We start from the raw sequence: 141,609 nt of genomic DNA on the forward strand, positions 1-141,609 counted from the left end.
TCTTTCATTCCCGAACGTAAGTCTTAAACGGAGCCATACTTTGGTCTAACGCATAGGTTGTAATCATCGTTGAGTTGACTAAGACCGGGGTACATTTAGCAACAAATATTCTGACAGCTGTTATAAGTGTCAGAACATGAAACACCGGACATTTTGTGGCCTTGGTAAGAAATAAATATGCTAAATTAGCTATCATCACCCACAGAGCGGTTTATCTCGTACGTCATCGTCACCGGAATGGTCTTCGCAAGGCACCACTTCTTCTCGCGCAAGAATCGCAGTCTGCCTAATACTGAGCTGTGCTGCTCGGATTCGTAATCGGACTAGGCCTATCGCGCTGTTGGTTGGCACCAGAATCGATTCCGGTGAAGCCAGATCAAACACATGTATGCTCATAGTTGCCCGAATTACTTGAAGTTGCCGCCAGCGTGCTTCGTGGCTCATAAATGAGCGCATTAGTCCATCAAACTGACGGCGAAGAAGTAGCCGTTGTCCCAGATGTCCCGATAGCGACGACCAAAACATGTCTGGGGTGCCCGTTGGTCACCAGTGTCACCAGTGGAGTGCCACGTGGTCACCAGTGTCACCACAGTAGAGTGTAGTAGTGTCTGATGAGTCCCGTGATAAGATCTGGCGCGAGGTGAGAGTCTGTCCCAGGCGGAGCTTGTTTTCTCCCCCCCCCCCCCCCCACTATCCCATTCCATGTCGTCCAAAATTGTCCCAATAATGATCATCTAGCCCATTTCAAGCGTTTTCTTTTTTCACAAACCTGTTCCACACGACAACGTCCGATATCACGATGGCGTCCAGTTTATCGGATATCGCAACGGCATATTTCATGAGCACCGGTGAGTTAACGGAACAGCGATAGAAAACCCCAAGCCCCCGCATCCCCTTCCCGTAACCTTAACCTTGACCTATTGATCTGTCGAACCGCCAATCGTGACCCAGTCGGAGCGACACGACCGCCACCCGCCACACCGCCGACACATGACTGACGCGGGAGCCGCCGTCGGGCGGCGGCGGCGCTCCGCCAGGTGTTCGTCCGCGTGCCTGGCTGCAGGCTGAACTGCACCGGCGGCTGTACCAGGCTGCGACGCTCCCCCGAGCTGCACCGGCGGCTGTACCCGGCTGCGGCGCTCCCCCGAGCTGCACCGGCGGCTGTACCAGGCTGCGGCTCTCACCCAAGCTGCACCGACGGCTGAACCAGGCTGCGGCGCTCCCCCGAGCTGCACCGGCGGCTGTACCAGGCTGCGACTCTCCCGAGCTGCACCGGTGGCTGTACCAGGCTGCGGCGCTCCCCCGAGCTGCACCGGCGGCTGCACCAGGCTGCGGCCCTCCCCCGAGCTGCACCGGCGGCTGTACCAGGCTGCGACTCTCCCCCGAGCTGCACCGGCGGCTGTACCAGGCTGCGACTCTCCCCCGAGCTGCACCGGCGGCTGTACCAGGCTGCGGTTCTCCCCCGAGCTGCACCGACGGCTGCACCAGGCTGCGGTTCTCCCCCGAGCTGCACCGGCGGCTGTACCAGGCTGCGGCGCTCCCCCGAGCTGCACCGGCGGCTGTACCAGGCTGCGGTTTTCCCCCGAGCTGCACCGACGGCTGCACTAGGATGCGGTTCTCCCCCGGGCTGCACCGGCGGCTGTACCAGGCTGCGGCGCTCCCCCGAGCCGCACCGGTGGCTGTACCAGGCTGCAGTTCTCCCCCGAGCTGCACCGACGGCTGCACTAGGCTGCGGCGCTCCCACTTTCCGTCTGACCCAGCTTCAAAAAGACGTGGCGTAGGCGTTGCGTCATCGCGCCCAGCCAGGTGTCGGTCGCAGCGCGTAATCCACAGCTGGTTGGACGCAGCGAGAGGAATTCGATCACCACACACGAGCCTCACACGTGTCAGGCCTTAAGCGCTGAAGAGACACGTTGGTTATCAGGGTGGTTACCAGCGGAGTAGTTATGCAATTTAAGTTTGGGAGGGCTGAGTAGGAAAAATATATAAATGTTCTCCCAAAATACACAAAACAAACTGGATACCTACCAGTACTTGGCCCACTTTCCTCCTAAAGTTCGGGAATTGGATTCTCCTTCCTGCAGTTGAAAAGGAAACTTCGTGTCGAAAATGCCGAAAGACCGGGAACTGAACCCCTTTTTCTCATATCAAGGAAACTACACACCTGGTACAAACAACAGGTGATGCGTTCCGAATAATCAGGCCTGAGGAGGCGGTACACACCAGTGGCGGTTAAATGAAACAGAGATATTGGTCCGATAATGGGAGTGAAAAGGGCTAGGTTTGTTGCTGATGGGGCGGTACCAAGCAACCGTCACGTAAGGCTTCCCAATTTTTATGGTGCAGAAGATGCAACGAAATCGGTGCCGGGTCTGCATGTGAACTGGCATAGATTTGGTCGACCTCTAACCTTGTTATCTCGGATTCCTGATCATGCTGATAAAATAACTCATTACTGAGCCTTCGCGGATCTGAGCCACGGCACCGAGCAGCTCCCCCCCCCCCCCCCCCCACCTCACCCAGCACCCGCCCACCCTTCCGGCGCCGTCGTCCTCTCCCCGCCGCAGCGACCGAACTGCCGGCGATGAGGCGGAGCACCACGTTTAAAAATACCGCCCCGCGCTTCGTTGTACAGGTCCTGCACAGGCTGTGGTCTCGGCCACGTCGGCAGCTGGCCGCGTGTGAGGGACGAGGCGGCGGCGGCGGTGGCGGCGGACCCGGCTAACGAGCCACCCGAGCTGTCCGCCGGCGGCGCAGACCGCTCGGCCCGGCGCCGGCGGCCGGGTCTCGCCGGCCGCCGCCGGCGCCGCCGCCGCCGGGCCTCGTCGGCAGACGCCGCCGGCCGGGCGTGGCGCGTCGCCAGGGAGCTGGCCAGACCCGGGCACAGCGCCTGCCGACCTGGCGCGGTGGAGAGGTCGTCGGGACTGGGCCACCAGAGCGGCTGCAGGGACTGGACCGCCAGATCGACGGCAGGGACCGGGCCGCCCCGATGATGCAATGGGACGACAACGCGCCGTTCGGCGCAGTGACCCGCCGCAGCTCTGGGGCCTTTCGTGGCATACACGATTACATTGCACCAGCCTTGTAGGGACACCCGCCTTCCCCACAGGAGGGCACTGCGGAGCACGACAGAAATGTGGCGTCAGTGGAAAACCACGGAGGACGGACCCACCAAGGTCGAGCGCAGAACCTTCCCAGAATCGGTGACAGGCCGGTGTTCCCGGGCCCCCGCCGCCGCCTCGCGGGGCGCGCGGGCGGGGGCGGACGCACAGTCGCGGTACGGGCCGCGCCGGCGCCGTTCGGTGTCAGGCAGGCGCACAAACGGCTGGCCCGTCCGCCGCGCAGGAGGCTCCGGCACCGCCCTCGACGCACACAAGCAGAGGGCCGGCCGCCGACACACTCCAGGCGGCGGGGACTACTCGGAGACGCGCAGCAGACGCCGCGGGAGGCGCAGGTGGGCGACTTAGACCAAGACCAGATCGAGCTAGGGTCATGGCACGCATCTTGGACTGTCCGCTTCATGGGCAGTTTCGAAAACTGTGTCAAAAGTCGCTATAGACAGACATTTCCGGAGACTTACGGTAGGATCAGGGTTACAGGCACGAACGCTGGATACCAGGGACGTTGCACGAACCACAAATATCTCACGTCGCCATTCCAGAGCCGGTACCAGCCTTAGATAAGACAGCCGATGCACCGCAAGGTCCTAAGTGCGCGTAAGTATGCGGTACTGTGTGGCGTAGATTTCCTCCCGCCGCCAGAGCTGCTGTTCCGGAGTGTCCCGTTCCACCATACGGTTTTTTCGACATGCTTAAAGTTGCCTCGCACGTATGTACATCACACGCCATAGTTCTCGCGATAGAAATGGCTCCTGAGAAATAAAAGTTATGTAACCAGGTTGGCGAGTGTCTGTGTTTGAAAGTGCCTGAGTCAGGCGTCACCGTGTCTGGTATCATGGCTGAGCAGCCAATGGAGTGGATTTAAGCAAACCAAAAGTTTTCACAATCACAAAAAACGTCAGCTAGAAAAGACGTGCTCCGCTTTGAAGGCCTCTCCGCAGGAGCGAGTGGACCACGAAGGCGCGGAAATCCCCTGCGGTCTGAAGCGCTGGCGGCCGCGACAGGTGACCACTGCACGTGCAGGCCCTGACAGGAGGCTACCGCCGGGGACGGCGCCGGCCCGGCCCGTCACCAGAGGTCGATCCTGTTGGTCGCGGCCGCTGCTATTACCGCAACACGGCGCTCAGTCCTGGACCGTTGAGATAATCCCGCCCCACCTCCAGGCCCGCTGTTGAGAGTCTGAGGGCGAAAACCCCGGCCGGCCCCCCTGCACAAGCGCATGACTCAGAAGCTCATGCCAGAAATCGGAGAAGGAGCATTGGCCGTATGCAACGCGACCTGCCGAGCTGTCACCAAGCGGACTGCATTGGAACTGTTCGCTGTTCCGCACGCGAGTAGCGCTTCTAAGCCGCATCGTCTTAAAAAGAACCGGTGTCACCTGATCTGCCCACGCAAAAAGCCGGCGTCAGCTGGTGAGCACGCACAGACCCGCGTCAGCTGATCTGTCCACTCCAGCCCAGTTATACCCTCAGAGCCGACCCGCAAAGGATCAGTGTCAGCTAACGGCCCACATAGGGTCAGTGTCAGCTAACGGGTACACATAGGGCCAGTGTCAGCTAATCGGCCCACACAGGATTGGTGTCAGTTAATCGGCCCACACAGGGATGGTGTCAGCTTGCGGAACCATATAGGGCCAGTGTCAGCTAATCGGCCCACATAGGGTTGGTGTCAGCTAACCCGCCCACATAGCCAGTGTCAGCTAACCCGCCCACAGACGGCCAGTGTCAGCCAACGGGCACACACAGAGGCAGAGTCGATCATCTACTTCGGAGCTGGCCAAAGACGCGGCAGTTGCCGGGCTCCCAGACTTGCCCCACTCCTCCCCCCCCCCCCCCCTTCCGACCCGGCCACAGCCGGGCGTCACGACTCGCTGGCCCAGACGCCAGCCGTGACGTCAGAGCAGGTGGTGACGTCACTGAGCGCGGTCAAAGGCCACGGCCGGTAGGCCCCCGACACAGCGGGCCGGTCGGCGGCCCCGCCGGCCGCCTGTGCTGCATGTACAGCGCGACCGGTTGGCCTGGTGGGGGTAAACCCGCATGATGGGACGTCGTTTGGTCTCTGTGCACACTTGCCTATAGGTTTAGCCGCGCTGATAGAAATGGTGGCTATGATTGTGCACTGTTCCATGTGGTAAAACTATGTCCTAAAAATTGTTGACGGGTGATTTGATAACTGATCACTGAGACTTGGTACTCCGAGGCGAGAAATACACTGAGAAACTGAAGCCATTTTTCAAAGATCTTGATGGAACGTTAAGAAGTGGAAAGCTTCGACGCAAAATCTGATAACAAGGGAATATTGTATATTTTCGGTTCAGCGAAGAGAAGTGCACATTTATTGTTGAACGGAGGGAAGCCCATGTTTCATTTTTAGGCGAGCTCGCCTTGAATCAAGTACCTTAGGCGCTAAGATACTGAGGACAGGAGAGCTAGGACGTTATAATAACACTAACGTCAATCTGGCAGTTGAACAAGTCCGAAGCGCTCCGTTACAATCCATGTTGACAGTTCCTACCAACGGGTGAGGTCTTGGTGATGGGGTGTTACCAGTACCTCACAAAGCGATCCCTTCTGAAGCAGTCCTTACCAAGCTCAGGCGCATGCCGATCGTAAACACTCCTGTCAGAGGAGCCGTGCAGACATGTAGCAAAACGGAGTCGGGCAGCTTGCGCCGCCAGCAGTCTGCGCTAAGTTTAGTATACCCCACCCTGGCGGCACGTAAATAGCCCTGAGCGTATTGCTGAGCACGCCGGAGGATCACTGAGGTCCGGCTGAGATGGTCCGGACGCGCCTCGCCAGCGCTGCCACGCCTCCCGTTGCCGCGTACACATGTCTGAAGGGGAAGGCTTCCAAGCAGTGGACTCATCTTATCCCTGCATCCCATTGTTTGGTCGACTACCCGGAGAGACCAGACTAATAGGGTGGAAGCCACAACGGGCTGACCAGGCTCGCTGTCATCCTTCTGTCGTCTGTCGTCTGACCTGCCCAATAGTCGCAGGTCAGCCACGCATGTGGCTCAGGTGCGGCGCGTCGGTCCTAAAGGCTCAGTCCAGTCGGCACTAAAGGCTCAGTGCACTCGATCAGGAGTGATCATGTGGCACATCCAGTCGGCACTAAAGGCTCAGTGCACTCGATCAGAGGTGACCATGTGGCACATTCAGCCGGCACTAAAGGCTCAGTACGCTCGATCAGGAGTGATCATGTGGCACATCCAGCCGGCACTAAGGGCTCAGTGCACTCCACCAGGTGTGATCGTGTGGCACATCCAGTCCGGCACTCTAAAGGCTCAATGCACTCGATCAGGAGTGATCGTGTGGCACATCCAGTCGGCACTAAAGGCTCAGTGCACTCCACCAGGTGTGATCGTGTGGCACATTCAGTCGGCACTAAAGGCTCAGTGAAGTGCACATTGTGCGCTCGATCAGGAGTGATCATGTGGCACATCCAGTCGGCACTAAAGGCTCAGTGCACTCCACCAGGTGTGATCGTGTGGCACATCCAGTCCGGCACTCTAAAGGCTCAATGCACTCGATCAGGAGTGATCGTGTGGCACATCCAGACGGCACTAAAGGCTCACTGCACCTGATCAGAAGTGAGCCGTCCGCGCACAAACGGTTCTCACGAAGTGAACCTATCAGTCTACAAAAAGGCGGACAAAGAGTCCGGGTGCCGCCATATTTGGCTGGGCGGCAGGGCCGGCCGCAATCAGGGCTAGCGATCGCTAATCCGGCCGGCCGGGCCGCCCGAGAGGAAGTACAGCGCCACGGTCAGCTACCATCGGCAGCACGATCTCGGCTCGCGTCGCGGCCGCGGCCTGGCACGGCCGGCACAGAGCCGTCACTGGACGTCGCGGAGCCGCCGGAGTCGCACGAGAACGGCGCGGTGGCAAAGCCGCACATCCACGCGAGATCCGTGCTGTTGACGGTCGCCCGCCTCAGTGAAGCTGGTGACGAGCTTCGCACGAGTGCGGCGTGAAGTGTGTAGTCAAGCCAGGCTGAGGGCGGGCGCTTGGCACCGGCGAAGAGGGTGAATCAGCGTCGGTGCACGCCGGGAGAGGGATCAGCGCCGGCTGGGCAAAGCCGGCCAACATCGGCTGGTGAAGGAGAGACGTGATCAGCGCCAGCTAATGAAGGCAGGCGATTTGGATGTTAAGAGGGAGCTATTGAGGATGGCACGGCTGGTAAAAACGGCGATTCTGGGAGGCACTTAACTGACGAGCCCAGGGTATTAGCCAACACCCTGGGAGGTCTGGGTTTTTCGTGAGATTCAGGTTTTTGCTGCGGAACAGGAGGGAACCAATCTAACTGGAAAGGACCAAACCGGCAGCAAAGCGCGCGTAATTGTGCCGACAGATGGACATGGCATAGCTGAAAATCCCCCCAAAGAAGCAATTTCCATTGCTCAGCATCCGCCTCTTGTTTCCATTTGTTTCTTGCAAACGTTCACGGATTTCTTCATTCCATTAAATTAGACCAAAGCAGACGGGGCATTAGAGGCATCGAATTCGTTTAACGCATAATGGTCTGCTCACACGGACGCCTTGCTGTGTGCGTTGGACGCGCGCTAATAGCTCCGGGCCATAACCCACGCGTTTGTCCGTGTTTTAATTTTGCTTAATTCGTTATCTTTTCGAAAGCTACCCGCACTGCATCTGAAATCTCTTTCCGTCTCTCGTGTGGTCATAATGGACATCTTTTGGGCAGAACAACGACGAAATCTTGATTCGCAAAGTTGGAATGCCTAACAACCAACTCCCTATTCGCATATTTGTGATGGCTAGAAGTGGTTTAACGATCATCACTTTGTCTGGATGCTGGAATATTTAATGAGCTTTTACCGGACGTTTGGAACTAAGGTCTGATTTGCACCAGAGTGAGCATGCCGTCTTGGATCCCAATATGCGCGCCCTCCGATACGCGTTATACGTCACACTTCTCTCATGAAGTCCTTGTTTTACGCAGGTCTGCTGCACGTAAAAACCGTGTGAACAGATCATGATTATAGCAGTAGATCATATGGCATCGAACATATCTTCATTAGTTCCAGCTAGCCACAACAGTACATCTCACCAGCTCCTCTTAGCCGCATTAATCGATATGTAATATCTATTCTAGACACAATAGAGTAGGGGCCAATGTCGCGCAGCGTCATGGAAGTCACTCGTTGAATTTTAGCCAAATTTGAGTAATCAAGTATTGGTATCGTTATATCTTAAAACGCATATGTTTAAAAAGAGTAGTAAGTGACGTCAGCACTCAGCTACGACGCAGCCATGCCAAGGCAACCAGCTAAATGGTCCGTTCACCCGGCCATTTTTTTACCCGCGCCGGCCGCGCGTAAAAGGTGGATGACGTCATGAGAAAAAGTGTGACGCGCAACACAAACTCGACGGTACTCAAACTGGAAAAAATACAGCTTGTTAGTCTGCGCATTTAAGTCATGCATACGGTTCAGAGTTTGAAATAAGGCACATCTGAAAACTGCAATCGATAACCCACCGCCAATGACCTATACCCCTGACAAAAATAGGTCGCGTGTAAGGCATTCAAGTGCCAACGAAGTTCCTTGTGATAGCCATCTCTCACAAGGATGAAGGATGGCCAGCATCGCCTGATGGGAGAAGCAAGAAGCAAGCATAGATTGCCTGCAACGACGGTATCTGTCAATGGCTCAAAAGTATGACGCATTCAGCACAAGCGTCACGTGAGCAGAAGCGCGGTTTTTAACTTGCGTGCAAAAAAATGAACAGATCCGTAGGTTGCCACCACTGTTAGCTGACTTGCCGAGAATAACACACGATTAGGTTCGTTGCCCTACATGCATGTCATGATGTAACAATGACCGTATTCACTCATGCTCTTCCGTTTGCGGGCCCAATCGACGCAGCTTTCTGTCATTGGGGCTTTACGACGCACTTAGCTGATGAGACTATGAGGCTAATGGCGTCACCTGCCTCTCACCCTGGAAGGAGGGGAGGGCACCGCGGGGGTCGAATCCCGTACCTCTGGTTTCCCAGACACTAACGCAGACGCGTTAACCACTACACTACCGGCACCCCTCGCACCTTACTTCATTCCACTTACACATCGATGTCTCACGCCTCGCTCGCCTTCGTTCTCCCCCTTCTTGACCCACTTCTATCGTCGTCAGTGTTGGACTAAGTTCCGTCCGTGTGGGAGCTATTCACGAGCTTGGCTGTTATTTACCAAGCGAGCTTTTGAACGATGGCGTGCGAGTCATATCATAAGTGGCCGCCCCACATGGTCCGAGGTAGCGTCCACCGTATGTGTTTTACAGACGTTACCCGTGATCAGGCTACTTGAAGCACCTTACCCGTATCGGTACCAGAACACCGTATCAGGTAACCGTATGGGTAATTAACAAACCATACGAGACAGCCCTAAGCCTTTCCGTTCATCCACTTATCGGGTATTCTCTGTACGCAGATAAGATTACGGTAAAACGAAGTGTACTTATTGTATGCAATCTCCAGGGCCATTCGCCGGGGCAAGTGCCGTTCTTCTAAGCGAGTTCTGATGGAGATGGACATATGGATGTTATGCCACCAGACAGTCTCGCCCGCTGTGCTCTTCGTTTCTTGCCATGATATTGTTGTTTCCTCTATGATACATGCAACTTTTTTATCCTTTAGCGAGACACAATCTCCCACGCCGATTATAACGAGAGCAAACCGACAGCAGGGCCTAAACCACGAATCGGCGCATAGTTGGGGAATAAGTCCCAACTGTTTTCTAGTACCAAGTACCAAGTACCAAGAAAGCACACTTCTCCCACCACTGGCAGGCTCATGACTTTGAACTTGGGATGTGGATTGGGCGTCAGCATCCGCCTGAGCGTCACCAGTTAATGAACAGCACTCGGATACTTCATGTTACGACTACGGGGTACCAAAAGCATTTCACCTGTCCTGCAGTTTCATTGTCATAAGCCGGCAGCTTTATCAGAATGCGATCTTTCGCTTGGAGAATTATCCAAAACTGGGGAAAACCAGCGTGCCTATTTAGTATGGGAGGCCCATGTCGGTTTTCGTAATCATTCGGCGACACTTTCGAGATAAATCCACGCAAATTATCACGTGCTTGCTCCTAATAAACACCGCGTGTGACTGCCAGAACAGTCGATATTACAGCCATATTGGCCGCATCACACAAGCATGGTCCAAAATTTTGCTCTTCATTTAGCCCCCATTACTTTCTCAAGAAAAAAACATTTTAGGGAGTCCAGCTGACCAGGAAATTGACCTTGTCAGCAGTGAAAGATGGGATGCGTTTTGTGGCGGTGATCCTAGAGAGGAGAGACGTGATGGAGGAGATGAGGGTTATGCACCGTGTTATGGGGGTCGCATGTAAGGAGCCCTCGCCAGCACATGTCGCTAACACCGCCGTGGTCGTGTTCCGTGACCCCACTTCAGGTCGCGACGTAAGGACATACTGCGGCTCGACGACAGGCCGGCCCCGGTTGCTCATCCATAGGAGGGCATCGTCCGTAAGTCGGCTCGTCCGGGGGTACGAGGCTGCCTGCGGTGCTCGGGGCCGCTGCGAGGCAGTACGCCAGTCTCACGTCTCGCGGCCGGCCGGTCCGCGTGTCGCACGAGGCCGCCTGCGGTGCCCGAGTCCGCTCCGGGCCGTGCACTGATCTCACGTCTCGCGGCCGGTCAGTCCACGCGTCGCGCGGTACATGGGGGAGGCGGGAAACCCAGGCGCGTGCCACCCTGGCGCCGCGCCAGCGCTGGCAGTAGCGCAGGCGGGGACGTGCGGCACCGCGACAGAGGTTTCGGTGACCGAAGCCGTACGGCGCTCTCCAGGGCGGGCCAGCCGCACCGCTGCACCGATCGACCGATCCAGGCATGCGTGGCCCCGCAGACGGAAGATGTGGCTTCAGCGAGGAGGCCTCAGGCACGGATTTGGCCAGGGGACGATATTTGCAATAAACATCGGCTCATCGACTGGCAGGGTCCCGCATTCAGGGGTAGCACGCAGACATCGCGAGCCAAGCCGGTGTGCCACTGCGCGGTAAACACGATTGAAAAGCATGCACCATTTAAGGCTGGAAACGTTCTGAAACAAGAAGTCGCCATGGCAACCATGGCCATCATTCAAGGTGTATGCCAGTCAGCATACGCATGAACACTGCCTGCTGCGCGCGCCAAGCAGACCCGCCACACCACATATGAAGCGATACGGCATGTACTTACTTTTATTCTGCTGGCGTCCCATTAAGAGCATGGTGAAATTCTGCTGCGGGGCCCAAACGGTGTGGTCGGCCAAGGCATGGTCTAAGCCCTGGACGGGGCCACCTAGTGAATTTGTCGACACCATGCACGCCTCGTCACGCGCGTGTGACCATTGTTGATCGACACCAGAAGCACACAATCAGCGACTGGTGGCCCCTCACTGGCTCAGCACACACGCTGTGGACACCACTTCACTGCAGCTCGCGCGCCGAATATATCACTACGGAGTAACATGCTGTTATCTCCGGCTGCTCGCACCAATCATCGTCTGTTCTCTTGCCGATCCGTTCTCCGCGCTGGACTGGGGTGTTTATGTTCCAGTTGGTGTTAAATGCCTCCCCTGCAGTGGACGAGTCTAAGTCGAAACATCCTTTCCAACCGGTGAGCGCCCTATTTATGGTCCCTGGAAGTTCAAATAAGCGTGAAAGGCAAACGTGACTAAAAAGACACTTGGAGACAGGAAAGAAACTCCTGAACTTCTGTCTTGAAATCGTAATAAGAGCAACGCAAAGCAACAGTCTTACTCTGCTTGAACTAGAGAAGCGAAATTGGGTAGCAACCACATGAAAGGAGCCGCCGCCCACGGCAAAGCATTATCACGACAGAAAAGAAAACATGTTCACCACTGCAAAATCTCAACAGTGGGACCAAAGTGCCCAAACACGAGCACGCCCATGGAATATTACCTGTTGTCGACGTCAGAACCCCGTCGCGTAACGGTGTCAGCTTACAAGTCACGACAGTTTATGGAGATATTTCGGTGCCACAGCACCATTCCTAAGACCTACGAAAGAATTACTCACTGAAGAACACTATTACACCTTGAATGCGACTTGACTAGGCCGCTGCGAACGTTGGACAGAACTACGCCGCGCAATGCCCAGCTGACCGGCACCAGCCGCGCCCTCTCCCCGACCAGCCGCACTCTACAATGACGCTTGAGTTGCCAAGCGATGCCACGGCGAGAAAATCTCTAGATACAAAAAGGCTTCATATGTGAAGACTTTTTCAGTGATGGATCTGGTATAGTTGTTACATGGGAGAATGGTCCATGCAATGTAACATTCCACAACCGAATAATTAGGCATTTAGGCACGAAAATAGTGGCGTCACAAGGGCTTTGGCGCCACTTTGGCTTTCAAAGTTTGGAAAATTCATTCTAAGTTCGTGGTGGTGCACAGAAAAGAAATCAAGCCGTTTATGATCCTTGTCTGATTTGAAAGGGTTCACGCGCTTCTGAATGGACGCAGTGGTGAAATTTGTGGTTAATCCAAACAAATAGGCAGCTCTATCGTCTTAAAAGCAAAAAATACGAGCAGGAACAACAGAAAAGCTGAAGAAAGAGATTGAAGAACTCTTTTCTGACGATGAAGGAGCTAGTTGCATTGAAAACAAGTGTCAGTAGCTTAAGGACCAACTGAAGACTGTAAAGGAAGGTAGTGAAAACATGTGTGACATCTTACAGTCTGATGAAGAAGCTGCGATATGTATGGAAGAAACATATCAATTTACCGACGCCTGTGACGACCTGATGGTGGTGGTATCAAAGAAACAGGACAATAATGCCACAGAAAAGACGAGAAATGAAAGTGTCTGTACAGTGAAAGGAATAAAAACAACCGAAGCTGCCAGTGTTCGAAGGAAATGCAGCCAAATTCGAGAGATTGGGAAGCCGTTTTCGACGCATTCATTGGAGACACTGAAATGGATCCGAAGTTAAAAAGATATACCTGAAAAACAGCTTAGCCGGTGAAGCACTGGAGCTTGCAGAAGGCTACAAACCACCCGAGACCGGCTATAGAAATGCTAGAGAACAGCTGAAAGAGAAGTATGGTGGAAAAACGAGACGAATCTATCACGAACTCAACGAAAACCGGCACTTCTCGAACATCGCTAAAGGAGACACGAAGCGCCTGGAACAGTTCGCCAATCACGTGGCCTATCTCATCACCTCATTGAAGGAGATCGGTTCAGTTAGCGGCCTGTCTGATGTGTGGGCTTATTTCATTCTGGTGGCCGAAAAACTTCACCATTCATGTATCAAAAACTATCAAAGATGGTTAGGAACAGCAAGCCGTGAAGACAGCTTCGAAACCTTCACTGAGTGGCTAGCTGAAGAAACTCGGCTTGAAGAAAGGGCGAAGGAGATGACCAAATCAGAAGACGAACCAGAAGCAATGAGGCAGAAAAACAGAGAAAGAAGAGCGTATGCCACGAATAAGATCAGCAATTTACGTGATGCAAATCAGACGCAACCAAGCTGCTATGTGTGTCAAGCGCGTCATCTGCTGCGTGATTGTGCGGGGTTCCAAAGCTGGGATGAATAGAGAAGATAGGATTTTGTAAATCAGAAAGGATCTGTTTCAGATGCCTCAGCGGGAAGCACCGTGGCGTCACGTGCAGGTCATTCCCAAGATATGCGGCTGATGGATGTGGCGGAAGCCATCACATTTTGCTGCACGCGCAGCAGCAGGAGCAGCACCAGTAGCCGCACCGTATGCCGAGTGAGGACCAGTCTGCGCAATGGCCAAATGTCCCTGAAGTAAAAGAGTTTTGCCCATCTCGACAGGCAAGTGAAAATAGTGGGATCAGTTCCAGGGGTGCACAGAGAAACTTGAATATTCCCAGTACAAGTTACAACACGTCGACCTCAGAACCAAAAGTGACGTGTGGGAAAGTAGCCTTCCAGACTGCGCTTTGTAGTGGTACAATATGGACATCATTCGGTTGTGCTTAACGCGCTGCTTGATCCCTGCTCAGATGCCTCATTCATGACGAAGGCTGCCGCGAGTGAGCTAGAATTCGATGGAGAAGAGCAAGTGCTTCAGTTGGGTACTGTCAGCGGCACAGAAGATGTCACCATGAAGACGGGCATGGTGAAGTTGTCAAGTCTCCACAGCAGCTACGAAGCGTCAGTGAATGTTCACGTGATACAAGGTCTCGATGGTGCATCAGTGCGTACTAACTGCAGCGCAGTGTAGAAGCGGTGACCGCATGTGAAGACCGTACCATTCCCAAATATGAAGAGCAGCAGTGCCGACATCCTCATCGGTCTGTGTGCGGAGACAACTCAGCTATTTGTGCCGCTTGGCTCCGTGAAAGGCGCTGCCTCTGACCCAGTGGCAATTTTCATTCCTTGGGCTGGACAGCGTTTGGCTTTATCGAAGAGAAACACGTCGGATCTGAATGCTGTGACCTGAAGATGAGGAAAAACATGACTCACGTGTCAAAAACATTGACTCACATCGCAAGAAAAACATGTCAAGAGGAAATAGAAGCGATTAAGTCAATGACCGATTTAGAGGTCATTCAAATCAGAGAGCCAGAAGAAAGCCTCATGTGACGTGAAGAGCAGGGGCGCTGAAAAAGGTATCGGAGCCACTCTCGTACAGCGGTCATCGGTACCAGGCGGCGGTCTCGTCAAGAGACGTAGAGCCACAGCTGATGAGCAACTATAGCGCCACAATGCAGCGTCTTGTGCGGTTGGAGCAATCTCTGAAGCGACTCGGTGGCGAGCTGCCGGCCAAGTGCGGTGAAATTCTTGAAGAGTACGTGAAGAAGGGCTACATGTCAAAAGTGTCCGTCTCCGAAAGGACAAACATCGGCTAGAAGGAGTGGTTCCTGCCACATTTTCCAGTCATCCGAGAGGAGAAGGCATCAACAAAAATCCGGATCGTATACGATGCAGCCGCCAAGTATCGAGGAGTGAGTCTGAATTCGCAAGTTCTCCCTGGGCCGTCTCTCTACACCGATCTCGTCGAGACTCTGCTCGGCTTTCGGCTGCACCGCACCGCGCTAATCGGCGACATCTGCGAGATGTTTTTACAAGTTGAGCTCGCGTCAGATGACAGAAAATACCACCGAGTGCTGTGGCGAAGTATGAAGGACGAGGAGCCCACAGTATATGAAGCAAACCCCTGGCTGTTTGAGAACGCGGCCGCTCCATTCGTCGCACAGTTCGTGCTGAAAGAAGACGCTCGACAACATGCAGAAAAGTAGCCACTGGGTTCCGATGTGCCGGTGAAGCACCTCTACATGGATGACGGCATTCAATCGTTCAGGACAGAACAGGAGGCCATCGAAGCTAGGAAGCATGTCAGCAGTATTCTCGAAGATGGTGGGATGAAGATTAAGAAGTGGATGTCGAACAATGCGAAATTGCTGAAAGCAATCCTCGTCGAGGAAAGAGCTATCAGCCCGCGCCACTTCTTTGAAGATCAGGGCTCGGTGCCGACGAAGACTCTTGGAGTAGCTTGGACAACAGATGAGGACCACCTCTCCATAGACACGTCAAAACGAGAAATCCTGTCTGAAAACTTGACCAGAAGGACATGTCTGAGGGAGATAGCCTCTGTCTTCAACCCACTAGGCCTGTTTGTGCCACTCACCATTCGAGGGAAGATGCTGTTTCAGCAGACATGGATCAGCGGAGTGGACTGGGATGACATACTTCCGGGCGACCAGCAGCTGAAGTGGTCTGATTGGTTTGTCGACCCGCAGCAGCTCAGCAGTCTCCCAGTGCCGCGCTGCATTCATCCCTTCTCAGAGGTCACCCTTCAGGAGATTCACGTGTTCTTTGACGCGTCAGAACAAGCATATGGCGCAGCCATCTACGTCGTGTCCGAAAGTGGTGGCGAATGATTCTCTCAGCTCGCATTGGCACGCGCGAGAGTGGCGCCGCGAGCGAAGAGACAAACATTCCCAAGACTGGAGCTGATGGGCGCACTGCTGGGATTAAGACTTGTGAAGACGCTGTGCACGGCAATGGGAAAGACAATTGAAGACGTGCAGTTTTGGTCTGACTCGATGGACGTGCTATGCTGGATTCGAAATGAAGTCCGCCGTTTTCAGCCGTTTGTCTCCCACGGGGTATCGGAGATTCGTGAGCTGACAGCACCCGAGCAGTGGCAGCACGTGCCAGGGTCGGACAACCCGGCGGACGCACCCACCAGGGGCTTGACTTTAAAGGATATTTCGGAGAGTCAGCTGTGGTGGAGTGGACCGAAGTTTCTGCTGAGAGACGAAAGCGGATGGCCACGGAAGGAATAATTCGCCACAGAAGAGTTCTACCAGTCTGAGATAAAGAAGGACCAGCAGAAGAATGTGTTTGCTGTGCGAGCTCCGTCGGGTCCCAGCTAGCGGCTAAACCCGACAAACTTCTCAAGCTGGACAAGACTGTTGAGAGTCACAGGCTGTGTGCAGAGATTCATCAGAGTTCTGCACGAGGAGATCTCTCAAACGAGCACCTCTCCACCGGACAGAGAACTAAACCCAGGGGAGCTAAAATAAGCTGAGAAGATCCGGGTTTAACAAGCGCAGAAGGATGCGTTCCGAAATGAAACAGAGCAGCTTCGAAAAGTGAAGATGTCGGGCGCACGACCGCAGAGAGCATGCCGCCGGAGTGCTGTGAAACAGCTCAGCCCATTCTTGGATGAAGATGGGACCATCCGGGTCGGCGGCCGACTGCAGCGATCAGAGCTGAGTTTTGAAGTCAAACATCCGATGCTTCTGCCGAAAAAGCACGTCATTAGCAGGCTGGTTATCCAGCATGTCCATGGAAAAGCTGAACATGGACTGGGCGTAGAGCACACATTAGCTGAGCTGAGAACGAGGTTTTGGATTCCTGCAGCGAGAGAGATGATAAAGTCTTGCGTCCGCAGGTGTGTTACGTGTCAGAAGTTACAGAAGAAGCCAGAATCACAAGAAATGGCGCTGATGATAAATGCACGGGTGCGTCCGTCTCTCTGAGCCTTCGACAGATGTGCTGTTGACTACGCCGGACCATTGTGGACAAAGCAGGGACGAGGGAAGACGCGACAAAAACATTTTTGCGTTGCATTGCTATGCATTTTTGTCTGCCTACAAACCAAGGCTGCGCATCTGGCGATGGCCTACTCACTGGACACCGCCAGCTTCATACGCGCTCTAATGCGGTTCATCTCGCGCCGAGGTCGACAGCCGAGATCAGATCTGACAACGGGAGAAACTTTGAAAGGGCCGCTAAAGAACTGAAGAGAGAAGTTCAGGAGCTCAACAGCGATACGATTCAAAGAGAGCTCCCGAAATGCCGGACGAAGTGGATCTTCAATCCTCCTGGCGCACCCCATTTCAATGGAGTGTGTGAAACGTTGGTCAAGGTGGTCAAGAAGGCGCTGGTGAAGACTTTGTAATGAGCGGATCTCACCGATGAGGAGCTGAGCACAGCGTTCTGCAGAGCTGAAGGGCTGCTCAGCACCCACCCACTGAGAGCCATCTCGTCTCATACAAGCGACCTGCCGCCGCTGACACCAGGAGACTTCATCACGGGTCGATCAAGAGTTGAGATGACACCTTTAGCGAGCACAGATGGTAGCAGCCTCCGTCAGCGCTGGAGACGGTTGCAGCAGCTTAGCACAGAGTTCTGGCGTCGCTGGGTACGTGAATACCTGCTGACTCTGCAAGCGCGACAGAAATGGACTGAAGTCAGAAGGAACCTGCGAGAAGGAGAAGTGGTCCTGCTTATTGATCACAACGTGCCGCGAGGAACCTGGCCGATGGCGCGAGTAGAGAAGACGTATCCAGGACCAGATGGCCTGGCCAGAGAGGTTGATGTGAATACGTCAAAGGAACTATTCAAGAGGCCAGTTACCAAAATCATCCGCATGGAAATGGAGCAGTGATGTTCTCATGGGGGATGTAGAAGTGATGATCCGAATGACGAGAGTGGTCATTCAGGGTCGGGGGAGATGTTAAGGAGGATCTGTTGTATGTTGTGCACGAGCGTTGCCCGCGCGACGGTGTATTTTTTAAAGAGGCAAATCAAGCAGTCTTGGAGAGATGAAGAAAAGAATTTGTCGTGTTTTCATAGTAAGAGCAGCTAGTTATTTCAGAATATGACGAGTTCATTTATTAAGCACTTAAGTTAGTTATAACGTAAATCACAACGCAAGGTCATATCACAACAACTCCCACTCCCAAAAGCCTCCTCTTCAGATTGCATTCTTCTTATTTTTCTTCTCAAAGGCTTGTTCTCTAGAAACATTTTGTTCCGAAGGCCTCCTTGACAAGGTATCTTGGTCAAATAGCCAGCTCAGGAAAACTGGTGTCTGAAAGTCAGTATTATCATGATGATCGTCCAAAAGACCTATTGGAACAAATAGAGCTTGCCTTTCGAAGATGACCCTAGCTTGCTCATCAGGAATTTGTCCACTTGGAGGTAGAAGATACGGCGCCAGCGTGAATGTGTTGAAATGAATATGTGGATGGAAAAGGCGATATGAAACACAAAACATATTTTCTAACATTTGGGAAGGGATACTTCTTGCGGTAGGCATAAGGCGTGTTATTCGAGACCGGTGTAGCAAACTCATTGGGCATAGAAGTTTACGGACAGCGACGGTATGTACCTCGTCCGTATGCCGTGCATAGCATCATCATTCCTCCCTTTAATTCGACCCTGGTGTTCAATCGCCTGCTTTATGGTCAGTTTGTGCGTGATAAAAGCAATCAGCTACTCAAGTGGGAGTGTCACGTGGACGTGTAAGAAGCGACGCATTTGGAACTGCCAGCTCCGACCGATACACAAATTCACAAACACGCCCGGTAGAACGGGTAAAGCGGATAATACTTGAAATTGCTTGCAAGACCAGAGATTCCTTGGTAAGGCACTACATAAAATATAGCATTGAAAAGCCACCTTCCACTTTCTTCGACTCGTGGAATTAGGGCCGTAGAATATTCACGTCTTACACCAAGCACCAAGTAGAAAGTGAAATACATTTGCGGGCTACAGTGCGCTGCCATGGTAACCGGGCGAGTGTTCGTAAGGCATGCTGTTGTCACTCAGATGCTCGCAGCTAAACGTTCGCACGCAAGTGTGTGTGTGTGTGTGTGTGTGTGTGTGTGTGTGTGTGTGTGTGTGTGTGTGTGTGTGTGTGTGTGTGTGTGTGTGTGTGTGTGTGTGTGTGTGTGTGTGTGTGTGTGTGTGTGTGTGTGTGTGTGTGTGTGTGTGTGTGTGTGTGTGTGTGTGTGTGTGTGTGTGTGTGTGTGTGTGTGTGTGTGTGTGTGTGTGTGTGTGTGTGTGTGTGTGTGTGTGTGTGTGTGTGTGTGTGTGTGTGTGTGTGTGTGTGTGTGTGTGTGTGTGTGTGTGTGTGTGTGTGTGTGTGTGTGTGTGTGTGTGTGTGTGTGTGTGTGTGTGTGTGTGTGTGTGTGTGTGTGTGTGTGTGTGTGTGTGTGTGTGTGTGTGTGTGTGTGTGTTGAGCGCCATTGTTCAGAAATCCCAATGTCGGTGGAGCTGACGTTCGTGTCAATGCTGTTTTATGACTGCAGAAGTCCACAAGAGAGCCATATTCGCATGACAATTGTCATGCGCAGCTCAGTGCAGAAAGATTGTCATGTGCATACTGGCTCTCTTCTATTCTCTTATTATGGCTTCCTATTTAGGTTTCGGTGTGTCGATGAGTCTGGTAAGTCGGTTGAATGGTTTTTGAAGTTCAATAATTTTTTTTAATCTAGGCTTCCTGTTGGGATGCGATGTATATGCATCATTTCCCCTCATACAGGGAAAGTGATGCAGGGATTTGACAGCCCGTTGTTTTGTTTATTTTGTGTGACAGCACAGAAATATCGTGGCCGCCAAGATTCCGAGTCGTGTGTGTGTGGGGTTTGAAGCACAAAGCATCAATGGTATTTGTCGATAGCGGGTCGAACCCGAGACACTCGCCCGCGCGGACATAACATGGCGCGGTTGGTAGGACACGATCCTGCGCTGGAAAACTCCATTACGGCGGCACAGCATACGCCGGGCGCCGAGCCGGCAGCAGCGCACATGGCGGTGGCGGCGGCGGCACAGGCGCAGGCGCCGCCAGCGGTTTTACAGCCCGTACAGGCCGCCGCGGAGAACCACAAGACGTCCACAGTTGATGTGCTGACACAGCTGGTCATGCAGCAACAGCAGATGCAGCAGATGCAGCAGATGCAGCAGATGCATCAACAGCGGATGACCGAGCTAATGACGCGACTCATGTCACCGGGGATAGTCACCGCGCTGCCAGCGAGCCAGGTGACTCAACGCGCCACAAATGAAACAGCCAGCGGTGGTCCGCCGCGCCGGCGATCGGCTGTTTCTGCGCTGCGGCTGCCGTCCTCTGCATCCTTGCGCGACTTTGATGCATGACGCTACCGGTTCCAGGAGTTCCGCGTCTCCGAGCGCCTGTCGGAGCTGCCGCCCGCCGAGCAGCGGGCTACACTGCCGACATCGCTGGACGACGAGTGGCTGAGAGTCGTGCGTTTCAGTCTGCCCATGTCCACGACCGAGGAGGACATTGATGTGATTATCACCGCAATGCTCGCGCATCTGCGGCGGCAACGAAATCCTGTGTTGGACCGCCGGGACTTCGATACCCGAGTGCAGGAGCGCGGAAAGGCGGTGGACGAATATCTGTGCGCCCTCCGTGAGATCTCTGCGTTTTGTGATCTGTGCCCAGCCTGCTAAGACGATAGTCGCGCGACCGGCTGGTGGTCGGCACGAACGACGAGGAGGCTCGCCGCCGCATGCTGGAGGTGCCTGACCTGACGTTGCGCAAGGCCGTCGACATATGCCGGGCGCCGGAAAATGCAGCGAACAGCAGCGCGGCGATAGGCGGCTCGGCGGCGGTTTCAATGGTCTTGAGCTACCGCCGGTCGCGCAGCCGAGCGGTCAGCCCCGGCAGCCGCAGCCCCAGCGTCTCGGGCACAGACGGCCGGGCTAGGCCGACATGTCGGAAGTGCAGTGCGCGGCCCCATGCCGGCGGTGCAACGTGCCCGGCGGCGTCCCGGAGATGCCATTCCTGCGGTCAAGTGGGACACTTCACCGCTGTGTGTCCCACCGGGGCCGGCCGTGACGGCGGTCCGTCGACACCGACGCGTGGTCGTACAAGGTCGACGGGCGGCCGCCTGCGGATGTCGCTGGTGGCGCACGCTCAGGTGAGCTCGGAGCGCGAGCCGCCAATCCGACGCACGGAACACGTAGCTGACGTGCTGCAACGAGGACACATGGCCCATCGGACTCCGCGCGTTCGCCTGCAGCTGCGCCGCGCGGACGGCGGCGTGTCGGAGACGGAATGGACACCGGACACAGGAGCTGAGACTTCAGCCCTATCGCTTCGCAGCGCGGAAAAGATGGGCCTGCGTGGTGAGGACCTTCAGCCGTCAGTCACCCGTCTGCTGAACGCCGACAACCGGGAAATGGAGTGCGTCGGCACCGGCGGCGTCACACTGCAGCTGGGTGACGCCGTCAGGACAGTGGATGTGTCCGTGATTCGCGGTCTGCACAGCCCTCTGCTGTCCTGACACGACTGCATGGAGCTCGGCATACTCCCTCTGAGCTTCCCGGCGCAGACTCGACAGGTCAGCAGGGGCCCGCCGCGCCGGCCGACGCCGGATCAGCATGTCACCGCTGCGTCACCGCCCGCGGCGCGCTCTCCGCCGGTCGCAGGGTACCGACGCCCTGGGACCGCGTCTGTCCCGGACAGCGGCGCGGCCAACTTCAGCGTTACCGCCGGGTACCGGCGCCCCGGGACCACGTCTGTCCCGGACAGCGGCGCGGCCAACTTCAGCGTTACCGGTGCCGGGACAGGGCCGACGGTGTCAGTGGCGGTGGCGCACGGCGGCGCGCAAGAGGCTACGTCGACGCAGGGAGAAGCCGGCTCGCCCTCAGACACAGAGGTGGAACCACCCATAACACAGCCGGAGCGCCTCGCTGGGGCCGGCGGCGCCGCCCCGACACGGCAGAGAACCGGCGGCGACGCCCCGGGACAGCAGAGCACTGATGGCGCCCCTCGGGACAGGAACGGAAACATCAGTTTGAAGCACTGAAGGCTGAGTTTCCCCGCGTCTTGGACGTCCAGTCACCTCTGAGGAAGATGGTGGGAGAGCCGATGCGAATCGAGCTGACAGATGACGCCGTCCCCCATGCGCTATCGACAGCGGGGAACATTCCGTTCTGCTGGAGACAGGATGTCGAGGAGCAGCTGGACGACCTCCTCAACAAGGACATCATAGAGCCCGTCGAGCACGCCACGCCGTGGTGTCACCCCATCGTCCCGGTGGCGAAGCGGTCGCCAGATGGTGCAGTGTCAGGCTGCCGCCTCACGGTCGATTTTACGAAGCTGAATCGATTCGTGAAGATGCCGGCCCACCCAGTCCACTCGCCGCAGGACGCGGTGGCGGCAATCACGCCTGGCGCGACCGTCTTCACCAAGCTGGACAGCAGGGCCGGCTACCACCAGGTCCCAAGCGGAGAGAAGGATCAAGATCTGACGTGCTTCATCACGCCGTGGGCAGGTTCAGGTACAAGGGGCCCCAATGGGCATCGTCAGCTCAGGCGATGTGTACAACCAGCGCGGCGATGCCGCCCTGGGAGACATCCCGAACACCTGCAAAATGGTGGACGATGTGCTCGCCTATGACTCTGAGTACAAAGCCCATGTAGCGCATGTGCGCCAAATGCCTCAGCGGTGTGAAGAGCATGGGATCACCCTGAACCCGGAAAAGTGCTGCTTCGCGGAGGCGGAAGTAGAATTCTGCGGCTACAGCATCAGCTCGACTGGCTACACCTCTGACGATAAGAAGATTCGAGCCATCAAGTCGTTCCCGAAGCCCAGCAATGTCAACGACCTGAGATCATTCATGGGCCTAGTCAACCAGTTGGGGTCCTCCCCTGACGTCGCCGCGGCCGCTGAGCCGCTCCGTCAGCTGATGCGGCCGCGGAACGCCTGGCTATGGACGCCGGCCTACGATCAGGCGTTCGCCGCCGTGAAGATGGCGCTGCCGTCGCCCCCCGTGGTCGACTTTTTTTTAACCCGCTGCGGCGGACGGAGCTGGAGACTGACGCAGTCCGCGACGGCGGTCTCGGTTTCTGTTTCCGTCAGCTCAACATGGCGTACCGGTGGCGCCTGATCCAGTGCGGATCTCGGTTCCTGTTGGAGACGGAGTCACACTACGCAGTGATTGAACTCGAGCTGCTGGCCCTGGCGTGGGAGTGCCGAAAATGCAGCATATATCTCAGCGGTATGCAACAGTTCGAGGTGATGGCGGATCATCGGCCGTTGATCCCCATTCTCAACTCGAAAAGCATGGCGGACATCGAAAACCCTCATCTGCAGCGTCTCCGGGAACGACTCAGCCAGTTGAACTTCGTCGCCACCTGGCGGCAGGGAAAGCTGCACGCCATCCTAGACGCGCTGTCTCGGGCGCCCGTGGATGACCCAACGCCTGACGACGAGGAAGTGAAGCAAGACGTCAGTCACCAGATCGCCAGCATGGTCGCCAGGCTCCTCAATGGCGACACCAACACCGACGGTGGCGCCAGCCCGCTCCGGGACGTCGCGCTGTCAGAGCTCAGCGCTGCCGCCGAGAAGGACACGGAGATGATTGCGCTGAAATATGCCATCTTGACCGGTTTTCCGGAGCATCGGACGCAGCTGGAGCCGCTGCTGAACCCCTACTGGGACCTCCGAGACTGTCTGGCGGTGGATGACGGCCTGGTGGTGTGCGGCCGGCGGTTGGTAATACCGCAGTGCCTCCGTCGCGCCACCCTCCAGAAACTTCACGCCAGCCACCAGGGCGTCGAGCGGACCAAGAGGCGGGCACGGCAGACGGGGTTTTGGCCCCGGATGGACCTGGACATCACGAGCTTCATTGGCGCCTGCAGCAAATGTCAACTGCACCTGCCCAGTCAGCAGAAAGAACCTATGATGACAGAGAAGGCACCCTCGCGAGTGTTCGAAGCCGTCTCCGCGGACTACTTCGTCTGGGCCGGACGGACCTTCCTGGTCTACGTTGACCGGCTCTCTGGCTGGCCATTAGTGTCACGGGTAACTGAAGAGACGTCAGCCAGAGACCTGGTGAGCAGCCTACGCGGCATGTTCGCCGCCACCGGCGTACCGGCCTACATCAGGACCGACGGAGAGCCCCAGTTCAGCGCCCGGCTCACCCGTGAGTTCTTCCGCCGGTGGGGTGTGGACCATCAACAGTCAACAACTCGCTACCCGCAGTCCAACGGGCACGCAGAGGCGGCCGTCAAGGTCGTCAAACGGCTCGTCCAGAAAACCACCGCCGGTGGAGACCTGAACGCGGACGATTTCACAGCCGGTTTCCTGGAGCTGAGAAACACCCCGTGGCGGACGGCCGATCTCCAGCGCAGATCTTGTACGGTCACCCGCTGTGCTTAGCAGTTCTGGTGCACCACCATACGTTCGCTCAACGCTGGCAGGGGGCCGCGGACGACTGCGATACCAAGGCGGCAAAACTTCTGGAGCGCTCCGTAGAGCGGTATGGCAAGTCAGCGAGGCGTCATCGCCCGCTGCGGGTCAGACAGCGTGTCCTCATCCAGGATCCGACCTCTCATCTGCGGGACCGCACCGGCACCGGCACCGGCGTCGGATCGCGGCGTGACAACCTCGTCCGGCTACCGAGCGGCCGCATCTTCTGGCGGAATCGTCGGTTCCTCCGTCCGCTTCAACCCCTGATCGCCAGCGCCGGCAGTCAGGAGGACAGCGCGACGACCAGCGACAGTCAGAATCACGGAGTGGATGGACCAGATGGTGGCGCCGCCGGCGTCGTGCCCAGTAAGCACCTGACCCGCCCCGATGGAGCCGGAGACGAGGACCTCTCAGCGCCGAGCACCGCCGAGCCAGAGGTCGCCAATGACAGCGCGCCGCCCAGCTTGACCGGCGGCCTGCGACGACCCGCGGCTGACACACCCGCCAACACCATGCCGGCGCCTATGTTGTCGCCGTCACCCCCGCTCCGATCCCCTCGACCCACTCGGCGGCTGTCTGTCCGGTGATCAGACCCGGTGTCGAGCACGGCTGAGTCTCCAGACGTCGCCGCCGACTTGCCGCCCAGCCTGGCCGGCGACCAGACGTGCGTTGCGTCTTACATCACGCCCATCACGGACCCGGCGCCTGTGGCGTCACCGCCGCCCCCGCCCCCGCCCCGGCTCCCGCCCCAGCGGGAGCCGAGGATCCGCCGCCGACCACAGTGTCTGTCAATCAGGTGGTCAGACCCGACGCATACGTATGTGTTAACGACCCCCTTCCCCCACCCGCCTCCCCGTGTCAGCCGGCAGCCCTTGTGTCTTTCTAATTTTGCCGCAGCCTGAGCTCGTTCAGCCTAGACTTATCTTAACCCTGTACCTATGTTAGACGTCTCGCGTCATCCCCTTCCGCAAGCGTCTTGGGGGGGGGGGGGGAGGTGTTGGGATGCGATGTATTTGCATCACTTCCCTTCATGCAGGGAAAGTGATGCGTGGATTATGCAGCCCGTTGTTTCGTTTATTTTATGTGGCGGCACAGAAATGCAGTTGCCGCCAAGACTCCGAATCGTGCGCGTGTGGGGTTTGAAGCACAAAGCATCAATCGCATTTGTCGATAGCGGGTCGAACCCGAGACACTCGCCCGCGCGGACGTGATACTGTCAAACACGCATTTGCGTGGGCATGGGAAAATGTGTCTTAAAATGTCCCTCATGTACGCAAACAAATAAAGGAAGCAAAGAAAACCACTCGTGTTTACGTAAATGCAGCTGTATCACATTATATGTAACTTTATCACAGTCACGTCAATACAGACTCGTATTCATATGAAAAGGAATTCGATATCCTAAAAAGTGATGAAGAGTACAAATTTGAGCATTCACGGCAAATTTAAACAGGGAAGAGCGTGCCGTTTCAAGCTGTAAGTGCGTATTGGTGCATCGAAAAGTCGACTTTAGTTTTCAGCTTGGTGCCAATGCTGCCGTAGGAGCCACGAGATCCCGTCCGGTTCAGCCTTGCACCATTTCTCATCGAGTCATTATGCATCGACCAACGTGAATAGCGATGTAAGCAAGCCGACGTGCTTGCTCACAAGTGCATATTGCTTCTTTCTGATCCAGTAACCGTCTTATTTCAATCAAGTGTAAATCAATGTTGGTATATGTATAAATACAAAAGGCCCAGAAAGGAGACATGTTGATGGAATTGTTAAGGTCATATAATTCCGAAACGCCCGCAGTCCAGAGCGCCCGCGCTGCTTTCCACTCCGTCCCCTGCCCAGCACTATGGGCCTCTCGGCCACCGCCGCACGTAGGACACCACTGTGCCCCTTAATCTGCCGACCTGGTTCTATGGGCATTTTAGGCCCGGCAAAGTGTTACAACATCACGCCAAGTGACGTGCAAATGATGTCTTAGACTTTACACATACGCAGAAAAACTGGCTACCTCCGTTCTGAACCATCCTTTCATCGGTGACAGACAACAGTATGCTTGTGTTCATGACAGACAACACCAATTGATGCAGCTCATGCCCCATGCCCCGGAACTCCTCAACTTGGATACCCATACCCTTTAAACTCGCAAACGTGTGTGCGCGGAGCTTGATGGGTGTTAGGTCCTTTTCTTTGTTTTCCCCCTCACGTGTTGTGAAGTTTTGCTGGCGGTGCGATTAACCGTGTTTACGTTACAGCTCATGCGATATAAGTTCGTGCTGGATCTTCGGGCAGGCCAAGCTGTCGCTACGACAGGAGTGTAGAACGAAAGCTCTCGTCTTGTCGGCCAGCGCGCGGCGCCTGCCGCCACCGTAATTTCGCAAGATATACCAGCGGACCCTGTCGATGCAGCGCGGCTCAGCGCAGGGCTTCTCGCCCTGCCTGCCACACAGGTAGGGTGTGCGGTCTTGGAACAGCCCGCTCAGCGTTCACCACAGAGCATCACAGCACTGAGCACACTACACCAGAAGGGGAAAATGTGCCAACTGCACGTGCCATTGTTTCGTTTACCTCGCTCAAACAGTCTTGGAATTTAACAAGTTACGTTTTGCTTCTGAACGCAAACAATTTCTAAAATATCTGCCTCCATTAGCGAGCAGTAGCAGACTCACGTTTTTATACAAGTCAAAACTCAGTATAAAGCCATTTGAAACACTTTGAAGGACCTCCACCCCCCAAAGGCCACAGAGTTCCACCCGCTTTGGTCATTCCTCAGAACCAACCCTAGAGCCTAGAGAGATCACGGTGCAAAGTAGCCCGTATAGCCTTTCTCCACGGTTTACATTTAACTTGAGCCGGAACAAAATGTGATTTATATTACAGACGCCCACCCTCCAGCTTTATCACCTGGAGCACCTCATTCGAAGCCATCGTTCGGCGGCCCACCTCGACTTCCATGCCGGCGCGGCCGGCAGACGACACCGCCGCCTGGCGTCAAGTTTCCGAATCAGCTGGCACTTGGCGCCGCGTACGGCCGGGTCTGCGACATACGCGAAGCCGGCGCCCGTATACCGCCCCTGTTGTGCGCACAATGCTGACTGCAGGGCTGCTTGCAGCACATCGTGGCGAGTGAATAATTGTTTTACATAGAAAAATGATGTTAGTTCAGACGTGAATATAAACTATCGTGCTACCTTCACAGCCCTTGAAAAACTAGAGCCGTGAGCTTGCAAGTCTGACCGCTGCTTGAAATGCGCTCACGTGCTTACATCCGTACTTGTTACAAATATACAATTCCACCACACTATACCACATACATACGCGTCGTAAAGTCTCGTTACACTAAATACCCTTGGTACTTATGTCCTTCTCTAATTAAGTGACGATTCTGGAGAATAAGCTTCAAAGGATGGCGGGAAAGTACAAGGAGCTATGGGTTACCGGGGTAATGTATTGCGGCATCAGCGTTGGTAAGCGTGGTATTTTCCGGAAGTTGCGAATGGGCGCCTGCTGTTTCATGAGTTCCAATTTCCATGCATCTAAGCCGAGAAAAGTCCAACTCCCTTGGTGTTGGTTTAAGCTGAGCTGACGCATAGAAATGGTATTGGAGTGAATGGAAGATAGGTAAGCTGTAGCGGGATCATTTGCAACGTAGGGCAGTGGTTTTGTTCATGTAAGTCTGGGCTCCCATTGGTTTTTGCTACTAAGCCACCAATGCATGTATGCTGCAGAGCCATGCTTTGTGAATGTGAACATAGTGCACACCTTTGCTCTGCAGGAGTAAAGGGTTTCTCTAGATTTGCTCAAATCAACTTATTTGCAACTGCAAACCTTGTTCTGTTGTGGCAGCTAACCACTATTTGCAATAGTAGTTTCTGGCTGATTGTAAGCCTTGAAGTAAAAACAAACTTTACAGCATGCCATGCATCTTGGGTTAGATATCTGTGCTGTCATCTGTTTATTGAGACTGTATTTAGTGGCAGTAAATTGCTTTGCCATAGTAATTTCCATAATAGAGATATGCCTACATCACTTTTGCTGTTCCTCTCCTGATGTTAATGCTTTTTATAGATGCAGTTGTTTATCTCCCTCAAGGTTTTTTCCTTTTGCTTATCCTGCCAGCTCATGAACAACCAGCAACTCTTGCGATGTGTCAAATGCAGGATTCCATTGTGCAGTGTGTTTCACAAGTATGTGCTTCTATTGTGTGGAAGATGGCATGGGCAGTTCAGAGCCTCTGTCCATCAAGAGACTTGTGGATACAAAAAAAGAGGACGAGGTTGTCAGGTGGTGTGCCACTGCTAAGCCTACTCCGAGCCCAGCCATTCAGGGTAATGTAGGTGATGAAAATGTTCTTATGCAGATAAATGGTACCAGTGACAGGCCATGTCCAGCATGGAACAAGTGAGGTGATAACAGATGTGACATCTGTTAGTTGGTATCATATAGATCATGCCAAAATCTGAGCTAATGAAGCTGGACACTTTTGGCAACAGGTACCAACAGCCTTAACCTCTCATTTAAACATGGGTACCTGTATGAGAATCCATGGACAGAGGTCCCCTAAGATAGCATGTTTATGCAGATTTACAAGCAACAGGCTTGCAAAATATCTTGCTGTAGGCATGGTTTGGTGTTACAATGTTAATTAATGAAATCAATGTATTTTCACTGGTCCACTTTTTGTCATTTGCTTACAAAGCATTGAAAAATATAGATTTCTGGTTGAAGTTGGTCTCAATGAACAAAGTTGAACACTAGCAGGGTGTCTATGGCCCAATTTAGTGTGGCTTAGGTCATAGGGTCTGGTATTCGAGGTGGATTGAGAAAGAGGTGACACTGGTCATTTTTCAGTGGATTCAATGGCACACCAAAGTGTCTGATACTCTTGAGAGAGTAAGTGAGCTTATGCCAGTACATTGGCCTATTCTGCACAGTTGACCTCTGATGTGAATCTGCTCTGCTTGCTGAGATCTGACTCAAGTCTTAAAAAATGTCCAGAGACAGGTGAACCCATAGTTAAAGCATGATAACCAGCGACCGTCTGTACACATAGGCTCACGTCTGCCAACAGGATCATCCATTTTCTACCCTGTCAGAATCTGTTAGTCTAGTGTAGCCACGACCATCGGGTCATCGACGTGGTGGCCCAGTTTCGACCGGTTTTCTTCAGTTCCTTCTTTCAGCAATGAGAAAGCCTTACGTTTTCTCCGCTATTCAGACAAGTAGGTGATGTTGTGATGCTGCAATATTTCAAGGGAAATCTCCATGATGAACAGCTCGCATGCGAACATCCAGTAATTGATGTGGGAGGACTTTTAAGAACCCAGGTTTTGTGTTGGTGAAGGTTCCATGAACCTATCATCAGTGGATGCGAACGCGTAAGCTTCAAGAAAGCGTGACGGCCAGGCTTGGCCTTGCTCCTCTGTCAAAATGGTATCATCCTTGCAAGATTTACTCTTCGCACGGCCTCGCTCGTAATGAACCACGTGGTTAAAGTGGCCGGTTACACCAGGTCTGCAAATGTTTCATGTTGATGTCATTAACACAGAAGATAGTGTTGATCTGGCACGCACCTCTTGTCATGTAAGTATCATGGAGTGCGTGTCATGGTAAACATATTGTCTCTCGGTGTCAGATGCATATGATGTCCAGAAGGAAAATATTTAATCATAATTTATAACACTTGATGTACTGCATGCATGCATAGAACACAAGCTGTGAGGGCTGGCGCTGGACGAGTCGTCTGAGAAGTAGGGGCCAGCGAGGACCATCGACCGCACCGCCATGGAGCGAGCACCATTGAAGCAGAAAGTAAACTCCACCTTCAGGCTGAATGGCTACACCTTGAAAAGGTAAGGTTGTTTTTTAATTCCTTCCGTCGCTTGGAGGTTAAATATTGCGAGTAAACCGCTCCTAGCTTCGTGGAATAACTCACAAACCCTGTAACATTGGCTGTCAAGCCTTCAAACCGGCGAGAGGATTCATTTGGCATGTTCGAGCTTAGAAGAGATTCGTCATTTTGTCAAGTCATGGATTTTGCAGTCATGTTTTGAAATTTATGGTGGCCTAAAGTTGAAATTTCAACCTGACGGTATGACGTCAGTTGCACGATTTTCTTCTTTTTTGTGGGCATCCATTTGATGTTGAATTTCTATGTTTTGAATTGTCCTGATAGAATTTACCGCATTGTGTGAGTCAGGGGCAGCGAAACTGTATGAGGTCGCACCAGGCTAATTTGTCCTGCATAGTCAACATGTATGTGTTTATCCATATCGGTGCTGACCTTTTTGACATCAATGTATGCTGATAATGTGTAGGAACTTTCATTGCGCTCTGCATCAATTACAACGGTATATGGCCATAAGTACAAGTCGCGGAGAGCTCCAGTTATTCCAAAAGTTTGTTAAATGAGAAGGAAATCGTCGCGTTCTGTGACTTCATCAGCTATGTCACATATGGCAGCGTAATCGTGGCGGGCTGCGATTGAGCACTGCTGTCGATAAACGTTCCAATGTCTCGGGTCAGCCGGTGATAGATCAGGATGGGACCCCTCCCCAGGCGGTTGTTCGGGCCAGCCGGTGATAGATCAGGATGGGACCCTTCCCCAGGCGGTTGTTCGGTTCAGCCGGTGATAGATCAGGATGGGACCCTTCCCCAGGCGGTTGTTCGGGTCAGCCTGTGACAGATCAGGATGGGACCCTTCCCCAGGCGGTTGTGGAGGGCGATATAACCGAGGTGGCGCTGGGTTGCAGCAGTACCAGGGGTTGCACGGGTTGCCTGCTGGCCTTGGATGGTGTTCTTGGTGGCAGACATGGACCAATGGTCAGCGACGGCTTACTACTTTCGCCTGTCATGGGAAACAGTGTCGAGCGTTTTTGGGGAGAGAACAGTCTGACCAGAGCTGTTTGATATTGTGTGAAGAAAGCCTTGTGAGTACTCTCTCCGGCTTTGGAAGTTGTGGCTCCTAATGTTGCGGCGTTGGTGGTTTGCGTTATGGATTGTCACTTCCCTTGCTCAGCATGGTTTTATGTCAACATACATACATCAAAATTGCGTCTCCGTATGTGACAAAACATATCAGGGAAATCACGCATTCGCCCCAGGCCTCGTGATCATTCGCATATTTGGTGTTCAGTCAGAATGTCAGAATGTGCTGCTATGCTGCTTACTCGTATGCTGCTTATTGTGACGGTCGGTTTAACCCAGTCGGATGCCGTTCACAGTGAGGCCGCCAACTACGTCGTGGAGGCTTTGCTGCAAGTGAGTGAACAGCAGCGGCAGCTGTGGCTGGACAAGATCCTGCTCACCATCCAGAAGCAGCCGCTGGACTCGTGCAACATCGACCGGGAGCTCATCCGCAGCGTTCTGCAGGTAACCGCTGCGGGCTCCATCGCGAGTGTTCCGCAGGTAACCGGCCGGCTCGCTGCGAGCTCCATCGCCAGTGATCTGCAGGTAACCGCTGCGGGCTCCATCGCCAATGATCTGCAGGTAACTGGCTGGCCCGCTGCGGGCTCCATCGCCAGTGACCTGCAGGTAACCGCTGCGGGCCCGCTGCGGGCTCCATCGCCAGTGATCTGCAGGCAACCGCTGCGGGCTCCATCGTCAATGATCTGCAGGTAACCGGCCGGCCCGCTGCGGGCTCGATCGCCAGTGATCTGCAGGCAACCGGCGGGCCCGCTGCGAGCTCTACCGCCAGTGATCTGCAGGTAACCGGCCGTCCCGCTGCGGGCTCCATCGCCAGTGATCTGCAGGTAACCAGCCGTCCCGCTGCGGGCTCCATCGCCAGTGATCTGCAGGTAACCAGCGGGCCCGCTGCGAGCTCTACCGCCAGTGTTCTGCAGGTAACCGGCCGTCCCGCTGCGGGCTCCATCGCCAGTGTTTTACACGTAACCGGCCGTCCCGCTGCGGGCTCCATCGCCAGTGATCTGCAGGTAACCGGCCGTCCCGCTGCGGGCTCCATCGCCAGTGATCTGCAGGTAACCGGCCGTCCCGCTGCGGGCTCCATCACCAGTGATCTGCAGGTAACCGGCCGTCCCGCTGCGGGCTCCATCGCCAGTGATCTGCAGGTAACCGGCGGGTCCGCTGCGAGCTCTACCGCCAGTGTTCTGCAGGTAACCGGCCGTCCCGCTGCGGGCTCCATCGCCAGTGATCTGCAGGTATCCGGCCGTCCCGCTGCGGGCTCCATCGCCAGTGATCTGTAGGTAACCGGCGGGCCCGCTGCGAGCTCTACCGCCAGTGTTCTGCAGGTAACCGGCCGTCCCGCTGCGGGCTGCATCGCCAGTGTCTTACACGAAACCGGCCGGCCCGCTGCGGGCTCCATCGTCTGCGTTTCACCGCTGATCGGCGCCAGGCGCTACGCTCTGTGCTCTCGAAGCTCCCCTTGGATGGCCGCATCATGGTCAGTGGAGCGCGCAGCGCACAGCCCACGGTGTTGTCTTCCAGCGTTGTGGATAGTTGAAGAGGAAGTCTGAGATAAGCCATAGTTGTCTTATTTAAATGTGCTTAATTGCCAACCATATAAGTTTTTTGTGTGCTAAATGATGGTAGAAAACCTCAACATTTTCTTTTAACTCTCCTACTGTGCGGCAAGAAGTGAATCGTTGATGGAAAAGGAAATTTTGAATTTTGTATTCCAGACTGCTGTGACGAGTGACACTGCGAATCTTCACCAGCTTTTCTGTATGCGTCTCGATAAAGGAACTACCATCCGACGCTAAATTAAGTAGCTTTTCAACTGGGAGAATGCGAACTTAACACATAAGCGTTTTTTTGTCACGTCGTAGTAGCGTATTATTTTTGTGTCATACTTTCATTTCGCAGCATGCAATATTGCTAAAAGCCACACCCATCTACAATTCACATTGTATGTCAGGACTAAAAAACTGTATACCCCCTCAGCTGTCAAACTTCGGCGTCCATTGGGCGGACTGCTCCCCCGGATTGTGTGGTGCTCGGCTACCGAACTCCAACTTTCAGTGGACGGACTGCTCCCTCATTGTGTGGCGCTTGGCTGCCAAACTCCGACGTTCAGTGGACGGACCGCTCCCTCAGATTGTGTGGCGCTTGGCTGCCAAACTCCGACGTTCGGTGGACGGACCGCTCCCTCAGATTGTGTGGCGCTTGGCTGCCAAACTCCGACGTTCAGTGGACGGACCGCTCCCTCAGACTGTGTGGCGCTTGGCTGCCAAACTCCGACGTTCAGTGGACGGACCGCTCCTGGCGCGGCAGGCGAATGGGCCGTTTTGTCAGATGTTCTGCTGTACCTATGGCCCTGCAATAACGGCTGATGTCCACTGCCTCTCACCAATGTACGTGCTGTCTCGTTTGCAGGACTGCGTCAGCGAGACACGGGGCGAGGTTGACTTCTTTATGGTGTTTGACGCATTTAGCTTCCCGTCCTTCACGTATTGCACCAACAAGCAGAAGTTCCTGAAGGATGACCTGCTTGGTCTGCCTCCCAAGTCTATCCTTCCTGATGGCGTCGCCTCGAAGGCCGAAGTTTTCAGGAGCAGGTAAGAAAACCAATCTACACGGATGTGCCATCGGCTGTCTTCTGGCATATCTTCACTGTGAATGAGTTGTTTTGGTTAGTGAACGTCTCCTGTGGCAGCTGTGGTAAGCTGTTTCGGTTAGTGAACGCCGCCTGTGGCAGCCATGGGGGGTTTGATCTCGTAACTCGCTGTCTGCCTCGCAGATTGTAACGGAGAGCACGAAACAAGTCTGGTAGTAAGTCTGCAAATGACATCACCACCCTCAAAGGCCTTAAGTTTATTTTTTAGTCATCCCGGACAACGTTGACCAGCCAATTGTTACTTAGTTGCCTTTAAGGTGCATTATTTGCGTCATGCAGCGTTTATAGAAGAGTTAACCGAGTCAACGCCTCCCGACATCTCTCTCCCCCCCCCCCCCCCAAGCGCCAAGTGTGCTTTGCAGTGACTTTGTAGCATTTCTTTTCGATTTTGGAACAGTGTGCCTTTGGACGGTAATTGCATTTATTTATGTCATTTATCATCATTCGAGCTTTCGCACTGCATGTTTATCGGGTAATGGTAATAATGTGCTGACGTGGGTGGCAATCGTGCGTCTATGCGCAGCGCCTGCGTACGCGGTGTACGTGGTCGCCGCCCGCTGTCCTCCACAGTTTTTGTCGACCCCACCTTGTCTCCTGGCTTTGACCCTGCCCTGGGAATCAGCGGGTAACAATGGAACGATGCGGGTGCACGGCGTTGCACTGCGCCGCACACTCGGCCACCAGCGGAGCGCTGTCGGTCGACCACGGCCCGCTGTCTCCCTCTACCACCGCCGCCAGGTATCACCTGATCCAGCAGCGGTGCCTGTCCGCTGACGCCTCTCCCTCCCCCACTGCCGCCAGGTACCACCTGATCCAGCAGCGGTGTCTGCTCGCTGACGCCTCCCCCTCTTCCACCGCAGCCAGGTATCACCTGATCCAGCAGCGCTACCTGCCTGCTGACCCCTCTGCCTCCCCCTCCAACATTACCCGCCAGGTATCACCTGATCCAGCAGCGGTGCCTGCCCGCTGATGCCTCACCTCCCTCTCTCCCACCGCCGCCAGGTACCACTTGATCCAGCAGCGTTGCCTGCGTAACGAGCTGTTCCGAGCGGAGGGCGCGGTGGGCGGCCGGCGCCGTTTCCGGCTACAGCCGGTGGAGCTGCTGCTGGGCTCCTCCAGTCGGCTGACAGACGTGCTGGTGCTGGGTATGCTCACCCAGCTCACCGAGGGCAAGTTCTTCCTGGAGGACCCCACCGGCGCCGTCCAACTCAACCTCGACGACACCAAGTACGTGTCGGCGCCGGCAGGTGCGGCAAGAGCCGGCTGGCTGTCTGTGGCTGCGCGGGTTATTTCCGGACTGTTGTGTCTATTTATTCAAAGTGGACAACCTTCAAGTCCTGTATGGTCGTTGGACATCATCGTTGTGAGTAGGTGTTGAGGCGGTTACACTTACTTTCCACGCGTTGAATGCATGCTTAAGCTGCAGCGGCTCACTCGTCTTAAGACGGTAAGGTACACAGTTGACTGGCCTGAGCCGCGCACTCATCCCATATTCGGTGTGTGGCCTACGCGACCGGTCACGAGCAACGGTTGGCCGCCGCCGTCACGAGCGGGCGCCTCCTGTCCGTCAGGTTTCCGATCGGCATGTTCTCTGAAGGCTGCTTCGTACTGTGCGAGGGCAGCTACGACGACAACGTGTTTGACTGCACCGTGATGGGCTTTCCTCCAGCCGAGGACGCCGAGACGTTCCGGTGGGTCGCCGGCCGCCTGACCGCGGATCCGGGCCTACGCAACCCAGTGATGCGCTTGGTTGGAGACTGTATTGGCATGTGATTCTTAAAGCTGTCGGTGCCTCACATGTTTGTCTCGCGTACAGGGCGTTGTGTGCGGCTTTTGCGGTGCTTTCCTTAATGTCTTTAACATTGCGCAGATCTCATTTGCTGTTCACTCTACCACTATTGTTTCCTATTTTTGGGGTAGTGGCCGTCTTGGATGATTGTCCTGTCTATGCGTCCTTGCTCTGTTGATTGGTCGGTACCCGAGTGCATTGTTTCCCACAGGAACCATTTTGGAAACCAAAATATGTTTGGAGGACCAAATCACATTTGTGCGCGGGCCAACACTGAGCTTCAAGTGCTGGAAAAACAGCTAGATGGCAGCATGTTTGTCTTCCTATCGGACGTCTGGCTGAACCAGCCTCAGGTTGGTTATACGACGCCGCTGTGATATCGCAGGGCGCCGCACACCTGCGCACCTCAGTCAGAAAACAAAAAGCCATATCATCGTTGACGACATGCCGTGTATGGTGATGAGGAGCTTTTTGCAGAGAGACTGTGATGAGGCGTCCTTGGCGTAGGCGACAGTATCGCCAGTGTGCCGCTCCCTCAGCATCTGTCCCACCAGAGCCCCGCTGGCACCAGCTGCTGCTTATTCCTGAGATGTGCGGTGTTACTGGGCGGTGCTCGGCTGCGTAGAGCATCTCGCTGCAGCGGGAGAAGCGCTTGGCCGAACTCCACATTGGAACCGTTCAGAATGTCCTGCTGCCTTAGTTCAGATGCCTCCGGGTGGCAAACTTCCCTGGCGGTGGACCGATACAAAATCCGCCCCTTTTGGCTTAATGGCGCCCCAGTCGCCACTGCTAGAATTTCTGCACGGCCTTCCCTTCCAATAGCTCTTGAGAGACCCTGAGACTAGTTCACGCGACCCCTACGCGCCTTTGTCGCTGTTTCCCATGGAAAGTGTGCCCCCCCCCCCCCCCCCCAGATCGGGAAAGTTCACTGCTTGCTTGCCGATACTTCTTTCGTAGCCTGCGCGAGCTATGCCGTGGTCGGGTGGTGTTCTTTCCTGTCCGTCTGTGACCTCCGGCCGCCGCTGCCCAGGTGATGGACCGCCTGCGACGCCTTTTCGACGGCTTCAAGGACTCTCCGCCCACGGCCTTCGTCATGATGGGCAACTTCTCCGACGCGCCAAGGAACGCCAACAGCTACAAGGAGCTGCGAAACCACTTCGTGGTGAGGCGCTCCCTCTCAGCACCGACAGGGCCTTCGATCTGCTGTCGTGACCTCTGTCCACGGGGCTAGGGGGCGGTAGGCTGGGCCCTGAGACTGGTACATAGACTCTGTGGGCATGGTCATAAACGTCTAGTACGGTGGCATCGAGGGCTATGTTGATTTTTTACTTCTTCGGATGTTTCCTGATAATGACACTCTTTCTGTGGATTATTAATGTTGGTCCTAAACATTATGTGGCGGCTCTTCAGTCATTTTGTTGACATAAGCTGTTGCTAGGATACCGTGATGTAGTATTGGTGTGTTCTGAAGACTGTAATGTGTTTGTATGCTAGAACTACCTCCCACGGGGTGTGATCGCATATCAACACGGCACTTACTGAAACTGCCTAATGACTGAAGACAGGGGAGGAGGGGGGGGGGGGGGGGGGGCCTGACAACCCCTCTGTGCGCTGGACGATGGTTTTCTGAGAGGGCCAACACCTGGCCTGTCCCCTCGCCTTGTTGCGGGCGGCGTCGGCAGCGCCGCCTGGTCCCAGACGGTGGCTGCCGCTAGGGCTCAGCCGACCCTGATCTGTGTCGACAGCTGCTGGGCGAGATGGTGGCCAAGGTTCCCGAGCTGAAGGCCTCCCGGTTCGTGTTCGTGCCGGGCCCCACCGACCCCGGCATCGCACCCATTCTTCCCAGGTGAATGGGCGCGTTGATTTGGCCTGGGCGTGTGAAAGTGTCCTGCTGTACCCGTCGTTGTCACGTCAGTTAGCCTCTGCAAGGGCCTCCAGTTTGCCACCCGCGGCTGAGTAAAAGAAAATCGGCCGCAGTAAGTCTACCTCGAAGAGTAACTGTCTGACAAAGTGACCAGAGCTTTAAGAAGAAACATAATCGGCTTGCCTTCTGGTCTCCACACCGCGCAATTCAAGTATACTGTAAGCCAGTTCATTAGCAGCATTTTTGTCCTACACGAACCAATTGAAAGTGGCCTTCGTCTTAGTGCTGTTCCGTGCAGGCTTGCGATGCCTGACAGCCATGTTTGCGGTGCCTGCCAGCCATGCCTGCGATACCTGACAGCCATGTTTGCAATGCCTGACAGCCATGTTTGCGATGCCTGACAGCCATGTTTGCGATGCCTGACAGCCATGTTTGCCATGCCTGACAGCCATGTTTGCCTGTTTTCAGGGCCCCGCTGCCAGCCTACATATCTGCGGAGTTTCAGAAGCGGATACCTAACTCGGTGTTCACGACGAACCCTTGCCGCATCCAGTTCTGTTCGCAGGAGATGGTCGTGTTCCGGGAGAACGTGCTGTCTAAGCTCTGTCGGCACGGCATCTACTACCCGACCGAGAACTGTCCTGACATCCCGCCCCACGTAAGTGTAGGCGTGCTAACGGCTGGCAGCAGACCGCAGACCAGTGTCTGCTGCTCGACGGAGGACTGCCTGAAAAGCCGGGATGTGCGAGTCGGTGTCCTGACTTCCGTCACTGTCTTGATGTAAAGCAGCTGCCACTCCACGCCAATATTGCCAGCGTGACCGCCTGCTGTTCCCATTGTCTTTTTGCAATTCAAAGCTCGTTCTGTCACGTGGCGTAACTGTGGTCTGGCAGCCTGTGTCATGGTTCTCTTGTGGTCGTTGAGTTCCCACTCCAGGCCTTAACATGGCGGTCGGGTTATAGCAACCGGAGATGCGGTGCACGCTGTCACGTGTACAGAGACCCGCAAGTCTGCACTTTGTCAGCTGTCGTGTTTTGCTTGCAATGCGGTGACTGGACAGAGTTAATGGCTGCGCGCCTCGCTTCGGTCGATGGCTTTCAGCGATTTGGTCCATGGTTTTCAACACTTCGGTCGATGGTTTTCAACGCAAGCATTTGTACCAGAGTGCCACCGCCTCCTCCATGGGCAGTTCGTGACGACCCTGGCGTCGCAGCGTCACCTGACAGCGATGGGTTACGCCGCCTTCTCCGCCGTCAGCTCTTGACTCTAGTGTCGCATTGTCACCCGACACCAGTGTGTAACGCCGCCTTCTCCGCCGGCAGTTCGTGACGACCCTGGTGTCGCAGTGTCACCTGGCGCCGCTGCCGCCGCACGTGTGCCCCGTGTTCTGGCAGCACGACCACGCGCTGCGGCTCTACCCGCTGCCGGACGTGATCGTGTGCGGCGACAAGTTCGACCACTACAGCACCACCAAGCTTGGCTGCACCGTCATCAACCCGGTGCGTGGGGCGGCGGCGCGCCCGACGGCCGGCCGCGACCAGCTGTGGATGGCGCGTGACCGGACGTTAGCTTCTTTGTGGCGTGCTCGTGTCGGGCGTCGGCTAATGGAGGAGTCCTGCTGGGTGGAGGCGGAGTTAGCTGAGCGTCAGTTTTGTTAGCTTCTTTGTGGTGTGCTCGTATGGGACGTCGACTGATGGAGGAGTCCTGCTGCGTGGAGGCGGAGTTAGCTGAGCGTCGGTTTTGTTAGCTTCTTTGTGGCGTGCTCGTGTCGGGCGTCGGCTGATGGAGGAGTCCTGCTGGGTGGGGCCGGAGTTAGCCGAGCGTCGGTTTTGTTAGCTTCTTTGTGGGTTGCTCGTGTCGGGCGCCGACTGATGGAGAAGTCCTGCTGGGTGGAGGCGGAGTTAGCTGAGTGTCAGTTTTGCCTTGGAGACTGTCTGGTCATGCTGACCGCGGCGCGCTGCAGACAGGGCCGTCCCGCCACGTTGTGATGGCCGGTGGCTGCTGCCGTGGTCTTGTTCTGTATAGTTGTGCATCTCCATGCTGGTATTAGAGATTCACTGTCACGGCCGTCTATGGCGCTGTTGTACTGGCCTCCCTCTGTCGGTGATCGTTGGGTGGTGAACACTGGGTACTTCCACAACTAGGCAAATAGGAGACGCCTGCAATTCTCGCGCGGTCTGCTCTGTGTGTACCTCTGCGGCGGTGTGCTCAAAAATGTTTTGTGTGCTTGCACCAGGGTGCTGACATTCGTTCGCAGCTGACGACACCACATGTAAGAACTATACATATAACTATATATACATATACACGTGACAAGTATATAAGTGTACTGCTCGTTGGTCAGATGTGATAGTGACACTCGTTTCCGCCGACAGGGCTCGTTCCACAAGGAGTATATGTTCAAAGTGTACCTGCCCAGCTCTCGGACTTGTGAGAACTCACAGATCAGCGACGACAGCTGATCTTGTCGGCCCCTGGGCTGGCTGCGGGCTCAGATCAGACGGTGACTGGTGGGGAGTGGCGTGTCGGCCATTGCCCGCGTGTCTGGACCCGGCGCTAGATCCGCTGCGGGTGCCATGGCCGATGGTGCAGATGATGATGGCCGGGGGTGCAGCTCGATAGCCTGAGGCACTCCGTCTCGCATTTCTACTACCAGCCGGTGACCTGCGAGCGTCCTGGAGATGCCGCCCGACGCCGTGACGACACGCGGCGGCGACGGCGTTCGTGAGCCGGGGGCGCTGCTGCGGACGCGACGGTGTGTACTGCGGCGGGTGTCGTGAGCCGGGGGCGCTGCTGCGGACGCGACGGTGCGTACCGCGGCGGGTGTCGTGAGCCGGGGGCCGCTGCTGCGGACGCGACGGTGCGTACCGCGGCGGGTGTCGTGAGCCGGGGGGCGCTGCTGCGGACGCGACGGTGGGTACCGCGGCGGATGTGAGCCGGGGGGCGCTGCTGCGGACGCGACGGTGGGTACCGCGGCGGATGTGAGCCGGGGGGCGCTGCTGCGGACGCGACGGTGTGTACCGCGGCGGATGTCGTGAGCCGGGAGCTCTGCTGCGGACGCGACGGTGCGTACCGCGGCGGGTGTCGCGAGCCGGGGGGCGCTGCTGCGGACGCGACGGTGCGTACCGCGGCGGGTGTCGTGAGGCGGAGGCGGTCCCGATGGGAGGCTCAGGCCGGCGCGGCTCCGACCGACTGCCCGCTGTGGTCGGGCTGATGACTCCGAGTGCTCGCTGCTGGCGGTGACGTGGGGATGGAGTGTTGTGGCGATGACGGGCGGGGGTGGGCTTGTTGGGTGGCTGATGGGGCGGGGCCACCGTGTGTTCCCATCACACGCCGCGAATGACCGCGCTGGTGCGGTCTCATCCTCTTCATAGTCTGTTGAATCACCGTGTCTTTGATGCGCCGCGGTCATAGTTCGCCAGGAAAATGGCGATGTTTCCGCTGTCGGTATTCGCATGAACCAGAGGGAAGGACGATAACAAACAGTGGAGGATTCATAATGGCGAGTTTGCGCTGCAGAGCGGCGCTGATCGCACTGTGATGGCGTGCCACTGTGATGTGATGGTAGCAATACACTGGAACAGGAAAAAGCGATTAATTTCTACTGTTTCCTACAATGCGAAGGATAGTGAAAATGGTATGGGCTGTCACACAAATGCCCTTCGTGACAACTCTCGGCGATATCCCAGACTTGTGTCGTGGAATAAGCGAGATGTGAACAGTGTGATCGGTACGAAAAACAAAACGGTCTACCAATATTGATCACATGGTAAAGTGTGCTGTTGGTCACGTTATGGCTGAGGCAGCCACATGACACGGTGTGCACTGTGAGGGGGGGGGGGGGGAAATAGTTGATCGATCCGTGCCTGTCAGTCGTCAGGAGCTGGACCCCACATGCAGCGTGTGGTGTACGTCTGGGCTGGTTTCCCGGAACAAGCTCCGGTGCATGGCCTGACGGAATACACAAAAATCGCTGGCATCGGACTGGCACGCCAACTGGTAATGGACTGGCCGTGTTCTATTGCCCAACGACACTAAACGATCCATTTTTCTGTCTGGCTTAAAGGCGGGGAAACCCACCGCTGAACTGGAAGTGCCCTTCTCGAGCAGGACACAGCCTATCAAGGTTTTCCTGTTTTACTCAACCAGCCAAACTCGGTTTGAATGAAAGCCATTTGCATGCATCTGTAGATCTGGGCCATAAGTTTGTCGCTGATCTGCGGCAACAGTCAATCATTGTGGTTACCAGTTGTCACGTTAGATGGCAGAACCTACCTCATCTAAAAATACCAGCGCTCCTCTGTCCGCGCTGCAAGCTGACATTTCCGGCCGGAGCGAAATCCCTATGAGCGGGTGGAAGCCCGACATGTGGCTGGCTGGGTGCCCGCGAAACGTTCGGTCACTACTGTTAACGCATGACAGCGGGTCGGTATCTGAGAAAGCGGAATGTCATTGGCCGAAGAGGGCGGCGAACACAGACAGGCCGCGGCATTCAGGATGCCAAGCCATTGTCTGACGCGCAGTGAGCTGCGATCACCATATTAATTCAAACCTCGAATGTGGAACGCTCTCCGACAGATGCTCGTTGACTGGAATGTCGTCTGACCGACCTCCAAATTGATGATTTATCTCAGTGGCCACAAGAATTTTTTCGGTGAGCTCGTCAACGACTCGAAACTCGATTAGGCGTCATGTTGTAACCATTGGAAATAAAGGCGACACTGCTGGTACATCGGCGTTTGCGCAACGACATGCTTTCGGCTGAAGGTGTCGTTGGCACGTATTATTTTTTCTTCCAGGTTCTCACACAATTAGCTCCCACCGGCTACCAATATGACATCACATCCAACCGAACTCCTTAAGAAGCCACCTTAAAATATGCCGACCAGGCTGTTGTAGAAATATGGGCTTCACATTTGGCTCTCACCTCAGTGTGGCAGTTCATTTTCTTCGATAATGACGTCTGAGGCTAATTTGTATTGGCAAATGACAACTTATTCATGGCAAGCCCATTCCATGGTTGTATGACCTGTGCCCCACCTACCAGATACGCGGGTGCATACCAGCCTTTAAATGGCACCCATATCGTTTGGTAACATTTGAGACTTTATGTGGAGCTTGTGAGGTCCCTCCAAAAATACGGGTCCCTCCAAAAATCCCGAATACAGGAAAATTCGAACCTCTCCTAATTAAAAATTGTACATTTCAAACAGGACCTTAATCCAAGAAGGTTTTAAGGAAATGCATGAACAGTTCTTGGATCCTGGTAGATCGTTTAAACCGTTTCGTAAATCGTAAATCGTAAAGTTCGGTAAATCGTTTTATTAAATGAGAACCCGGCTCTAGGGTTCCTAGGAACCAGGGCTCCTTGAGCCTTAGGAGCCCGAGAGCTCATGAGAAACTCTTACCCCGTTAAGAATGTTTCAAGCTTGCCACAAATAAGTTGGTAGTCTGTTACGCTCGGGTAGGTTATAAAAACATAGCTCGTTGAGGAACTTGTGCAAACTAAGTTTTAAAGCTATTTACGGGCATTTGATGGCTGTATATCAGTGGGTTGTGACAAAATCACCGAATAATTTTAGGCATACCACAAGTTGTCCAGCTTGTGGTAATTTTGAGGCCCAAATCTTGGAAGCACGTGGCGCAAATTAGTCTCGCTTCATGTAAATGTTACATCATAGGTCATTTAGTCCAGAGACATCCTGGAAGACCTTGCGAGATCATTTTCAACGGAAGTTATGGTATTAATCCCGGAAGGTTATTGACAACATTATTGTAAGAAGCTGGGGAATTAGGGGGTATCAGCAAGGACCAAAGCAGCTCCAGAATACCCGAACATACGTAGGAAGATGAGTGAATTCATCTGGGAAAATCATTACACTTAGGGTTCAGATCCTGCAAACCATTTCTACGATCGCGCACATGCCTGGTATCCACAGTAGCTAGCTCGCCGAGACCCATTCCTTACTTGGCCTGGAGACAAGCTAAGCGCAGTCGTGCATACTTATATAACCACGCGCTTATAAAAATGTGTTGAAGTTGGATTTATTCGCCAGCCGCCCAAACATGTTTGATATGCACCCAAGAGTGAACAATTCACAGCGAATGAAGGAGACAATTTGAAGCACGGAACTTATTTGTACCGTCATTTTTGCCCTGTTAAACCCTCGGTTAACCGTTTCCTCGGTTCATGGCGGTGCTCAATAATGATAAATCTAAGCCTTTCGAGTGTCTAACTCACCAGGCTACCTGACAAGGCTATCCTAACGCTGCCATATTGAGCTTTGGGACAGACCTGACGCAGCTAATACAGAAGTGTTTGATGGTTGATGGCGAAATTCTGCCCTCTGGAGATGTTTATCACGCACACCTCTTACTTGTTTCGCATTTTAATCTCGTAGGTTGGTGGGCATGATTGATATTTATATTTTGGGGGTGAGTGGGATGACTCTGTCTGCCAGCAGACCATGAAAAAGGTACTGACTTTTTGTTTTGGGGAGCAGGAAAAAGACAGTAAATATCCTGTAGACTAAGTAATTGCTTACCTTAAATGCTTTCAACACATGATTGGTAACCAGAGTTAGCCACTTTCTGTTTTAATCCATCGAGTTTCGTCATAAGGCAAATTATGATGCCACAAGGCACGCAACAGGCTTATTTTGTTCCATATTCTTGAATATTTGCCCCAAATTTCTTGAACAGGTTCCTCATGGCTGCTTCAACCAGATGTTTTCTATAGTTGTCATGGTTTTCTGACTGCAGATGACTGTACTGTATATATATATATGCACTATATTTTTAACACAGGATACTCTAAGCTGCATAGCAATTATAATCTGAGTTAATTATTAGTATGTAACAAAAAGTCAGACCATCCCGTTTAAAATGTGAAGCCAACATCGCAAACTTTGTCATTAAATATGAATAAACAAGCCTAAATAGATGTTTTTGCTGCAGCTGAAAAGGCAAGCAGCAATACTGGCATGGTCATCCAAAAGTTATGTTACTTTTGGAGAACAGAGATTGTTTTGTGGAGCATACCCATCATTGCCCTTAACATGGGTTAACCATGGTAATAAAAATAAGTTGTTCAAAATGATTTAAAGTGTTTTGATTTCGGTAAATTGTCATGGTGCTTTGTTTCGTGACTCACGCAGGAAACTGACCACAGCGGAGCCGAGCTCGCTTCCACAAGCCCGCCAGCCACTCATCCGCAGAGCCTCCCATTCCAAGACCACACCGCGGGGACATTAGCATGCATACGCGCACGCGGACCCGTGCGTCGCCTGCCAAATCAGTCGGCAGCAATTCTGGGTTAAGCGGGCCCCCGGCGGTGGCGCCGCTCGACTGCATGCCGTACCGTCGAGTCACCAGCCTCGCGCCAGATGCACGCGTCCCCATTCATTCGACGCCCCGACGCGCGAGGCCTTTCAAACGGCGTGGCGTCACTGGGTCTTCAGCTGGAGCCAGTCACCGCCGGCCCTCGCGCACAGCCCGGTGCGCCACGCTCCTGGTCTATCTGATGGTGCCCGGCACGCCACAATCGTTTGCTCGCTGATTTGATCGTCCACGGCCACTTTAATCTGCTCCGGCCACCTTGATCTGCTGCGGCCACTTTGGTCTTTTCGTCGCTAATTTGGTCGTGCCCAGGCTAATTTACCTTTTCGAGATAACCCAAGCTTCACCTGGCGTATTTTGTCCCTTCTAGACTAATTCGGTGCAGGCGTCCGGTTTGCTCTCCATCGGCTAGTATGGTTTCCACTTTACCAATGTAGCCGATCCTGGGCATATCCTAGATATCTCCCAGCTAACTTGACCCTCTTTCGATTATCCTGGCCTTCTCCTAGCTATTCTACCTTTCTGCCACCCTGACTGTCTAATCACACGCCAGCTAGTGTCTCAAAGCTACCCTGTTTATCGCACGGCCACCCCGCTGGTCTCCTGCCCGGCCTGGTCGTTTCACGCGGGATCTGATCCGACTAATTCAGCCCGACATGCGCGTCTCCCCGCTACTTCGCTGGTGTCCATGACCTCTCTCATTTGTTCCATAAGCGGTGCGCTCGCGGACGACCCGTCCCATACAAGCAGCCTCGGAACAGACCTCGTCTGCAGTCGGCCGCCTCGTCTCTCCTCTCGCTCACCGCCGCGCCGCCACCCCCGACGGCGCGCACGGCCATCGCGACCGCGCCGCGTCCGGCGCGCCGCCCGCCGCCCGCCGGCCGGCCGGCCTGGCGCCGCCCCTGCGCGCGGCGTACCTGTGCGCCGGCCGGCCGCGGGCGGCGCCGCGAAACGCGGCACCGGCGCCGCGGCAGGTGCGGCGGGCGGCCGCCAGTGTCTCCGGTGTAGTGGCCGCGGAGCCTGCGTGAGCGCGCGCGCGTGCGGCTGCGAGAGATGGCGTGCTGAACATCCGTCAGACCAATATGACGCCCCGACGGGCGCTGTTCTGGGCGGCGGCGGCCGTGACCTTGGCGGAGGTCAGGGCACAGGACTCTGAGTGTGGCTCGGGCGCCGCGGCGGCCGCCATCGTGTTTGCGGTTTTGTTCCTGCTCAGTATCGCTGTGCTGGGATACGTGCTCTACAGATACGTGTGGAAGCCTCGGCACAGTAAGTGACCGCGCGGCGGGTGCGTGCCGGCACGATCTCGGCCGTCTGTAGTCGGAGCGCCTTCTCCGCATTCTCTGCCAATGTGTTTGTGCAGTTGTTTGCACGCCTCCGGAGCGGCCTTCGGTTGCCTGGCATGTTTCCGTCGCGATTTGTTATCGCCGGAGCAGAGATGTGTTTGCGCTTCTCCGTGAGGTCTAAGCCATGTGAGAGAATCGCCTCGTCGGCTCCAAAGCTTGCATTGTGCTTCAAGGACAGCTTTTGTGCGATAAAGCTTACAAGCTCGTCTCGATGTCGACGGCGTGCGAATCTCACATGCTATTAACTTTTGATTTAAAAACCATACGCAATGCACATTCAAACGATCTGTATAATAGAAGAATGGGAAATTGTTCGGTCGCGTTTGCGCAGTTTGGTTGTTAGTTTAAGTTTTATGATTTAATGCGCAGTATCGGAGCCTCGCAGGGCCTCAAAGGCCCCCAGAATTCTGCTGTCCTGCGCACCTGATTAAGCGCTGTCAAGAGCTGGGGAAATGTACTGAGGTCTTCGGTTGACCTGGGGACGTTCCCAGCCTAATATCACGTGGCGTCAAACGCCGGGTGAAGTAAGCGAGGTAGCTGGCTGACCTGGTACCGTCCTCAGTCGGTTTCAGGGACCGGGTAATGGAAGCGAGGTCACCATCTGACCTGGAGTCGTTCCCATTCTGACACCCCGTGGTGTTTAGAACTGGGTGATGCCAGCAAGGTCACCCGCCGACCTGGGCTCCCCAGTTGAGCCTCCCGCTCGGCACGCCCCACCTCCAATTATTTCTCACCGCGCGACAGCGACCGACCGCTTGGCAGTCCGACGGCGTCTGTTGGGTCTGCTGACCTCGGCCGCCGGGTCATCGCCGGCTGGTCTGGCGTAGGCGTCCCAGCAGCCGCTGGGGTCACCACCAGACTCGCGGCGGAAGCCGAGGTCTACCGACCACCCCTGCCCGGTCAGCGCCAACAGAGCGAGGTCGGCGCACCGTGGCGCTGCCATGGCGGCGTTGGAGCTGCGTCGCACCTGCGGCTGGCGACTGCGGGGCCTTACGTGAAAGCCGACCATCCAACCCGGCACCATCCGCTCATCCCGAGCCGGGGTCAGCCGATGGCTCCGCGCGGACCCGGCTGTGTATCAGACGCGGATGAATCAACAGTAACGCTGGAATCGGAGCGGCAGCGGACGTTGTGACGGAACCCGGTGCGGGCGTGCAGGGCGATTCTCTGTCGGAGTCAGTGCCGTGTGCACGCTACGCTGAGTCCGACAGCGCCGTGGAGCAGACAGAGTCGGGCTTGGCTCCCGGTAGAAACGCAACCGGTCAAATTTGCGCTGAGTCGAGGTGGAATCGACTGCTTGGAAATGTGTGGAAGTTATGGTCAGAACCAAGCCGATTGCGTCTTCTGGAGTCCTCGAAGGTATCTTCGCAGAGATAAGCCTAGGGGAAGGCGTATTTTCGAATTTTGACAGCTTATTTAGACACACACAGCAGATAGCACAAAAGTTGAATGTGTGTCTACATGTAATAGATATCAATATCACGAAGGCTTTCATGTGACCCACAGACAAGATTACCTTTCAAACTGCGCAGCCGGATGCAGATCACCTTTCAAACTGCGCAGCCGGATGCGGATCAGCTCGAATCAACCAGGGGAGTTGTAGGTGAAATTAACGTGAATTTATGAACGTAAAAATTTACGTGACGTTACGTACGTTACGGAATTTACGTGAAATCAGCGTCTACTCAGTGTTGCACTGTGCTTCTTGCATGCAGTACACATGCTGTTGGTTAAAATCGGAGTCGATGGTGCTGGGATACAATCTGATAACCGAATCATTCTGTGCGAGTCCCCGCCATCCTGTCCAGCACTACCTGGTGTCGGGCCATGCAGTGCTGCGTAGCAGGATCACTGTGTCTTCTATGCCATCTGGCGACCGTTTGTGTCATGCGGCAGCTCTCTGTGTCATATGGCAGAGCTCTGTATCATGTGACAGGCCTCTGTGCCATATGGCAGGCCTCTGTGCCATGTGCCAGGCCTCTCTGCTGGGCCCCACAGCACCGAGTGGCCGCCTGAGTCGGCCTCCAGCCGGCCCACCCAGCTGCATTTTTTCAATGACATGTAGCCGTGCATGCCGACGGGTCCGGGCGCCGCCGAGCACGCTAGCTGAATGGCCGATTAGGCGCCGAGGCCGGCCCGTCTGTCCGCCGTCTGCGCAACCGCTGTCTGCTGACTGCGCAGCTGCTGTCTGACTGCGCGGTGTGCAGCTGCTGCGTGCTGACTGTGCAGCTGCTGTCTGCTGTCTGCGCAGCCGCTGTGTGCTGTATGCGCAGCTGCTGTCTGTCATATGTACTGCCGCCACTTGCTTTCTGAGCAAAGGATGTCTGCTGATTGCTGTTGCTGTTGTCTGCCGTCTGCGCAGCTTTTGCCTGCTGCCTGTGCAGTTGTTGCGTGGGTGTGCAGGCTGCGTGGGTGATATCTGCATGCTGCACAGATGCGTCTGTGGTCAGCCAAGTCTTTTCCGCTTTCTGTAAACCTGCTGTCTGATATCTGTCAGGTTGTTACCTCCGCTGACTGATCACTAGCAGCGGCTGTCTGCTGTCGGCGGACTGGGAAGCTGTCGCCTTTTGATGGCGCGGCCGCTGCCTATCCACGCAGGCTCTGATGTCGGCTGGTGTAACGGACACGTAGAGATGTTTCCCGCGGATGCTGGCGCTGGCCGGAATAACGGGCTTTCGCCGGTGTCCCGTCTTCACATCAGTTTTGCTCATCTCGATATGCATTGTCCTCCGTCCAGTTCACTGTTTTGTTCCTTACGCTGCCTGATTTCTGTTCGCAATGATTTCCGTGCTTTATCCCCATTGTGCTTGCTGTCCTGTGCAGGGGCGTTGCCAGCCACTTAAGATCTCGCAGATATTTCATGTTAAAAGACACACGTGGGCAGATCATAACCATGTCCAGAGGTGAATTCGATCCCGGAAGGATACGACACGACGGCGCTCCCCTGAATGCGTGCCTGGACCCGTCCCTGCGCCGCCCATCGGGGCCGGCCGGCGGCGGGCACGCATCAGCCAGAGCGAACTTCGAGCGCGCGGCGTGCCGACACAGTCCTGGCGCGGGGCCTCCAGCGGCGGACATTCTGACCATTCTCCGCTCGCGGCGCCGGCTGCCAGACCCCGTGTGCATACTACGCTGGGCGCAGCCACCGCTCCCAGCTGACGCGGCCTTACCGGGGCCCGTTTGAGGATAGTGACTGCTAACGATGGTTCGCACTCCATACGTCGTTCACCGTCGGCATGGGCGGGAAGCTGATGGCTGCCGCCCGGCCCGAAGGCTGCTCAGCCGCGGCTCGGCGTGAGGACGCAGGCCGGTGAGCCGAGGTCACCGGCTGCTCGGCTTCGGTTGTCCGCCAGAGGCCGCGGCCGCCGCCGCGGGCCCCGACGTCGCCGGCACCGCGGGCGGCGCCGACTTACGAAACCGGCGAAAATCCTCTCGATGACACGAGCGGACGGTCAACACGGCCGGCCGTTTACTCAAGTGAAACCGGCGCTGTTTGAGCGTCCGCCGAGGCGGCGGCGGGCGCGCCGCGCCGCTGGCCAAACAGCGGCGCTTTCCTCGATCGGACGCGATTGGCAGGGCGGTAGGCGGGCCGCGGCCGGGCGCCCGTGTTACCCGCCGCTCCGGCGGCCGCTGGGGCGGCGAGACCGGCGTTTCCGTGAAGGACTCGGCCGCGGCGGTGACCTTGCCGGAATGCGTCTGGCCGGGCGGCTCGCGCCGCATGCCGATCCCAGCGGAGCCCCAGCGGTGCTTGCCAGTTTGAGTTTGCGCTCTTTCGGGATGATGTCGCTATGATTGCGCGGCTCCTGATGCAGCTTTTCCCGTCACGCGCGTCTGACCGCATTCTGGTGCTTTGCTGAAGCATATCGGCGGGATTTTACGAGGGATGCGAGTGGTGACGAAGAGGACATAGTCGTCCAGCGTTCAGCGACCGCAAGATTTTTTCTGTTTTCAGCTCGTTTGGCCAGGTTAAATGGCACGCCTGTCAGGGAACTTTTAAACAAGTGCTAAGCAGCCGTAAAGCTGTCCAGTGTGAAGACTGGTAGTGGTGTCAGTCCTGTACAAGTCCGTACTTAAAGCCCCGCGAGCATCTCGGCGATAGCAGTCCGACTGCAGGAACAAGAGCATAACACCAAAGACTTCGACTCACCATGTCACCGAACCAGAGCCTCGAAACTGCGTTTGGCGGCTTGAGCGATCTTGCCCAATCATCATGGCGATAGCGCGTTAAAGCATTTAATGATGTCAGTTGATTGCTGATCCAATCTCACAAGCCGGAGCCGAGCCCTATTTAGGTTCCGTTCAGACATTTGCCGAGCAGGAGCGGCCAGGGCACGGCAGCCCCATGCCGGACATGTGCCTCAGCCTACAGGTCAACAGCGTGCCCATTCGGACCTTTCGGAGCAGTGTAGTTCTGGTCAGGGCCGTTTGGAAGTCCCAGAATATGGTAAGAGGGAAAAGGTTTTCTATCCCCCTTAAAGTTATTTTCAGTTTGGAAACACTATCATGCATCTCTATAGTTATTGTTTAACATCATAGAAAATCTGGAGGGCACAGCCCCCCTCCTCCCGTTGCCAAGCGTTTTCCAGATGGGCATGGCCTTCAGCAGGCCTAAACTCAACCCGTTGTACCACATCTGAACCTGGTCTAAACGTTCTCATGGCGCCATACTTAAACACGGCTTTACAACTCTAAATCTGCTATGACCCCCCCCCCCTGCACAACTACGCACGGTCCGACACAAGACGCTGTTGGCCCGACGCGTGACCACTGCCAGCTGATCCCGTTCGTCTTGCTCTGGACCTGGATACGCCAGCCCCACTCGCACCGACTCCAGAGAGGACCGCATGAAGCCCCGCCGTCGCGTCACTGTCGCCGCCTCCAGAGCGTCTTCCCGACCTTTTACGATTTTGTGCGGCAAGCGGCGGCGGCGGCGGCGGCGGTCGAATCGGACCCCCGAGGCTACCCCTCCCCTCCCCACTGCCCTGTCCGCGTCTCGACTGACTGACGCAACGGGTCACGTGACCGCGATGGGACCCCTGACACCGGCGGCCGACGGGGAGGGGCAGTCGCCGGCTGCCGGGTGGTGGTCACGCGGAAAGGCTACCGGCCGAGCTGGGAATCTTCACATGGAAATGGGCTGACCTCACTAAGCTGTCTTCCACGTTTTTTATGTGTCCGCGGAGTCAGTCGGAGCACGGACCATTCGGTGGCACACACTTCCCGTCAAAATCCGGGCTGGCTCATCCGGCGGGTGGCTGATTCAGACTTCTGGCTGTCTCACCGAACAGAACGCAGAGCAAGTTTTCCGTCACAACATGGACTAGCTGACGTAGGTCTGGATCTGACGACACGTAGGCAAAGTCTTCGCAACAAACATTGACTGGCTGCCATGACCTTGACTGAATTTAACCCTGCATTTGTGCTGCCGTATTCCCACGCTGCCCACAGAGTCTATCGTTCCAACCACTGCACGGATCCAGACATAAGTACCGTTTGGTCCGTGCATCCCCACGCTGTCCACTGTTCCCATCGCAGTGTATCTCCGCGTTTTCTACCGCTCCGCCCCTACATCTCGACACCTTCCACCGCTACATCGCTGCATCGCGACACCTTCCATCGCTACACCGCCACATCCAGAGAACTTCCATCGCTCCACCTTTGCATCTCGACGCCTTCCGTCGCTCCACCGCTGCATCGCGACACCTTCCATCGCTCCACCGCCACATCCAGAGAACTTCTATCGCTCCTATTGCTGCATTCACACAAATTCCCCCGTTCTCTATCACTGCATCCACACTCCTCTCACCGCTTGCACCGCTGTATCCCGCACATGCACAGTTGCCACGGCTGGATTCTGTATCATCCACTTTACCCCACTCCATCGCCGTACTGTTTGTTGTTTCACCTTTCATCGCTCCTTCCGCCGCATCCACATGCATTGTGCCGTTCCCACCGCCGTGCCCCGCACCTCCCGACTTTCCCACTGGCGTGTACTGGCGCCTTCCCCGCCTCCATCGCCGCGCGCCTGCCAGGGCTCCCAGCGCCGTGTCCGCGCACCTGAGCCTTTTCCCAGCGCGGCCGGGCGCGGCGCGGCGGCCCAGAGCCGCGCCGCTGGCGCCGCCTGTTGACACGCCGCCCGGCCGCAGCCCCGCTGGGAAACAAAACAACCCGTGGCGGGTGTTCACCAATTCATGAGATAAATCCAGGCCTGGACCGACTGGACAATTAGCCTCCATTAGGGCAGGCCAGCGCCGCCGCGCCGGGGTCAGCCGCACCAGCGCCGCTTCGGTGACCGGCGCTGGCGCTGGCGCTGGCGCTGTCTGTGCTGGTGTCTGGGGACGCTTTTGCTCAGGAACGCGCGCAAGCGCGGGAGTTTTGAAGGGAGGGATTGCAACCTCGCGGACAGCCGGACAGGAATTTTCATTTGAAGATAATTATTTCACCTTTATGACTGATGTTCTTCACTTACTAAGTTAACGCCATGTGCCCATGTGCATTTCCACTGCGTCCATCCCACCCAGTGCCAGGGTGCGAAGCTTGCGACGGGATAGCGCTCGTGGGTGCTGCACCGTCTGGTGTGCTGCGGCTTCCGCTGCAAACGGTGTGAAGTAGCCCGACGCCAGACCTCTGCTGCTGTCTAGTACCGGAGCGGCACCAGCCCTGCACCCCGCCTCCCGCAGCCTGGCCCTCGTGCGGCGGGCCCGCCGTGTGACCCGCGGCCCCTCCCCACGCCTGGTCGGCCCGCGCCCCGTTCGCCGGCCAGCCGGGGTCACCAGACAACAGCCGCGCGGACGGCGCGCCGGCCGCACCGCTGGAGTTCCGCGAACGGCGGCGTCCGGCTGCCGCGTCGCGCCGCGGTCAATGGAGATACGATAAGCCGGCCACTACGGACGATTACTCTGCAAGTCCGTCCGCGTTCGGCGCCCAGCTGGTTCCGCGGGAGCCGGCCGGGGAATCCGTCGCGGAGCGGCGTCGCGGTGTTGCCCCGGAACGCCGAGGGCGGCATGTAAAAGGAGGGCTCATGCGCGGCGGCGTTCCTTGTTGCCGCGCGGTACTGTGTCTGGAAATAGCCGGTTTATGGAGGAAATAATGTGATCCGAATGTACTGCGGCTCATCATGTAAAGATGCTGGTGACGGTAGATAAGCCGCTGCTGGTTTGAAACGCTTCCTTGGTAAGCTGCTCACGTATTTTGCCCGCTGATCTCAGCGCTAAATTTGTCGGCTCCATCATCGTTGCTGACCTTCTGACGCAACTAGCTGTTTGGCCCTAGTTGCCTGGGGATTTGTTTCGCAATACGCAAATTTGTCTTGCGGGACTACTTAACTGTATTTGTATTATAACACTGATTCGGAGCGTGGTGGACCTCAGCTAGATGACACTGGCAATCCTAGGGAATACAATAATTCCAGTCGACGGCACGCCCACTGTTCGGCTTCTGTCCATGCCTCCGCCCTTCAGGGTGTAGGCCAGACCTGTTCAAGGGCGGGCTCACTGAGATGGTATCATGCCCAGATTGCACGCCGAGTTGTACCGCTGCACGGCTGAATAGCAAATATCCATATAAGTTTCATGGCGTGCAAAGTAGCCGGACTGTTTGCATTTCGTGAATTCGCCGACCATTGTCCTGATTCTGACTCAGCTCCCGGGCCAGCGAAAGGAACAGGAAGGGGAGGGACGGCTGCACCGGGGTGAACCCGACCGGCAGCATTTGTTCCTGACGCCCCGGAGGTTTATGGGTGGGCCCGGCATTGTCCCAGGGGTGGACCAAAATGGAGCTTAATTGGTGGCGACGGGTGATGATAGGATGTGGGGACTGACAGGACATGTGTGCCGCGTTCTTGCAACGCAGCGTCGTATAACGCTCTACAGCATCACAAGAAGGCTCAAATGCTCTGCACTTTGTAAGATTTTGTACCCGACCTTTGGCACCTTCGGTGTTGTTCACCACGGAGAACGTCCTCAACACGGCGCTGTACTGTAGCCCGCGTGGACTGCCGGGGCACTCCGGGGGGAGTCAGCGCTGCTGCTCGGACCGCGTAATGTCCGTCTCCTGGCCTGGTCCGTGGCCGGCCGCGCGGTGGGGGTCCGCTCCTCCCCGACCAGGGACCCTCGCTGATCGGGCCGGGCGGCGCGCGCTCAACTGGCGCGACGGATCCTCCGAGCGACCAAGCGCTGCTACCACCGGCGACCGCGGGAGGTCTGACGGTGCCGACCGGCCACCGGGCGGCGCGCGAACGGCGCTGAGACGCTGCTGGTGGCCAGGCCGCAGTTCCGAGCAGCGCACGGACGCGTGTCGGCAGCCTGCCAAGCACTGACCCCAACATGGCTGCACCGACAGGTCATGTTTCCCGCGGCCCAAAATGGTTGATCCCAGCTCAGGATCACGATGGTCGAGCCAGGCCCACCAGGCCGCATGTGCTCGCGAATTCCCGCCATGTCCCGTCGCCGTGCGCGGTTTGACTCCTGCCGGCCACGTGGGGAGATGGCTCCGCGGCCGGTGTGTGGCCCCCGCCGCCCCGCCCCGGCCGGTCCCCGCCGGAGGCATGGCCACCGCCGCGTATGCCCGACCGGACGCCAGCGCCGTCGCCGCTCGCAGAAGCACAGCCCGCGCCGCCGGCGGCTCAGCCGGTTTGAAAGCCCCTGGATGGCGGGAGATAAAAACGCGCGCCGCTGGCCGCCGGGGTGGCCTGAGGAGCCGGCCACTGATGACGCGCGCGCAGGAGGTCGGAGAACTGCGCCGGGCCCGTGTCACACGCTCTCCTCACGCACGGCACTCGGCGCTGACGCATTCACGTGTCGGCGTGAACAAATGGCGTGAGATAGAAGGTCTCACACACATTCTTGGTGTCGTGGCTGCCATTAGCCATTTATGGCACGCACAGGTGTCTTGTGCGCGTTTCTTTATCGCGAATGTTGCAGCTAGCGCGGCATCCTTTCTACGTTCACGTTGGCGGAACTATTCTCAAACCACAAAAAACATACGAATTTAATGCTTCAGTCCAGCACAAGAGGGCCTGAAATGTGGTCACGCGTTTGAGAACCACAGGTCATTAGATTTCTTTTGCGGGATATCGAAGTCGGCTACCAGCTTTCCGAATTATGTGCGGTGAAAATTATTTTTGTTCGATACGTTTTTTCAAGAAACAGGATAAGAATGAGGTCCCGGGTCGACCTCTTCAGTGAGCCTTACGTGACCTACCTATAGCTAGCACCAGTAAAATCGGGTGAGGGTTGACCAGAGAGGAACGATGACTCACACATTCCGGGCCATGAAGAATGTCATACTAAATGTAAAGCTATGAGGAAATAGCACACATTCAATGTGACGTTTGAACTACTCGTAAACGTGTAATGTAAAGATGTATGCCTTACTGCGCATTGCTCCGCTCCGAGAGAGCATGGCCATTTCGCATCAGAATCCACATTACCAATCGCCTCGTGACTGTATGGACCACGCGATAAAGTGAAGCGAGATGCCATGCACGCGGCATACATAGAGAGAACTGCAAGCCTGCGTTTAAATGCAGCACACTCGTATAATACAGTTGTTGGTTGCGTTGCTAGCTTTCCTTTGGCCCGGCTGGCGCCGAAGTCGCCTGGCCGCGGCCAATGTGGCGCGCTCGAGCCGCTCATTGAATTCACTGGCCTCTAAATTAACGTTCAATAATGGCCGTGTCTGGGGATGATGGAGGTCCACCGCTCGTGCGTGCGCCTCGTGACACACCAGTTGGCTGTCGGAGCTCAGGTGTGAACGCCGCTCGTGGGAGTCGCGCACGCTGTTGTGAAGACATCGGACACGAGCACGGACATGATATGCTGAGTGGTGACACGCTCTCAAAGCGGTTTTTCAACTTTCGTGATGGGGTCACGATGAATCTCGACATATACCGTAGATAGATTACTTTCAGGGAAGTGAAGAAGTGGAGAGTGTCGACTGTTGTTTTCCTTTTCACGGTAGCTTCACAAAACACCGCGGTGACCACTGAGTTGGTGCCCTAATGGCTACGACCGGACCCGACACTCCACCGGACAGGAGAAGAGGCGCCACCCTGCGCCACTGGGCGTGCGGGCCGGGGCGCGGCCGGTCGCTCGCCCGCCATCAGGAGCGCGCTCGGCCGGCCGCGCGGCTGCCGTCGGCCGGCCGTGCGCGGCGGGCCGTCCCTGAGCGCCGATCGCCGATCACCGGCGGTCCGCCGGACCTGGGCCTGGACCGCCGGACCGCCGGACCGCGCCGGACCACCGCCTATCTCGGCCGCCATCTTAAGTGGCGGCTGCCGATGGGCCGCGGCGCGCCACCGATCGGAGAGAGGGCACAGGTGCGGCGGCGGCGGCGGTGGCGGCGCACGCTGACGACGCAGAGTGGCGGCCACCCGGGGGCAGAGTGGCGAGCGCGCCCCAGGCTGGCCAATCCATCGTCGTCGGACGAGACGTGTCGGCTCTGACAGGCGAATGGGGGCTGGGAGTGCGCCTTGGCCGGCTCGGGCCGTCGCCCGCGGCTGGCCGAAGCCGTGCTGGCTCCGACCGGGCCGTCCCGATGTGGAGCAGTCGGTCGTCTCAATGTGGAGGCCTTTATCTCGCGTCAATACCAAAACTTGGGTCTGCGACTCTGCGTGTCCCTGCCTGTGCGTCTGTGATAAGAGGCAGTGCGGTGCCGCATTGCACCGATAACGCGGACCACTGTCGGTCAAAACAGTTTGTGCGTCGCATCTAAATGGCCAGTCAGTGGACGAATAACTGCTTCATGACTGAAAGTGTTGCTAAAGCTTTAAGTTGTAGACAACTGCCATACAAATGGCCAAAATCATTGCATTGAGTTCAGTGATTCCTGCAGGATACATCTGCCAAACGATTACACTGCTGGGTGTTTGCCGTCAACACTTCTACTTTCCCGCGTGCCAGTGTTGCGTGCGTCACGCATGGTTCGTTATGCTCGAAGCAATGCATCGCCTGCACGATAAAGTGGTTAATGTGCTCTGGCTCCCCGGCTCCTTAGAAACTCATCGATGGAACCCGGGTGGATGCCCCCATCACGTTGCTCAGCGCTAAGCGAAATTCTACAGAGATTCCATTCTAGAGATTCGATATTCTACACCAAGAGAGCATCATAGCATGGCCTTTAAAGGACATAAGTTTGCAAAGGTAGCACGCTTCGTTTATGTCGTTCATGGTACTTTTTAACCGGCGTCAAAATGCATCAACGGTTGGTGTCACGTGGCGTTGTTCAAGCATCCCTAGTTTCGAGGAGCAGCGCTGTACAGCCGTGTTCGTAGCTAGAGGAATCGGCTCATTTGACGCAGTATTGAGGAGAAGCGCTGTACAACCGTGTACGCAGCTGGAGGCATCAGCTCATCTGACGCGCATCACATGCATTGGAATACCAAGGAAAAAAACATGGGTACTCAATCTATCTTCTATCGCAGATGCGAAGCTAAGTGGCCCTCGTAAACGGCAATGGCGGAGAAAGGGAGGCTGCATTGTGTGAATTTGGTATTCAAGACACACTTAATAAGTGATATTTACGAGATGCGTGCGTATCCCAAACATATCCACATAGAGCAGTGCAGTGTTCGTAGGCCTTAAGGATATTGCTACGTAAATGACAAGGCAACTCCAAAATGCCTGACGCATTGATTATTACCAAATTCATATGCATCATCCCATGCACAAGATGAGTTTTATCCGGCGGTAGTGAGACATTTTCCATTACTTAGTAGGGCCGTAGTTTTGCGAAATAAGTTGGGAAAATTGGGGGCCGAAGCGCAAACGTTACAAAATATGCCTCCAAATCGGGCCACTTCCTCCCTTAACGCCCAACACCGATTCCGCGACCTAGTGGCGCGCGATGGTACACACGTGGAAAGAGTTGAGCTCGTGGTCATGCATGCGGCAATAGTGCAAACCAATCGTGGTCGTGCTCCATCCACTGTTACCTGAACAAATTGCCTCTTGTGCCCTTTGGCTGCCAAGGGGCGCCGCTGTCGCTGCCAAGCAGGCGGCAGAGCTTGGTTTGTAACTTCTCGTATTTCTTACGCGAAGGTGTTTGGCGTACACGAAGCAGACATTGGTCTTTGCAATGTTACAATTATGTTCTGGCGACGGTTTAAATAGCGAAAAGCATCTGGGAGTTAACATTTTCGCGATGCTTTGCATTGATTTTAAGTCACGTTCGTTTTTCTGTGTGATAACGGTATGACGCCCAGCTGTTTTGCAGTTGCACGCGATAAATCTGGCGATGCGAGGGGCACCATGCATCACTGCAACAAGGCATGCACGTGCATGTACTGCATTCATGACCCGGCTATTGCGCTTTCAATTACAGCGAGAGGCGCCAGTAGGCTTTGCACTCACGACAAAACTGCGCAAGTGTTTGCGACAGTCCAACAGTCGATACTTGACCACCATGCGGTTGTTTGATAAATCTCAGGTTTTGCGAATTAGCGCTTGAGTTTAATTGCACACTATCGTATAATTTCGGGGTGCTGTCAGGTTGTCATCTAATACCGAGGAAACCATCTCAGTTGAACATTGGCCGATTTCAATGTTTTTCCCCATTTTCTTGCGGATAGCTAAAAGTTAACCCATCAGAAAATGGTAAAACGTGTTGTGGGTCCAACAGCCAGGGAGCAGGTTCGGAGCGGATCTAACAGTTACGGATTCGTTGATTCCAGACTGATAAGGCAATTTACTTCCTTCGCTCTTTTTTTAAGTTGGATGCAACATTGGCGGATCGGGTTAGACTGAACTCCGAACTTAAAATCGGTCCATGGAACTTGGCGTCAACTCAGGGCGCTGGGTGGAAAGTGGTGATTGCTGCAGCCCATGACAGGCTGTCAATGTTAATTTTGATTTGCCCCAAGGCTTTGGTGACGACGTTTCGGTCTTCATGACGCCTTTTGCTGAAGGAATTTTAACCCACTGTCAATGAGAGCTCTAGGGTCACGGTGGTTTAGCTCTATGTCTGAAGGAATTTTAACCCAGTGTCACGGAGAGATCTAGGGTCGCAGTGGTTTAACTCTGAAGGAGTTATAACCCAGTGTCATGGAGAGATCTAGGGTCACGGTGATTTAGCTCTATGTCTGAAGGAATTCTAATCCAGTGCCATGAAGAGCTCCAGGGTCACAGTGGTTTAGCTCTATGCCTCAGCAAATGTTTGGCCGCGTTGTCGCCAGTTGGATCGCCACTGGCATCGCCTCCCAATGCGTCAATCCTATGCGGAAAGTTGAAAATGTGCCGGGAAGGTCATCAGCACCAGATCATCAAAATTACCTTGGAAAAGTGGTTCAGTTTTTGCAGAAAATATGCGCATCGAAGTCCCGGGTTCTCCGCAACCCGGCAATTCGAACCCAACATACGTCATATTCAATAGATCTGGGACGTGATAGCTTGTATCAACATCCCCTTACACCCTTTGCCAGTTTGCATAACGCATTATCACATGCATGATTGTACTGCACGAGCGCATTAGTGGTTGTGCCTGCGTGGGCGTGCAACCCACTCGGGCAGCTTGAATAGTTCTGCCCAGCAATGCATGAGTTGGATCAGGCACAGTATGGATCTCATGCGCGTTGTGCTATGCCGATGTGGGATGACACGTGGGAATCATGATGACGGCATGTATGTTCCTCACATGTTTCCTTGGTCGACGTCTTCGTCACGATGAAAATGATCATCTAAGTCACGGTCGTGCATGTTAAAGCCTGCCCAACAACGCCTGTAACAACGTGAAACAGCTAACCCACTCCCGATTCGCGACCCGCTTCGAGCGCTGCGCGTGCAGCCCAAAAGACCTGACTTAAACAGCCGGCGCATGCCACAAAAACTGGCTCACACGCCGGCAACGGCGCGTTGAGTTTATTCCGGCGCATCGAGCTGCGCCATCTATTGTCGTTAACGTCGAGACAAGTGCCCAGTTGGCGAGTGGAGACGCACATTTGCCGTAGTTGGGCGGGAGACGAGAGGCACATTTACCGTAGTCGGGCGGGGCGCGTCGTCCAGTGGCCGCCAGCGCCCGCCGCGAGCCGCCCGTCGGCCCTGTAATTAATTGCGCTCCGTATATAATTTTTGGATGCTCACCCAGCGCACTGTGCGTGTTTCAGGCTCGGCGCTGGAGAAGGTGGTGCTGGCCGAAAACGGTCACGAGGAGAGTCGCTTCGCCTTCGACAACCCGTACTTCGAGGGCGACGACGACATCGGCAACAAGAGTAAGCTCTGCTGACACGTGCTGTACTGGCGAGGGTTATGCGAGAGAGTCGAGGCTGTTGGGAATGTGACGTGTCTGGTGTTCGTACTTGTTAGTACTTACATGCACTTCCGGTATAATGATGAGGAAACACGACTATTCACAGTGGATCTTGCTCAACAATGGTAGATAACGTCCCTGCTATGAAAACTGATCGGCGGCTGTTGACTTTTTCTACCGCCCCGCGGTCGTTAGAATCTCGAGGCTTGCACAGCGAGCCGACGTTGCCGAGGTTCGAGCCTAAGGTTGAGCCAGGCCAGCGGCTGAAGGTAATCTGAGCCGCCACCGGTCGGGACGAGTCATGTAGTATCACAGAGTCGTGTCAACATCTGTTTTTTTGTGTGGGATTTGGTCGCCTAGACATAAACCGTAAGGCTCTCCATGCTATAACTGCATGACTTGTATGCTTGTTTACTCGACAGAGCTGCGTTTAAAACTGCGGGCACAGGTCCAAATAGCCATTCGACGGTTTTGAAATCCCCTGAGCATCAGCTGCTTGCGGCGAAAGAGGGAACGCTTCAGAATCTTGAAATCCCCTGAGCCTCACCTGCTTGCGGCAAAGGAGGGAACGCTTCAGAAGCAAAACGATATCCTACATTTCAGAATAACATCTGAATTCGAGTAAATCTCTAATAATCGGCGAAGGAAAAAGAAACTCGGAGGAAATATATGCAAGTCGCGAAGGATCACTAAATGCAGTTTGCCACAGGGGTTCTAGAGTCTCGTAAAGGCTTCTCATAAATCAGGAAATGATCTCGACCTTATGGCTTATGCAGATTGGCTCCAATAAACAGTGACCTGATGTGGGACATATGCATAATATGCGATGGCAATGAAGTCAGGATGGATAGGAATTCGCTGCTGCCCGACGCTTGGCACGCTTTGCAAGTGATAGTGTAAACGCAAGATTGATTGTAATGAAGTGAAAGTGATAAAGGTAAGGCCACGGATAGCATTGCGCCACAGAACATTGCATGGCAGGCCTAAGGACGGTTGTAATCGCGTGCATCACAATTAAGAACGTAGGTTTTGTTCCCGAGCTGTTCAGCCTTGCATTAACTGTCACGTAAGTAAGCATGCCAAAGAAATGTCCAGACAGCTTATGGACGACCTGGTTGTGACTTTTCCCATTACGTGCAACATGCATACACATGCCTTCGAAACCGCTTGCTTGGGCGGTCCCAGCTAATCCTCCAACACGGTCCCTCGAAGATTACTCTGCATGGCTACCCTCCCCCCTCCCCCCCCCCCCCCCCCCGAGTGCGCACTCTGCAGCGCCATCAGCCGGCTCGTGGCTGACACCGCTGTCACGGCTGGGAGCCGGCGCGTGCCACCGCCACCGTATCCTCTGGATCGCGCGCGCCGCCAGCTGCGTCGTGCAAGCGCGCCGGCTGCAGCGGCGGCCGCGCCGGCCCGCGTGGCGCGTCCTCGTGGCGCGCCCGAGCCCGGACGTAGAACGCGGCGCGCAGCATCGGCGGCCGCCTCGCCGGCATTCCTGAACGAGCGGCGGGAACCTGTCTGACCGGGCGGCGGCTCCAGTCCGGGCCGCGGGCGCGCCGTCACGCGGCAGCGCCGAGTACGTCAGGTAGCGGACGTGTGGCGAACAGGACACGACGGGCAGCGCACATGCGATGGGCAGCACATGCCTACCGCACCCGCTCGCCAGGCATGAGGGGCAAGGCATGACAGGGGCAGGCGTGGAGTGAACAGGACGTAGCAGACAGCAGACGTGGAATGGGCAGGACGTGGCAAGCAGCAGGCGTGGGGTGGCCAGGATGTGGTAGACAGCGCGTGGAGTGGACAGGGCGTGGCATGCAGCAGGCGTGGAGTGGACAGGGCGTGGCAGGCAGCATGTGCTGAGGAAGACGCGACAGATAGCACGTGCTGAGCGTAACATGACATGTGGTCCGCTTGTGGTGAGACGAGTGCAGCACACGGTGGTCACGCGGTGAACAGAGCACATCGAAACGGAATAAAGCAGAATAGAATAGATCACACTGATGCAGGTGTCGGGTGGCACACAGCGTGCTGCCGGCCGCTTCGGTTCGGGATCTCAGCGCCTCGGTCCTCTGGCGCCTCCAAGCCTTCTCTAACGTGACCTTTATGAGGCGAATGTCGCCTGTGTCGTCGCCGAGACCGTCTGGGTGCCGGAGCGCTCTTGTCAATCAGGGACCTTTCACGGGTCTCCTCCTTCGTCAGAGAGGCTCTGAGGGCTATAGCCGGGGCCCCATGTGTCAACCTGCCGGGGTATTCCGAGCTGTTCAGGGCCTTTACGTTTGTCAAAGAGACAAACTTTACGTTTGTCTCGGCTAACCTACCGACACACTCGCAATATGCTCACACACCCTCCACATTGGTCGAGGGCGCTTTCAATTATCTGCGACTTGCTTAGGGTTCTATACTTTTGTCGCGGGCTCATCTGTTAACATCCTTGGGTGCACTTGGTCATCGAGGCCGTTCAAAGTGGGTCTTGGGCACCATATATTTGAATGAAAGGCTTTACGCACATGCTGGGGCCCCATCTGTTAACCTGCTCGTGCAGACTGGCCCTCCACACCGGGTCTTGGGTACTTCTTATTTGAATGGGGGGGGGGGGGCTAGCCTCTTGTCGGGGGCCCTATCTGTTAACCCGCTCTGGCACACTTGACCTTTCGGGGCCCTCTACATTGGGTCTTGGGTGCTTCCCATTTGAATGGAGGGCCCACGCTCTTGATGGGGGCCCTATATGCTAACTTGCTCAGGCACACTGAATCATTTGGAGCCCCCCAGACTGTTTCGTGAGTATTTCGTGAGTATTTATTTGAATGGAGGGTCCTGCGCTCTTGCCTAGAGTACCTATCTGTTAAACTGTTCGGGTACATTCGATCATTCCGGAGCCCTCCGTACTGTGCCTTGGGTGCTTCTCATTTGAATGGATGTCCCTCTATGTTCTTGGCGGGGCAATCTCTAAAGACGCTCGGGCCGGTGACGGATACGGGGGGGGGGGGGAGGAAAGTACGGGACCCTGCCACATGGACTATGCCGATGGGACCTATAGGTTTCAAAGAGGCCATAACCGGCCGAACGAACACAGTTTTCTAACAAAACAAAAACACAACGAAATTGGACATCCTTGGAACGACAGGCGACCAGGAACGGTTGTTAGCAAAAGTAAAAACCTTATAAGCAGGGAAAGCTGCTTCTTCGCTGATTGAGAAGGTGTCGTTTGGGGGAATTTTGGGGCTCATCACGGTGCATAGTGGCATTACACTGCCACCCGGGCCTTTTGTGTCCATTTGCCGGGTCAATCTGATCGCTAAGGAGCTTTCCACGTTGCTCTTGCTCCCTTTGTATTTTCTCGTAGGGGCCAACGCTGCTGTTGGGACACTATCTGCTTTCATGCCCGGGCACTCTTGATCGATTAGGCTTTCCTCTATAGATTCTTTCCATCCGTCCGAAAAGTTCTGTACGCTTTTTCCAGGGCTCTATATGCCAGGGTACACTCAGTTGCTCAGGGGCCATTCATAAAAGTCTCGGTTTTGCTTCTTGCCCGGATGACCCTGCGCTGCTGCTGGGGCCCGTAGAGAGTAAGGCACCGAGACACTCGATGCTCAGGAGCCCTCCACTTTGATCGAGGGCTCTCTTCCTTTTATATCATTTGCAGAAAACTCTTCACTCCTATTGGGTTTTTTTCTGTTAACCTCCCCGGGCACTCTTGATCGCACAGGGGTATCAATTCATGGTCTTGAGTAGCCCCCGCTTGCTCAGAGGTTCCTCTGCTCTGGCCACGGCCTTACACGTCAGCCTGCCGGGGCACTATCGATCGTTTAGGGACCCACCACGTTGATGTCAATCTCTTTTCGCTTGCTCTGCGGTCTTTGTACTTTTTGACGAAAGCCTTTTTGTTGGCCTCCTGTGGCACTGATGATCGCTCAGGCTCCACCGTCGTCGTATGTGTCATTTCTCTTGGTTGTGGACTGTGTGACACTTATTACACTTGTGGATCCCGTTCTTAGCATATTTTGAAATTTTGGATATTTTTTACTCCTTTATATCAAAGGAAAAATGCTGCATTAGTCGTCAGCCATCGACTGATAACGTCGCCCAGCCGGCTAGCGGTGAATAAACTAGGAATCAAGTCCGTGGTTGGTTTTGATGGCATTTAGTAGCCAACTTGAAGTCACTTTGCCTGTTTTCCCGAAGCAATTAACCTCAAATCACAGAATTTGACACGATCTGTGGAAAATGAATGAGCTCCATGTATGTGCATACCTAGCACGACTAGCTTTATAGGGCTGCGCACCGATGGGCTCTCGTATTATATATATATATATATATATATATATATATATATATATATATATATATATATGTATCTCTCTCTCTCTCTCTCTCTCTCTCTCTCTCTCTCTCTCTCTCTCTCTCTCTCTCTCTCTCTCTCTCTCTCTCTCTCTCTCTCTCTCTCTCTCTCTCTCTCTCTCTCTCTCTCTGTTGTACACTATTCGTCTTAAAATGTAATGGACGGAATGCAAGAATGTTTTTATTTGGAGGGGGGGCCAACTCGAGGGGGACCCGCAATGTTTTGTGCCCCCCTTGACGAAATCCTGGATCCGCCCTTGGCTATGGCTGTGACTGCACCTTGCCTTTTCAGTGTCATCGAAGCAGATCGGACACAAATAAAAACGCGCTCGTGTTTGTGCTCCTGGTCGCACGGGTTTGGAGTTTGGAATCCGGTAGCCCTCTATCAGACTGGAGCATTGCTTTTTTCGTCATACAAAATGGAATGAAAGGACATTTAATTCTAGCACCATTATATATGTTGTCTCGCCACTTTTTACTTTTTTGGTTATCTGGGCTCCCTGAAAGCCTTCAGACTTCTTAACACCAGTACATGCACGCCAAACGCGGAGATATCCCTATAAATCTCATGAACTGCGTAATATATTAGCACATCACGAGCAAGGCGTATCAACTCACATTTTATGTCATTGTCATACCTGATATCCACCGCCAGTTAGCCTTCATGCAGAGCAGCCCGCTGACAGCCAGCACCCCCACCAGCACCACGGGCTCTTCAGTCCGCACCCCTCCGTTTCGAGCTGCCGCCAGCCGCTCCACCGCCGCCGTTGTTGTATAGCGCGTGGGCCGCACGCCTTCACGCGCCGCCCGTACTCATGCCTTAATTGTGCGCGCTCATATGTTCGTCAGTCACGCATACTGATGTGCATTGTACAGTGCAGTCACATATCGCCATTATGCTGTTTGTACCCGAAGCCATCTCTCTTGGCTAAAGCAGTACGCTACTCGCAAATGCGGCGATGGCCAGCGACTGGTGAATGGAAAGTTGGTGAACCCCTCATACTGCATGCCTTCGGCGTATGTTTTCCGTCCTACAACTGCGCACCGTAGCATCTGTTAATGAGCAACGGAGCTGTAATTTGCTCCGCCTTCTATGGTCATTCTTGTCACCGCTTTCTGCTTGAATTCAACAGTGAAAAATGAAAAGTTTCGATCCTGCCAGGATTCGAACCTGGAATCTTCTGATCCGTAGTCAGACGCGTTATCCATTGCGCCACAGGACCCACGGGCATCTCAGCTCTAAAAGTTTGAATGTTGAAAAATAGTATGGTTGGGCTGATAATGGGCGGTTTCAGTAGGCTATATTGGAGTTTATCAAATTAAATATGTTCTGTGAATCATCAAAAGAATATCAACACATTATATTTCCTTCTATCAACCATACTCAGACTTTGCATAATATAGGACCTGAAACTATAATTATTCGTTGGTATTTTGTCCATGACCACAAAGAGATCACCCCAAAATCATTTGTCTGAGCTCGCCTGTATTTAACCGCCGTGTTGGACCATATTTACTGAAGTCTCCGCTAAGGCCGTGAGATGTCGCTGTTGGACCGAGATGGGCGAGTGGATGCGTTGCATCAGCGGCGAAGAACGCGCCAGGCCTTGGTCTGCTACCGGGGTTAGTGCAAGGTCATGAGTAGACCGTTAACACAGTTCATAGGGCTTATGTTTGATTATACGTTTACGCATAAGAGCTTAAATGATCTAGGGATATTCTTTATGGACTTCGAGGACGGTCGGATGCAAGGATAGACAAAAAAGGTGTTACAAGCATAGCATAAGGAACACAGCGAACGGACAGGTCAGGAATAGAAATGCGTTCATTGGCTTTGGCAAAGTTACTTAAGGCTTTATTAATTAAGGCTTAGCCTTACGAATGGTCGGAAGGCAGCGTATGGATGCGCAAGCTCTTCCGGTAGCGGCCAATTTCTTTCTAAGTTGCCATTTTTCCTTTGAAGGTGCCACCCCAGCGCATGTGGCGGTACTAGGGATGTCTTCCTTTCGAAAGTCTGATAGATGCCCTTGTGTTCCAGGTACGCTGCCGTCCACCGATGTCCTCGCTGCCAGTGAAAAGGTCAGTGTCCGACGTCTATCATGCCAGAATCCAGCTGCGCTTGTGGGCGCTTGAAGGTGGTTTGGGATTCGGGAAAAGTTCGCCTGTCCACATCGGCGCTCCCTGAAGCTAAACGTCTGTTAAGAAAACAAGCTGCGAGTGCGCTGCTCGTAGTGCTCTGCCCGAAAAGCACCGTGAGCAGCTCGAGACGGATTCCTGGTTCCGTCTGCCGCTTCCAGAAATGAGTATTTGTATGCACTCGACACTTACAATATGAATAGCGAGGGCAAAACATTACTGGCCGCAGGCATCTCAAGTCCGTGCAGAACTACCTTCAACATACATGTTGCCCTTAGGGCTATGCACGAACAACTTACATGTTGCCAGCACCTGCTTCTCTTGAAGCACTTGTGTGCTACCGGCACTCCTTAATTCTTATGGTAAGCTAAAAAAAGATATAGCAAGGGCTAACCTCGCGACACAAATACGGAGCCTTGGTTCCTTTTTCACTGAGTTGTTCCTTCATTCTGGTGACCAACATTTGATCACTGCGCCCGGTCTGCAAGAAAGCTCACGTCACTTCCATTTACAGTCTTGCATCATGCTATTGTATTGCAGCACAGCCTTGTCAAGCATGATGCCTGTTTTCAGGACCGTGCATTTTAGGGTACCTAACTGGTGTCGCTGGCCCTTTTACATCCTGGCGCCACGACTGCTAACATTGACTACTACAGCTATGATTTGTTTCAAACGCGGTCATTTTCAGCCCGCAAGTTACCTTGCGTCGTTTAGTTGTACGCTACACAGTAACACGGGTGCTGCAAACCAACCAAAAACCTCCCAAACACCAAAGGCTATCAGACACGTGTGACTACGAGACGATTGTGGCTGCTCTGCGGGCAAAAATGTGAAACAGATTCCACGAATAGTCTTGCCATCTGGATTTAGGGCTATGCATGGCGCCCACTGCAACTCAGTGACTTATCGTGAACCTAGATGTGCTTTGACAACACAGAGGTGTTCGTGCAAACACTGCGAGTGGCTGGTATTCGTGCCGTGTCTGATTTAACGCGGCAGTAAGCCTTCCGGGATTATGTGTTAAGCCCGTTATAGCCGACATGGTGTGGCCCGTTGCTCGGAACCAACGAACATTAGCGCACGGCGCCTCGTGCTTTCTCTTGAACCTGAACTACTTCCACGAGCCAGGCGCTCCTCTGAAAGTGCATGTTATATAAACGATGCTCACTCAGCGGCCGGGCTGGCCTGGATTCTGCCCCCCATGGCCTGATCAGTCTCGTAGATCTACGAGCCGCCCAGTCGCATCTGACTTTCACCAGAAAGCTCCTGAGTGAAGAACCAGACGCAGCCTCCCAGGCCAAGAATCGCTCCTTGTGGCATGTCAAGAAGCCTCCGAGATTCCGACGTCCGCGCCCGGGGGGGTCGCCATCCGCCGGATCCCGTCCACCCGCCGGATCTCGTCCACCCGCCGCGGTGGCGATCGAAGACCCCGCCAGACTTGCCGCCCTCCGCGGCCACCGGGTCCCGTCGCGCCAGCCAGACTGCGCGAGTTCCCACAGCCATTCATCAGCCAGCGTCCCCGGCGAAACCGGACTCGGAGTCAACCAGGGTCAAAGGCCGAGCGAGTCAAAGCTCCGCGGTTCGTGCCGCTCGCCGCGCCCGGCACGCCGCGGTTTCGTTGGTCACCTTTCGCCTACGTTTTCTTCAGTGCCTCGAACAACTGTTGCTGTAGGAGGCGGTACATTAGGTTAACTGCAATATAATGTTGTAATATTTCAGATCGTATATATATATATATATATATATATATGTATATGTATATATATATATATACATATATATAAATATATATATATATATATATATATATATATATATATATATATATATATATATATATATATATATATATATATATATATATGTATATATATATATACATATATCACGTTTCGTGACAAAACAAAATACAAAAAGATAGTATAAGGATATAGCTTCGGCGAGGTCCCAAAACATTTGCAGAAGCGTACAACGCATCCACGTGTCTTCCAACTCAGTTTGGTGAGTAGAACCGCAAGGTGCTTTGACATTTCGGTTAACCTTTGAGGACGACATTGGCCGTCATATAGTGGCAGTTCATTGCCTGGCACGCTTTCCGAGTTCTAGCAGTGCAACATACGGAAACACAGACACAACGACACAACACACGCCTGACATGTCGAAGTAACATTGCAATCTTTGCCTATGGCACTGACATCATTATGCGAGTGACACCGTAAAGAGACATCACGCGTTCGGATACACCATTGTCCCAATAACGGCTGGACATGAGTGTGTCGCCTTGATTTCAAAAATTTTTCTTAGGCTTCAAACAGCTTGAACTTTTTTATGTTTTCATCCAGGCATTTTGATGGGACGGGTTGCTGGGATTAGCGCCCACGCTAAGCAGGGCTTGTTGCATGAACCCTGACCCCGCCACATGATCGCGGCAGGGTTAGGGCGAAGGCTTAGGGCGTGCCGCAATGCTCGGCACGGCCTGTCCTGCTCCCTGACGTCACCTGACCTTTAGCGCGACCGCTGCCATCGGCCGCAGGCCATCCCATTCACGAGCATACCACGAGCGCCTAGAGTGACTCGAACCCACTCCGCCACGAGGGATGGTCGAATGGGCACGCGGGAGTTCTACCCAACTGAGCTATCAGAACGGACAATTCTTCAGAGCTTGTAAACTAATCCGCTAGTTTACAGACCCATAGTTAGCACGCTCCCTGTAACGTAAAGCTGCTCCAATTGTGGGCGCCGCTGGCAGCCTCTCGTGCTGGCTCGCGTCATACAAAGCGCTGCAGACCAGATTAGTCCGTGCTCTGAAGTGGTGGCATATAGCTCAGCTGGAGGTCACGACTGTATCACTTAGCGCCCAATCGGTCGGAGTCTGATGAATTCTGGACCTCTGGCTGCAGCGAAAGCAGAAAGATATGTCCGTAGCGGTAGCGAATAACCAGACATATCAACTGCATAATGATCAGATAGCCGAACCAAACCAGCACTTACATGCTGAACACAATGTTCGGCTAACTTTTCGGGGGGGGGGGGGGGAGCAAATGTTGAACGTGGCCTTGCTCGCGTAGCTTTAATGTCAAGCAACTGAACATTTGCGCGTAGATACTGGAGAGCTAGTCCACTACCCACAGAACAACCCTGTCAGGTGGCTACATCGGGAACTACCGATACATTTCCGTCTACTACGCCTGCACCTGATGTTCCATATGCTCTCACATGCTTCGGCAGCCAACACCGAGTATGATGTAATGCACTTTATGACACCTGGCTCATCCTGGACCGACTGTTACCTGGCCTCTCTGCTAGCGTAGCCTGCATGCTACAGCGGGCTGATTGCGGGTTGTCGGCATAGGCTGCTTCCTAAACTTCAACAGCGTCTGACACGTCTGGGCAGCGCGTCTGGGAAGGCGGTCCGTCTGACGGACCTACGCCTGTAGCGAAGCCTGAAGTCTGAAGCCCTCCATCCTGCCTCATGCGTCTGAGACGGCGGCCGTCTGACTGACTGACAGTCTAGTGTGACAGCTGACGTCAGTCAGCTGTCACACCAGACTGTCATTCAGTCAGACTGTCAGACTGTCAGTCAGTCAGTCAGTCACACCAGACACGTTAGTCAGCTGTCACACCTCTGAGACGGCGGCCGTCTGCCGGCCTCACGCCTCTGAGACGGCGGCCGTCTGCCGGCCTCACGCCTCTGAGACGGCGGCCGTCTGCCGACCTCACGCCTCTGAGACGGCGGCCGTCTGCCGGCCTCACGCGTCGGCAGCTGGGGGCCGCATGACGCGGCGCGTAACGGCCCGCTCTACAGATTAACCTTGGCTGTTATGGGCACCGGTATGCCCTGGCGTTGAGTAATGCCTTGACCCAGCGCCGGGTGGCAGCGGCGGCCGGGACACAATAACAGCGCGCCGCCGCCGGCCGCGCGCCGCGCGCTGTCGGGATGGTCGGGCGCCCATTCACGCCGAGACCGTTTCACGCCGACACCGCTTCACGCCGACACTGCTCGCAGTCGTAAATCGGCGGCTTAACGAGCACGGACGCGCCTTGTGTCGCCGCCGCGAGGGCAGCTATTGGATCATAGCTGCCGGAGGTGTTGTATTAATCTCGGTCTTATATGGAGCTCAGGACTGCTGTAATTATGGGTGCTGTAGACGTGCTAGACGGGCTGATATGCTTTACCCTCCTCCACTCGCTCCTTGCAGCTCCAGATTCCCAGATGTTATCTGAGGTATTTTTGAGAAAGCTGCGTGCCTTTGTGCATTCCGAGCCATCAGCGACGTCAGATGCTCAGCAGAACATCGGTATGTTTCGTGTCGGTATTCGTATGATCCAAGCTCAATGTGATGCGAGTGTTCAGTGCATGACCCCCTCCCCTCTGTTGTAGACGAGCACGGCACGCAGCAACGACTCCAAGGCGGCCAGGAAGACTCCGTGGTCGCCGTTTGCCGTCTTCTCCACCAACCCCAAGATAGAGCGTCGGCGCGCCTTCGACGACTCTTTCCTGGCGGTGAGTCAGGCTGGGCAGTCATGTCTGTAACCACTACCGGGGCCGGTGGGGTTCGGATCCCAGTTACGCTCGGGCAGATGAAACTGTTTTGTGTTTTGACCAGGTCAAATGGCACCAAAACAAAAATGGAGCCTAGTAGCATTCAAGGTGCACATGGGCGCAGGAATAGGGGGGCCATGTGGGTCATGGCCCCCACTTTTCAAGGTGTGTGCGTGTGTGGGGGGGGGGGGGTAGCAGTGTTAACCGCCCCCCCCCCCCCACTATTCAGATTAACGTTTTTAGCTTACTTTTGCACCACATTTAAATATACATGCTGATCTAACTACTTCACCAGCCATCTTCCCCAAGATGAGCCATCGTTTTCGTTTGTTTCTTGGCCATCACGTTGTGTCACAGCAGGCCGACGCCACGTGGCCTATGGAAACTGCAACGCCGAGTGTTCGGGCTGTTGTTGCTATGATCTGCGAGCGCGTATGTTCAAAACCATATTGCAAGCTTACTTTAATATTATAAAGGTTTTTGCGTCAATAAGGGTTCCTGTGCTGATCCGGGGCCAACTGCGCGGGTCAGAAGGCCTCCCGTGTCAGGGAGGGGAACGATGTGACATGATATATCCCTCCAAAGGCTTCCGGATCGACCAGGAGATCCCGCCCCATGTCGCCAGAATGACAGCCAGAAGACGCCTTGCGATGGGACAGAGTGGCCCTTCAGCTCTTGACCGGAGCCGGTAATGTGCCCTCGGTATTCTACTCAAGGGACCTCTTGCCCGGAAGGAAATAAGGGACCTCATTGTTGTTGAGTAGAGTGGAGGTCTCATTATTGCTGATTAGAGTAGGTCGAAATAAATTTTAAAAACGAGCAAAGCCATCCCATGTTTGCCTGAGAGCGTTCATTTTTCGGAATGGATTAGTAAAAAGTGCGTCAAAAGGTTTGAACATGCCCGCCCGCAACCTCGAGAGCAAGGACAGAGATGGTCTGGGTTGCAGATTCCGTAAAACCGAACGGCGTCGGCCACTGCAAGCGCCACCAGACGGCAGGCGCCGTGTTAATCTGTCTTCTGTACGGGTTTATAGCTACAGAAACACGAAACAAGTAAATCTTCTAGTTCCAGCACCAGATTCCAGCACCACTTCGCGGTGCTTTAAGGGTAAATCTGTTCTTATCATCAGTCTAAAAGTCGTACGCGTAAAATATGCGCCCAGACTGCCTTGTAGATGTAAGATTTGATGTCCTGAAGCATTCAAAAATACTTCTTTCAGAAACGTCATCATTTTCTTCCACCCGTTGGCCACGACTATGTTAGCCGTTGAACCGACGCTGCGCGGCATACGGAGATTACAACGCCTGGCGTCGGGTTTTTAAATTAAGATTTGCGAGTATACATGCTCAAAATTATGCCACAAAACTTTTATTGCTAACCGATTCGAGTGTTTAAGGGTAATTATTTCAGAACCGTTGCCATTTTCGTCCACCGGTGGCCCATGACGAAAAGTTAACCACTAAGCCAGCGCTCCGAGGACTATGGAGACTGCAGCGTCTAATGTCGATGTTTTTTTGCTAAGATTTGCGAGCGCGCATGTTAAAAACCACGTTATATAAATTGCATCACTAATCGATCCGGACTGAATGTTAAACGTTTCCAGACAAACATGGCTTGGCGATGTTAATATACATTGTTGACCACTCGATTTACAATCAAAATTTTCACCCTCAAACTTTGATCAAGCATATCGATCTACAATCTACCTTCGCCATGTCCTTAATGTTTATAGGACGTAGAAAAAACATTATGAAAAGATTCTTAGTTCTGTCAGTTTAGAAAGAGTCCACTAAGCCATGGTAAATTAAGGACACTGGTGATTTATTCCATGCGGTCGTTAAACGCCTGCTTTCTGGTGTTTAACGCGAATGCGCCTGGCGCGGCGCATTCGCGCCATGTTTTACACAGCTGTAGAAAATTGAATCGTTTAGCATAACACAATTTAGATATACTTTGTAAGATCGCTGCCCAATGGCAGGTCAAAGTCAGGCCATGGTTTCAGCGAAGTCAACTTCCAGGGAATCGTTCAGTCTGATGCAACAATGGAGTGTTAGACGAAGCCATACATTTCTGAAATGCTTTCTTAGAAAACACAAATATTGCATGAGCAAATTACGTTGACCTAAGGTCAGGTATAGAGGTCATACCAAGGTCAAAACCAGCCTGTTTTTATTACTCCAGGGCTTACTGTATGAGGTAGTTTCTGGTGCTCATTTCGAATTTATTGATAGCAGAAACCGCATTATGCATCCTCCATGGACTTCTTAGAGGTCAAAATAGGTCATTGTCCTAAAATGACCTAGGTCATCATTTTGTTTTTGGAAACATACTGACTAGCGTAATCTTTGTCGCTTATTCAAATACAAAACTCAGAGCAGTTTTGTATGACTTTGGTCAACATGACCTTGAAAAGCTCGAACAAGGTCACTGACCTTAAATAATCATGTGACCTTTTGCTTGCAAACAGTTTTCTAGGTTCTGGGTACACTTTAGAGACCAACCTGGAATTTGACCTTGTTTGACTTTATTTGACCCGAAGATCATGACTTAGGAACCTCAAACTTTGACCTAAGTGAGTTCGCGTACAGATCAACACACCCTGTGCATTTTGTGTCTCTAGCTCTCTTAGATTCCGAGATCTCAGCGGGGTCAAACTGATCCCCACACGAGCGAAAGGCATCTAGCCGGCCACCCGGGCGCGTGTTAAAAATGTGAACGAAATTGATTTCACGGTAGCTGCTGGTTTCTGTTTTGGTTACAACGTAAAAATAACAATAAAACGAAGAAAACCGTATCCCTTGTAAACAAGCAAACTATATCCGGAGATATCTTGTTGTGGGGGGATCATCACAAAAGGGGCTTTTGTCAACCCTATGTTCCTCTTAGCAAGGCTCTGGCTACCCCCTGCCTACACACAGCAACAGATCACGTCATCTACGTTGAATGATGGGCAATTAAATGTCCGCTGGGCCAATTCATACCTAAAGTAGGCAGCTTACCGTTGGCATTTTTCTAGGGTGGTGTGGTGTTAGGGAAGACAATTCGGAAAAAGGTACTGTCGCAGGTGTCCAACACATGTTTTACATCCCAGTTAGTAGCAATGCTGAACAAGAAATGTGCAACAAAGCAGCCATGCCATCAGTTCGCGGTCAGTCATTCGGGGACAGCCGGGCCAGGACAGTGGCCACCGACGGCGGACGGAAAGAACTCAGACAAGGAATATATGACAGAATGGTCTATATTCTGTGGCTTAGTTTTCAAAGAAGAATCTCCAGTTCTATGACTTTTGTCACATGGTGCTCGGCAGTTTCAAGCTTCCGAATTTGTTTCCGCCTAAAATACCGCGACAAGTCTTATCTCTTGAAAAACGGCCAGTGAAATGAAGGCGCATGCAAGCCTGTTGTACTGTAAGCTATCAATTCACTTTCAAAATTCTCACCAGCCTATGTTCCGGCCATATTTTGGCATCTACCCTGTGGAGACAGACGCCTCTTCAATGACCCAAAGTGCCTACCCGCTCGTGAAATTTCGGCTCCTCGGGACAGACAACGTTGAAATGGACGAATTACCTTGGGAAGCTGGAAAGCCTTATTTATCGAATGACATAAATGAGTCGGATAGGCAAGAGTGTGCACCAGTGAGAAACAGCTCTTGATGCATATCTAAAATAGCAGTCATTACAATAAAGAGCGATAACCTCCATCCCTACCTCCCCTTTCCCCCCGCCCCCCTGCCCCCGTCATCGGGCTTTTTTTCCAGAAAAAGCCCTTGGGTACGCTCTGAGCCTGGCCCCCTCACTTTTTGAAACGTTCCTACGCATATGAAGGTGCATGTTGGCGGCACCAACCATCGACAAGCACCTGACGCGTGTGTACTGAGGAGAAATTTAGAATCGCTAAAACAAGCGGCCTGCTAAGAAGTGGCGTATGTTCACCAGGCAAGTTTGTTGTCGGCGCGTACCTTTACCAACTACGCACAGCGCATATCGCATAAATGGTGATGGGTATACTATATTCACACCCCATACGCTGGGTTAATCAACATTTCAGTTAGATTCCCTCAAACGAGTTAAGCATGCTGGCTAAAGCAAAATTAAAGGATGCGAAGTACTCACGATAAACACTCGGGCGAGATGACACAGGCAAATAATGAGATATGGAGCACTGAATGGGTCGATGAGTGCCATTTTCGACACGGCAGCCGGACAGTGAGCCAGCCTCTGTCGTCACACGCCCTCATCTTTCACTGGCGTGGGAGCGATGGCCTACCACCAGCCTCTCTGCGACATCAGTGCCCGCTCGGCCAATGCCGACGCCTCCCCGTGTCGGACCGAGCCGGTGCTGACGTCACCTGGCGCCCGCTCCATCCCCGCATGGTCCGGCCGCGGCCGGTCGACTGCCCGCCAGCGGAGGACGGACAGGGCGGGCGGGCGGCCCACCTCGCAGAACGGAGAGGGCGGGGCGGGCGGCCCACCTCGCAGGACGGAGAGGGCGGGGCGGGCGGCTCACCTCGCAGGACGTAGAGGGCGGGAGGGTGGCCCACCTCGCAGGACGGAGAGGGCGGGGGGGCGGCCCACCTCGCAGGACGGAGAGGGCGGGGCGGGCGGCCCACCTCGCAGGACGGAGAGGGCGGGAGGGTGGCCCACCTCGCAGGACGGAGAGTGCGGGAGGGTGCCCACCTCGCAGGACGGAGAGGGCGGGAGGGTGGCCACCTCGCAGGACGCAGAGGGCGGGACGGGCAGCCGACCTCGCGGCTGACCGGCGCTCCCCAGGCGGTCGTGTTGGCACGCGGCGATGGATGGCGGCTGCCGGCGGACGTCGGCCGCTGCTCGCGCCGCGCCGCGCAGGGAGGAGCGAATCGCCATCGCCTCTGGATAGAGGGCGAAGTCGCCTCTGGACGGAGATCGGGCGAGTCGACGCCTCTGGACGGAGATCGGGCGAGTCGACGCCTCTGGACAGAGATCGTGCGAGCTGACGCCCCTGGACAAAGATTGAGCAAGCCGACGCCTCTGGACAGAGATCGAGCGAGCAGGCGCCTCTGGAAAGTGATCGAGCAAGCCGTCGCCCCTGGACGGAGATCGAGCAAGCTGACGCCCCCGGACAGAGATCACAGCGGAGCGCACGCCGCCTCTGGAGGGAGATCGAGCGAGCCGCCGCGCCGCCGCCGGCTGACTGCCATTATCCGGCGATAATTAGGCCTGGGTCTGAATGAGGTCGGCCGGCGTCCGCAGGCTGCGTATCTGGACGCCAGCGAGCCGCGCTAATTAATACGTTGTTCCGCAGTGTGGTCGGAGCGGCGGCCAACCGCCCCGGCCGGCTTCGAGCGCACGCGATCCATCGCGGACGAGCTCGTCCTCTGTAACCGGCCAGGGGCGGAGCGGCGTAAAAACGGCGCAGATGTTTTTATTGTCCGTCAAACACTTGATGGGTCAGTTAAAGTAAGCTTTGGAATGCGCGTATGCTCGTGGTGAGTGCCACAAAATCACATCCGTGTCTCCCGCGTACCGAAATATTTCACTTGCACGAACACACTAAAGCATATGTACTGTTGGTAAGCCTATTTGTATGGGACCTTCAAGATGGTGGACTTTTTCGCCAGTGTTGATATGGCCTGTAGGCATTTTCAAAACGACTTCATTGATTACGGGTCAACATCGACACCAGTCACAACTCTGTTTCTCAGCCATAAACGTGTCTTTTCAGCTGTATTTGCAAGAGACAAGACCCACCGATGTCGTCTCCCACGTCCCTCCCGTGGGCTCACCTCCGACAAGGGGCCAGATGCCTGACACGGCCGTCACCGGCCGAGTCCTCCTGGCGGCATGGCTCCCCCATCTCGCTCCGTGCAGCGCCTCTCGCCAGTCCATCAGTGCCTCTCGTCAGCGCCACTCAGCGCCTCGCATTACTTCTCGCCAGCCCGTCAGCGCCTCGCAGCGCCTCTCGCCAGCCCGTCAGCGCCTCTCGCCAGCGTCCCCGCTCAGACCGCTCAGCGCTGAATCCGGCCCCAGCTCCGGCCAGCTGGCCGCGCAGCGGCGTCGGCCGGCGGGCCGCTGGAAAGTCGTGTGTCGGCCCTGTCCGGCCGCGCCTCCCCGGCGTCCGCCACATCGACCACGGGCCAACGAGTGCAGACAATGCGATTGTTCAGTCCGGTCGGCGGCGTCCCTCCACCTGCAGACCGGCGCGCCGGCGAGCTTGGGATGAACCGCGCAGGTCCGCCATCTGTTGACCGCTCCGTATCCTCTGGAGGCGCAATGCTCTGGCTCCACGCCGCCAGCAGTCGGTGCTGGGAGTTGCATGTTCTGACGTCACCGATACAGAGCCTGTATCAGGAAATGTTGTCCCGCATCTACTGTACAAAGTACTCAGGACATTAAAATTTGCTTCCAGCTGGGGCTACCTGCGCCGATTTTAAGGCAAACTCAATACGTCTGGTAAGGCGCCGGGGGGGGGGGGGGGAGTCCGTATTGCTTTTTGTATAACTGTATCTCTGGTTCGCTTCCAGCTACATGCCCGTTTGACCCTAGTCGCGTCCGACCTCGTCTCGCACGTCAGAGCAGCCCGGGTCTGTGTCGGCGTCCGACAGTGTCCGGCGGCGTCCGGCGGTGCCCGGCGGCGTTTGGCGGCGTCAGCGGTGTCCGGCGGCGTGCGGTGGTGTCCGGCAGCGTGCGGCGGTGTCCGGCGGTGCCCGGCGGCGTTTAGCGGCGTCAGGCGGTGTCCGACGGCGTGCGGTGGTGTCCGGCGGCGTGCGGCGGTGTCCGGCGGTGTCCGGCGACGTGCGGTGGTGTTCGGCAGCATGCGGCGGTAGTCCGGCGGTGCGCTGGCCGGAACAGCCCGGAGCACTGAGCCACCGTCTCTGCAGGAGTCGGCCCGGGTCGTCTGAGCCCGTCTGGGGGCACTGATGCGTGACAGCGCGTTCCACGTCAGCGGGCGACAGCCGTGCCCGCTGGACGCCGCGTCCAGCCGAGAACCACCGACGATGGTCGTCTCCAAACCAGTAGAGGTAGTCGGCTTTACGTGTTAAGCTTGGTGACAGCTGGACAGCGGGTGAAGGGCTCATGATTTGCCTCATGTCTGTGCATCAGTTCAGGGCATCGGGGCGAGACCAAAGGGGGGTGGGAGGCAGGGAGCCATGCCTCCCAGTTTTCGCGAATGCTGTCATTAACCTTGGGGTGTAGTTTCATATTCAGTTCTTCTGTTTCCCAGCGTGGAGAAAAAATGGGCCAAATGTGGGGAAAAATATGCTTGCTGGCGTGTTTTGGGGAAGCTATCGTCATTTTTCACAGTGTAGTCCCTACTCACCTCCCCCAACTCATTTTGCGAAATTACGTATGTGTCCCGTGGCGATGCAAAGAAAGAATCGACTTCAAAAGTGCCATTGGATCCTTTTGGCCCACATTCTAAAGTGTGCCTTCGCCTGCAGTCCAGGGAAACAGACACGTTACAACATGCGGTTGTCCGCCGTTAAATGGGGGGTGGACGTGCGTTGTGGCTGGGAGCCTTCTGACCGAAGTCGCCGGCTGATGACCTCAGAGGGCTTCTGCAGCCGGCTCCGCCCCCCGCCCCCCTCCCCCCAACACCTGGCAATGTGGCGCGCCGCTCAGCCCAGCTCACCGCGCCGGGAACGGCTAAATGACTCGGTTTCGCAATGTCGGCCGTGCCTAATTCGAGGCTCGGTCGGCGGATATTGTGGTGGCATGCTAATTGCCATCATAAAGTATCGACGCCTGAGCTAGTGCAAGGCTGCTGGGGGCGGGCTTCGGCTGGCTGTCCTGGCCTCTGAGTGACGAGGATCATTAGCGCTGCTGCCTTGCACCCGAGCGGCGCGTATGAGCAATAAGTTCGCATGTCTCGCATCCAGACGTTGACCGTGGCCATTGGCCTAAGCCGTGGAGCAGGAGTCGGTCAAAACGTGGAGTTTGTTTCGAATCCCATATGCAGAGCGTTGACAATTCCATCGACGTTGACGCAACGACGGATTTGCTGTGCTTTCTGAGAATGTTGTCTCCCACACTCGGCACCTCATCTCGCTATATTCTTGCGTGGCCTTTGTTTTATTCTTCATCTCACCTGTTCTCGTTTCTTGCTCTCTGTGTCTCTCTTCAATTCTCGTTTTCGTTTCATGCGTTATGAGGCTCGCGTTTCGTCCATTACCCTACACTCCTGTGACAGCTGTCCCTCCCACGGTTTGTCTCCCATGACAGCCGTCCCCCCCCCCCACGGTTTGTCTCCCATGACAGCTGTCCCCCCCCCCCACGGTTTGTCGCTTCTCGTGGAACTGCTGGCTGGGTTGACCAGGTTCAACAGAGTTAGCCAGCACCAGCTATGCTCTGCTCTCAAGTGATTTATCATTGGACATTAATATGCTGGATCAGGATCAAGCCACCGCAGCGTTTGCAGATTTATGGAGATGAATAGCACCATTAGTTGCATCGCAAGAATGCCTTAGCAAGTGCTTTCGACAGCGACATAAGGAAGGTAGCATACCAAAGGCTGGTAAATAAACAGCCATCGGGAGTGAAAAATGTCCCGTGATAATAGCAGAAGACTGCGTCCACCGTACCTTGTGTGTATGTTAATTATTTTTACGAGCTCATGAGTAGATTCCCTCTCGTTCAACCCGTGCTTCTTACCTTTCTGTAACCACCTCGCCGTCGCACATGTACAATTCTTCCTCATCGCGTGATTCGCTTGTGCTGCTGCCGCGCGCCGCCTCCGGTGGAGGAGAGCGTGCCTCCCCACCGTTCCCAGGTAGCCGGAGGGGGGCCTGGTAAAGGACCCGCCGGTGTGCGGTGCTCCGCCGCGTGACTGAACGTGGAGCAGCCACTGGCGACTGACACCGACACTGACACTGACACTGGCACTGACGCTGACACTGACACTGACACGGATGCTGACGACTAATGTCGCTGTCGGGGCAGAGCCAGCCGAGCTGATCCCATACCAGCACTGAGCCAGTTTGTTGTGTTGGCACAGGCTAGCGCTGAGCCAGACCATTCTTCGTCCGTACCAGATGTTACACTCGTAGTCCATAGCAGACCTTATCCAGACCACCTGCAACCCAGACGCGTCTTTCTCCCTATTCGGGTCATGCGTTACATACATTAACTTTCGATTAGAACTGCTGCTACTCGACGATTTGTTTCAGGTCACTCATGATCCAGACCAGGCAATGCCTTTTAGCCGATGCTTTAAGGCTGCCTTAGGTCTGAAAACACACCTGGCCCGGAGCAGCTATGATGGAGTGCAGCCAATACATGGTTAAAAACGAGACGCCCGTGGCCCCAACATGGTCGGGGAACGACCTCGCCGTTACCGACCAGAGCCAAACACACTTTGCGTCCCCGAATGTGCCCAGCCCTGTGGCGGCAGGTCGGTCAGCCGACTGACCCGTGCTGCTCTGCGGCGACAGGTCGGCCAGGCGACTGACCGTGCTGCCCTGCGGTGACAGGTTGGCCAGGCGACTGACCCCGTGCTGCCACCTCTCGGCAGGAGCCGGAGCGCGTCAGCGTGCCTCTGCGGGGTCACGACTTCACCGGCCTTGGCTTCAACATCTGCGGCAACATGCGCGAGGGCATCTTCGTCAAAGACGTGCTACACCGGGGCCCGGCCTCCGAGTCGGGTCAGGTCCGTGCCGGTGAGTGCTCCGCCCGCTCGGCGGCTGCCGGCTGACGGCTGCCCGTGGTCCGCAGCATGTGACGTCATCCGCCGGGAGACACGTGACCGGTTCAGAGGGGCGCTCGGCCGCTGGGAAATCGGTTGCGGTTTGAATTTTTGGTAAGGTTTGGCGTCAGCCTATGGCGACGACAGAATTATGAAATGTTTACCAATTTGAGACCAATGGTGGTACAAAAAGGAGCTTAAGCGCGATCCACTCACCCTTTCTGTCTAGATTCGTTCAGCTTCAGCTTGACTACTCCTATTCCAAACTCCTCCGTACTCTTATAGTGAACAAACGAGGCGCTTTCATGTGACCTCCGGCGCATGATCGCTTCAAAATGCGTTCTCTCCCACGGTAGTCCGCTCGGGAGGTTTCACTGCGCTATCAGCGCACCGCGCCGCGCCCCGCCAGCCCCGCCAGACACGGCCGAGCCCCGGCCGCGCGACGCGGGGTTTCACCGAAAGGCTGCCGCCGGCCCTCCGGTAAGACACGCCCGCCTGACCCAAATCGGCCGCCGCCGCCGTCGCCGCTGGCGCGTCACAAATCAATTACCGGCGGGTGGTAGGGACCGGGCGGCGTGCTCTGTCGGCGGCCGCAGCCTCCTCGCAGATGCGCTCAAATTGTCACGACCCCGCGCGACGATGGGGCCCGGCCGCCGGCGCCCTTGAGGTGGGCGGGCGAGGAGGCAAGATTGTTTTGTGCTGCGTGGGGTCCGCTGGAGACCAGAGGTATCTTCTCCATAATGAGATGATTCTGGGAAGGCATCCTAATGAATTTGCGGTGTCGGTAACGGCATAAGGATGACCTCGGGCAAGCTCGTTAGTGTCGGCTGTGGAATGGCCAGACCGTTGGTTTCATGAACGCCTTCATTTTAAGACTGCGCTTAGGCTGAGTTCAATTTTTCAAAATTGAAAAATAAATTGTTATAGTTTACAGCTCTGCTCTCCGATACTCAAATGCACATCTTATGCCTGGATGCGCACAAACTGTTTTTCACCTCTGAAGAATAACGTCTGCTGCCTACCCCACTAAAAGGTCTGTAACCGCGACGGCGACCGCGAAAAGAAGCACTTCGTCCATTCTTTCCCGTTCCCACTTAGAGCTCCGCAACTGCTGGCCACGCTGACCGCCAAGTACCTTTCACGACAAAACGCGTCCAGGCGAGGCGCGGAATATTTCCGGGGCGGGTCAGCTTTCTAGCCGGCCGGCCGTGAAGCTGTCGGCGCCGCTCGGCGGCGGTCGACGCCTCGGGCGCCGCGCGGTCCGGAGAGTGCTCCAGCCGGGGGCGGTCGGCGCGCGGCGGCGGCGGCGGCGCCGCTCGGCCGCCGCCGCGGCATTGGTATTCGGGCGGGGCCGCGGCGGCGTCCGGCGGCCACTGACCCCTGTCGGCCGGGGTGACGCGGCGCACAGATCAGGCGCCCGTCTCCGGCGCGTCTCCGGCCGCGTGACGCACGTCACGGGTTCCGAGACGTCACGGCATGGCGCGGCACGGCACGGCACCGGGTGCACTCACGGGAGGGGTTTGCTCTCACGGTAGGTGGGAGTGCGGATCGGTGCGGTTCCGCACGCAAACGTCCTCACGCCAACTGCAGGGACAGTCACCAGCAGCGTCCATTATCTCGGAGCGGCCTTAAAGCGTGAATAGCTAGCTCCGGCGGTAATTGTGCGACTCTGTGTGGTTTCGACACTGCACGGAGATGTTTCATCTGTGGCTCCGATGAGCCAACGGTGCCTCGAGCGGTCTGGACGTCACGGCGGCGGCTGTGCTGTTCCCACCTGTCGCCGCGCCGGCCGATTCAGACACAGCCGCCGCCGCTTCGGACGGCAATTATCGCAAACAGCCCGCACTCGCGGGATGGTTAGGCTTCAATGGTCCTGGCGCTGTTGTGCAAGCTCCGGCCTGACTGCCCGGCGCGGCTGTGCTGAGAACACCGCCATCACAGGGGCCGCCGCTCGCCGGAGAGCAAGGCCCGAGGGCACGACGGTCGCTCGGCGCTACCCCGCTCAACACACCCTCGCGCAGACGATATTGCGCATGTCAAGGACCTCGAGGTGCCAGGTGCACGCTATCGCAATAAGTGACGCGGTCCATTTATGACGACAGTCTCGGCCATGACAGAAATTAAAGCCCATTTTATGGACGATACAGTGCCTGATAGCCAGCGGTATGGGGTGCGCGATTCGTATCGTCCAAACCAGTGCGAGGCGGCGGGTGCCAATTGGTCACTGCAGCTGCGCCGGCATGTTCTAACGCCTCCTCTGCTTACAACTGATCGGACACGGCCGTCGGGACACTCCTATCCCCCAACTGATGCGTAGAGCGGCCGGCCGAGCGGCCGTCTCTGAGCGGCTGGCGCCGGCGGCCGCTCCGCCCCAGCTCCCAGCCGTCTCGTCGCCGCGCCCGGAGCCGCAACCGGCGAACGCGGTTGACGCGCCGTCTCGCCGATTCTGGGAAAACCGCATCCTGCAGCGGCTGAGAATGAGAAGCCGGTGGGCCGCTGCGGCTCCCCGCCGATGCGGAGCAGATGACCGCGGCCCGGCCCGCGGCGCGCCCGCTGGCCCACTTGCGGTCCCTCGCAGGCGGCCGCGCCACTAGATGTGCCGGATCGGCGGCGGCGACGGCTATGGCTTTGCGCCGTGGCCGACACGGTCCGGCCACGGCTTCAGCCCTCCGGCTGTCGGCGCACGCGGGACCGACATCGTCTGACTGTGGTAAACATGGGCATTTTCACGGATAGCGCGCGTGAACACTACGGCCCGAAAGTCGCTAAATAGTCGAGCAGCTTGGGCTGAGCGGCATATGGTTTTCGGACTACCGGCTCACACCGATCGCATGAGCTGTTCGTTGCAAGGAAGCGGCACCGACGAACTGCAACGAGCATGTGCTCTTGCCCTCAACAGCCTCGCATCAATCAGCCTTTTTAGCAGTGCGATATTTGGAACCGACAGCACCTGAAAAAATGAGATATCCTGCAACACTGAAAAACGGTGGACGAGTGTGACGGAACAGAACGCTGGAAGGAATCAAGGTGCCCGGCGGCAGGCGGCGGCAGGCCACGTTAAATAGCGCCGTTTGTAGCGCACTGCAGGCTGAAATTCGCAGAAGGTCTCGGACAAAGTGCGGTCTCAAATGTACGTCACAGCCTGTTATAAACTGCAATACGAGATGCAGGTAAGATAACACGAGATATTTGTGGTCTTTTGTGCCGGGTAAACGCAGCATGTTGTTTGCTAGCCGTCAGACAGATCGCCTGCCGTTGTGAGGTCGAGCGGAGGCAGCAGAGGCGACGGCAGGTGCGATCAGTCCCGCACGGCTGCAGCGCGCTGCCGTCGGCCGCAGGGCTGACAGACGCGAAGCTATGTAAATACAGCCAGAGAAACTGCGCCGGGAGTGGATCGGCGCCGAATTGCCGGCAATTTCGGACGTTGTAGCGTGAGAATGCTTCACCGGCGAAACCTGGTGTTTAATGATCGACCCATGCCAGTGTCCGTTCACCCGCATTCGCACGGAACAGAGTCTTACTATTCTGTCGTGAAAGGCGGTTGGCGTTTTGTGAGAGCTGCATATGGAGCCTACAGCGGCAGTCGACTGTTCGGAGGTATTTCTCGGTATGATACCTTTCGAAAGTTCTCTCAGAGCGACAATATTGATCTCGATGCTAGAGATTAGAGTTTCGAAAGAACACGCGTCCATAAATCAATACAAGGCACATTACGACTAAATGTTCCAATTAATTTGACGTCCGCTCTTCTCTCTTAGCGTAGGAGGGATGGTAGCCGTTAGATCGCTTACGAACGCGCTTAACTACTGGGCTTTTATCGTCAGAGCCTTTCCGGCTAGTTTCCACGGTTAAAGCGCTGTGTTTCCCAGTGCCGGCCGATGGCTGGTCCGTGATCTCCGCGGCGAAACCGTGCACGGTCACCGACGCTGACTTGTACTCCTCCCCCTCCCCAGGCGACCGCATCACCGGCATCACCGTGTCGTTCGCGCACGTGGTGTTTGAAGACGCGCTGACCATCCTCAGCTACGCCTCGCCTTACGACGTGCAGTTGCACCTGGAGAAGGACGTGATACAGAACCCGAAGAAGGCGGTGACGTCTCAACCTAGCTCGGCCAGCGAGCGGCTGTGCCACCCGTTCTACCGCAGCCAGAGCATCGACGATCTGACCAAGGTGACATGCCGGCAGCAGGTCGGCCCTGTGGTCCTCAAACCAGAGCTGGGCCGGGGCGAATAGGTTCCGCCGATGCCGTTGGATGTCACTGACAAATTGGTCGCGGGAGACCTGCATTATGTGTGATCCATTAATTCCTCCCGTATGAAAGCAAATGACGTCGGGCTTTACGGATGCTTATACAGGCGCTGGCCAAGCATACGGGCGCTTGTACGGACGCCCGCCAACCATGCGGGGCGCTTGTGCAGCTGGCGCCAGGTCTCTGACTGCTGACCTGCTTCCAGATCGGGCGCACCAAGCTGCACTCGGCCAAGCGCTCTGCGCGCACCACCATCAGTCACGGCCCGTCGTCCGAGACCGCCAAGTCAGAGAGCAGCATCACCAACAAGGCGTCCTCATTCAACGAGAAGCTGCTCTCGAAGGCGACCCCGCCAGCGGCGCGCGCAGAGACCACGCAGCTGGTGCAAAGGGAGCATTTGGCGGCGACACTGCAAGAGCCGGGTGCCGGCGGCTACCGAGAGATGGCGGTGGACGTGCCTGATCATGTGCTAGCAATGGATGCTAAGAAGAAGGTGAGTTTTGTAGGCCGTGTATATTTATTGTGCTTTTGGTGAGTGAAAATGTAAATATCAAAACACGTGTGAAGAATCCATAACGTCCCAGTACGCGCTGTCAGTTATGCTCCGGTAAGACCAGTTCGGCAAGAATGTACAAATCAATCCCGTTGCTGTAAAATGGGTTTAAGTTGTCGAATTCCATTTCTTATCAAGACAAAAGCAAAGTTATTAATGGAACACTCGCGTGAAAATCCTCAGCTAATCCGACGTCATGAGTTTGGTGTCCCACGTGGCAAGCAGTCCACGTGTCCTCCCTGATCAGCGCCGTCAGAACCCCGTCCGCGACCATTTAACACGCTTTCGTTGCCGCCAGGCCGCCGACGCCGCCAAACTGAACCGGCTGGGTGTGAAGGTGCTGCCTGACGCGAGCGTCGCGGCGCCCTCCGGCAGTCAGGCTGACCCGGAGCGAGCCAGCCCGGCCACCGAGCGACACGCGGCGTCCATACCGGCCGTTTCCGCCGTATCGGTGGAGAGCGAGACGGCCGCCGGCGACGTCGAGCTGTCCGGCGCCGGCTCGTCTCGGTCCGGGGACGACTCGCCGCCGGCGGACGGCGACCAGAAAGGCGAGCGCTCCAAGTTCAAGATGGGCATCGCCGGCTTCGGCTTCAAGAAGCAGAAGGGAAAGGGTGACACGGGCGCACAGGCCAAGGTGGAGGCGCAGGTTCCGGCCGTTGATGTTGAGGGTTCGGCGAAGATTCCCGATGGGGACGAGCGCTCGAAGAAGGCGGGAATTTCAGGTATCAACATGAAGCTGCCCAAGTTTGGAGGAAGTAAGCCTGTTTTCGAGAATGAGAAGTATGTCAAGCGAAGTGAGGAGGAGGACGTCGAGATACCTCAGCCAGTGGCCACTGAAGTCGAAAAGCTGAGGTCGACAATGAACAACACGGCTAGAAAGCAGAGCGGGACATCTAGTGCGTCAGGCTCCGATGTGGATGCGATTGAGGTGGATAACAGCTCTCACACCGACAACACGGATAAGAAAGACTCTAGGTCCAAGTCGTGGGGCCTCAAGGGACTCAAGAAGGGCCTTGGACTTGGCAGGAAATCGGACAGCGATGAGAAGGATCGCAAGACCAGTTCCAGCTCTAGCTCCGGCGAGGAAAACAAGGAATCATTGCAGACTGAAATTCCACCAGAGATGCGTTTGGCGGCAGGCGTTGCCCAGGAGAGGAGGAACAGGAGGACGAGGAAAGACTCGGGAAGTTCCTCCAGCTCGGATGAAGAGAAACGGGTCGTGAACAAGCCTATTTCTCCGCAGCCAATCGAGGTTGAGGTGAAAGTCGCGGATAAGCCTTTGTCCTCGATGCTGGCCGATAGAGCCGAGGTAGAGGAGGACGTGCAAAAAGAAGTGCGCAAAGTGGAAACCGACGTAGAGAACGTCGAAATACCGCGCGCGGAAGTTAACAAAATCGAGGTGCTGAAGGAGGTCCTATCCATGACCCCCAACAAAGAAGTCAAGCGGAAACGGCCGGAGGTGGACATGGAAGACGCCGTCTCGGAGACCGTAGAGCGGAGCACGGTCCAGCGGTCCACAGCCGCGTCCGGCTCGGCCGACAGCCTGCCGCGCATCACCGGCGAGGTTACGGGGCTTGTGGAGGTCGGCGAGCGCAAGCGCAAGCCGGAGCCGGCGCGCGCGCCGCCGGCCGGGTCGTCCTCGTCGTCGTCCTCGTCATCGGACGAGAGAGAGGACGGCGCCGCTCAGCAGAAGCGCGCCAAGCGGCTGCGGAAGCGGCGCAGCGAGAGCGGCAGCTCGCCGGAGCGCGGCGCCAGCGGGCTCAGCTCGGACGAGGAGAAGGCGGGCCGGCTGGGCCGCGCGCCGCGCAGCAGCACAGAGGTCAGCGTCGACACCTCGTCGACGGAGCCTCTCAACACGAGCACGCCCGTCAAGCGGCCGGCCGGCGACGAGCGTGACCGCAAGTGCGCCTCGATGGGCGACCTGTACCGGCTCGGCCCAGCGGCGCCCGACTCGCCGCCTCTCGAGCGCGCCGTTTCGCTCGAGTTGCGCAATGCTGAGCCGGAGCGCGGGCTCAAGCGCGCCTCGGTGGCCGATGCAGAGGCGCTCAGCTGCCTGCAGGAGCCGCAGCTCGACCTGAGTCGCGTGGGCCGGCCCGAGGAGGAGCGCCCCCTGCAGAGCTCATCCGGCTCCGACGGCCGCACACAGATTGAGGTGGTGCCCGAGGCGGAGGAGCGGCGCGCGCCCCCCGCCGCCAGCGCCGGCCTGTCATCCACAGTCGTGATGCTGAATCAGTCAACCGAGGATGTGACGGTCATCTCGACCGAGGCGAGCGTGAGCGGCCAGTGGGTGACGGCCGAGGAGGGGGACACGATCTTGGCTGCGGCCGCCGGCGGCTCGCGCCGCTCGTCCGCCTCGTCCTCGACCTCCGACTCGTCCGAGCGGATGGAGATCGATGAGGGCACGCAGACATCGGCTGCCGGGCTCGACCTGGACTCGTCCGACGCCAACTACGTGTCCGTGTCCTCGGTGACAGTGGGAGACGATACGATGGTTCCGCCGCCTGGTGGCGAGCTGGTGCTACCATCTGTCGAGACCCGCTTCACCAGCTCGGCCATAATCGGCGGCGGCGAAAGTGTGACATACCTGACGCAGACCGAGGTCGGGGCACCCTCGAGTCTCGTGGAGGTTGTGTCGGGTGAGGTGCTGACAAGCGCCGACATGGATAGAGACGAGAACAACCACGACGACGGAAAGCGATCCAGGAATCGTTCCACATCCTCCTCCTCCTCTTCCTCTTCGTCAAGCTCCAGCGATGAGGGCGAGTCGTCGCGGCGAAGACGCACCTTCACCAACGAGTCGCTGGGCGAGTCGGCGTATGCATCCGCGCCGCAGGATTCGGGGTCCGTCGCCTCCGTCTGCGGCGGTCGCCGCAGACGCATCGGAAACGTCCCCGGACTCGGAGGCCCACCGGGCGCTTCTCCGCGGCGACAGCAAGACGCGCCTGCTGCAGACGGTGCTGGACGCGCACGAAATCAAGGTGACCCCGGTGCACAAGGACCGGCGCAACAGCGGCTCGGCCACGTCGCCGCTGAGCGTCGAGGTATCGAGTCTGATTGCGCCGCCGACGAGGCCGCGGCCGGCGCCGGCGGCCGCCAGCCCGTCCGGCCGGGAGGTGATCGAGATCAGCGAGGACGAGCTGGACGCTGTGATGCCGTCGCACCGCGACTACCTGCTGCGCCAGGCCGAGCGACTCTCGCAGTCGCCGCGCGCGCCGGCCGACGACGGCTGGCCGGCGGACGCCGACGCGACCGACGCGCCGCGGCCGGAGAACGGCGACGGCGTGGGGTGGAAGGGGCGGCCGCGCGCCGCCGAGCTGGCCGACGGTGCCGTCTCCACGACGCTGATCATCGGCGAGCCGCGGCTCTCTGGCTCGGTCACGGCCACCGTGATCGGAGGTGGGCCCGTATCACCGCCGCCGGCTCTCCAGCCGCTGTCTGAGTAGGCCGCCCGCGGTGATCGGTCGGTGGCCATCGACCGCGCCCCGGGGATGAGGCGCGGGGAGGTGCCCGGCCGGTCCCCCAACCGCGAGCTCAGGGGCGCTGGAACACGAGGTGCCGGTCTGCTGGCCACGGGAGACCTCCGGCGGTGCGGTGGAGGACCGCTGCGCCCACTTCAGGCAGAACTTCCGGCCCTTCGAGACGGGCCCCCGGGCGGGCCAGCGCCTTGCCCGGTCCCTCCAGCACGTGCGGACCGGGCGGTCGTGCCTCGCCGGTCGAGAGCGTCCTAGGTCTGCGGTCCACTGGAGCCGGGGTGACCAGCCTCCCCCGCCGATCACATGCTCACCACTAAGGTGCTCAATCGTAGCGGGCAGAATCATGCCGTGTCGCGTCCTCGGTGTGACACGACTTCACGGCGTGCGACTGTATGTTTTGGGGATGGGACGAAATTTGTGAAAAGTTTGTTGAATGAAGAATGCGAGGTGAATGCGCGTGAAATTGTTAACGGTAGTGATTGCATGCGCGCTGAGATGATTTCGCGAGGTACCAGATATTACACTCGAGTCTATCGTACTGTTTCTACGGCATACAGCGCATCATATTTTTAATTAGGGTATGCAAGCATGCATGCGTTTGATTGCGAAAATCAGGTACCGAACTGCGTGAATCAAACTATTTCGAATCACCAACATCCCGAATCCACTGACTTGCATCCAAAGTGCAAAGATTGGCGGGCCGGGAACATTGTATAAATATGCTGCGTACGTTATCACTTCGTGCGTAGCGGGTATGTAAGAGGCATCGGTGCATTGACACTTGCCTTTGGTCATGCAAGTAGTTATGCAGCGCATGTGCGAATGGTACTCGGATGGCGTGGATGCCTGTAGATTTAGACAATCGTTCGCTTTCGAGAACTGTGCCATGAACGGATTTCGTGTTATCCCTGCCTATTTGTCTGATTATCGGCGTCCCCTGTAAATTCGTCCGTGCTCTTTGTCTTCACATGGTGGAAAGTTACGTCCCACCGCACACCCATGATTTTAGTCATCGAAAAGTTATCTCGTGTGATTTTCAAATACCAATTGCTCAAGCTACTCGCAACATTCGTGCCTTGAACCATGGTTGTGTGTTACAGATGTCATGTGGTCTTCCGATGGTATTTCAGCAGGTTCGCATTCCACAGAGCGGTAGTATGCATAGGTACGGGCCGCTCAGTACCCGGTCGGCGTGCTTTGTGCTGCCCTGCAATGGTATGGGAAATAAAGCATCACGCACAACTGTCGCGAATCGTTCGTTTAAAAGGGAAGTGCACGTGCAGCGCTGGGAATGGTGGCAGACAGGTCTGATGGGAATGGATGATCGATGCCACCGCACTTCAGACACCCTGGATCGGAACGTGAAGGCGCAAACCGATCGAAGCTGGACTGAACAGTGCTAAACTGTTGCAATAATCCACGAAGGTCTCCAGAGCGGACAATGAAGTGGACGCTACGACGGCAAGATAGTTAATGGCGACTAAAAGTTTCAGCGAGGGCTAATCCTATCGGTATCGACTGTCGAGGCACGCCCCTCACTGACGGAAGGCTGGTCCGTCTAATTCAAACGGGCAGCCAACGGCGCCCTTGGGAAGTTTCGTAGCCATACAGTAGGCATCTCGGCACGCAAGTGCAGCTTGCACCAGTTCAGTCCTAGGTGAATGAAGCGTCTCAGGCATCTCGAGGAGGCGAGGAGGCGGTTGGGCCGAGGCTTCTAGAGGAAGCATGGCTCAGATTCGCGTCACTGGTCGCTGAGTGCCCTGCTACCCCCCCCCCCCCCCCACACACACAGACACACTCCGTGTGCGGGGTAGCGTCGTGTGCCCCCAGTCAGGACGCCACCGTCCAGGGCCAACCGTCCTGCGCCATACGCTGACCCGGCAACAGAATGACCCTGTTCGGTGGTGGTCGATCTTCAGCGCTGCGCACTGTTGACACGGTCTGCCTGCGGCCGCTCGCGAATAGCGATGGTGCGGCGTCGGACGTTCATTGGGTGCAGTTTACGCCGTATTGACCTGTGTAATAACAATCGCACTTGTTGCCGGCACTATGGATCGTCTGCACCGTCGGCAAATAGGACTGGTGAGCTATATGGTCTTTATGAGCCGATGAATGTAGACGCTCGGATATCAGGTGGTGTGGTGTGGCTTGCTCAGAATGGCAGGGGTCGTTTTGAGCTTGCGCTGGTTACGTGACAGCGCCACTGGGAGAAATCGCCTGTGATGACAAGCCGCCTCCTTCGAGAACTAGACCTGCACTACGAGTGTGCTCCAGAAATTTACCTACGCTGTCACTCAGGATCTACATGAAGCCAGAACAGCTCCTGGTGCATTGGTCTGAGTTGGCAGGGTTTTCCCCAAACTCACCCAAATTCAGCATGATTGTCACCTGATATTGTCAAATATTTAGATAGTTATACTATGTAATAGAAGACCATTACATTTGCTGTCTCAATGATTGCAATACAAGGCAGATCCCGTTGAGTGATACTGTTCATGCTCACTTTATAAACCACCCCTCCAAGACAAGGCGCACGTGATTAAAACAAAAGCAGGCGGGCTCCACTGATGTCCTGTCCGTTGCAAATAATTCACCCATGGCTTACGTTCTACTCCGCGCAAGAGTGCAATCTACTGCAGTTGCAGAACAGCAGTCTTTTTAATAACGCAGTCTACATGAAATTCGCAAGAAACTTGTCACATTGTTAGGGACTCCGTCATATGCATTTATTGTGGGTTACAGGCAATTGGGACAAAGAGGCCAACAGCTTATTTATAAGACACGTTGCCCTCAGACAGACAGGTGCTTTAAGGCATCATTTTGTGCTAAGTCTAAGCCAGGCAAGCGAGACCTCCGGTGCGCGGTGTAGCACCGTGCGGACCAGAGACTGTTACCGCTCTCATCACTATTTAGGCACAGCAAATGGAGTTACTGCTTTATGGAGACATCTAAATTATGCAGACATGCGTCGCCCTCTAGCAATGTCTAGAGTGGACAATGCCAAATGAAGGCCCGCTGGCTAAAGAAAAGTTGTTTTTTTCCAAATCTGCTCCTCTGTGTTCTTGTGCATGAGGATACCAACACCTCAAGCTTGTTGCCTTGATTATTCTATGAATGTGAACGTGGATGTGCTGTGGAATCGCAGACGAGTCTCAAAGAGAATCAGTGCTGGACGGCTCGCAACACGGATGGAGGTGCGTTCCATCTGGTGTCCGGCAGCTGGCCCTCCTCATCGTCTGCCCGTCGCAGAGGGTTGGCTCGTGCCCTTGTAGACGCTGATGTAGCCAAACTGTCGCTCCACGCGGAACCGTTGCACCTGAAGCACGTCACTGGAAGTGAGGCGTGATGAGGCGCTATTCGGCCCTCACTCCCCACGACGCGGGCTGCGTCGCGTCGCTTGAGCATGGCGGCGAGGTGCACCGGCCCGCCGAAGACAGTCTGGTGCTCGCGACAGACGACCGAGGTGACTGAGCCATCACACGTCACAGCGTTCTGAGGCTGAGCTCAAGTGCTCGTCCTCGCTCCTGTGCTCACACTCTTATCCGTATATTGTGTGCGTGGATGTGAGTGTGGCAGTGAATGTGGGTGTGAGTGTGGCAATGGGCGCGGCTGTAAGTGTGGCAGTGAGCGCGGGTGTGAGTGTGGCAGTGAGCGCGGGTGTGGGTGTGGCAGTGAGTGCGGATGTGAGTGTGGCAGTGGGCGCGGGTGTGAGTGTGACGGTGAGCGAGGGTGAAAGTTGTGGCAGTGGGCGAGTGCGCGCTGACGTGCGCCCATTGATTTTACTTTGACGGGTTGTTGCAAAGATACCCAAAATGCGTGCCATTTATGACCCGTACATGTAATATACTAATTCCAGGCTACTGGACTATGTCACGTTTATCTTTGCAGTTGTGAGGACTGTTAGTCTACTGATTTCGTTGCACCGGCTGACTTTAAAATATGTTCTAAATTTGACACTCGTTTGCTAGCATCCTTCCCGTCCGGTGTCAGCTGTTGGCACTCATTACTATCGCTATGACGGTCCCGTAGATCAAAATAACTTGCTATCACCGGGGCCTGTCCGGTGTTTTTCAATGAATACTACCTCATCAAGCCGTCGTGTTAAGTCATGCGTTAGTAGATGAAGACAGCGAAGATGTCTTTAGTCATGAATTGGAATGAATTCCAAAAAAATATGGCCACCACCTCACAACGTCCATTGATGAAATACAGCTGAGAGTTTCGTGGCATCTCCCACATTATCTGATCTTCTGATAATCGGCGTCACGTGATTCGAACTCGAGAAACAGCACCCGCTGAGGTCAACACTGTTGCCGAGTGTCATGCAGCTCTAGCTCGGGATGGTTCTCTCACCAGATGTCGGATCATGCACCAGGAGTCGCCTGTGGTGAACACATTGATGATCACGATGTACATGAACACATCGAGGTCGGCCGGGCCCTCGCGGACGTAGAAGCTGGCGCTCTGTGCTGCCACGTCCGACCCGAAGTCCACCATCAGACCGCGCGCTCCTGGAGGCAAGGGCGTACAGCCTCGCGGCCTGCTGGTGCGGAGGGAACGGCGCTGACCAGGCGTCCGACTCTGTCTGCTGAGCGTGCAGTCTGCCGTTGGTCTGTCTGCTGAGCGTCCACTCTGCCGTTAGTCTGTCTGCTGGGCGTCCAGTCTGCCGTTAGTTTGTGAGTAATATGATCCAGCGATCCGCGCAGACACGGTGACACGGCCACCCTCACGGCTCGTCTATCACGTAAATAGACGCGGTCAAAGGCTTGGTCAGGATCGCTCAGAGTCCCCGCGCTAAGCCTGGCGCGTTAGTGCTGTTGCCCTTTTGGGCTGCCCTCCTGGTTCAGTGTGGTCCTTGCCGTTTGTGTCAGTTCACCCACGCGTGAAGCCAGCGGAACTTCACGGCCTGCACATGCGCCACTCGAGCTCCCTCCCACGCAGCGCTGTGAAAACCCGTCTGATGCTGCTGTGCGTGTATGTGCAGGCGGGATGGAATCACGTGGAGCGCTGCACAGGCTGCTGTGGCCATGCAAGGAGGTGTATGACCACGTGGAGACCCTGGTCTGTCACTGATTCCCCCAACCAACCTCGGCGCCTGTGCCGTCCCGCCGGCATGAATGATAGAGCGATGTCGTTATAAAGCTAAACGGGCTTTTCAATTGTCCACACATCAACCATTAGGCATCGCGAGGTGTCTGGTGAGCTGAGCTGCATAACAAAAGACATGGAATCCATCATACCGCTCACAATATCGGCGTAAAAATGCAACTTTATGCGACAACAATTTCACTGAAGAGGCAAACCATTAGCCATTAGTTTTCACCCGATAATTCTACACATAGATTTGGAGGAAAAACCATTCGCTTCGTTTTGCATGCCCCATGCATAGCTGCGCCGTACCCAATAGTCACAGTTATATCTGACGAAAAAAAAAATGTTTGACTTGTTGACCACGCTCTCAAATTTCTCCGTGATTTTCCAGGCACGAGCGATTATTTTCGATGACTTCTCAAGTAGTGTCGAACGAGTGCCTGCCCGCGGAAGGCGGCCTATGAATTGTCCTGGCGGTGCGTGTTGTTGCACCGATACGCATCTGCCAGGAACTGTTAAACTTAACGGCCATCAGGGACCTACGTCACTCCGTGCTGCAAGAAGAAGGTATCGTCAGTTTCAAATGAGGCAACGTTATTTTTATGACATGAATTCTAAAATAAGTGTCCCATCTTTGGGGCATATTTCAAAACCATACTTTGCTGAGTCCCCAAGACCAGCTGCGGTTGATAATAGCACCAACTAGTGCTAACGCAGAATCGTCAATATGTAATGAGATTTACTTTAATTATTGCGAAGTCCGAGTTACGCTGCCAACGTTTTTGCCCCGCATTACACTCTTTCCTTTCTTGGTAGCCCCACCTAGTAGCGCTAGTCCGCAACAATACTGCAATTGTCACGACTGCCATCGTCATGACGACGGCAGAATCAACAAAGGCCGTTATCAGCAGTTACCAGCGGACTAGAGTTAACGCGTATGAGCTGTTTTAACCCGCACTCTGTGGGCATGCGGGCTTCAAAGTGGTATCTAAACTAAAATCGGCACCTAAACTCGTATAAATGGCGTCAGTACAAGTGAAAGTTTGTGATTGGTACAGCTGGCGACAAAAGTCTGTTTATAAGAAGCGCCTTGGATGGGGTTTAAACCAGAACTTCACCTCAGACCTTGTGATACACTGTTCCCAAAGCCAAAATGAGTTTCTAAAAGAGCCTCTGTGATTAACGCCACTAGGGAGAAGTCAAAGCCATAGTGTGAGGTTTCGTTGAATTGGTGTGTTAATAGGGTCGCGTGTGTACACCTGTTTCCTTAGATAATATTTCAAGCTTCCGTACCATTTATTACAACAACAAAAAACATTTTGACGAATCAGGGAATGCAAGCACAACAGAGTACACACGTTGGAAAGAGCAAGGCAAGTGAAAATTATTGTTTTCATGGCGGGGAGCAGGGAGTTCGACGAGCTCCCTCCTCCCCCTCCCCCTCCGCCGGAGCTTCTACTTCAAATTGAGACTCTTAGCTACTCTGAGGGAAGTGGAGAAAATTGGCATCACCGATCAAGTCGTAAGCGTCTGATCTAACAATCAGTGAAAAGTACAAAAAGGTGGCATACTCCCTAAAATAAATGTTCCCATGCGGTAGTCAGGACGTGACATGGATCTGTGACATTCCATACCGATGTGACGAACGATGAGAGCCCGTGAAAGGCATTTCCTGGGATCGGGTCGGGTTGCGTCGCTTACTCAAAGACGGTCTCCTCACGTTGCGCGAAAATTCTGCAAGCCACTTCCGGCTCGTTGATAATAAGGACATACCGAGAACTCAAACGTAAAACGGCAATGCCGAGATCCCAAACCACAAGACGGCTGTTTTGTGAAACACTGAGGGGAAGAAGAGCAGCACTCATCCACTGGTACGTGATCCAATGGGACAAAGGGCCAGTGTCCTAAAATTGTCAACTTTGGGTGTAAAGCAGCACCCCATGAGGAGGAGTTTTTCACTTTTTCCCGGTGTTTTAGTTGAATTTTTACTCCTCTACCTCATATTATATGTGCACTTATCCCTCTTACCTGATATCTAACCACACATACCTAACCCATATTTCCCTTTCAGAGGTTATAAGATGTCATTCAAAACCAAGCTCACTTAAAACCATTCAGTATAAACAAGGCCCGAGAGGACCTGGACACCTATGGCTATATCCTGCCTTTCCTACACCTGAATCATGCCTATGTACTCACGGGGCGAGGGCACCAGATACCTCCAAGCCCGAAAGCCTCAGCGACTCCAGCCGCTTGCATGCATCAAGTTTGCTTTGTTTACAACATACATCACAATTTACATGTGTGTGCCAAATGCAGGGTTTTCACGTATCCCCAATATTTTTTTAGCTGCACTTAGCAAATACCCCGCCAGCAGAGCAAAGCCTGGGACAAACACCAGTAAAGCCTGGTAGACAATCTTACTCCACGTATTTTTTAGCCCAAAGAAACTTGACCACTTAACTGAACCACTCCCAAATTTAAGAGTGGAAAATTCACGAAATGCCTTCTAAATGAAGTCTAAAAGCTAAATATAGTCATTTAGGCTCACATGCTCACAGACTGAAAGCCGAATGACTTTATTACAAAATTTGTCCAAAAATTATGATCATTTACGTTTATCCAATTACGTTTTTTCTTAGCTTCCTACGAATGTGACGCAACTTCATCTTTTCTTCATTTTCGGATTATGTTTAAAGACACTTTATATGGCTTACTACTTTGATCAATTTCTCTGCAAACTATGTCAACTGCGAACTAGCACGTATTTTTATATAAATTAGATTCGTTTATCAGCCACCCAAACATGTTTGATATGCGGCCAAGAGTGGACAGTTCATAGGGAATGAAGGGGACAAACAGAAGCGCGAAACGTATTTCGATCGTCATTTTGCCCTGTCAAACCCCTAGACAGCCTTTTTTGGTTCATGGCGGAGGTTAATAGCGATAAATCTAAGCCATACCAGTTTCACTACCTCGCAACGTTACCTTATCCTGCCGTACATGGCTTTGGGAGAGACCTGGCGCAGCTAATACAGAAGTGTTTGGAAGCGAAATTCTACCCTTCGGGCTGTTTTCTTATGCAGACCCCTCCTACTTATTTCGCATTTTAATCTTGTATATTGCTGGCATGGCTGCTATTCATATGTTGTGGTTGGGCTGAATTACCCTATCTGTCGGCAAACCATGCGAAAGATGCTGACTTTGTAGGGGAGAGGGGGGGGGGGGAGGAGCAGAAAGAAACTTACCCCTAAAGAGCCATTAAGTTTCTCCTGCCGAGCAACTAATTGCTAACCTTACCTACTTTCAACACATGATTTGTAACTGGTTTTAGACATTTTCTGTTTTAACCCATTGAGCCTTTTTCATAAGACACATTGTGATGCCACAAGACATATGATTAGACTATGCTGTTCTATACTCATGATTATTTGCCGTAAATTGTAGAAGTTGTCCCTCATGTCTGCTTTAACAAGATGTTGCCCGTGGTTGCCATGGTTTGCTGACTGACAAATGACTGTACTGTAGACATGCACTAGCTGTTTAACACAGGAATACTCTAAGCTGCATAGCAATTGCATTATGAAGTAGATATCTGTTCTTAGCAAAAGTCAGACCTACCACTTAAAATGTGAAGCCAACATCTCGATACTTAGTCGCTACACATGAATAACTAAACCTAAATGGATGCCTTCGTTGCAGCTGAAAAGGCAAGCAGCAAAACTAGTTGTGTGGCCATCTGTAAGTTCCGTTATGTTTGGAGAAGAGAGGTTGTTTTATTGAGCATACCCACTATTGCCCTTGACAGAGGCCAACCATGACAATCGGAATAAGTTGTTCAAGGTGATTTGAGAGGTTTTGATTGGTGTGTAGTCAACCTTGTCTGGTGTCAGCAAGCTGACACAAATGAATTGAGCCAAAACACAAGTTGAGTAAACCGGTCAAAAATAAGCTTTGTCATGTTTTGTCACAACTGCTGCTGTCAAGAAAAAGGTGAGCTGACCTGAGATGATGTTTAACACACGGGCTACTCTAAAGTAGGTTAGGTTGGTAATTGCATACTAAGTGGCACTAGGAATTTTGCAAGTATCAGTGATTCACAAATGCTACTGCGATACAAGTAAGTTAAACAGGATGAAATGATGTAAGGCTTCTTGTGGTTAGGCTTAATAACTTAACTTTAATGGAAGTAAGCATTGGCATTTTGCAAGGAGCAGCGACATAATATTTGTATTTCCCGACCCCATCTTAACAGAAGCCAGCAGTATGTATGTTGCGTTTGATTTGTTGATGTATTGGTGTCCAGGAGCCTAAGGCTGTTTTTGTTTGAATGCTTTATAGTTGCTGATTTGTTGTCTTTGTTGTTGAATTCCTTTGCTTTGTTCTATGATACAAAATCCTGTGGAAGGGGAGTGAAAAGTGCAGCGTCAAATCATTGGTGTTACATAGTTTTTTATCTTCATCACACTTTTCTGAAATTACTATTCTTTATGGTATTGTTTCATTGTCATGACCTATTATCTTAAAATACAATAACACTTTTGTCATGTCTATGTTATTATATCCATGCGAATTTGAAATGTATGTCTTTGTTTGCTGGAGTGTCTCTCACTGACTCATAAGTTCAAACTTCTGTGAATTGAATTTTCACTCCTGTACAATCTTTTTGCGGTGAAATTTTTCACTCCCACCCTAGGTCAAAAACGATTCTAGGGCAGCCCTGCCTGCCCCATTCCGTGCTGCCCCGAGCAGCCGACATGGCAGCCCAGCTGGCTCAGAGCACGCAGCCCCGCTGCCCCGCGCCAGCCGACATGGCAGCCCAGCTGGCTCAGAGCACGCAGCCCCGCTGCCCCGAGCAGCCGACATGGCAGCCCAGCTGGCTCAGAGCACGCAGCCCCGCTGCCCCGCGCCAGCCGACATGGCAGCCCAGCTGGCTCAGAGCACGCAGCCCCGCTGCCCCGCGCCAGCCGACATGGCAGCCCAGCTGGCTCAGAGCACGCAGCCCCGCTGCCGCGCGCCAGCCGCCCTCTCACCGGTCCACGACTTCCAGTGCTGCACCAGCTCCCGGTCCGGCTCCGTCTGCATCGACTTGAACGCCATCAGGATGCAGGCCGTGTCGGCGACGTTCGGGTCCGCCTCCTCGAACTCGAACCGGTGCACCTGCCGGTACAGACCTGAAGCGGCGCCCGTCCATGAGCGCCACCTGAAGCAGTGGGCGCGCCGTCCTGCCAGCAGCTGGTCATGGGCTGACCCCATGTTGAGGTCGGCCGTCCATAAATGGGTAGGCAAGGCTTTCCTCACTGTTGTGCATTATCACCTATGCAAAAAGAATGTTGTGTTGCATTTCAACGCAACCCATTACATTACATTGAAGCCATTACATTGTATTGTCACTATGAGTTGAAGCTCTTTCGGTGAGTTAAAGACCTTTAGTTTGCAAGGAGGTACTGGTTAAATGACGCTTTAATGTGAAATAGCGATTGTATTGACGGTACTCAATATTTTGAGCTGTGCTCATTCTTAAAGCGATTTCAATTAATTAACAATCGGGAAATAACTAATATACAGATAAGCGAGCATACGAGCAAAGGGTAACTCTATATCGGCTGTTTAGTTCAATGGCTTCTTGAGGATGAGCACAGCTCCAGATATTGAGATTACTGTCAACATGATTATTATTCAGCATTACAAAACGTCGCTTGACCAGTGTCTTCTGGTATATTGCAGGTCGTTAAACCAACATAAGAATTTTTGACTTATAATGCCGATAAACTAGGATCTAAGTGCCTTTCTTCCTTATATCAATTACGTTACATTGGATTGCAATGCAATCCGTTACACTGCATTACACTACAATCTATTGCATTGCATTTTAAAGACACAGCCCGAAAGCAAGCATGAAACATGAACGGTAAATTAATGGTAGCAATAATAATAAAAGCAAGTATGGATGGTGCAGCACTTTAAACACCTATATCTGTCCGCGAGATGGCATGACCTACCAAAATGCTGCGACTTGTATAGATCTTGAAAAATGAACACATCATTATCGCCAATAACAACACGAACAAACGTCAGTAAAACATAAATGACTCCATTGTTTTACTTTGACCTGCCCATCTGTAAAGTACACCAAATGTATCAGGTGTTATATCTAAAGGCGTGACATCATTATCACTGGAGGACGGCACCGACATACGGTGTTATTACAAATGATCGCAGAGCGAACACGACGTTGGCACGGCGTGATGTCAAACGACTCATGTAGCCCGCGAACATGCGATAGCGTACCGAGGGATTAGTTGGTAAACCGTTCCCGAACAAACTCTTGTAAGGCTCATTCGTTCGCGTCAAATGCTACCTGAGGAGCAGCGTAGGCCAATGGAGTCCAGTTAAATGACTGACATGGACATAAACAGTATATATATATATATATATATATATATATATATATATATATATATTATATATCTGTGTGTGTGTGTGTGTGTGTGTGTGTGTGTGTGTGTGTGTGTGTGTGTGTGTGTAGTGTGTGTGTGTGTGTGTGGTGTGTGTGGTGTGTGTGGTGTGTGTGTGTGTGTGCGTGTGTGTGTGCATGTGCATATTTACGAAATGCAAGGCGGCTGCATAAGCCGTCCATACTGTTCGAATGAAATTATTTTAAAAAATTATGGCACGATCAATGTCATTTAAGCAATGGCTACAACAATCTACGTCGGGGCAAAATATTGCACCGTCAATATGATGAAAGAGTCGACAACGTGGATAAAGGGACCTGACCCCAGACTAATGCATTTGTTCCTTTATTAATGCATCCGTGAGAGCTGCACGGGGCGCGGCGGGACGTTTCGCGCCGATCGATGGCACGGAGGCGTGTCGCTGGCACGCCACCCAGCCTCTGCCCCGCCCCGGGTACGGAGAATGAGCCGGTGGAATCCGGTCTCCACATGAACTCCGCGGTGCAGCGCCACCACTATGGTACGGGTCAGAAGGGGGGGGGGGGGGGGGAGGGCGAAACAAAACAAGGCAGCCGCAAGGGGCACAATATAGGGCGTCCGGTAGAAATCGTGCCGCGAAGAGCAGCTACGACGTCAGAGCTAACGCAGGTAGATCTATCCAGTTTTTATTAAAACGTAAGAAGCATACGGAAGGTACACTACGTGCTGTGTATTTCAACGTGCGCCACCCGGGTGACCGGCACACGCGAAGTCGTCGGCCAAGCTATCGCCGGCATCTACTCCTTTGCAGGTGCACAGACCATGATAATGTGCTGTAGGAGGTCCTCCATATCCTGTACTTTTGCCTGTGGACCAGGCCTTTCACTTAACATCACAGGAAAAACAAGTACCGTCTGATCAGGCGGCTTCGGCAGCCACACTGTCGGTCTTCTCTTCCGGCCCACTTTACAGAAAACCTTGAATCCTTGGAATTATACGCTCCTTTTGAAAAATCCGACATCGCTCCGCCTTGTTACTACAAATTTCTCCAACGAAACCTCGAAGCCCGAAAGTTCGGCGAATGTCCACGCACGTCTCTCAAAGCAGTGCTGCTTTTAAAGATGTACGGCCGACCACTCGATCGCAGAGTATAGCGCACAACACATTGAGCTTGGGGCTGCGGTGCTATTATGGGACGCTCCTGGCTCCAAGTTTTACGGCTATGCCTGCTCACCTTGCCGCCCACGGGAAAGTGAATTTGTTTGGGTGCGTCACCTGGCTCAGGAATCCGTGGTCGGTTTTCAGTTTTAACGGAATGAATTGGCAAACACTTTTCTCAGCAATCCGTCACCTGATATGAACATTTAAGTCACCGGAATACGGCCTCAGTTTAGTTCCTTCTTTAGGATATTGTGCAAAGCAGGGCACGCCCAGCTCTCCGTTCTCATTATTTGTTGTCGTTTTTTTGGACAAGAGGTTTTTCTGGCTTTTTCAGCATGCGACTTTGTTTTTTTCTGTCAGTACGGCTTCATTTCTCCTTTTTACCGGGCCCGTTGATCGTAGCTTTTGATCCCGCCAAATAATTTGCTGGCGACTGGTGGCACCTGGCCAAATTTACGACAAAATATTCCCTGAACAGGAGAAGCGGAAAACAGTCCCTGAAGCGGGAGATTCGTAATGACATCGTCGAGAGGAGCATTGCAATCGTTGCGCGTTAATTATTTTCGGCATGGCGAGGACTAAGGGCAACTTCTTAGCAGCCGAACTGTACGAAAGTACAGTTCACGTGTCAGTTTTTGCTCTTATTTCGGTCACGACTTGACTAATAAGCCGCGCTGCCGCTTACCCTGCCGTGTTAGAGTCGACGGAGTAATGAAATTCTTCGCCAAAAATGGCGTCTGGTCTGGCCGCGTGCCAAGGATTTGGCGCAGCGCCGACTGACTTTCTTCCAGATGGAACACGGGAAACTGTCCTGGAACACGTGCACACATGCTGTCGTCTACCCATGTTTCTACTCATGAGCTGAAGCGCTGGCGTGAGCCCCCTTCCCGGCAGCGTTAGACATGGTACACCGTGGACGCGGAAGGCCGCCGTTCAAACGAACCAGGAGAGACTACACACAGCGTGACGGCAGGCGCGAACAAAGCTAACCGCATCGGTGCACCTGGGCGCACAGGTGATGGCCCGGATGAATCAGACCACCACAGGGTAGCATTCCCCTCGCTTTTGTGCCATGTGTATGACACAGCAGTTCCCACCACTGGCGGAGCCAACAGGAATGGCGGCCCTCCCTGAGACCCGCGTGATCAGCGGGATCGGCGTGAAATCAGCGTGATGCGTTCTAAATGAGCTCCCTCTCCCCTCCCCTTCTAAAAAACCTGGCTGCAAGTGTCCTGGTCCTCACCTCCTCTGCGGAACATGTCGTTGGTTTCGTTCGTGACGAACAGCGTGCCGCTCCTGTCAAATTTGCCTGTCCTCTTCACGCGGCTTAGTAGCTGCTGATTGTCCTCATCGCTGCCGTCGTTGGGCGGGACGAAAAAGGTGAAACATGCTGGGGGCATATCGGTGTTGGTGGCCATCCCCATGCCCCTGACCCTTTCAGGGGGGAGAAGAGTGTGACCAAATTGAGGGCAATCGCTGGGAAGATGCCGACTTGACGAGGATGACGACTGGAGCGGAGAAAACGATTCTGACGGAGGAGAAGTCTGGAACGGAGGAGATAATTCTGACGGCCGTGACGTCTCCCAGAGCCAGACAGATAAAGGCGCTGGCTCAGTCAGGCAGACGGTCATTTACACATCGATGCGTCCGTTAGGACAGCCACATGGTATCAATGCGTCCCACAAGACAGCAACATCATAGTAATACGTCAGACAACACAGTCACACAATATCGATGCGTCCGACAAGACAGCCACATCACATAAATGCGCCCGACAGTACAGTCACATCATATCAATTCGTCAGGCAAGACAGTCACATCATATTAATGCGTTAAACAAGACAGTCACATCCTATCAATGTGTCAAACAAGACAGTCACATCATAGCATTGCATCAGACAGAACAGTGCCATTATATCAATGCACCCGACAAGATGGACGCATCGTTTCATTTAGTCAGGCAGTGATGAATCCGCAATGAATTCAAGCTCCAGGGACAACGCGGTATTGTGCACGGGCACGGGCTGAGTCTATTAATCATGGGCATATATGTTATTCAACCACTGGCTTCAGCTGCGATTCGGGCAAACGGCCGATCCAACAGCAGACAGAGGTGGCACCGCTCCGCTGCTCACCGCGGACCGATGGCTTGAGTCTATGCTCTTCACAAAAATAGTTTCGAGAGATACGCGTCCAAAAGACACACTGTCCCCACAGCATGAAGAAATAATTCGCCTAACCCTCTGCCAGAGGACCATAGGGCTTCGTACAAGGTATTATCATATTTGACACATCATCAAATGTGACATAGTATCACATCTAACACAGTCACACCTGACACAGGATCACACCAAGGATAGGATAATACCTGGCATTGACCATCACGCCTAGTATAGTATCACACTTGGAGCAGTGACATGCCCAATACAGTATCGCGCCCGACACAGTGCCACGCCTAACATAACGTCACACCTGACACAATGTCATGTCTAACATGGCATAACACCTGACACAGGAAGGACACCACACAGAGTATCACAACCGGCACAGCCTCACGCATAGCCCAGTATCACACCTGACACAGTGACACACTTAACACAGCGTCACACCTGGTACAGAACCACACCAAGCACAACAAGACATCTGACACAGTTATCACAACTAGCATAATATCACACCTGACACAATATCACACCACGCACAGCATCACGAGCGCCACAGCCTCATGCATAGCACAGTGCCACACCGGACGCAGTGTCACAGTTGGCATAGGATCAGCCTGACACAAGTCACGCTTAAAACGGTATATCAACTGGCACAGCATCACATCTGACACAGCATCACACCTGACACGGTATCACGACTTGCACAGCACCACGGCAGAATCAACATCACGCCTAGCACAGTATCAAACCTGACACCGTATCAAGCCTTAATACGTTATCACACCTGACACGGCACCACACCTAACATAGTATCATACCTAAGACAGTATCACACTTGACTCGGCCTCAAACCTGATTGGTATCACACCGAACAAAGTATCAGACTGATGCAGTGTGACAGTTGACACAGCATCAGTCTGGCACAGCGTCACGCTTATTACGGTACCTCACCACGCACAGCATCACGGCTGATACATCATGCCCTCTAATACAGTATCAAACCTGCCAGAGTATCAACATGCGCTCGAGCGAGGTCAGTTTGACCCACCTCCCGAGGTTTTCCGGAATTTTTCCGGACGGCGCGGCGTGGTCGCGTCAAATTTTGCACAGCTGTAGGCAATTGAATAGCAAACCGTTGGGATCAAAATGTACGTGTATCTTCTAAGGTCGCTGACCTACGGTAGGTCAAAGTTAGACAATGGGCTCAGCGAAGATAGTTTCTAGGGAATCGTTCAATCTGACGCGACAACGGAATGTTAGAGGAAGCCTGAGGTAGTTACATACACACAGAGTTTTCACATAGTTTTCACATTTCTGGGATAGCCTCTCGGCAACATAACAATTGAATCAACAAATTCCATTGCTCCAGGGTCAAGTATGAAGGTAAATCAAGGTCAAAACCAACCTGTTCAATTTCTCTGGAGCTCGCTGAATGGAATGGTGTCTGGGGGTCATTACAACTTGTTGAGAATAGGAGCCGCATTATAAACCTTCCATAAACTTCTTAAAGGCCAGAATAGGTCACTGACCTAAAATGGCTCAGGGTAGCACTTTGTCTTTGGGAATTTACTGTCTAGCGTCATCCTTGACGCTTATTCAAATGCAAAAAGCAAGGCAATTCGGTGAGATGTTGGTCACCACGACCTTCGAAAGGTGAAACAATGTCATTGACCTTAACGGTATCTTGACGGGCATCTTAGAACAGCATCTTAATCGCAATGGTTGCATGAAAATGTCTCGGGGCACTTCGAATATCAATATGTAGTCTGATTTTTAAAACTTCATTTGACCCGAGGGTCATGACCTATTCACCTCGAATTTTGACATGGTGAGCTTACGCACAGGTCAACACCCCTGTGAATTTGATATCTCTAGTTCTCTCAGTTTTGAGATCTCAGGGGGTCAAATTGGCTGGCGGCCTTAGCGGAGGGTATTCAATTGGCAACCCGAGCGCGTGTTTTAGGCCCTAATACGTTATCACAACTGACACAGTGACACACCTGGCACAGTATCACACATGACCCAGAACCACACCTAATACAGTATCACACCCAGCACAATATCACACCCGGTACAGTATCACGCATGACATAGTATCATGCATGACATATTACCACACCTTATACAATATCACACCTGGCACATAGTTGCTCCTAACGGAATTTAAACCTGACACAGAACCACACCTCGCACAGCACCATACCTGACACAATATCACACCTAAAACAGAATTGTCCCTAACACAATGTCACACCTGACGCAGAACCACGCCTAGCACAGTATGACACCTGATTCAATGTCACATCTGACACAGTGCGACACCAGGCACAGTATAGCGCCTGACACAGTACAATAACGCTGTGTGACTATCACGTACCACCAGCTGACGGCGGGCAGGGCGCTCGGCACGGTTCACTCTGGCCGCGTGTTGTCACCGCGCCCCCGTGCAAGCGTGCGCCGCGGGGCGACTGCCACCGACTGAACACCTGTAGACGCTGCGGCGGGCGCCGGCCTCGATGGAACTTGACGACGGGCGCCGACTCTGCGGCTGGGACGACTCGGGTCAACGAGACGACTCGCACGGGGTGACGACTCGGGTCGAGGAGACGACTCGGACGGGGTGACGACTCGGGTCGGGGAGACGACTCGGACGGGGTGACGACTCGGGTCGAGGAGACGACTCGGACGGGGTGACGACTCGGGTCGAGGAGACGACTCGGACGGGGTGACGACTCGGGTCAAGGAGACGACTCGCACGGGGTGACGACTCGGGTCGAGGAGACGACTCGGACGGGGTGACGACTCGGGTCGAGGAGACGACTCGGACGGGGTGACGACTCGGACGAGGGGTGAAGCGCCGAGGGGCCAGACAGACGGCTTGGCAGACGGTGGCGACTCAGCTGACAGACGGCGGCGACTCAGCTGGCAGACGGCGGCGACTCAGCTGACGGACGGCGAAGTTGAGTTAATGACTCACAAAGGACGGTGGCGTGAACTCGTGTCGCCAGTTGACACAGAGGAATGGTATCGATGTTTATGCCCCGCATGTAAATGAAGAAATTCTCTGCGCGGTGCCGCCTGGGATACGTCCTGTCAGCGTTTCCCATATTAGGAGTACTAATTTAAATTGGATGTCATCGCATTGCACTCGCCCAAAGTCACCTATGGTGATGCTGTTCTGTTTCCATAAAGTGTTTTACCTCCATGTCATTTTAAGCGACAAAGTTGGGATGTGGCTCTCTGTTGGCGTGTAATGATTCTAACCGACTTCCGCAGTTCGTCTAAAAGAATTGAAGTGGGTCTTGAAATGCGATCTGCGTTTTAAATTGAACTCGACTAATTGAACTAGCCTATCCTCAAAGCGTAATTTCTCCCCGGATTCCGTCCATATAAATTGCGTTCCCGATGTCGAGGAGGAGTATTATGTTATGATGCAAGTAATGTGTTATATATTGTATAAATATGCCACCACCGGACCATCATCGGCATGTGCCGCACTCCGAAGACGTCATCACTGCCACCATTGGCTCAAGTGTCGGCATCGGTAGAATGATGCTGATGTGGGATCGCTGCCGGGTAGGCGAGACTGTCGCGCATAAGTCATGGTGAATGACTCCTGCCGAGATTCCCCTCATCAAATTATAACTGCCCATTGAATTAGGACGTGATGCGCCAATCATGACTCCCCACATAAAAGGCCCTCTCGAAAATCGATAATGAGCCTTGATTCGGAGAAGCTGACCGCCGACCGTGCCGGGAAGTTCCGCGGCCTTCGAAACATGCAAGTACACGCCCTGCCAGACATGGGACGGCTAGGCCGGAGTACTTAATCACTAACTAGCCGTTTTCACCCGTTGAACTAAGCCGATTTCGCCCTTTGAACTAGCTGCTTTCACCCTTTGGATTTAGAGCGTTGGTTGTGGTGGTCGTTGCCGTTGTATTTTTCCATGTGAACGTGCAAGGTAACCTGGAGAAGTGCAGGTATGTGGGTGTTATAGACCGTGTCACGTGCATCAAGCCTGTATTTTGTGCTAACGTAGTTAGCTAAGCGACCTGTTGTAGTTTCCTGTGCATTGGTTTACTAGCCGGTCTCCTTGTCTGATGTTTTAGTAGACAGTTTCTGTGTGGTTGTCGTTGCGTCTTTGTTTTAGGTTGTCTCAGTGCGTTCAATTCAACAGGCGATCTTTGCGTGTTCATATTAATTAGCTCCACGTCGTCTTTAATAAGACCGTTGCTCTTGCTTACGCGTCGATATTTTTCGAGTCACGCGCGCTGGCAGTGGCGAGCTTGTCATTAGTATTCAGTTTGGGGGTTTGTAACAGGACAAAGTGTGCAGTTCAAGTTGCGCTTATTTGCTGAGAATCGCTTCGACAGAGTCCGTTTAGTTAATTGGGTGGTTGTGGTAAGATAATCGGTATTGTCTATGTGTAGACAATCAAGCTAAATAGTAATATCAGTGCTGAAGTGAGCTATTACAGAATGTGTCTAAACAATGAGGATAGGGGTAATAATTATTTACATGTTGACGTTAACCTAGTGCAGATAGACCAGTTTCAGGTATGTGTTAGTACGTGAGAATGCAGTGGTGATCCGGGGGTTGCGGTAGCTTGTGCAGCTTGTGACTCATGCGTTTATCGATATGTCAAGACACTTATCAGTCAAGACACTTTTCAGTCACCGTATTTATCAGACCATGTTGTGATTTTTTTCAAATGATTCAGGCTATCATGAGGCCACTTTCGGCGGTCAATACATTTTACCCCTACAGATCACGCGTTTTGTGTCTACATATTGTCTGCTGTTTTTAACCGCTTCATCGCTGTCTGGTCTATTACTCCCTCCCCCTTCGCTCGTAATAATTGATGTGGTTCAGTAGTTTTTTCTTGCGCATAGCCCTTGCTGTTCACTGGCCCCGCACCACTTGACTTTATTTTTATCAATACAGTGTATGCCGAAAACGTCTTTTTTGCCTCACGAACTGGTTTTGCCAGTGATTGGGAAACTCAGCTGTCGAACTTTGTGACGAACGTGTCCCTGCCAGTGCCATCCTCGCAAGAAACTCAGCTGTTGATCATTGTGACGAGCGTGTCCCTGCCAGCGCTATCCTCGCAAGACACTCAGCTGTTGATCATTGTGACGAACGTGTCCCTGTCAGCGCTATCCTCGCAAGAGATGCTGCAACAGCGCGTCACACAAACATTTATCAGGGCAACTTAAGTTGAAGCTGACCTTGCACGACTACAATGCATGTCGATAATTGGAGTAACAAAGCAGGTAAAGGCTGGGGACCATGCGGCTACTGAGATGGCTCCATTGGTGCATAACGCGACTAACGCTTTGACATAAGTTTAAAGTTGATATGAGCAATACAGGCCTTGCGTTCGTGATCTTTCGGCGTCATCAGCTGGAATCTCGCTGAAAATAGTCGACTTCCAGTGTGCGAGGAGGTACTGGTTAAACAATGTTATCAAGTGGGCAATGGTTATATAGAGGAAAGTCCAAATCAATCACCCAGACGGCAATAATTTCTTCGCTTTGGAAGACACCACATAAAATGCGTCAATTTCATTCCTTGACACCCTTTTTATGATGCAGCCAGGCGAAGAATACACCACCAAAGTGCGTTTTAAGCCCACGACCACCATCGCATGACATTATAATTCTGCATACCCCATCACTACCAAAAAAGCAGTCCTTACACCACACATAGGGAGAGCGGCACGTGCATCTTCCGATCCCCGGTCGTGTGAGCGTGGTCGTGCGAAAATGCCCCTCCTTTTTCCGTGAGAGCGGATATCCGGAACACCGAGGCAGGTACGCAGCTTGCGCAGCACATCCTCGCTTAAAAAAAAATGAGGGTGCGCTCATGGTAGCGCCCGGGGGTACGCTACCCCTCGCCAAATCTATGGCGTATAGTGATACGTACGCGACGTTGACGTTGACGTTGACGCGACGTGATGCAGTTATAAATTCCAGGAAGACGCGTTACAATGGACACGTCGAGAACCTACGATGTCGTTTTGTTGGTACGCGATACATTTTTACTTAAATTAAGTCATTTCATTATTTAACTGCGCAAGAAATTGCGCTCGCCTGTGGTGCGTTTAGCCACGGTTTCATTCTTAAGTTCTACTGCGTCCCCCAATTGTATAATCATGCGCACGCCCCTGTTGACAAAACATCAGGTTTAGGATGTAGTTGTAGAAAAGACAGCAGTAAAAGCCTCGTTCTTGGTAGAACAACCAGAAGAATAAAGATGTAGATGCGTTGGTATTTCGGCAACATATTTTTTATCGAAACGAATAGCAGAAATGAATAGCAGAAATTAATTTGGTTAAAACTATCGTCTTTTCCATGTGCATAATGATCCTCGCAAATGCACTTAACAACTTACGTAATCGCAGAAATGCGAAACGAACAAATTGACTATGTGTGAGACTCCCGTTTATTGATCGCGAGCTGTACCAAGAGGTGAATGTCGTCATGCCATCGAGTGGTGTTCACGGCCTTGCCGTAGCGTGTGTTGGTGGTGCCAGTCTTAAGACCATGCCATTTCGATTAGCCCTCGAGACCCTACCGTGTCCGGCTGGGCTAAGGGTTCGCCAAACATGTGTCTATTGGCTGAGAGGAAAACTGCACACGGAAGAACTTAGAATATGAGGCTTCCTCTAGCCTCCGCCCAGGAATATTGTATAAAGGCAAAACAAAACACATCGTTCGTGACAGGCTTTATGAACACTTTGGAAACGAACGTTCACTGAGGGTGCACACAGTACATACGACCAGGCAGACATGTGCCTGGAGCTCCCCCCCCCCCCAAAAAAAAATCCCAGGATCCCACTAGCATGGAACCTTACGGGATCGTGGATCTACCCTTAGGACCTTGGCACATGTCTGTCACTAGGCGAACGCATGGAAGCCAGATACGCAGTAATCGCGCACGGTGCAGCAAACGCGAACTTCCAAGTAGATGTCCTAGCTACGACAACAGATCGCGCTGGTCTCAGGACATCAAAATCATTAAACAGCCACAAACTTCTACCGGCGCTGCACATACAGACGTCACCTTGCGACTTTGACGCTTTCATATATCTTTTGAGCAGCTTGACATGCTTTCCGAGCAACTTAGTTTCGTCATATACGTTTGGCAAAAGAATATAAGCAGGCTGTATAAAAACACATGACGGAGTTGGAATGACAAAAACATGCAGGGTACCTTTAGGACACTATGTCCTAATAAATCTGTACAAATCCTATGTGGCACAAGTTCCATGTTGCGCAAAATTTTCGGCCAATCAACACGCATAATGTGGCAAACAGTGGCAACACCGCAAGATTGCTAAGACCCATCGGTGCCATTCTGACAAACTGCACTTAGACTTGCGAAAATTTATTGACTGATGCAGCATCAATAGCCCATCGAGTTCTCCGTCACTTTTCCCCCTAGAAACGATGGGATCTTTTCTTGGCGCATGCGGCACATTCGAGCAGTTCCTCTTTCCGCGCCGATGCCCAATGCAGCATTCCGTCAAAAGTCTAGCATCGTACTATGCGGGTGAAGAGGTTTGCGTTTTGGCAACTTCAAGTGGATGAAAAAGTCTGACGAATCCAGATGTCTTTTAAAAAGCAGCGATGAACCAGCTGCCCCATACCATGCCACAGGTGTCCGCGGCATTATCAAGTACGACTGACCTCAAACATCATGGAAAAATAAAGGAAACCGTGAAATAATTGATGCATATGAAGCTGGTCGCCAGTCACAACGCCGCGGCAAGCCGCATCGTTGCTGACTGACACATTGGCACAGGCAGGACTGGTGCGTTGTAGGCACGTGTGACCGGCGGCGGTCGCCACGTGCCACACGTTTTCCCGGTGCTGACCCGCCGCCAGCCCGGGACTCGGCCCGGAACTCTGGACACGTGTGGACGTGAGCGCATGCTGGCAGCTGAAACACAGTCCAAGTTGGCTCTCTGAAATACCGGGACAGGAGGCGGATGAGGAAGCCGGGTGAAGGTTGCGAGGCCGAGGGGTGGTCCGCATATGAACATGCTTTTTATTGACATCACCACTCAGGTGAATTGAATGAACGCGTTCTGCCTGCGTCCATTCAATTTACCTGTTTAACTGCCGTGCACAATGTTCACATCTTTTTGTTGTTGAGTTTTTGCGTTTTTTTTCGTAATCTGTCCTTCTAGGAAAAGAGAGAAGTTATTTGATGAAGCTGGCAACATATCGTCCTCACTTAATCGTTAAGGCAGACCATACTTAGGGTTTCCCCGACATTGCAGATGATACCGTTTGAGGTGTCAGTTTTACGTAGCAGCAGACAAAGAATAGCCCGATTTATTCACTTTCACGCCCGCGCCGTACCATTGCAGTATCCATCCGTAGCATATGAAAAAGACACGGCAAAATTTCCACAGGTTTATTCGAAAAATATCCTCGACTGGTGCCTGTCTACCGGCGTCGTATAAAGCTTTAGAAGCATGTAGGCTGCGCAACCAGCGCGGTTCCGCAGAAGAACAGAAAGCGCGGCCTTGAGGCAGCGGAAAGCGTTACAAGTATAGCATGGCTCGAGTATTCCCTCGGCTCCGCACTCAACCGTCTGGACGTTCTTCTACTCACAATGCGCTATCAGCTTGGGGTTGTCAGACAATACGGAAGACTAACAATTCGTTCAGCTAGTGGGCAAATACCGGCTGAAATTCGAGACGGAGCCACTGCCCTTATCAAGGGACGTTTCCAAAAGGACGGGCGGAGCACCGCTCGTCACCTTACCAGCAATGAAGACATCAGAAACACCGGATGCCAATACGCGGATCATGAAAACTTCGACGCGCTAGCAGAAATGTGCGGCTAAGTGAGAAAACAAAACCTCTTCAGAATCTCCTGTCGCCATCGATCGGATTGCAGTGGCAGCCTACGTGAAAATATCAAAACAACTGCTCGAAACACCGGCAGCCAGCATCATGAACGTCGAACCTCGTTGTTGTCATGCTCTCGTTAAGCACATGCGATCGAACTACGCATATATCCAAACACTACGTCACACCGCCCGCAGAGTGAAGCAAACAAACAAAATTATTACAAAATAGGTTTGAGACCTTCTCGGAAACCAACAAATCGGTGTAAGAGAGAGCTCCTCGCACTACGTACCGGGACCGACCCTAAAAGGCCCCGATCTATCCCTAAGGCGGCGAAGAGCGGCTCCAAACGCCAGCAGAGCTCTGATCATGGCGCCGGTAATTCACGTGGTTGGGCCGGCAGAACGCTGCACGCTGCGCCGAACCTCGGCGCGCGGCGGCAAGGACTGGCGCGCCAGAGGCGTGGTGCGGCGCAGCCCGCCTACATAGACTCATTGAAGCGGGCGATCATGGACTTGACGTCGTCGTACTTGGGCCGGTTCTGCGAACGCGAGAACAGAACGTGAGGCGAGCCGGGCCGCGTGAAACTTCGACACATGCTGGAGCGGTACCACGCTAAAACACAGGAGATCGCTATGCGCTGATGTGTGGCTACAGCGCATGATCGGATGCAAGCTATAATATCCAGTTGAGATGAGGGAAACTTTCGACCCGCTCAGGTGCAAACGCCACTTGGGGTCAAGAGTGGGTATCAGAAGTGTCAGGGTATTGTGGGCAGCCCGTATAAGAGAATGAGCACAGCGGCAGTTGCGCAAACTTAACTAACAAAGTGAGACTGCTCGTTCACTAACACGAGCTCGGGTTGGGGGGTCGAATTGACCCCCGGATGTTTTTCCACAATAGTTTCGGAACGGCGCGGGGTAGCCGCGCCACATTTTGCATAGCTGTTCACAATTGAAGAGCAGATCGCTTGGTGTAAGACATTTAGATGCACCTTGCAAGGTCACTGACCTATGGCAGGTCAAAGTCCGGCCATGGTTTCAGCAAAGTCAATTTCTAGCGAATCGTTCAATCTGACGCAATAGCGGAGTGTTTGACGAAGATATACATATTTGAGATGCTTTATTAGGCAACACAAGCATGTTGACCTAAGTTGTACCTGTACCCTTCACACTTGACCTAAGTTGACCTAAGGTCAGGTGTGAAGGTCAGACCAAGGTCAAAACCAACCTGTTTTACTGCTCTAGGGGTTGCGTATGGGGTATTTTCCGGTGCTCATTTTGAATTCACTGATAGCAGGAACCGCATCATTCATCTTCAGATGACTTCTTAGAGGTCATAATAGATCAATGACATAAGATGACCCAGGTCGACATTTTCAAAGAACACACTGCCAAACGTAATCTTTGTCCCTTATTCAACTGCAAAACTCGGAGCAGTCTTGTATGATTTTGGTCACCATGACCTTCAAAGGGTGAAGCAAGGTCACTGACCTTAAATGAGATTGTGGCCTTTTGCTTAGAAAGAGTTATCTAGGTTCTGGGGGTACTTTGGAGACCAACCTGGAATTTGGCCTTGTTTGACCTTATCTGACCAGGACATCATCTAGTGACCTCAAACTTCGACCTAAGTGAGTTCACGTACAGGTTCACACACCCTGCAAATTTGGTGTCTCCAGCTTAGGAATCTTAGGGGGGGGGGGCGGGCAAATTGACCCCCACCCGAGCAAAGGGTATCTAGCCGGCCACCCGGGCGCGCGTTAACAGGGTTTTCTTCTGCAGGTCTGAATATGGCGCGCCATGTGGTGTTCCGCTAGCACGCCACTTGGACAGCCCGACCAATGCACATTGCAATATACACGGTGTACTCTCATCGGACGTGGACCGGTGCTCCAGTGGCGCGCGGCGGCGCGCCAGCCAGTGACAGGGGAGCGCCGCTGTGTGCAACGATAAGCGGCTTACTACTATGACCAAAGCTTACTACTAAGCGATTGAAGCATAGCCCTTAAAAAGCAGCCCCAGTGACGCCTGGAGTATATGTACATACATGTGCGCACGTAGTATATGTACATACGTACCCAGCGCGCTAGGGCAAGAACATTGCAGTTGCGTTGGGCGGGGCGTATGTGGGGAATAGTGGATAAATGTCACGCATCGGGGCAAGCAACTAATTACCGAGGTGGTGTATTTCTTCAAGTATTCAATGTAAGTATTCATGTAAGTCAGCATAAGTAAGGCTTACACATATTTCAGACATATTATGCATTATATCTAGATTAGACGACTATCAACGTAAGTAAGACGCCTTCCGCGGCGGCGTGGGACAGGGAGGTGGCGGCAGACTTGATTGCTGCATTCACGTAGACGACACCATAAATTGGAGTGCAAATTACTTTGCTGGATTGCAGACTGATTTCGGCCAGCCGAGCGCAGGCAAAATCGATGTGATCGACAACATCCATAAATTTGTAAAGTGCACGATTTTATGAATGCTGACCGAAACATCGCGAAAAACAGAAATGATTTGGGTCGATGGTGTTCCCGCAGCACGGTCTACACGGCTGTGCAATATTCATGCTTTAGCCCCTCTCGGTTTACGCTTGAGCGTTTTGTCTTTGAGATCAGTTCAGGCATGCATAGATCATTCCGAGAGTCAGGCACTCGGAGATCAGTGAAGGCGTTTATTCGCCAGTTCTCTCCTCCGTTGGTGTCGATCAGTCTTGTGTCGCATCGGCGTCAGGGAGCCGAAAAAGAGGCGCGTCACCAGCCCGCTTTCTTCAGTTTTTTTTCCTCGCGACTTTAAAATGTTACTTTTCGTGTGTTAATCGAGTAAAGAGGGGAGCTAGCGACTGATGTTGCGACGTTGTATATATGATCACCGTGCCAAATAGCACACGTGTAGATGCTATGCCATGAAAACGTAAAAACCAAACTTTGGAAACTGTGCCACTTGTACCTGAAAACCGCATGATGACACGATCAGCAGCTTTAAGAAAGTAGACTCGTCTAGAGCGGGACTGGCCGGGCTGGCGGCGCCGATGAAGCTACAGGAATGTCCTGCTGGCTCACGCAAAGATGCGCTTGGCCTGCATAAACAAACTCATACAGCTCCAGTATGTATACATGATGATGGCCCACCATTTTGGCTGTCAGTATAATCATTTCACTCATTTTGCCCGCATCCTAACGCCAGAGGCGCTTTGAGTCACATATGCTAGATGCAGTGGGATATTAATTCACTTCTACCATCGAGAACCACGATGATTTTCAATGACTCGTGCTCATGGCGAGTTCGTTAGAAACAAATACAAATGCGAACGTGAGCATGGTTTTACAATTTAGATGATTCATTCCGTCAGCTGCATAGCAAACTTCTTATAGCACACATAATGCAACTCGTGTCTATGGCATGCACGTACAGCTGTACAATTACTAATAGTGGAAGTACCTTGCCATGAAAGGCGAGCTTCAACTCCGTGCAACATTAAAGTTGCCTCACATCATTTCCCATTATTCAGGTAAGTAGGGTCGCGTGCTTTTTCATGGTTACCTAGTCTCAGGCACTCAAACTATTCCATCGCTCACGGTCCACCACCCCTACCACCACCACGTGTTAGCGCCCAATGCCGAGGCGTGAACAGGCCAGCACAGCGCTGGCTAGAAGCTGGATAAAGGTAGAGCGCGAGCGTACATACGGCCCCCCGTCGCATGCTGAGGGGCACGTACGTCAGACGGCACCTCGAAGAACGCGTCGTCCCAGCTGGGGAAGAGTGCCTTGAACGCCGCCGGCTCATTGCCCTCCTTCACTTGGATGACGGTGGCGTCCGAGCGCGGGGAGGGGTCGGTCTGCACGAACTTCTGTAACGGCCGCATCGACTAACACTGTTAGCGCGAGGAGGGGTTGGTCTGCACGAACTTCTGTAACGGCCGCATCGACTAACACTGTTAGCGCGGGGAAGGGTCGGTCTGCACGAACTTCTGTTACGGCCGCATCGACTAACACTGTTAGCGCGGGGAAGGGTCGGTCTGCACGAACTTCTGCAACGGCCGCATCGACTAGCACTGTTAGCGAGGGGAGGGGTCGGTATGCACGAACCTCTGTAACGGCCGCATCGACTAACACTATTAGCGAGGGGGGGTCGGTCTGCACGAACTTCTGTAACGGCCGCATCGACTAACACTGTTAGCGACGGGGGGGGGGGGGGGGCGGGCGGGGGGGGCGCCGGTGGGAGGCAACGGGAGGGCGGCACACGCAGCTGCCACCCCATGCCGGTCTAGCGTCACATTCTACTATATGGCGTGAGACACTGGAACTGGTGCCACCGTAGAAGGCACTACCGCTGTGTGGCAGTATCGTATCTTCGCATCGGATGGCAAATAAGTGCGGTTCGTCATCAATAGCGAGCAATAAATTCACGTCTGACGGCGGTCGGTGCCACCATAACAGTCACCTTATCGAGCACCGCAACAAAACTCAGCACTGTTCATGAATTTAACGTCGAGCGGTAGCTTCAGCCGCTTCATAACAACGGCGAACTTGAGTGTACCTTGGCGAATTCAAATGACTTCTCCTTCTCCATAGCGCTGGCGTCGTTGCCGATCCAGCAGTACACCTCGTCACCCGTATCCACCAGCATGACGTCATCGTCGTTCAGGTCCTGCGAAGGTCAGTATGCAATCGATAGAGGACCCGGCGCGTCGCGTCGCACTAGCATGGCGACTCTTTCCACTCTGCATATTTCAGCACCTGCGATTATCGTGATGAGTCATGTCTGATTATTCTGCTGTGTTTTCATGAGGAGCCCGACGGGCTTGTCCCTCTAGCGACGCTCGAAAAAAAATGGCTGTTCAGCAGAGCTAATGGCTATTGAATGACAATAGTTGACTGCTATCGAATGGCAACAGCTGCGACTGTTCACCCGCAACATAGCATGGCCAGACTGACTTTTTGGGGAGTACGAGGAGACTTGAAGCTGTCAAAGCGCACAAACAAACGCTAAGCCCAATGATGATACCCGCAACCATTCTACCATATCTTATCCAGAGGCAATATCTCAGTTTGACCTAAATATACCAGGAACTGGCCATCAGTTACAGCAATGCACCTGCACACAAGATAAATGTCCATGGTCCCTGAAACCTGGTGGATATCGCGCCCCAAACCCTCAGACCACCCAGCTTTTACTATGTACACAAGAGCAGTCCTGACCTCCCACGGCACACTCACGTCCTGCTCAAAGCCGTCGACGTCGTTGACGATGAAGTTGCCGGAGCTGTTGATGGTGCAGTGGACCATCTTTTTGGCGCGCTGGGGCGAGCTGGGCTCATGGTGGCCGATCTGGTCGGCAGAGGCGTCCAGCGCCGCCCAGAACTCCTCCGGCTCCTCGCCCTGCCGGCGCGAGGGGGTGTTCAGGCGCGGCTCAGAGTGACAGGGTCAGACTCAGGGACGGCAGCGCCGGACGCTCAGACTCGGAGACCGCACGGTCAGAGGCCAGACAACGGCGCGTCACTGTCCGGTCGTGCTATTTGTCACTGCATTGGCATACCGCTAGTGCAGGGACGCGCCCGGTCAGCGAGCCCGGCTCAGCATCCCATCCAATTCCACATGATGTTCGGCGTAATCAGACCTCGTGAGCGGGACGCGAGGCCCTGCCGGCCGGAGGAGCGCCCTCACCTGGTTGATAACGGTGGGCTCGCTGTCCGGGGAGACCAGAGCCGCGATGCCCGGCGCCACGGCCCGCTCCTCCTCGCAGGACTCCTGAAGCGGAGCAGGCAGCGTCAGTCATCAGCCGCTACTGCCAGGAGGACTGGGAGTCAGGTCAGGTCAGGTCAGGTCAGGTCAGGTCGGGTCAGACTGCAGAAGACAGAACAGATGACGGTGAAGTGCTGAAACAGGCGGCCAACGAACCTATCTAAAATGAGAGACCCACTTAGGATGAGTAGAAAAGGACTGGGAGATAACAAAGTAGCTAGTCATATCTGCTTACTTCTGTCTGCTGCATATCCAAGATTGTGCGACTATCAGCATCCGTTTGCTTCAAATATGGACCACAAATACACGACTCTAACTAATGCATTATACCCGAAGACAGCCGACGCGCAGGAAGGAATAAAAGCCCTCATGTCGGGGCAGGTACATATCCTTTTGGTAATTTCTCTCTAGTCAACGCCCACTGAACCCATGTTCACTTTCCAGAAAGGCAGGGGGCTCAGCATCCTTGCTCAACCCCCCCCCCCCCCCGGCGTTTTCCTCGCCCCGTCGCCGAAAGTGTTATTGCAATAAATTGGACACCACTCTCCCAGTCTACACGACAGTTGCCTCCCGGCCACCAAGCACACCACAGCTTCCCGGCCCTGCCATCGGGCGGCGCCAGCACCGACCTGGCCGTTCCAGATGTAGGTGGTGCCGGGCGTCTCCAGCACGAACACGTCGTCGGGGCTGAGGTAGGCCGCCTGCTCGGGCACCTGCACGGCGCGCGTGTCAGCCTCGCTCAGGCCGCGCACGTGGAACATGCGCGTGCCGTCCGCGTCGTACGTGTCGTGGTCGTGAACGTTCTTGAAGCCACTCGCGTGGCCGCCCATGAAGACCACCATCTTGCCTGCGGCGGGACCGGCCGAGTGAGTTGCGGCTCAGCCAAGCACGGGCTCCGGGGTGCACTGGTTCGGTACATGGAGGGGGACGCGACACTACACTGAGACGCAATTAAGCCACAAAGAAGTGTTTTCCCCTACGAGTGGTTGCTTTGCGACACCTATGACCACGACACGTCCGCGTCCCAAGCAATCGTACGAAGAGCACGATCGCCGCTTCCGCCCTATGATGACAGCCGACATTTCACATTCAAACGCACGTCATGACCGCGGGCCTAATGAACACACCACCCCCTGCCTGATCAGTGACCAGCCGACCGTCACAGCACGATCCCAGCACCTACCCTTGAAGAGCATGAGGAAGTGGCGCGGCTCCTCGCCCTGGCTGACGCGCACTTGGACCGCCTTGCCGCCCAGGTCGTCGTCCATCTTGACCGCCTGTAGTGCCGACGCCGCCTTCTCGTCGTTGGAGCTCTCCTTGCCCTGCAAACAAGAACACTCGGCTGCCATTCGGAAGGCCACTGTGGAGGTGCGATTTTAACCCGCTGGCAACAGAGCGCCACGAATTTAGGCGACTAGATGAAACAAGCTGTCAATGTTCATCACACAAACCACGCACCGATGCTCGAAAACACGTGTCTTGATCATCGTTCGTCCAGCTATTCGGGCGCTTTAAAACTTGGCACCGCATACCTGCCAGAAGTAGATGATGTACTGCTCCCTGCCCTCCTTCTCGTAGGTGTACTTGAGGACGTAGGAGTCGCCGCCGAAGAACATGCCGTGCGCCTCCTCGGCCACTGGCGCCAGATCCATCTCCTCGACCCTGACGAAGGACACGAGGCCGTCAGAGTTGGCCGGTCCTTGTGCCATCCCGTCCCCAACCAGCGCGGCCGGTCACCAACGCCAAAACGACACATGACATACCCGGTGTCCATGCTTAGCCTTGTTTTGTTATTGCGGGTCTTACAGGGAAGCTTTATAAGCTGGCCGAGGGAAGCAGAGGAAGTTCCACCCAACTTTACACACTTGGCCGTGACAGCGAGATAGCATCGACAGATGGTACAACCGCACAACCACTGCTGGCGTCTCCTGTCCTTTTCACCGGCAGAAGGATCGAGTATCGCGATCAAGGGGACGGAGCATGCACATTATAAGGCAAAGAACGACACCTCCGATAGTTCACGCTTAATCACATTCCCATTGACGTTCAGGGCATGTGAAACAATGTCAGTAAGCATACCATTGGCGACAAGAGGTGCCTTTGAAAGCAGTCTCACCATTTCTACCCGAAAGCGCCGCACCACATCGGCCAGAACTCACGCGGGCCAGCCCAGCGGCGCCGAGTGGCAGCCTCACCGGAAGATTTCGAGCTGGCCGGACGCGTCGTCGGGCATGAAGCCGATGGCAGCACCGGCAGACTTCTGGATGATGTGGCGCTGCTCGGCCGGCGAGTGGGCCGACAGGTCCAGGTTCGGCAGGCTCTCTGGAGAGCACGGCGCCACGTCAGGGGCGCGCCGACGGTACAATACGTCAGGGGCGCGCCGACGGTACAGTACGTCAGGGGCGCGCCGACGGTACAGTACGTCAGGGGCGCGCCGACGGTACAGTACGTCAGGGGCACGCCGACGGTACAGTACGTCAGGGGCGCGTAGACGGTGCAGTACGTCAGGGGCGCGCCAACAGCACATCGTACGCACGAGACGAGCTCTATCCGACTGCCAACGGATATTGCTAAAAGTAGCTTTCTTTTCCAGTATGGGTAGAGCATGTCTGTATGATTGTCATACAAATGTTTCACTATCGGTCAGTGAACATTAAGCATGTTTCGATGTTCATGCTATAATATTCCCACTGGAAGTGGACTTGAAACGCCCCATTTTTACCGAAGCTCCATTCTAAGAAAAGTCAGCCGCGAACACAGACTTGCTGGCTTTCGATTCGACCAGCTGGACGCACCTGCGATCTGCTCCTCGGTGTACACCTTGCCCAGGCCGACCTGGGCGTCGTCGTCCACCCAGCGGGAGAAGTACTGCTTGAACACGGCCGGCTCGGCGTCCTCCACGATACGCTCCACCTGGAGCAGCCGGTGGGTCGGGTTAGGTCAGGCTATGCCAGGTCAGGTCAGGTCAGCAGCGCAACACGCCTCATCTAGGGCCGCAGGTGTTTTGTCAGGTGGCGGTCGAAGGCGTGCGAAACCATATCACGAAACGTGCGATCCATGACGCTGCCCCGCAGACGGGTGGTCCCGGAAGTCAGCGATTTGCTGACAGCGCCTGTCACGCGGCCGGTGTTCTTTTTCCCGGCGCATACCAATGACAGGGGACAGCGATCCTGACCCGCAACTCTACGCAAGAGACGCAAAGAGGTCGACATTCCCAGGCTGGCTTACTCTGAGCGTGGAGCCGTTGTCGGCCGTTTGGCGATGCGTCCTCACCTTGGTCCAGACGGGCAGACCCTTCTGCTGCATGTACTTGGTGGCCTTGGTCATGGCCGACTCCTTCTCGGCCTTGGCGCTGTCGCGGCCGATCCAGACGAAGAAGCCGGCGGCGCCAGTGTCCAGGATGAAGCAGTCCTGAGAGCCGGACTTGGATGTAACGGCAGGAGGAGCGTTAGACAGCGTCGGTGGGTGGTGCTGGCCACCGGCAGCAGCTCCAGACAAAGCAGACGGCACGCGCAGCACCCTCAGCCTCAGCGTTAGCAACCGAACAGCGCCGTCGTGCAAGGACAAATCCGCGTGCGTAGCGTTGTTTTGCAAAACGCGGTTTTGCCTTTCCACGACAGAGTGGACAAAATAAAGAGGGGCACCAACAAGGACCCGGACATAAGCAGGCGCTAGGACCGCGGAACGCCCATGGAGTAACACGTATAGGCCGTGTGTGTCTATGTTTGAACCTTTGCCTTCGCAAAGCCAGCTCGTTCACCGCAGCGACATGAGACGTTAGCCGTTACGTGGAGACCATTAGTACCGTTTATGTCAATTAAACGTACATGCGGGATAGATCTGCTGAAGACCAATGGCACGTGCGATCTCAAACGGCGCGCAACAACCACAGTCCGTACGGAATTTCAAACTAAACGAGCCAACAAACACATGCCACACTGAATGTTACCGAACGGTAGTGAATACTTCATGCCAGTTGACAAGCCAAAGATCAAGAGACCATGCGAGAAAGAGACAAGATCTATGCAAACGCATTCAATGTTACGAACCATTTAAGGTTATATTTGCCTTCTGAATGTAAAACAACAAGCATGAATATATAGTGGAGCTATCTGCGCATAACAAACAAGCAGAAAGTAGAGGTGCATAAACATCAATCATTTAAATTTGAACAAATCACCCGCATTCGTACATGGATTATCAAGACACCAACAATCAACAGAGCCACGTCAAATTTATTTTTAGGTCATAAGTGAAGATCATTTTACCCGGGCGGTGCAGTTGAGACTGAACGGAAGGGTGAGAGAACACCGTTAAAGTGGTTTGGGCCCGGCTCACCTCCGAGTGCAGCATGTCCTGCGTCAGCGGGCGGGCGCCGACCTCCTCAATCTCCACCGAGTCGTCGCCACCGTCGCTCACTTTGTACAGCGTGGCCGCTTTCTGCCACCAGAGGAGAGGATCGGTCAGAAGAGCTCAGTGCGCCAGTGACCAAAGTGCGCCGGCGACCTGCCCCGAGGATGGCCATTTTCGAAAACACGTCACGCATGCATGTGAGATGAAGGGAATCAGTTCGCGATCAATACTTTTCGATTTTTAGGCGAGGAAGTTACATGAACCACCCTCTCAGCAAGCGTCACCTTATCTGTTTATAATTGAGGAACATTGCATGAATCAGCTGACGACGCCCGCACCTTTTTGACGCTACAATGGTCACCTGTACCCAGGAGACATCACAATGGTCACCTGTACCCAGGAGACATCACAATGGTCACCTGTACCAGGAGACATCACAATGGTCACCTGTGCCCAGGAGACATCACAATGGTCACCTGTACCCAGGAGACATCACAATGGTCACCTGTACCCAGGAGACATCACAATGGTCACCTGTACCCAGGAGACATCACAATGGTCACCTGTGCCCAGGAGACATCACAATGGTCACCTGTGCCCAGGAGACATCACAATGGTCACCTGTACCCAGGAGACATCACAATGGTCCCTGTACCCAGGAGACATCACAATGGTCACCTGTACCCAGGAGACATCACAATGGTCGCCTGTACCCAGGAGACATCACAATGGTCGCCTGTGCCCAGGAGACATCACAATGGTCACCTGTGCCCAGGAGACATCACAATGGTCACCTGTGCCCAGGAGACATCACAATGGTCGCCTGTGCCCAGGAGACATCACAATGGTCGCCTGTGCCCAGGAGACATCACAATGGTCACCTGTACCCAGGAGACATCACAATGGTCGCCTGTGCCCAGGAGACATCACAATGGTCACCTGTGCCCAGGAGACATCACAATGGTCACCTGTGCCCAGGAGACATCACAATGGTCGCCTGTGCCCAGGAGACATCACAATGGTCACCTGTACCCAGGAGACATCACAATGGTCGCCTGTGCCCAGGAGACATCACAATGGTCACCTGTACCCAGGAGACATCACAATGGTCACCTGTACCCAGGAGACATCACAATGGTCACCTGTACCCAGGAGACATCACAATGGTCACCTGTGCCCAGGAGACATCACAATGGTCACCTGTAACCCAGGAGACATCACAATGGTCGCCTGTGCCAGGAGACATCACAATGGTCACCTGTGCCCAGGAGACATCACAATGGTCACCTGTACCCAGGAGACATCACAATGGTCACCTGTACCCAGGAGACATCACAATGGTCACCTGTGCCCAGGAGACATCACAATGGTCACCTGTACCCAGGAGACATCACAATGGTCACCTGTGCCCAGGAGACATCACAATGGTCACCTGTGCCCAGGAGACATCACAATGGTCACCTGTACCCAGGAAACATCACAATGGTCACCTGTTCGTTCCTCTCGTGGCTGACGTCATCATCGGTCGCCGGCGCGTCGGCCACGTCGTCATTGGAGCCGCCGCCCAGTGCCTCGAAGAACGCCTCGAACTCGCCGCTGTCGGCCGACTCGTCTGCGGAGGGGGGGGGGGAGGAGGGGAGGGGGGAGGGGTGGTGAGCGGCGCACCCCGCTGCGATTGCTTCGTCAACGCTTCAAAGCCGTCACGGGCCAGGAGCACCTGACGGCGTCACGCGAGCGAGGAGTGGACGGTGGTACGGGCACGGAAACACCAGGTCCTTCAACGGGAAATGACACCCAGCCCGGGACATCATCACCTCTGGGGAGTTATTTTGGGGATCGATCGTAACAACGGTCCAGCTCGGCACTGCCTGCAGCGAGTTTCTGAAAACAGCTGCAGCCGCCCCGTTAGAGTCGGCCGGGGGCAAACAAATGGAAGGAAGCCGACAAAGGCAGCTATGAATGACAGCAGCTGGCCAGACTGAAGCGAACAAAGCATTCACAGCACTTCATCCAAACAATTGACGGAAACTGTGGCAATTTGCCAGGAGCTATGACAGGAAGTCGCACTGGATAGCGAGTATCTAGCATGGAACTGTCCTCTCCTCCAAACCAGGACTGACAGCAGCGAGGGGCACCTGAGACGCGACCGGAGGGATAAGGTACACGTCCAAGAAGGCATAAGGTACACGTGCGCGGCGAGATAATGTACACATACACGGCGGGATAAGATACAGGTACACGGCAGGATGGAGTACACGCGTATGACGGGATAGGGTACACGTACACAACGGCCTAAGGTACACGTACACGGTGGCATAAGGTACGCGTACATGGTAGGATTGGGTGCACGTACACAGTGGGACCAAGTAATGACACAGCACGCCTAACATTGCTATGGCGAGAAGAAGGCGATTATGCCATATAGCGTACAGCAACGTTAAGCCGCTCTTCAAATGGTCTACCACCGGCCTATTTGCCATCATAGTTTGACCGCTAAAGCACCTCGCCCCTAGTTTCCCGTAACCGTCCTGGGCACGATCCCAGAATCATACATTACGACACATGCGTCTTCCGTGAATCCGTCGAAGCCCCCACCCACGTGCTGCCACGCCCAGGCGCAGAGCTGGCAGCGGGCCACCATCGCTCTCCATCCAGAACAGCTGCCCGTCGCCAGTCTGCCAACGCCGTCTCGGCGGCGGCGGCGACGGCTGCACCCAAACACGACGGAACGCACGGCTCGCGCCGACCATCTGCTCCTCTTCCGGGGAGGAAGGAGAGGCGGGAGAGAGAGGGGAGGAGGAACACCTCAGCCGGGATAAATCGGAGGAAGTCGAGATCCGGGGGGGGGGGGGGGGGCGACCACGGCCCGTCCGGGGGCGAGCTGCAGTCAGCTGTGCCCGGGCGGGAGAGGATCTCCACCACTTCGACGGCAGTCCCACTGCGGTGGCGGCGGTCTCACCGCTTTCGATCGGAATCCAGTACCCGAAGCGTGGTTAAGTCCCACAACGTGCGAGGGCCAAACAGCTTTTTGAAGTATATTTGTCATGCACCCCCGTGCAGTGCACCCCGTGAGTGGACGTTATATGCCCACCGCTCTTCACCGTCGCCGCCCCCCCCCCCCCCCTTCCCACGCCCATGCGGCTCCCCGCTGCGCTTGGAAGTGAGCAGATACCTCCCCGACCGCAGTGCGGCGCGGCGGCGAGCCCTACCGAGGATGAGGATTTTGGCGCCGCCGGCGTGGTCGTTGTCGCGCATCTGCGAGGCCGACTGGATGGCCTTCAGCCGCTCGGTGCGTCGGCTCTCCGGGCCCGTCCACAGGTAGATCGTGTCCACCGTGTCCAGGATGAAGCAGTCGCCCTTGTTCATTGACGCGATGCCCATCTCCACCTGCCCGGGCAGAAGTGGGCCATGTGGGGTGTGGGCTCAGGAGTTTGGTGCCGGGGTTCATACGTGTCGGCGGATACGTGATATACACGCCGCGATTTGAAGATGTCTTATGTATTATGAGGCTGCGGGCTTCATGACACTTTTAAGACTTCGTACTGTCCTGTTACGTTAGACAAATGTCAGACAGACAGGGAAATGCGGTGGACAACGGCTCTGCTGCAACATCTAAGGGTTCGTACAATCAAGTCTGGTGAAAAGGTCGTGAATCTGGTGCAACGCATTCTTCACCCACACATCTCGTATGAGTATTGCCCCCACACAGCCTGAGGGGACCGAGCCAGCCAGCCCAGATCCTGTGCTCGCCTCTGGCTATCGACCCCGACCCTATTATCTTCGTCTGGCCCAAAAGCAGCGCCCCGAGCGGTCGATCGGCCTCGGCCGTCTGGCCCGTCTGCGCCGCGCCGCGCCCGCCAGGTGCCCTCGTGACCCCTACCTGAGAGACGCGCACGTTCCGGCGGCCCTTGACCTGGAACAGCGCCGGCTCGTAGTCGTCCGGGTCCACGTGGCGGAATCCGCTGGCCACGCCTCCCTTCAGGTACTGGACTCCTGCTGGATGACACGACAGGCTTGAGATACGCCGCGCGGACGGAAATGTGCGCGGAATGAGACAACTTCCGCCGCGTTGAACGAAGGTCAACATTTGTGCCGACAGCGGCGGAATTACGGTCGGTGCCAGACGCCTATTGTATCTGGGAGCCGGGCGTATGGCGTGTGGGGAAGTCTGCACGACAGCGCACTCTCGGCGCACGCGAGCGACGCTGACAGCGTTACAAATGCAAGGGTATCCGGATCGAGCAGACGCACGCATGGGCGGGCATCTCAAACGCAGCAACGGCGCCCGCCCTAAATGCAAAATATCCCGCAAGCTACGCCACAAAAGCACCGGCGGTATTATTAAGCCGAATAACATCACTGTTTACAGATTACATAACGCTGCATTTACGACCACGAGCATGTGTGACGATAACTCTCTTTTCTTCAATGGAAACAGCTCACGCACGTAGCAAGACAGTTCACATTTGTGCAAACGACGGACGCCGTTCAGCTGTTGGTGTACCTTTTTTGAAGTAAGAGAGGAAGAGGGCCGATTCGTGGTCCTGCACCTCGCGGTGCTGCACGGGCTTGCCGCCCAGAGAATCGTCCAGCTCGACGGCCTTGATCGCCGCCGTGCCCCACTCATCCTGCGGAAGGCCGGCGACGTGAGGCGCGATTGTGACAATCACAACAGCAGCCCTTACGAAACACGTAGTACTAGTGACTATGAGTGGAAGAAAACACTTGGGCATTAATTGGGCTGCCCCATTCCGGTTATGTAATGGCCTATCTGTCCTCCAATTTCCTCAGCAATACCAAACTCAGAGGGTTCGAAACACGACAGCAACGCTAAGCGTTCTAGGTCTGACAAAAAGGCGCTTGCACTTTCCCGTCAAGAACAGGCCACTCACTATTGCGGCGGTGCCGCAGCCATGATAGCTTAGTGCAGGGAATATTCCGCCTTTACATGGAGTTTTAACCTAACCGACAAGTTACGCGCTGCGCTCTGTTAGACAGAAACACTTTCCCCAAGCCACCGTTTGGAGGAGATTGCGCGTGAACTCCTTTTCCTCACACATTTCGGGTGTCAACCACTTTCTTACAGAGGGGAGGGCATGGCCTCATGTGCGGTAGGGGGGCAGCTGCGATTCTCGGCCAGGATGTGACGTCATGTTAGGAGGCGTGAAATGGGACACATGAATCAGTGAGTGAAGCCATCAATGACGTCACGCCACCACGCGCGGCGAACCGGACCTGCAGAACCGCACGGTGTGATGTCATGCACACATGATGTGACGTCAAACCGATGACGCACTAACCGGAACGCCCTCCCCGTTCCCGGCATCTCTGGCGCCGTGCAAGAACGAGTCCCAGCTTCATCCCGCCGTAACAGGCGGCGGGATAAAGCTGGATCAAGCTGGATTCCTCTCCGTGCCGTCCAGGACACGTCATATGCTCGCCCGGGCCACATCAGGCCAGCGGAGGCCGGCGGGACGTGAGGGCACGCGGCCGCCGCCGCCATGGAAGACTGCAGCACCGCTTGCAGCTGCTCGTGATGGTCACAGCGTCGCCGGATTCCACGGAGCTCGGCGACAGACGCGTCTGATCAGGCTGCCTTTATGGCGCGCGCACGGCCGCCGCCGACAAATGGCGACGCGCCGCATGGCCCGCGACTGATGCGGCGCTGGACGGCGCCGGAGGGAGACAGACCGTGACGTCACGCCGGGGGCGGGGCCGCGTCGAGGTCGGGGTCGGTCATGAAGTTTCCGCTGTAGCTCTGCATCCCGGATCGATACCAGGTGGTCCCTGGCAGCGCCAGGCTGGGGCTCAGCCGAAGCCGGCTGCAGCTGGACGTGCTTCTGTCTAGCTTTCGTCACCGACTCGACGCAGGCATGCAATTACGAGGCGTTAGAGCACCAGTCGCTAACATTGGGGGGTGTGGCCAACAGCAGACGTGGCGAACACCTGAACCAAAGTACAGGTTTCGTTGCGATGTCTGGCTTGTTGGAATTCCGCAGCTGCATCAGGTCTGCATCCGTTCCCCACATGCCCCCACGTTTGACGGCGCCAGCCAGCTGCAGGTACCACGGCCGGCCCCGCCCCATTCCATCCCACACGGGTCCGGCCGGAGCCACCTCACGTCCACCCCAGACACGCGCCATTCCGATGCTATGGTGCCGGAGGCCGAGGCTGAATAATTGCCGGCGATGCGACAGCCATGCGTGGACTGACAACGCTGAGGTTTTGCCTGGACTGACGATACTGAGACACGTCCTGACGACGCTGAGGTGTTGCCTGGATGGACAAACACTGAACAAGTTCTCTCCTGACAACGCTGGGGTGTTGCCTGGACGGACAATCAACTGATACAGTATGACAACTCTGAGGTTTGCCTGGACGGACAAACTGAGATCAGTCCTGGACAACGCTGAGGTTTTGCCTGGACTGACGATACTGAGACACGTCCTGACAACGCTGAGGTGTTGCCTGGATGGACAATACTGAGACACGTCCTGACAACGCTGAGGTGTTGCCTGGATGGACAATACTGAGACAAGTCCTGACAACGCTGGGGTGTTGCCTGGACGGACAATACTGAGACAAGTCCTGACAACGCTGAGGTTTTGCCTGGACGGACAATACTGAGACAAGTCCTGACAACGCTGAGGTTTTGCCTGGACGGACAATACTGAGACAAGTCCTGACAACGCTGAGGTGTTGCCTGGACGGACAATACTGAGACAAGTCCTGACAACGCTGAGGTGTTGCCTGGACGGACAATACTGAGACAAGTCCTGACAACGCTGAGGTGTTGCCTGGACGGACAATACTGAGACAAGTCCTGACAACGCTGAGGTGTTGCCTGGACGGACAATACTGAGACAAGTCCTGACAACGCTGAGGTGTTGCCTGGACGGACAATACTGAGACAAGTTCTGACAACGCTGAGGTGTTGCCTGGACGGACAATACTGAGACACGTCCTGACAACGCTGAGGTGTTGCCTGGACGGACAATACTGAGACAAGTCCTGACAACGCTGGGGTGTTGCCTGGACGGACAATACTGAGACAAGTCCTGACAACGCTGAGGTTTTGCCTGGACCGACAATACTGAGACAAGTCCTGACAACGCTGGGGTGTTGCCTGGACGGGCAATACTGAGACACGTCCTGACGACGCTGAGACACCGTCCACACCACAAAACGCTGACTCGCGTCGGATGCAGTCACGCTGATACAAACGCCGAGCCTCGCCGGCTGTAGGCCGCTTCTCATGTATACGGATCCAGCGTCGGTGCGGCGCCGGCACCGGGCTTTTAAACGACACTAGCCCCACACCGGCGCCGGCGGTGCCGGCCCCCGTCCGGCGGTGGCAGACACGGCCGGCGGTGACTCACACGCCGGCACGACCTCACCGCGACCTTGGAGACGGGGGGTGGGGGGGGGGGGGGGCTCCGCTGGATCGGCGGGACCAAAGCCGCTCCGACGGATGCCCGTCACGAAGACGGCCTGGCAGCCACATCGCGAAAGGCTGGGGCGTAAGGCTAGAATGCTGCAGCTCCAGACAAGGGCGAGGCTGCAATCCGAGGACGCCGCACAGCAACATGGATAGTCCGTCGGCGCCCAGGAGCCAAGCGTTGTTTACTTGAAGGCTGCAGGACTGGGCAGAAGTGACACGGGCACCACCAGAAAGCCAGCGCTCGCTTGCAAAGGGTAAGTTACACTTATGGCCCCCGCGTGTGATGCCTACAGCAGGCTCGGCTCATACAGTCCGTCAGACATCACGCTTGATCAGCGAGGGACGCGTCTTTTGATCCGACTCGGCCCGATACATTATACACCTGGCCAAACAGATGTTGCCGATATGGCCGGGTCGTCACCGTCAGAGCACACGCGGCGTGCGTGCGGACGACATAGCATGGTCACAACCGACATCGGCTTATTACCCGATGGATTCCTATCGCTGAGGTCTGCGTGACATTCTACCGCGTCGGTATAGCCAGATTGATTCCAACCGCCGAGTTTTGTTTGGCATTCAACCCTATCCGCATCGCGCTCAACTTTACTGCCATCCATCATTTTTGTTTGTGGCACGGATACAGATTTGAGCTCGCGTGAAGCCGACCGGCCGATATCCGCTTCCCCGCTCCGTGCGCAGTTGGTGATCTGAACCTGCAGCGGCCGTGGCGAGGTGACTCACAGCAGCCCACATACCGCCCGGGCCGCCGGAAACTGCACCGGGCCGCCCACCTTTCCCGCACATGACCGGCACCCGAGGCGGCCCGCGCTGGCCCGGCGTGGGAAACGCCCCGCTGCCGAAGGAGCGGCCGCACGAGAATGGTGCGACCTACCGACCGGGGGCGCGCCCTCCGCCGCCTCCAGCAACGGCACTCATTTACATGGGCTACTTCGGCGCAAGCTTCGTCATGACGCAGTCCAAAGCCAAGCGCAGCCAGATGATGGATACCATTCTGCATCCACCCACGCGGTAGCCACCGCCGCATTTTTTCGGTAGAGCGGTCCACTCCACTGAGTGGCTATTTTCGGTTCACCTCTGTCGTCACCCGAGCGTTCCAGCTCGGAATAGCGACGGAAGTGGCAAGCGTCGACGCCCGAACCCAACCGGGCGCCGGCCAGACCCGAGCGGCGTGACCAGACAGAGCGCGCCGACAGCTGGCCGCGCGCTGCCGCCGCCAGACACCGGAACAGCGGTCCAGCGTGACCGGCGCCGCCGGCCGCTGGGAAGCGGCCAGGCGACTCAGTCCGGCGGCTTCCCAGCATGTCGGCACGACAACGGTCCCAAGCCGGAGCCGGCCGCTGGAAAACGGTCAGGCGACTCAGTCCGACGGCTTCTGGGCAGTCCGGTATGGCAACGAGCAAAAGCCGGAGCCGGCCGCTGGGAAACGGTCCGGCGGCTTAGTCCAACTGCTTCTGAGCAGGCCGGCACGGCAGCGGACCAAAGCCGGAGCCGGCCGCCACGGCCGCGTGACCAACGGATGACGTGTGACGCGTGACGCGGCGTATGACCGGGTCACGCGCCCGCCGTCTGGTCCTGGTCTGGTCTGGTCCTGGTCCGTCTGGTCTGGGGGCACGCTTTGGCATCGACATGACATGACTTTGCCATTGTGATGTGCAGAGCGCACGTGCCACTGCAAGACGAGAATGAAACGTGTCTTGAACAGCACCGACAACTATCAACCGCAGACGGGTCTGAAACTGCTTTACCGCGGACGGGTCTGAAACTTCCTCAACCGCAGATGGGTCTGAAACTTCCTCAACCGCAGACGGATCTGAAACTTCCTCAACCGCAGATGGGTCTGAAACTTCCTCAACCGCAGACGGGTCTGAAACTTCCTCAACCGCAGACGGGTCTGACACTTCCTGAACCGCAGATGGGTCTGAAACTTCCTCAACCGCAGACGGCTCTGAAGCTTCCTCAACCGCAGACGGGTCTGAAACTTCCTCAACCGCAGACGGGTCAGAAACTTCCTCAACCGCAGACGGGTCTGAAACTTCCTCAACCGCAGATGGGTCTGAAACTTCCTCAACCACAGACGGCTCTGAAACTTCCTCAACCGCAGACGGGTCTGAAACTTCCTCAACCGCAGCTTCCTCGACCTGCGCTGCAGCGGCGCCAAACGGCGCTTGCTTTACGGCGCGGTGCCGGGGCAGGTGAGGGCCGCGGTTCGCGAGCGCGGCGGCGAGTCGCGCGCGGCTGGGCGGGTCCCGTCCGCATGTGGAGCGACGACGCTGAGCGGATCAAGATCGATCCGCTGCGACACGAGCTGCTCACAGGCATTAGGTCTATCAGTCGCTCCGCGGTGCCAAACAAAACGCCCAGAAATCTGCCCGGCGGAATCGGTGACGCGGCGGGAAGCCAGGCGTGTCGGCCTGGGGCGCCTGCGTCCGGAGTTCTGCGTGCGCTGGGATGTTCGCTTTTTAGTTTTTTTCATGCATCCCGCTGCGACCAATAATGGAGCTGCGGGCAGCCGCGTTTTTCCATTCGGACGAGACCCGCCGACACCGGATCCATCCCGGGCCAGCTCGAGCCGGGCGTGTACAGCGTCTGGTTTGCGTGTCTGAAGCGGCACCGCCGCATCCAAAAACGGCGCGTAAGCAGCCGAGTCGTGTTTGTGTTCGTCATTTGACACGAGTTTACGACTTCCCGTCTGGTGTTTACTCATCTGCCGACAGCGCTCACCTGCGACGACTCCTTGCCCAGCCAGAAGTGAACATCGTGCACCAGCTGGTCCCGCTGCAGTTTGGTCTGGAAGCAGAACACATCGTGGGCACCATGGACAGGTGAACACTGACTAACAGTATGACAGTGACAGGGCAGTGACAGCGGCGCTTCACTTGTCAATAAACATCGCCACTCACTGCAAATCATATTACCGCCCATTGCACGCGGACCGGACACAGAGGGGAGAACATAGGCTGGTGGGGGTCTGACAGACCCTCGGGGCGCTCGCGCGGGACCGTCCGAGCCTGTCGCGGCTCGTGGCCACAGACGCAGCAAGTCACACGGGATGTGCCAGTCCTCCCGGATCCCGGGCGGACGTCCTGCAGTGACCGGAAGGCCTGGGCGCGTTTGTGGCCGCCTGAGGCGCTGGCTGTACGCGTCGGCGCCGCCGCCGCCGACCGGCCGCCGAACCAGCCGGCGCTGGGACTGAGGTCTTCTCAGAGATCGCCAGCGCTGGCACAGCTCCAGGTTGTTTCGGCTCGTGTTTGGCAGGCTACTACGCCCGGTCACCAGGAAAACCAGGCAGCTAACGGGAAACTTCTCCCCCAGACCTCCTACACGGCTCTGCCGCGTGCATTCTGTCTCGGGCTGGTAGGATGTGTGGTGAATATGGAACAGCTTATCCAAGTCATAACGACACATGACTGTATTCTAAGCCCTTGCATACGCACCTTGAGAATAATGTAGCAGTCGCCTTCGTAGAATTTGCCATGCTGGGCCTCGTCATAGGTCTTGACCTCGAAGTTCTGAAACAGACGTGTCGCGGATAAGGAAGGCACTTATAGACCATGTGTGGTTCAGTCAGACACCGTACCAAAAGTGAACACACGCCCAGCTAATGCAGTATTTCCACAGCGGAATGCTGTAGCGTTCTGCCGCACATCTCCATGAGGGGAGCCAATGCCGGTGCCGCATGCTCAGCAGGTAAGTAGAGGCACCAGCCTGTGTGCCGCTCGCCTACACACACTAAGACGACAAACCCATCATTCATGCGGGCCGCACCGCGACGACGAGAAAGTCTGAACCACCGATTCCTATCTGAGCCAAATATGCCTGGACCTTCCTGAGTCACCGGCGTCCCGTGAGTCATATTGTTCCAGTTTGGTGCAGTTAGTTCCTGCCCGTACCGAGGCGCAGTGATCATGACGACAACGGTACAATTGCCGATGTTACAGCGTGGAGCCTCCACCCGCGTGCTGGCGAACGAGCGGGCAGTCTGTCCGATTCCTCTATGAAGTCCCAGACAACCCCAACTTAGCTTTGGCCCGACTGTCTTTCCCGATAACTTCCTTCCCATGTCAATACTGGTCTGTCTTTTCTCAGAAACCAGCGAGCTTAATCTTCCCCCCCCCCGCGCTCAGAAAGCGCTTTCCTCTTGCTCCCCAACACTCCCTGGATTAACAGCAAGAGAGAGAATGCGCACCCCTTTCCGTCCTCTGTTCATCTAGACAACAGTCTTCTTCAGACCTTCATCCCGAGCCCTCAGACCCGCCGCGTTAGCTCCGCTCCCCCCTGCCTGCCAGGACGTCACTGCTCCTCCTCAGACCTCACCCCGGGGCTTTCAGTCAAGCTGCGCCAGCTCCACCTGTTCCTGCCTGGATGTCGCCAGTCCTACCCAGGCCTCCCTCCCGGGTCTTCAGTCCCACTACATCAGCTCTGCTCCCCCCCCCCCCCCCGCTCCCTTCTCCCTCCCTGGATGTCGCCGCCGCCGCCGCCGCCGCCCGGCTCAGCGACGCGCGACGGACGCAGCCGTGACCTTGAGGCGCCGGACGGCGAGCGGGGGCACCGTCCGACAGAACTCTCCCCCCCCCCCCCCCCCACAATCGGCCGGGCGGACTCTAAGAGTTCAGCGGGAATCTTAACGACACAGCAGCAGCTAACCAATGCTTCATGCTTGATGATCTGTGGTATGAAAGGTAAAACGAAACGGGAAGCTGGTCCCGTACTAACGAACAGCGAGACTCGTTCCTGAGACCACGAGATAAGTTCACAACTTCTGTGACGATCGATAAGGTTCGCTACCCAAAGCCCAGTCAGGCACGCCACCCGCGCTGCAGGCACAGCGAACATCAGCTCCCTCACCAATGGCGTTTAACGACAGCATCCGTCCGGACAGCTGCCCGACCACAAACCGTATAAAAATGACGTTTCAACGGACGCCGTACCCAGCTGCCCATGTGAGTGATCATATCATTATAATATCCACCGAGACTCTCGCAGTTTGAAACCGCCGCCGGTCCACCCATCGGTCGGATGGCACCACGGATGTGACCCCACCGCTGGATAGATTCACATTGGATTCCCATCTCGCTCGATCCACCCACCACCAACGGCACACGCGGTTTACCACACCACTTCCGCTACTCATAACCACCCCGATTTGAAAAACCATATCGTCGTCCTCCTTGTGATATACGCGAGGAAGTTACAGCAGAAAGAGGTGGGAGCCGACGCCAGATGACTGCGGCGTAGCCCGCCACGCCCGAACCAGGCATAAACGGCGTGTACTTCGCATCATTCTAACTGCGGTCCCGTATGCAGCTAATGGTCACACTCCTCTGAGCGTCACGGAACCACGAGGCAGACAGTGTAACGCCCGAGTCCCGCCGCGCCCACGCCCGCCACCGCTAGCCGGCCGGCCGGCCGGCGGGAGCCCCACGTCTGGGGGTGGGGCACCGCCAGCCCGTATCACCGATACCGAAACGATGCGCCGCCGGCTACTGACGCACAGACGAGATCGCTCCACTCACCTCAATACGCCAGATCCACAGCTTCGGCTCCTGACCGACTCCTTCGAAAGCGGGGTCCATGGTGAGCGAGAGGGGAGTTGCCCTGACACGCGCTGGCTGTCTCGGGGTCTGAGGAGTTGTGCTCCGAGCAGAGGGCGGCCGACGGCTAGTTGATGCCGGCGCCCACTAGGGGCGCTGCCTGCGCCGCGGTGACTCACCGCACGCCGGCCCCCTCGGACGGCCTCGGCGCATGCGCGTTGGCGGCTCGCAGCAGTACGCAGAATTGATGTACCTAGGAGGCCGCCGGAATCGAGTCATTTCCAAGCTGGAGTAGGTAACATGGGACAGTGAATGTGGGCGGGTCGGCGGCCTGCTCGTCAGCCTGCGGCTTGTGACGTCTCATCCAGCGCAGTGCGCATGTTTTGTGTGTATGCATATGCACATGTTATACAGCGTCTTGCGTATACGTATAAAAACTGACCCAATTATCAAGACATCGCCAAATGGTTGAATGCGAAGCCGAAGCGCTGGTGAGCCATTGCGCCGGTCCTCAAAACATGGCGCGCGTTTCTGCTGCCTGGACCTTTGCGTCCGCTGACCCGTGGTGTCCTGGGAACGGGGCGCCGCACGATAGCCGAGTCCACCCCGCCGGGAACGGCAGATCCCGGCTGTGATAGCCCCAGCCCCGAGCGGAACAGGCGGAACAATGGCGCGCGCGACTTCTGCATCAGTCGTCAGTGCGTGGGTCAGCCTCGGGTTCGCAGAACGGCGGGCGCCCACTGTGGCACACCCGAACCTTGTAGCGAGCTTCGCTGGGGCGACCCCGAGCAGAACGCGCGCGCGCGCTCCCGCAGCGCGATCTTACGAGACCGTCACGCCATACAGCCGCACGATACGCCGTGCCACCAGCGCGGATTGCAGTGTCAGGAGGTCACGCTGCCACGTGACCTTCCCACTTGCGACCGCCGCCGCCCGGACGGGAGGTGGTCGCCGCGCTGCCCGTCCGCGGGGTCGCTTGAGCGTCGCGTGACTGGCGGCAGCGCGTGCTCAATACTGTTACGGTGGTAGCGCCCTGGAGGGCATGCTTTCGAACGAAATGTCCCGAAGTGCAGGGGAAATTATTTTTACAGCAGTTGGCGCATGTAAAACGTTTATGACAGGCGGCCAGCAAACAGCTTTGTGGCTTCACAGAACGGATTGGACAGTCCACAGCTTGATTCTAGTCAGATTCAAAATCAAACCAAGAGCTAACCAGCTGTGTCCCGGCTGATTCGAAACCTAGCTTTTGACGTGATTCAGTCAGATGTGATTAAACTCGCGTGGCGGCGTGAGTCAGCCGCGTCGACGTTGACTCGCTCTCAACTATCATTCAGTCCCCAGTGACACCGAGGGTTAGCAGAATGACTCTTTGATGGTTGATGGCAGCGAGCAACGGAATGGCCGACATCATGGGTGGAGTCGGAGCCTGATTAGATTGTCATGGCTGGTGGCACCAGACCATTGGACCTAGAGTATGAAAAACAGTGCTTTCGTTCTTCGTCGAAGTTGACAATCACGGACACTTGGCGCTCAAAGGAATGGTCCCGTTCCCTTCATATGCATCAGGACAGACGCAAAATGTCGAAATGTCCTGCGATGAACAGTTCACGTATTTTCTGTACCATATGGGACTGAGCCACTTTGGTAACAGCAATACCTGAGATCCGTCATTCTTTCTGCATGTTCCGGCATTGAGGACATTCAACTCGATTCCAACCATACTGATTCGAATCATGATCCGTACACAATTATGCCTGATTCAGACGCAATCACTTTCAGGCAGGCTTACTTAACAGGATTAGCACCTGATTCAAATGTCCATCTGAAAGTAGGCTTACATCACGAACTGGCTCCCAGCCTGGGTCAGAATCGATTCGATGTATTGTGAGTTGAACCAATCGAAAGTCTGGGAAGGAAGCAGGTGACATTTTGAACGCGCTGTAATAGTTCGCGTTCCGTGCTTCTCCGCCGTCTGCGTCTCATGCTTATCTGTATTGCAACAAGCGTGCATTGTATGCGGATCTTTAGGCGTTCGGGGTAGAAAGGGGACAAACATCTCTATCAAACTGTTGTTCGCACAGAAGCCCAGACTCATTATCAGCAACGCTCGACAGTGATAAGCTGGCGCCATCAAATTCATTTTTGAGTGTTGAACGCCGCAAACCAGTTACCTCGACCACACTTGCTTAGGAAAAATGTGTACTCTAGATTTCAGGTCGAATTAAGGCACATGACTTAAGCAAAACCGTGCACCATCGAAAACAAATCCAAACACGTTGGTGCCACAGCAGACGCTAGGGATCCGATACACACTAGGTAGCAGTGCGATAACCGAGATGGCGTGGACGATTTATTAAACGAGCAATCAGTTCCACGAACACACCTCGCCAACGCATCGAATGTCGTGTTGGAATAAAAGGTCATCCCACGCCGACACAAAGCTATACAAGGGCCGGCGATCACAGCAGCACCCGTGTGTACACCGCATCGCAAAATGCAACGCAAGCATGTGTACGTCCGGTCGCCACAGCCGCGCGGATGCCATGGACTACCGCACACACATCAGCGCCCATGTGCGATTGGAGTTCGCCCGAGCCCAAGGCACCCTCAGCGGGCGGAGGCTGCACAGGCTACACAGCGGACCACAGCGGGGACCAGGTGTAGCGGTGAACCCACAGAGGACCGCGGCTGGGACTGGGATGAGACCGGTCCCGCAGCAGACCACGATGCGAGATCGAGAACGCAGCGACGCCATCAGCGAGGCGCCTCGAGTTCACGCACCCTGCGAACGGGCTGGGGACCGGCAGGACACACGGACAGACGCCGCACTGTTCTTTGGTCGGCCGCCTGGACACGGCGCACACCTGAGAACGCTGCCTGTGAAACCGCCCTGGCTGGCGCCGCCTGCTGCAGCGGCGGAGGCAACGCCGTCGTACACTGGGCACAGCTCCGAGCTCATAGCGCCGCCCACGGCATGGACAGAGTCGAAGCCGTGCCGCCCGCGCCTAGTCCATGTCGAAAATCCTGTCGGCCACGTCGTCCAGCAGCCAGTCGATGCCGGTGACGAGGTTGTCGCCGGTGACGGCCGAGCAGGAGACGATGCGCCAGTGGTGGGTGGTGATGGCCGGCAGCTCGAGCAGGTCGCGGATCTCCTCGCGGCTCAGCGCGCCGGCCAGGTCCTGCTTGTTGGCGAACACCAGCAGCGTGGCGCCGGCCAGACGCTGCCGGAACACGAACACTGGCGGGTGAGCGACACGGAGCAGTCCCTACCGCCGAAAGTCCCGGCTCTGAACGTGGCCCTGGGGTCAGGCTAGCTAGCCTTTGCCGTCACAAACGGAATGGTAGCATCGCGCAGCACGTGCGCAGCCGATAGTCACATAGGCCACGGCCAGCCCGCGCCGACAGGCAGACAAGTGACAAGCTCGTAAACGACGGCAAAAGCTCACTCCCGAGGGTGGCAGATCAGGGAGGCAACTGGAGGAGGAGAAGAGCGGTGAGCTCTGCATTTGGACAAAATTGGCTATGAGCGTTATGTAATGATGTAGTCTGGAAAGACACGGGGCATACTCTGCGTTTGTCCCCACCCCCAACTCCTAGATGACCCGCCGCAACCGACCCACCCTGTCGACACACGACACTGCGTCAGCGACGGCGCACTCCAGCTCGCACACCACCGACGCAGTAAACACCATCACAATCCACTGTCAACATAAAACGTCCTAGAACAGGCAGTCGGCGACTGTTCTCGGTGGGCAGCTGTATGGCGATGAAAAGCATACTTAAGAATGTCACTTCCTAACATCGGGAAAACCGTCCGCCCGTCACCTTTGCAAGGCAGCCGACCACCACCAGAGCGGCACCACCCTCGCCACCACCGGGCGCCCCGGTCCGCTCACCTCTTCGAGCAGCAGCGAGTGCAGCTCCTTCTTGCAGTCGGCCATCCTGCGCTTGTCGGCGCTGTCCACCACCCAGATCAGGCCGTCGGTGCACTCGAAGTAGTTGCGCCAGTACGAGCGCAGCGACTTCTGGCCGCCCACGTCCCATATGTTCAGCTTGAACCTGGCATGCAGCAGAGAGTGACCACGTTTGAGGTCCAGGTGACCCTCGCATGGCAGTGGTGGAAGATGCTGTTTTCCAAACCATTTACACTAGCCTTGCACGCGGTTGACATTGGACCCAACCTTGAGCCAATTTAGAGTGTCATATCAATTTAGAGTGCTCGTATCTCACACATATATCATATATCTCAGGGCAATTAGCACGGTCAGTCTATCAGAAGCTTACCCTTTGTGCTCCAATGTCTGTATGTTGAAACCCAAAGTTGGAGAAATTGTTGTGATGTCTTCGCCATTGAACCGCTTCATAATAGTTGTTTTGCCTGCGTTGTCCAGGCCACTAATGAAAAGGTCAAGGAAATGTAACAAATAAATCACATCTGTCACGGAATACATGCAAAGTACAATACTTTGGATAGTCTTATGCCATCCTTTTGTGGGTGTCTTGACACCAAAAAATGTTCATCTGCATCAAATATTTTTTGGTAGAAAACTTGGCAGCGCCCAATTTTCTCGCTTGATGGTTTTAGGTGATTCTAATTTGCCCGAGATTGACTGGGGAACAGAACAGTCATCAGCTCCAGAGAGTCATTCAGCCCACTCACTGAAAGGCACCATCCAAGGCAGTTTTTGTTCCAGTATGTCTAGCAGCCATCATGCTACCAGTTGAGTGACCAGGTGGCTATCAGGTGTTCTTGACCTCATATCCACAAACGAGGAGGGGATGGTCAGCCAGTTGGATGCCTGCCTGGGCTAGGAAACAGCGTCCATGTGGTCGTCAGGAATACATTGGTCTGCTACTCTGGGTGGCACACTTCCCATCGAGGACAGCTGACAGCTGATGCATACAAATTATGAGCACCTGGCAGACATCCTTAGGTTAACGGACTGGTAGTCCCAGATGGAGAGCCTTAACAACCGCCAAGCTTTTTGAAGGTACGACAACTCAAGACTACGAACAAGAAGCAGGGTAGAACAACTTCTTGACGACGACGGAGTGTTGAGCAGCAAAGAAGGAAAGCATCAAGCATGTGATGCCCTGCAATTTAGATGGACC

General features: G+C 54.8%; 5 protein-coding genes, 1 long non-coding RNA gene and 1 other non-coding gene across 9 annotated transcripts in view; 3 read left to right on the forward strand and 4 right to left on the reverse strand.

The window, feature by feature from the left end:
* The first annotated feature begins 3,289 nt into the window (after positions 1-3,289).
* On the forward strand, positions 3,290-27,854 carry LOC119112198 (uncharacterized). The gene is made up of 3 exons (XR_005095693.1): positions 3,290-3,454; positions 26,839-27,033; positions 27,464-27,854. It is a non-coding gene; the product is annotated as an uncharacterized LOC119112198 (long non-coding RNA).
* Positions 27,855-28,019: 165 nt separating this feature from the next.
* On the forward strand, positions 28,020-41,060 carry PolE2 (DNA polymerase epsilon subunit 2). The gene is made up of 12 exons (XM_037236917.1): positions 28,020-28,204; positions 30,291-30,435; positions 31,807-31,954; positions 33,914-34,095; positions 35,157-35,381; positions 35,726-35,845; positions 36,155-36,296; positions 36,974-37,105; positions 37,689-37,789; positions 38,276-38,465; positions 39,130-39,306; positions 40,183-41,060. Exons 2-12 carry the CDS (start codon positions 30,368-30,370, stop codon positions 40,267-40,269), a joined length of 1,572 nt encoding a protein of 523 aa, XP_037092812.1. The 5' UTR covers positions 28,020-28,204; positions 30,291-30,367; the 3' UTR covers positions 40,270-41,060.
* Positions 41,061-46,145: 5,085 nt separating this feature from the next.
* LOC119105510 (dentin sialophosphoprotein) lies at positions 46,146-90,934 on the forward strand. The gene is made up of 8 exons (XM_037228977.1): positions 46,146-46,411; positions 60,587-60,691; positions 67,106-67,146; positions 71,585-71,707; positions 81,236-81,380; positions 85,360-85,577; positions 85,862-86,149; positions 86,508-90,934. The coding sequence occupies exons 1-8, from the start codon at positions 46,228-46,230 to the stop codon at positions 89,646-89,648; spliced, it is 4,245 nt and encodes a 1,414-aa protein (XP_037084872.1). The 5' UTR covers positions 46,146-46,227; the 3' UTR covers positions 89,649-90,934.
* On the reverse strand, positions 66,218-66,290 carry TRNAR-ACG (transfer RNA arginine (anticodon ACG)). Its single transcript has one exon. It is a non-coding gene; the product is annotated as a tRNA-Arg (tRNA).
* A 1,289-nt stretch (positions 90,935-92,223) lies between the features above and the next one.
* LOC119106765 (uncharacterized) lies at positions 92,224-107,003 on the reverse strand. The gene is made up of 6 exons (XM_037230168.1): positions 106,914-107,003; positions 103,615-103,915; positions 103,057-103,182; positions 99,807-99,947; positions 94,036-94,193; positions 92,224-92,998 (listed from the first exon to the last, which is right to left on the reverse strand). Exons 2-6 carry the CDS (start codon positions 103,793-103,795, stop codon positions 92,912-92,914), a joined length of 693 nt encoding a protein of 230 aa, XP_037086063.1. The 5' UTR covers positions 103,796-103,915; positions 106,914-107,003; the 3' UTR covers positions 92,224-92,911.
* A 5,943-nt stretch (positions 107,004-112,946) lies between these two features.
* Positions 112,947-136,611, reverse strand: LOC119113133 (gelsolin, cytoplasmic). 3 transcript variants are annotated; one of them, XM_037237496.1, is made up of 19 exons: positions 136,480-136,611; positions 134,401-134,475; positions 133,688-133,753; positions 128,009-128,132; positions 127,385-127,497; positions 126,714-126,891; positions 124,995-125,116; positions 123,490-123,591; positions 122,425-122,574; positions 121,947-122,064; positions 121,347-121,473; positions 120,684-120,813; positions 120,335-120,473; positions 119,781-119,998; positions 119,074-119,157; positions 118,627-118,788; positions 117,947-118,057; positions 117,126-117,257; positions 112,947-113,941 (listed from the first exon to the last, which is right to left on the reverse strand). In XM_037237496.1, exons 1-19 carry the CDS (start codon positions 136,537-136,539, stop codon positions 113,882-113,884), a joined length of 2,271 nt encoding a protein of 756 aa, XP_037093391.1. In that variant the 5' UTR covers positions 136,540-136,611; the 3' UTR covers positions 112,947-113,881. The 3 variants fall into 3 exon arrangements, with proteins under 3 accessions (XP_037093391.1, XP_037093385.1, XP_037093378.1); XM_037237490.1 differs by having other exon boundaries at positions 117,138-117,257; positions 127,385-127,500; XM_037237483.1 differs by having other exon boundaries at positions 127,385-127,500.
* Positions 136,612-138,814: 2,203 nt separating this feature from the next.
* The window catches only part of Arl2 (ADP ribosylation factor-like 2), a 5,546-nt gene continuing 2,751 nt past the window's right edge, over positions 138,815-141,609 (reverse strand). The window contains exons 3-5 of the mRNA XM_037235879.1: positions 140,782-140,892; positions 140,394-140,556; positions 138,815-139,718 (exon numbers count right to left, since the gene is read on the reverse strand). Of these exons, the coding sequence (XP_037091774.1) occupies positions 139,503-139,718; positions 140,394-140,556; positions 140,782-140,892 (490 nt within the window). The 3' untranslated portion in view covers positions 138,815-139,502. The remainder of the gene's footprint in view (positions 139,719-140,393; positions 140,557-140,781; positions 140,893-141,609) is intronic.

This window comes from Pollicipes pollicipes, unplaced genomic scaffold, assembly GCF_011947565.3.
Source record: "Pollicipes pollicipes isolate AB1234 unplaced genomic scaffold, Ppol_2.1 Scaffold_2555;HRSCAF=2994_pilon_pilon_pilon, whole genome shotgun sequence".
Taxonomy (NCBI): Eukaryota; Metazoa; Arthropoda; class Thecostraca; order Pollicipedomorpha; family Pollicipedidae; genus Pollicipes; species Pollicipes pollicipes.

What these genes read in the sequence shown, in the direction of transcription:
- PolE2 (XM_037236917.1), top strand. Translation starts at nt 30,368, where the DNA reads ATGGAGCGAGCACCATTGAAGCAGAAAGTAAACTCCACCTTCAGGCTG. An exon ending in TCATCCGCAGCGTTCTGCAG is followed by an intron (nt 31,955 to 33,913) that starts GTAACCGCTGCG and finishes TCTCGTTTGCAG; the next exon opens with GACTGCGTCAGCGAGACACG. An exon ending in AGCTGCGAAACCACTTCGTG is followed by an intron (nt 37,106 to 37,688) that starts GTGAGGCGCTCC and finishes CTGTGTCGACAG; the next exon opens with CTGCTGGGCGAGATGGTGGC.
- LOC119105510 (XM_037228977.1), top strand. Translation starts at nt 46,228, where the DNA reads ATGACGCCCCGACGGGCGCTGTTCTGGGCGGCGGCGGCCGTGACCTTG. An exon ending in CGTGTGGAAGCCTCGGCACA is followed by an intron (nt 46,412 to 60,586) that starts GTAAGTGACCGC and finishes TGCGTGTTTCAG; the next exon opens with GCTCGGCGCTGGAGAAGGTG. An exon ending in GCATCGACGATCTGACCAAG is followed by an intron (nt 85,578 to 85,861) that starts GTGACATGCCGG and finishes ACCTGCTTCCAG; the next exon opens with ATCGGGCGCACCAAGCTGCA.
- LOC119106765 (XM_037230168.1), bottom strand. Translation starts at nt 103,795, where the DNA reads ATGGGGATGGCCACCAACACCGATATGCCCCCAGCATGTTTCACCTTT. An exon ending in CGACATGTTCCGCAGAGGAG is followed by an intron (nt 103,183 to 103,614) that starts GTGAGGACCAGG and finishes CACGTGTTCCAG; the next exon opens with GACAGTTTCCCGTGTTCCAT. An exon ending in GTCGACTCTAACACGGCAGG is followed by an intron (nt 99,948 to 103,056) that starts GTAAGCGGCAGC and finishes GCGCCGCTTCAG; the next exon opens with GTCTGTACCGGCAGGTGCAC.
- LOC119113133 (XM_037237483.1), bottom strand. Translation starts at nt 136,539, where the DNA reads ATGGACCCCGCTTTCGAAGGAGTCGGTCAGGAGCCGAAGCTGTGGATC. An exon ending in GTCTGCCCGTCTGGACCAAG is followed by an intron (nt 122,065 to 122,424) that starts GTGAGGACGCAT and finishes CGGCTGCTCCAG; the next exon opens with GTGGAGCGTATCGTGGAGGA. An exon ending in ACATCATCTACTTCTGGCAG is followed by an intron (nt 120,474 to 120,683) that starts GTATGCGGTGCC and finishes TCTTGTTTGCAG; the next exon opens with GGCAAGGAGAGCTCCAACGA.